Source organism: Rhinatrema bivittatum, chromosome 8, assembly GCF_901001135.1.
Source record: "Rhinatrema bivittatum chromosome 8, aRhiBiv1.1, whole genome shotgun sequence".
NCBI classification, from domain to species: Eukaryota; Metazoa; Chordata; class Amphibia; order Gymnophiona; family Rhinatrematidae; genus Rhinatrema; species Rhinatrema bivittatum.
This window is the reverse complement of record NC_042622.1, coordinates 141,883,251-142,027,429: the sequence shown is the minus strand read 5'-3', so window position 1 is coordinate 142,027,429 and position 144,179 is coordinate 141,883,251. Positions and strand designations below refer to the sequence as shown.

At 46.3% G+C, this 144,179-nt stretch overlaps 1 protein-coding gene and 1 non-coding gene across 6 annotated transcripts; both read right to left on the bottom strand.

The window, feature by feature from the left end:
* Nucleotides 1-63,779: 63,779 nt before the first annotated feature.
* EHBP1L1 (EH domain binding protein 1 like 1) lies at nucleotides 63,780-119,328 on the bottom strand. Of its 5 annotated transcripts, none has more exons than XM_029611363.1 (20): nucleotides 118,669-119,328; nucleotides 101,381-101,438; nucleotides 100,222-100,317; nucleotides 99,618-99,671; nucleotides 98,857-99,035; nucleotides 98,472-98,623; nucleotides 97,922-97,957; nucleotides 80,469-80,582; nucleotides 78,952-79,483; nucleotides 75,356-77,654; nucleotides 71,971-72,140; nucleotides 71,714-71,762; nucleotides 68,425-69,330; nucleotides 68,013-68,118; nucleotides 67,571-67,656; nucleotides 67,156-67,279; nucleotides 66,931-67,030; nucleotides 65,753-65,826; nucleotides 64,259-64,373; nucleotides 63,780-64,164 (listed from the first exon to the last, which is right to left on the bottom strand). In XM_029611363.1, exons 1-20 carry the CDS (start codon nucleotides 118,770-118,772, stop codon nucleotides 64,077-64,079), a joined length of 5,442 nt encoding a protein of 1,813 aa, XP_029467223.1. In that variant the 5' UTR covers nucleotides 118,773-119,328; the 3' UTR covers nucleotides 63,780-64,076. The 5 variants fall into 5 exon arrangements, with proteins under 5 accessions (XP_029467223.1, XP_029467224.1, XP_029467227.1 ...); XM_029611364.1 differs by having other exon boundaries at nucleotides 67,156-67,276; XM_029611367.1 differs by having other exon boundaries at nucleotides 77,471-77,654.
* Nucleotides 100,805-100,875, bottom strand: TRNAG-GCC. Its single transcript has one exon. It is a non-coding gene; the product is annotated as a tRNA-Gly (tRNA).
* Nucleotides 119,329-144,179: the final 24,851 nt, after the last annotated feature.

Here is a 144,179-nt window from a genome sequence, read left to right as displayed (position 1 = left end):
CCCAGGCACCCAGGCACCCATTCTACCACACACACACAAAGCTGCCACTCACGCACCCAGGCACCCATTCTACCACACACACACAAAGCTGCCACTCACGCACCCATTCTACCACACACACACACACACACATATACAAAGCTGCCACTCACGCACCCATTTTACCACACACACACACACACACACACATACAAAGCGGCCACTCACGCACCCAGGCACCCATTCTACCACACACACACACACAAAGCTGCCACTCACGCACCCAGGCACCCATTCTACCACACACACACACACACACATACAAAGCTGCCACTCACGCACCCAGGCACCCATTCTACCACACACACAAAGCTGCCACTCACGCACCCAGGCACCCATTCTACTACACACACACACACACACACATACAAAGCTGCCACTCATGCACCCAGGCACCCATTCTACCACACACACACACACACAAAGCTGCCACTCACGCACCCAGGCACCCATTCTACCACACACACAAAGCTGCCACTCACACACCCAGGCACCTATTCTACCACACACACACACACACACACACACACACATACTCACACACACAAAGCTGCCACTCACGCACCAGGCACCCATTCTACCACACACACACACACACACACTCACACACACAAAGCTGACACTCACGCACCAGGCACCCATTCTACCACACACACACACACACACAAAGCTGCCACTCACGCACCAGGCACCCATTCTACCACACACACACTCACACACACAAAGCTGACACTCACGCACCAGGCACCCATTCTACCACACACACACACACACAAAGCTGCCACTCACGCACCAGGCACCCATTCTACCACACACACACACACACACACAAAGCTGCCACTCACGCACCCAGGCACCCAGGCACCCATTCTACCACACACACACACACACACACACACACACACACACACACAAAGCTGCCACTCACGCACCAGGCACCCATTCTACCACACACACACACACACTCACACACACAAAGCTGACACTCACGCACCAGGCACCCATTCTACCACACACACACACACACACACACACACACACAAGCTCTCACTCATGCACCCAGGCACCCATTCTACCACACACACAAGCTCATATGGAGCCTCTTCTCATTGTTTGGCCCAATAAGCCTGGCCTCCGCTTATCAGCCGCCGCTGGCCTGGCCTCTGGTGGCATGCAACGTCTCTCCAGTCATCGCTGGCATGTCCTCCAGCGGCGCACAGGGTTTCTCCACTCTTTGGCCCAGCCAGCTTGGCCTCTGGCAGTGGTGCACAAGTCTCTCCACTCTTCAGCCACCATCGACGGCGCGCAGTGTCTCTCCATCATTCTTCAGCCCCGCCGGCCTGGCCTCCACCGGTGGTGCACAGATCTCTCCACTCTTTGGCCCAATAAGCCTGGCCTCCGCTTATCAGCCGCCACCAGCCTGGCCTCCGGCGGCGGTGCACAGGTCTCTCCATTCTTCAGCTGCCAGCGGCAGCGCACAGTGTCTCTCCATTCTTCAGTCCCACCGGCCTGGCTTCCGCCAGCGGCACACAGTCTCGCCACTCTTCAGCTGCCGACGGTGGCACGCAGATCTCTCCACTCTTCAGTCCCGCCCCTGGGGAGAAGGGAAGGACAAGCGGGGCAGTGGGACACCAGGAGCTGTGACACACCTGCCGGTGCTTGGCGACACACTAGTTGAGGACCGCTGCTCTAGGATACGTATAGGGAGGATTAGTTTAAAACGTGTATGTGGGTGCCCATATATACGTTTATATGGATGTGTGGCAAATGCGCTGGAATTTTATATCCTGCGTGCAGGTAAGTGCACATGTTGTAACCCCCCCCCCCCCCCTTTCCTCAGGGGTCACTTTCAGAGACTTCAGAGGGAGATGCGGACACAGCATTAGGACATTGGTGGGAGCTCCCCGCTGTCACATTGGGCAGCTCTTGTTTTCAAGACTCATGGATTCTCTCTGTAAGATAAGCGTGTTTACTATATATTTGGTGAAGTTTTTTCTCACAGATAAGTGTGTCAGCTATTAGAAACATGTTTAAGTTCTTTATAGACATTTTGTTTATAAGTGCAAGTCTGAAAAATATTTTAAAAAATGAGAGGGCAAGAGGACTGTGCAGACCTATGATAATTGACCAATGAAACAAATTCTGGCAATGTTTTATTGGACTTCAGACAGCTGTTGATGATCAAAAGTCCAAGAAAACCACTTATGATGTCATATATAGTCATTCTAGATGCCGCTTCTTTTTGTGATTGTTCCAATATCTCCGAAAGATTTAAACATCTCCATGTGGTGTGCCTGACGGACCATCTTTTCCATCTCCATTCTCAGATATCTGACAAACAAGAAGATATTGGATCCTTACAGTCAGAGAAAGTGTGATAGAGGAAAAATGTAGTACTTCAGTCAGGCACCTATGCAACATCTCTTTCGTAGTAACAGTCAAAACTTTAGGAAAATTCGTAAAATGAAGATTGCACCTCCTTGCATTATTCTCCAACATCTCACGTTTATGACACAAACTAAGGTTATCCCTAACCAAACAGAAAATTAGAGAGAAACAAAACCACCTACTATCGTATATATATAAACAGATAAAGAATGTAAAAACCTTTTTGGCTGCTGCAACAAGAATAAACACTAATTAAAGTAAAGTGGAGATGGTATCTGAGCTCGGAATCCATATTTACTATTGGAATACTGATCGCGCCATCATGCCTTTTTGGATTATACGGATATACTGCATTGAGGAACTTTTAGGTAACTGCTGCATTTTGCTCTCTGATTGAAGGTGTGTTTGGCACATTTCACAAGTTTTTTGAAGCATCCATTACCAAGTGATATTGTAGATGGTTAGAAATATCAGTGCCTTAAAAAATGAGCTGAAGCTTGTTGACATTTTGGTGCAAGATTTATGATACATAGAAACATAGAAACATAGAATTATTAGGGAGGGAATGGTAAATAAAATGGAAAATGTCGTAATGCTTCTGTATCGCTCCATGGTGAGACCGCACCTTGAGTACGTGTACAGTTCTGGTCACCGCATCTCAAAAAAGATATAGTTGCACTGAAGAAGGTACAGAGAAGGGCAACCAAAATGATAAAGGGGATGGAATGGTTCCCCTATGAAGAAAGGCTAGAGAGGTTAGGGCTTTTCAACTTGGAGAAGAGATGGTTGAGGGGGGGATATGATAGAGGTGTTTAAAATCATGAGAGGTCTAAAATGGGTAGATGTGAATCGGTTATTTGGTCTTTCAAATAATAGACTAAGGGGCACTCCATGAAGTTAGCATGTGGCACATTTAAAACTAATCGGAGAAAGTTCTTCTTCACTCAACGCACAATTAAACTCTGGAATTTGTTGCCAGAGGATGTGGTTAATGCAGTAAGTGTAGTTGGGTTTAAAAAAGGTTTGGATAAGTTCTTGGAGGAGAAGTCCATTAACTGCTATTAAACAAGTTGACTGAGGGAATGGCCTCTGCTATTACTGGCATCAGTAGCATGGGATCTTCTTAGTGTTTGGGTACTTGCAGGTTCCTGTAGCCTGGTTTGACCACTGTTGGAAACAGGATGTTGGGCTTGATTGACCCTTGGTTTGATCCAGTATGGCAATTTCTTATGTTCTTATGTTCTTATAGAATTGAAGGCAGAAAAGGACCAAACGGTCCATCGAGTCTGCCCAGCAAGCTTATGGTAGTATCTGCCGCGCTGTGCAGGTCAACCCAATGCTTATTATTTTCATTTTCATCAGTCTTGATTATTGTTGCAGTAGCTAAACAGTATTTTCCATTTCTTTATCTGTTTATCCCTAACCAAAGTCACCTGCAAAGCCTGAATAGAAGAAATACTTCCTTCACAAGGCTAGAGTGAAACAGAACTTGGTCTTGTAACTTAATGACTGTCTATTCTGAAAATGTACATAGTTGTTTCACTGTTTCAGTCAGGAAGGCTTCAATCCGGACCCCCACAGCCCACACATCCTGCAGGAAACACTGACAGGTGCCTCTACCTTAGGGGTCAGAATAAAACTGGCCACCTTTGAGACAGGTGCTGAATTCAGATATTCTCCCCTTCCTGCTTCCTCCACCTCTAACTGTTAGAAACAGAGAAACATGATGGCAGAACAAGACCATATGGCCAGGGTTGGCTTGAGGATAACCGGCACCCTGACCTAAAACTGAAATTAGCACTCCTCCACCCCTCCAAAAACACAAGTGTACATGGGTTTATCTCTAGGGCAAATATATCTTGGGTGAAAATCGTTGATGGCATCCTCCCACCCCCTATCAACTGATCCTGTTTCATGGGGGCAAAGTGTAAGGAAGATTGACTTGGGGGGAAGGAAGGAGAAGGGCGAGCACCTCCACCACCCCCACACACTTATATTGAATGAGTGGCAGTGGGTACTCTTTCTCTCTCCCTTTGATTTCAGCACTATCCATATTCCCACCATCACTCCAGTGCTGGCCTTAGAAATATAAAAATACATATTCTCGATATTCAAAAATCATTTAGATGGATAACGAAACGTTATCCATCTAAATGATGGCAGGAGGCTTTTCGGGGAGGCTTTTTGGGGAGGAGTGGAGTTAGTCACATAGGCATAGGTTAAGGTAGCTGGCCACTTAACTTATGCAGATCACTCTGGTCATACCATTGGGCTACTCTAAAGTTAGCCGCATAAATGCATGCGGCTAACTTTAAAACAGCTGGGTATATTCAGCGGCATGACCACACTGCTGACTATACCCTGCTAGGTATCTGGATATCTTTATTTGGCTAACTAGCCAAGCCACTCAAAAGTTTCCATTCACAGGAGGTGAGCCTTTTTCAATGGAAAGGAGGCTCTAGAACGAGGAGTCATGAGTTGAGGGTGAAAGGGGTAGACTCAGGAATAATCTTAGAAATATTTCTTTACAGAGAGGGTGGTGGATGTGTGGAACAGTCTCCCAGTGGAAGTGGTACAGACAAAAACAGTATCTGAATTCAAGAAAGTATGGGATAAATACAGGGGATCTCTAAGGAAGTGATGAGAATTATAATGCTAAATTAATTGGACAGATGGGCAGACTGGATGGGCCATACGGTCTTTTTCTGCCGTCATGTTTCATGTTTCTAAGAAAGACATAGCAGATCTAAAAAAAAAGGTGCAGAAGAGGATGACAAGAGGAGTTCCCAGCTGGTAAAGACCAGAGAATTTTTTCCGAATGGGCGAGTCGAGGACTGAACACACTAGGACAATGGTGGTATGATCAAGGGATGAAGTCTTTTGAGGAAGTTGGGCGGGTTTTCCATTTACCTACATCTGATCAGTTTGCTTATCTGCAATTAAGACACTTCTTGCACTCTAAGTTAGTAAGGGCGGATATGCTCAAAGGGAAAACGTTACTGGAAGTTTATTGCGAGAAGGCTCATGTATTGAAAGGGGTTATCTCTAAACTTTATCTTCTCCTTAATGGAGCCCTGACGCTTCAGCCGAAGCACATCAAAGCACGGGACGCGGACTTTGGAGTCCCTCTTACTGATCGGGAGTGGGATGAATGTTATATTGCTAGTAGCCGCAGCTCTATAGCGGCTCATTTAGTGGAAAATAGTTACAAAATGTTATTTAGGTGGTATATCACTCCGAGTAAACTGCACAGTATGGGATTACGGAACGATGCACTATGCTGGAGGGCATGTGGACAGGAAGGGACATTTTATCATATGTGGTGGACATGTCCTAAGGTGCAATCTCTGTGGTTACAAACAGAGAAATGGTTGCAAATTTTATTTCAGACAGATATTCAACTTCATCCTAAGGAAATGCTGTTGAGTTTTTTGAATCCACAAGTAAACTTGTCACGGGGTTATTTTGTCAGAGCGGTAGCCCTAGCAGTGCGGGGGAAAATAGCCCGTCACTGGAAGGATCCTTGTGCACCCGCTTTTTCCCAGGTCATATGTAGACTGAAGGGGATTTCCCATATGGAGTATTTAACGGCTTTGCGAAGAGATAGGGTGGATAATTACCACAAAACCTGGCAAATCTTTCAACAATGGGCTAAATCTCACAATGCTTGACTATTGAGCGGGGTAGGGGGAGGGGGGAGAAAAGGGAGAATGTGTATGCTTGTTATCTAGGTTCGAGATTGTTTAGCATTCTGTTTCAGCTGATCCATTGATTGTACCTGATCAGTAATGGTATTCGATGTTTGATATATGATGTTTGGTGTGTTCTGATTTATGCATTTGCTAATAAACAGAAAATTATAAAAAAGAAGAGGATGACAAAAATGATAAAGCAGATGGAACCTCTCTCTTATGTAGGCTAGGGCTCTTCACCTTGGAAAAGAGACAGCTGAGACAGGATGTGATAGAAGTTTATAAATTCATGAGTGGGGTAGAATGGGTAAATAAGCGATGGTTATTTACCCTTCCAAATAATATTAAAACAAGGGGACACTCCATGAAACATTCAAAACAAATTGTAGAAAGTACTTTTTCAGTCAGTGTGCTATCAAGCTGTGTAGTCTGTTGCCAGAGGATGTGAACAAGGCAGCTAGCATAACACCTTATTAGCCAGATAGACTAAAGAAAGCCATTGCTATCCCTAGAAGTAACAGGAATTAGATCTACTTTATGGGATCTGTCAGGTACTTGCAACCTCAATTGTCCACTGCTAGAGACAGGATGCTAGCTCAATGGACTTTGGTCTTACCCAGAATGGTAATTCTTATGTTCTTATGGAGACCACCTCTTCCAAAGCATATAAACCATTTGGAATTGGTCCAGAGGGTGGTTATTAAAATGGGCAGTGGTCTTTATTCCAAAGCATATTGGGACAGGCTTAAAGATCTAATCATGAATATCTAGAGAAAAGGTGAGAAAGAGGGAGATATGATAGAGACTTTTAAATACCTCCAAGGTTTCCATGCAGAGAAGGTAGGCTGTTCAATGGAAAGGAGGCTCTAGAACGAGGGGTCATGGGACGAAGGTGAAAAGGGAAAGACAAAGGAAATATTTCTTTACAGAGACGGTGATGAATGCATGGAACAGCCTCTCCGTGGAGGTGGTGGAGATAAGGACAGCATCTAAATTCAAAAAAGCATGCATGGGATAATCACAAAGGATCTTTTAGGGAGTGGTGAGGAATGTAAAGGTGAATAGTTGGTGTAGATAGGCAGACAAGGTAGGCTTTTGGGGTATGCAATGCATCTCATGCATGGAGAGCAGGAGATTTTTAATCCTTATTAGTTTTAATTTTTGGATGTTATTTGATGTTTCTGCTGTTTTGAAATATTTTATTAATGTTTTGGAAAGCTTATAATATTTTTTAATTATTGGATGTTCTATTCATCAAATGTTTGAAGGTCCTTCTGCAGTTCCTCGCAATCTGCTGCTATTTTAACAAATTTTAATAATTTTGTCTCATCTACAAAACTCTACACAGTATTCCAAAAGAGGTATCACCAGGGACTTATACAAGGGCAATATCATCTCCTTTTATCTGCTGACCATTTCTTTCCCTATGACTTTTGCTATTACCTTATTTACCTGTTTGGCTACTCTGCCTCCTAGGACTTACCAGGGGTACCCACTCCTCGGGGGCATCATTCTCTTTTCTTTATTTCAGATTACAGATAGGAACCGGTACTCGCTCCTCGAGGGCCCATGTTCCTGAACCCTCTGAAGATTCTCTACTGCCTGGATGCTATCGCAGATACAGACATTTGTGAGTTACCATCGCTCTCTCAGAGCTTTCCCTGGAACCAGGTACTCGCTCCTCGAGTTCCTAACCCTTTCCAGCTACTGAGCTTCCTTAAGACCTTATGTGAGTTGTGTCATCCAGTTCTGGCTATGAACACAGCATACCCTGTCTACTCACTATCTATAGTTTCTCTACAGCTCAGCAACCCTGGGATTGCTGTTCCAGTACCTGAGGGACTTCAGCCCTGCCGGGCATGTCAGCTCACTACTGCCACCTCTGGTGGTTCTACTAACCTGTCTAATAAAAGAACTTCTGCTTCTCTTCGCTATGTTAATATTTAAGGTTTATTGTACCCCTGTTCCATGTAAACTGACATGATATGATTGTATCATGAATGCCGGTATAGAAAAGCACCAAATAAATAAATAATAAAATAAACTATCTGTGTCTGTCTCCATACCCAAGCCTAGCCGGTGGTCCCTCTCAGGATATCCTCCTGGGGGTGCAGTCATCTGCCATCGGCCCAAGGATCCACCTATCTACATTCCTCTACAGCTGAGTGCCCTCTCCAAGCACTCCGCTGGTAACAGATTGCTACTCCTTCCCATCAGGAGTCCTCAGCAACAGATTCATAACAGATTGCTACTCCGCAATCTATACCTTAACAGATTGTTAACTACTCCCTCTACAGGAGCTGAGCATATCAGATTGCTAACTCCTCCTTCCACAGGAGCCAGTTCATAACACATTGCTAACTCGTCCCTTCTTGAGGAGTAGAGCATAACAGATTGCTAACTCCTCCTACCTCGGGAGCCGATTCATAACAGATTGTTAACTCCTCCCTCCATGGGAGCCTATTCATAACAGATTGCTAACTCCTCCCTCTACATGAGTCGATTCATAACAGATTGCTAACTCCTCCCTCTACAGAGCCGATTCATAACAGATTGCTAACTCCAGTGGATCCGGCTTTAAACTGGAGAAGCAGTACTCCTGGGAATCCAGCTTAAGGTATGGGATGTCAGTAACCCCATGGACCCGGCACACCTCTTCGCCTTGCAGGCTATACCAGGCCTGGCTCAACGCATCTCAGAACAGCAAGAAACCTTGGAGAAACTTACTGCAGCATTCCATCAGCTTCACACACAGAAGATATAAGGCACAGCTTCTACCCATGAAGCTCAGTTACAGGAGGTAACTTTAAAGACTGCTGTTCCATTGGCTGCTTCTATTCGCTTCTCCAGAGAACTCCAGAAGACGCGGGGCATTTTGAACCAGTGCAGCATACATTTCACCTTACAGCCTTCATTGTTTCCCATGGGCCTCTCTAAGACCACCTACATCCTGTCATACTTGGATGGGAGAGCCTTGTCATGGGCATCTACCTTGTGGGAATGCAAGGATCCTATTTTGCAGGACATAGAAGTATTTATGGACTTGTTTAAATCCGTTTTGATGATCCTGCTCAAATGTCTGTTGCCGGGTTTGCTTTGGTGGACTTGAAGCAAGGCAACAGATCATTGGCTGAACTTGCCATAGAATTCAAGACTCTTGCAGCAGAACTTCGCTGGGACCCCAGATGTCTCAAGACTCTCTTCTGCAGAGGCCTGGATACCCGCTTGAAAGACGAGATGGCTGCTCGCCAGACACCTGACATGCTGGAAGAATTGATAGCCTTAGCGACTCGGATGGATTGTTGGCTCCGAGACAAGGTGAAGAACTCCGGCCTAAGGTGTTAACTGGGTTGAAACAGGCCAGTACCCCTGCACCTCGGATGGGTCCAGCAATTCCTGCTGTTGATAAAGATGAACCTATGCAACTTGGTCCTGGTCACTTGACCTCAAAGGAGAGAAGAATTCGGAAGAAACGCGGCCCGTGCATTACTGTGGTCAGCCCGGCCATGATGTTTCTACATGCTCCATTCGTCCGGGAAACGGATGGGCCTAAGTCCCACGTGAGGACTGTTCTTGGGCCATACTTCATAACAGATTGCTACTCCACAGTCTATACCTTAACAGATTGTTAACTACTCCCTCTATAGGAGCTGAGCATATCAGATTGCTAACTCCTTCTTCCACAGGAGCCAGTTCATAACAGATTGCTAACTCCTCCCTTCTTGAGGAGTAGAGCATAACAGATTGCTAACTCTGTTAGCCGATTCATAACAGATTTTAACTCCTCCCTCCATGGGAGCCGATTCATAACATATTGCTATCTCCTCCCTCTACAGGAGCCGATTCATAACACTATTGTAAAGCAAGTGGGCAGTAATAACCGAGATACCTGTGCTCTGTGTTTAAGGGGAACTATCCCATCTCCCTTAAGCCCAGAGTCCATGTGAGATGCATAAGGCACCCTAGCAGCAACACGCAGTTATATACTGCAAATCACAAGGGATCGGGCATTTTATTATGCCGACTTTGCTTCGGTGTTTACTAAAGAGTATGTTGGGGAGATACCCGTTCCAGAGAAGGTTTTCATGGGTAATGATTCAGATGGACTGAACCAAATCACGATGAACCTAGAAGATGTGGTAGGCCTGATTGATAAACTGAAGAGTAGTAAATCACTTGGACTGGATGGTATGCACCTCAGGGTTCTGAAGAAACTAAAAATGAAATTTCAGACCTATTACGGTAGTAAAAATTTGTAACCTATCATTAAAATCATCCATTGTACCTGAAGACTGGAGGATAGCTAATGTAACCCCAATATTTAAAAAGGGCTCCAGGGGCAATCTGGGAAACTACAGACCGGCTAGCCTGACTCCAGTGCCAGGAAAAATAGTGGAAAGTGTTCTAAGCATCAAAATCACAGAACATATAGAAAGACATGGTTTAATGGAACAAAGTCAGCATGGTTTTACCCAAGGCAAGTCTTGCCTCACAAATCTGCTTCACTTTTTTGAAGGAGTTAATAAATATGTGGATAAAGGTGAACCGGTAGATGTAGTGTACTTGGATTTTCAGAAGGCGTTTCATAAAGTTCCTCACGAAAGGCTTCTAGGAAAAGTAAAAAGTCATGGTATAGGTGGCGATGTCCTTTCATGGATTACAAACTGGCTAAAAGACAGGAAACAAAGAATAGGATTAAATGGACAATTTTCTCAGTGGAAGGGAGTGGGCAGTGGAGTGCCTCAGGGATCTGTATTGGGACCCTTACTTTTCAATATATTTATAAATGATCTGGAAAGAAATACAAGTGAGGTAATCAAATTTGCAGATGATACAAAATTGTTCAGAGTAGTTAAATCACAAGCAGATTGTGATAAATTGCAGGAAGACCTTGTGAGACTGGAAAATTGGGCATCGAAATCGCAGATGAAATTTAATGTGGATAAGTGCAAGGTGATGCATATAGGGAAAAATAACCCATGCTGTAGTTACACAATGTTAGGTTCTATATTAGGGGCTACCACCCAAGAAAGAGATCTAGGCGTCATAGTGGATAACTCATTGAAATCGTCGGTTCAGTGTGCTGTGGCAGTCAAAAAAGCAAACAGAATGTTGGGAATTATTAGGAAGGGAATGGTGAATAAAACGGAAAATGTCATAATGCCTCTGTATCGCTCCATGATGAGACCCCACCTTGAATACTGTGTACAATTCTGGTTGCCGCATCTCAAAAAAGATATAATTGCGATGGAGAAAGTACAGAGAAGGGCTACCAAAATGATAAAGGAGATGGAACAGCTCCCCTATGAGGAAATACTAAAGAGGTTAGGACTTTTCAGCTTGGAGAAGAGACGGTTGAGGGGGGATATGATAGAGGTGTTTAAAATCATGAGAGGTTTAGAACGGGAAGATGTGAATCGGTTATTTAGTCTTTCAGATAATAGAAAGACTAGGGGGCACTCCATGAAGTTAGCATGTAGCACATTTAAAACTAATCAGAGAAAGTTCTTCTTCACTCAACGCACAATTAAACTCTGGAATTTGTTGCCAAAGGATGTGGTTAGTTCAGTTAGTATAGCTGTGTTTGAAAAAGGATTGGATAAGTTCTTGGAGGAGAAGTCCATTACCTGCTATTAATTAAGTTGACTTAGAGAATAGCCACTGCTATTACTAGCAATGGTTACATGGAATAGACTTAGTTTTTGGGTACTTGCCAGGTTCTTACAGCCTGGATTGGCCACTGTTGGAAACAGGATGCTGGGCTTGATGGACCCTTGGTCTGACCCAGTATGGCATGTTCTTATGTTCTTATGACTGAATTACACGTACAAAGGAATATGAAACTGTTTAAGAAAGGGGTGAAGGCATGGTTGTTTGTAAAGGCATATGATTAATTTTAATTTAGCTTTTAAAAATTCTGTAAGAAGTTTTTATGTTTTTGTGATTATTTCATGTATGTTTTGTAGTGGGCATAAATTATGGATGTAGTGAAATACAAGATTTTATAAAGAAAGAAAGAAAGAAAGAAAGAAATAATGTCTGAGATTTCTTGTGTCCCACCTCTGTTCCACCACATGTGTAGGCATCATACTTAATTCTTCGCACCCCCTCCAACATCTAGAATGTACGCCCATGAATATATTTGCAAAATGACAGGGAGTGTGGTAAGTTCTGTGCAACAGCTTAATCATCAGCTGGGCCCAAATTACTATGGCTACCTGACCCTACACCACGTCTCCAATTTCCCTTGAATTCAAGAACCAGTATGCAGCCCTGGAAGAGGAGGAGGAGATGTCATCCCATGATGGAGAGTAACCAGGACATGCAAACCCCAAAGCTGCGGGCTCAACAACCACTGCACCTGGGAGGCGGAGGGTAGTGGTTGTTGGTGACTCACTTCTGAAGGACATGGAGGCATCCATCTGCCGACTAGACATGCTGTCCCGGGAAGTGTACTGTCTGTCGGGTGCCAAAATCCAAGAAATTACGGAGAGATTGCCAAGAATCCTCAAACCTACTCACCACGAACTGAAGCTGCTTGTCCATGTTGGTATGAATGACACTGCGAGGAACCCTGCAGATTGTATCAAAAGTGACTTCATGGCTCTGGGAGAGAGGGTAAAACAGATAGGTGCACAGGTGGTAACAGAGAAAGACTAAATGGTCCATCCAGCCTGCCCAGCAAGCTTCCCACGGCAGCAACTGCCACTCTGTGCAGGTTACCCCAAGAGTCTGTGAAAGGTAGTACCTGCCACTTTGTGCAGGTTACCCCCATGCCTTATGTTAAGAATCGTATACTCACAAGCAAGACCAAGCAACTGTTAAACCCATAACAAAATTACTGCAACACTTTTACATGGTGAGCAGCCATCCTGATAGTTAAGGCAATGCTGCTTTAATGTTGTTTGCTTTTGGACTTGGCTGTACAAGCTGTATCCCCAATGTCAGTGTATTAGTACTCCAGACCGTAAAAGTCAGGGCCCGGTGTTGGTTGTCTTCAGAATCCAATACCTTCTTTTCCCCCACCCCGGCCATCAAAGCAGAGAATGATGTTGTAGTTGTGTTAAGGGTAGTAATCACCCATGCCTTCTGATTAAAGGTACTAACTGCCACTCCGTGCAGTTTACGCCCATGCACCTGTTTCTTCATCATCCTCAAGCCTTTAAGAATCCACGGTCTTCAATCTTCCCAGTTAAGGATAAAGGCCTAGACAGGGAAGCTTGCATCCTGGAGATAAATAAATGGCTGCATAGATGGTGTCGACTGAGCGCTTTGGCTTCCTGGATCATGGTGTAACCCTTTGCCAGGGAGGGGGGTTGCAGATTCCCCTAGGGCCATAAAAGCATTTTTTAGTTGGGGCTACTTTCTCCATCCCACCCCTTCTTTCTGCAGATCCCATGGAGGAGTTCTTGCTGTGGGGTGGGGGATGGGGGGAGGAAATCCTCTTGGCCCCAAGTGATGAAGTGTTTCTTTTTTTTTTTGGAAAATATCTTTATTTCAATTCAGATGCAAACAAGAACCTATACATTCGCAAACAAAGAAACAGTGCATTCTTATTTTTCCTTTCCCCTTAAAGCTTCCAGCCCCCCACTCCAGAAATGCAACCTCCCATACTACTCTCTTACACCCTCCCCAATACCGTCACTTGGAGTTCCATAAATTAGCTTCAATCTGGCCATTGATTCTATGATCATTAGTCCATGACAATCGTATCCTAAGTTTGATATACAAGTCGTCAAATAGCCCACTGACTCTCATCTTCACAATCATATAGAATCTCTCCAGCAGATTCAAAAACACGAATCCATTAGCAGTTGGTCATTCCCAGACATAAAATGGATCTGTTCTTCAGCTGGTAATCTAAGTAAGGAGACCAAATCTCTAGAAACACTTGGTGGTAAACATAGTGGTGGTATGATATTCCATTTGCATCACTTCATACATCTTAACATGCCACAAGGATAGGCCTGGTGAGCTATCAATATAGCAAAATGCACCATTTGGCTACCAAAGCAGATTTAAGAAGAAAACGTTAATGAGAGTGTTTAAGAAACACATGATCCACATTTATTCCCAAGAGAAAAAATGACCCATTCAAGGGTACAGGGTATTTTGTCATACCAATCAACTCTTCAATCACCGATTACCAAAATAGTTCAATCTTTTGACTTTCCCAGATAGAGTGAAAAAAAGGTGGCTTTCTCCTGCAAACATTTTACACAAATGTCAGAAGTTAAAAGGCCCGCCCTACAAGCCTGTATTTGAGCTATAACTATTCTCTGAATGATTCGAAATTGAAGCGCTCTAACAAGTACATTCTTGGAACCTTTTGATAATAAATGAAAACTGTATTTCAAGATCTTTCTGACACAGCCTTACCAAACCCTCCAATCGATGATGTTTAGTGCAGTTAGTATAGATGTGTTTAAAAAAGGATTGGATAAGTTCTTGGAGGAGAAGTCCATTACCTGCTATTAATTAAGTTAGTTGACTTAGAAAACAGCCACTGCTATTACTAGCAATGGTAACTTGGAATAGACTTAATTTTTGGGTACTTGCCAGGTTCTTATGGCCTGGATTGGCCACTATTGGAAACAGGATGCTGGGCTTGATGGACCCTTGGTCTGACCCAGTATGGCATGTTCTTATGTTCTTATGAAGATAGCAATATATCATGGACAATGAAAAATGTTTCTTCCTATAAATGTATATCAAACTTTTAAAATCCTTAGATGTTAACTGCAAAGATGTAGACATCAATAAAGTTGTTACATAATGTTGTATTTGTAAATAAAGAAGTCGATCTGGAACCCCTGAACATCTAATTCTTGGAATTTAGCATGTAAGCTCCCTAGCAAAAAGATACACTATCCCTTAGTGTTTTAAAGCCTGAAACATAGGGCAATAAGTGCAATTTCTTCTGTACAAACCTCCATACTTTCACCATACTTGTGACAATAATGGATATCCATTCTATGATAATGAATATCTGGATTTCTGATGCAAGAGCATCCGTAAATTTAGTGGATGAAGCATCCATTTTTCATAGTCTGTCTCCATATACACATTAGCATTTAAAAGCCAATCACCTAAAAGATCGCATTAAACACGACATATTATAGAATTTAAAATTGGGAAATTTTAAACCTTCCTCTTCCCTCAGGCCCATTTAGTCAGTGATAATCTCAGTCTCTTCCCCTTCCAAATGACCCGAGAACATACTCTATGGAGAATAGAGATAGGTTTAGGTCTAAGAACAATCAAAAACATTTATAACACATATAAAAGTTTGGGCAGTAGCTCCATTTTAATTAAAGCTAAACACCCCTGAAGAGAGAGAGGAAGGTTCATTCATCCATTAGTTTTGGTTTGAAATATTTCTAATATATGTTTAATATTTATGGGATATCACTGAAAAGGGTCACTATGGACTTGAATACCTAAGTATTTGAGGCATTGGTTTTTCCACTTAAGGGGAAAATCGGGCCAATTATTGCGCAAAAGACCCCTTACGTCCAAATCCTTGGACTTGTCCAAATTTAATTTCAGTCCTGAGAAAGATCCATATTCTTTAAAAACTGCAAGGACTTCAGGTAAAGAGGTTCTAGCATTTGACAAGATCATCAAAATATCATTTGCAAATAATAATATTTTGAAACATGCCTCCCCTTTTTCAATTCCCGTAATATTTGGATTGTGCAGCAAGTGGTATACAGGGGTTCCAGCATCAAGACAAATAAAAGAGGGGAGAGAGGACATCCCTGTCTGGTCCCCCTTGCTAACCTAAACTTGTCAGACAGAAGTCCATTCATCATAATTTGTGCTGTGGGTTGAGAATACAGGACATATATGCAATCAAATATCTTTCCAGTCAGGCCCATAGCTTGCAAGACACTTTTTAAGAAAAACCACAACACCCTGTCGAATGCCTTCTCAGTGTCAAATCCCATCAATAGTGGATCCCACACATCTCCCACATGACAATATTCCAATGCCAAGAGTAGTTTCCTCACATTCAAACTAGACTTCTGACCATGGACAAATCACACCTGGCCCTTGTTAATTAAAGAAGGTAATATATATTTTAACCTATTAGCAAGTATGGTAGCATATATCTTTACATCCTGATTCAGTAAGGAAATTGATCTATAAGAGCTAGCTAGATTAGAATCCCTTCCAGGCTTACATAACACCACTATCACGCATTTTGTAAAGACTGAGGCATAGCTATCTTATTGGCCATGTCTTCAAATAAATTATTCAGATCATCTACAATATGTTCTTTTAATACCTTATAAAATCCAGCATCTAGCCCATCTGGGCCTGGTGCTTTAAAATTTTTCAGACTATTTATTACCTGTAGAATTTCAAACAAGATAAACGGGGCATATAATCTGGCAAGATCTACAGGGGATACCTGAGGAAGAATTGCCTTTCTCATAAACTGCTCCCTTAGTTCTAAGTTCTCTGATTCAGCAGAGTATAATGTAGCATAATAGTCTTGAAAAACTGAGCAAATTTTTTCAGGGGAATTAACAATATTACTTTCATGGTCCTTAATACCAGAGATAAAGTTAGTACCTCTCTGTGAGCAAATCACGTTAGCCAGCATTTTATTTGCTTTATTTCATAAAGATAAAATGTATGTCGTAGAGATTGCATCAAATAACCAGCTTTACAATGGAACAGGTCATTCAGAGTCTTTTGGGTCCTTATATACTCCTGCTTGTGAGTTAATGAAAGTTGTTGTATCCAAATTTGTTTTTTAATTTTAATTTGCTTGTCCAAGTCTAAGATAAGAACATTTAACTTTCTCTTTTTCCCAGTCAAACAACTGGTAATATAGCCTCTCATCACTACTTTTCCCACTTCCCAATATAAAGATGGGTTCTCTTTAGGCCAGATTTTAAAAGGCCCACGTGCATAAAATATTTGTGAGTAACGGAACGGAAGGGTTGTTGGGAAAGATTTGTCTTTTTGCCAATGATACCAAAATCTGTAACAGGATGGACAGCCAGGAAGGAGTGGAAAACATGAGGAGGGATTTAGCGAAGCTGAAGGAATGATCTAAGATCTAGCAGCTAAGATTTAATGCTAAAAAATACAGAGTAATGCATTTAAGATGCAAAAACCCAAGGGAAATATATAATATTGGAAATGAAATTCTTCTTAGCACAAAGGAACAGTGGGAACTGGGGAATATTGTATCTAATGATCTTAAGATGGCCAAATAGGTGGATAAAATGATGGTAAAAGCCAGAAAAATGCTTGGCTGAATAGGGAGAGGAATGGTCAGCAGAAAATTGAGATGATATTGCCCCTGTATGGGTTCCTGGTGAGATCTTACTTGGAATACTGTGTACAGTTTTGGAGACCGCACCTTCAAAAGGATATAAACAGGAGGGAGTCAGTCCAGAGGGTGGCTACTAAAACGGTCAGTGGTATTTGTTCTAAAGCATATGGGGATAGACTTAAAGATTTAAACATATATACCTTAGTGTAAAGGCAAGATAGGGGAGATATGGTCGAGACAGTCAAATATCTCAAAGTTTTCCATGCACAGGAGGTGATTCTTTTTCAATGAAAAGTATAACGAGGGGTCATGAGATAACGGTAAAAAGGGGTAGATTCAGGAGTAATCCTAGGAAATATTTATTTACAGAGAGGGTGGTGGATGAGTGGAAAGCCTACCAGTGGAAGTGATGGAGACAAAATCAGTATCTAAATTCAAGAAAGCATGGGATAAATACAGGAGATATCTAAGGAAGTGATGAGAATTATAAAGCTAAATTAATTGGATGGATGGGCAGACTGGATGGCCCATATAGTCTTTTTCTGCCATCATGTTTTGATGTTTCTAATTCAGCCCTTCTAGCACATATAGAAACTTTGTGCACCACTGACCATATACCTTTCCATCCCTCTCATTAAGGGTTAGCCCAATATTTTTGTCCCACTTATTTATTGTCAACTTTGTTTCTGCCTTATATTTGTCTGTCAATATGTCTTAACCCATTATGTCCCATATAGTTTAAGAAGCTATCCCCTAAATTGTTGCGCTGGAGGTGGACCCTTGGCTTGGTGCAGGATTGGTATGGCCCTCTGGTCAGACCCAGAGAGTGCCTGCACCAGGAGGCGGAGCACACAAGGAGACAGAGGTTAGCTGGAGCTTTGCCAATAGCAATCCGGGGTTTCCGCAGGTTGAGCCTTTGGGTACCTGGACCACCTGGACTTAGGTGAGCCTCAGAGGGTCTCCCAGAGAGGTAGCGGAGAGGTGTGCCCACCACGAGCAAAGGTGCGCGGCTAGTGAAGAATGGAGGAACTAGATCTGAACCAGGATCACCGAAGACTTCTGGAATGCAGCAGGAAATGAAGGTCCTCTGGGCGAGATAGGCAGGCCTACTGATCTAGTCTGATGTAGGCCGCCAGCAGTGTCCGAGCAGGCTGGTTTGGTGGTCACAGGAACAAACAGAGTATCCAAGTGTAGTGCAAGGGTCAAAGCCAGGATATCAGTCCGAGGGTGGTCAGCCAAAGCAAGGGTCAGTTCCAAGATCAGTCCATACATAGTCAAGATGAGCAAAGGTCAGTTCCAGATGGCGGTCAAGCATGGTCAGATGGCAAGCAGTGGTCAGTTCCAGGCAGCGGTCAGACGAGGTCAGAAGGCAGGCAGTGGTCGGTTCCAGGCAGCGGTCAAACGTGGTCAGGCAAGCAGAGGTCAGTACAGTGAATCAGTCCGAGGAGGTACGACAAGAGGAGGAACAAAGAGCAGGAATCAGGAGAGACGCTGGAACACAGGGAGGACCACGGGAACACAGGAACGCAGGAGCACTGGAACAAGACAGGAACACAGGAACACTGGAACAAGACTAGATCAAGGAAGCAGGTAAACGCAGCTGAATGGGTAATTGGTTGATTATCGTAATGTCTATGGGTTTCATCCAGGTTTCTGTGATGCCGCAAATATCTGGTTGTGAGTCAAGTAGATAGTCGTTGACGAGATGCGTTTTTTTTGTGATGGATTGGGCGTTAAAGAGAGTTAATGAGAAAAAAGAAAATCCCAAGAACTGAGTTATGTGTGAGGTCATGATGGGGATCAATCGATTGTGCTGGAGGATGGTGGGGTGGTTGATTCTTTTCCGGTGGCAGTAAAGGTTTTTAATCGTGGGGATAGTGAAGGAGAGCATAATTGATAGGCAGTTGACAAGTGATACTGCAAAGCTGTGAAGAATAGAGACCGCAGTAAAGTTGCTGGTGATTCCAAAAATTCTTAGTGACACTTAGTGGCTGCACTAAGGGGCGCACAAAGGGGCCTGCCCCTTTGTCGCGCACCTTCGGCATGCGACGCCTGGCGTGCGGCGCCGAAAACGAGGCCCTAAATTTAAAGGGCTGCTGTGGGCAGCTTCGTGGCCTCTGATAGGCCCTCGGCTGGTTGGTGGGTGGGGCTTCGTGCCGGGAGGCGGCAGGCGGCGGCATTGGGGGGCTTTCCCCGTTCGTTGGGGGTCTCTTACCCCTTTCGTTGAGGGTCTCCTGATATATATTGTAAAAATATATATCCAAGAATCCCAAGCCTCCCTCATTTCAGGGGGTTAACAAAATAGAATATTTCAACCTTGCCTTATATGACTTACAAAAGAATTGAGTGCATAGCCTCTGAAACAATTTCAAATCTTTTCTTGAGATTATGAAGGGGGCCGTCTGTAACTGATATATTATTTTGGGAATTAACATCATTTTTACAAGGCGCAGCTGGCCAGACAGTGAAAGAGGAAAAATTTTCCAGCTAGCCAATTTTAGTTTAAATTCCTGAATAAGAGGTGTAAAGTTGCATGCATACCACTATTGAGTATCCTTGTGAACTTTAATACCCAATTATTTGATGGAATCCACAGCCCATGCTAGAGGAATATTTGGCCATTTGTCTTTCAGCATTCCAGTGAGATCAATAGCCTCTGACTTATTCATAAACCTGAAAAGCTACCAAAAAGATGTATACAATTTAAAACCTTGGGAAGGGTAATCCGAGCTTTGGTCAGAACCATCAACATCTGCAAATAGCATCATTTTCAATTTACTCCTCCCTATGCTTAATTTTGCTTATAAATTTGGACGGTATGAGCTTTGGCTAAATTAGCTAGCATGCGACCCAGCTTGTTGCCATGCAAGAACAACTTGTCAAAACATAAATATGGCATTTTTAGCTTTCTGATGCAGCAAGTCATTCAGCATTTTCTGCGCCATTCTAAATCTTTGTCCAAATATTAGAATTTCCCCTATTCCACTGGGATTTATAATAAGACATTTTTCTTTCAAGATCGAGAATTTGTTTACTTCTTCGCCTCTTCTTGAAAACCACATAGCTAATAATATTTCTGCACAGCATGGCTTTTGCTGCTTCCCAAAATAAGCACAGATTGTCTTTGTGCTCTTGCTTATCCGTCTCATATATTTGCCATTTCTCATTTAAGTACTGTTGAAAATCTGATTTTAAGCTTAATCACTCCAGCATTCTCCTGAAACATGCCAGGTGTTGTAGAATTTGGTCCCACTGTACAAAAAACTGGGCAGTGATCAGAAATGATTAGATTTCCAATTTCTGCTTTATCCACATCATTAAACAAGGACTCAGATATTAGAAGAAAATCAATTCTCGATTTTGTGGGATGAGCTTTAGTATAATGTGTATAGTCTCGTTTTTGGTGTAAAACCCACCAAATATCTAGTAAAGATGAAGTATCACACAAAAGCTGTATACACTTCCCTTTGCCCATTTTGGATATTTTAGTTAGTGTAAATCTATAGTGACGTCACGAGGCCACGATTCCACAGATTTAAAAGACTGCCCGCTTCCCGGCGCCGGCCTCTTTCAGACGATCGGACCCCGGAGACGGACGTGAGGACCGCGGTGAACTGGGCCTGCGCAGTCGGCGCTGAAAGCCTGTCGGGGTAAGGCCTCCTTGTTCCGCACTTACCCCACACGGGCCCCCACGCCGACCGCCAACCAAATTGCGGTTCGAGCCCTCCTACCTCCTGGGCCTTGCCTCTCCCTCGCTCGCCGACTTCGTGATCGCCCTGCCGCCATCCGAAACGCCTTCCTCTTCACCCGATTGCACCGCCGCCATCTGGAACGCCCAGCAGTCGCTCCGGTGACGTCACGAGGCCGCGACTCCACAGATTTAAAAGACTGCCCGCTTCCCGGCGCCGGCCTCTTTCAGACGATCGGACCCCGGAGACGGACGTGAGGACCGCGGTGAACTGGGCCTGCGCAGTCGGCGCTGAAAGCCCGTCGGGGTAAGGCCTCCTTGTTCCGCACTTACCCCACACGGGCCCCCACGCCGACCGCCGATCAAATTGCGGTTCAAGCCCTCCTACCTCCTGGGCCTTGCCTCTCCCTCGCTCGCCGACTTCGTGATCGCACTGCCGCCATCCGAAACGCCTTCCTCTTCACCCGATTGCACCGCCGCCATCTGGAATGCCCAGCAGTCGCTCCGGTGACGTCACGAGGCCGCAACTCCACAGATTTAAAAGACTGCCCGCTTCCCGGCGCCGCGCACCAGGCGTCGCGCGCCAAAGGTGCGCAACAAAGGGGCCCGCCCCTTTGTGCGCCCCTTCGTGCACCTCCTTCAAGCCTCCCATCTACCTCCCTTCACCTGCCCGACTACTCCTTCCGCTTACCCCGCCTGTTTCCGAGGCCCCTACAGATCCATGCCGCCAGCATTTTCCCTTCGAGGTCAGGAGCCGCCGCACCCGACACTCCTGAGACCAGAATCCGCCCCGAGAGGACTGGGCCCACAAAAGGCAGGCCATAAACCGCCCGCTAATCTCTGCCCTCCTCCAGATAAATCCTCCAACACACTGTACTATCACATCAACTGTAATATACGTAAGTGTGTCTGTTTCTCATGACTTTCTCTGTTCAATTGTATTACGGTGTCTGCATCTCCTGACTTACTCTGTTCAATTGCATTACTCTGTTCAACTGCATTACGGTGGCTACCTCTCATAACTTACTCTATTTAAATGCATTACGGTGTCTCCTGTCTCATGACTCACTCAGTCTAATTGCATTACGGTGTCAGCTTCTCATAACCTATTCTGTTTATTTGCATTACAGAGTCTGCGTCTCATAATTTGTCTCTCTCCCCACTATACCTCTGCTAGCCCTCCACCCAAAACTGCCTCCACACGCTTACCTCTGTCCCCCCAATTATCTATTCAAACACCCCTCAAAACTATCCCTCCCCCCTTACAGCCCCCACAACGCTCAAAAAAGGCGTCTGACCCCCATCCCCATATCTCCCACCACGCAAGCCCTCACCCTCTCCCTCATCTCTCTTCTACTCATTAACGCCCAATCCCTAAAACAAAAAACACACCTTCTCCATGATATTTTAACTGACTCCAAACCAGAAATTCTTGCAGTAACTGAAACCTGGTTCAAACCCTGTGACACCCCCCTCATTAACCAACTGCCTTCTGAAACCTATGACATTTTCTCTATCCCCCGCAAAAAGAAAAGAGGAGGAGGCTTACTCCTCATAGCTAAGAAAGAATTCAAGCTCACCTCACAAACCTGTAATATTCCCAATCAATACGAAGTAGGCCTTTTCAAATCACAATCCCTACAAATCTGCCTTATCTACACCCCTCCTGGTCTACTAGAAAAAGACCCCTCCCCTCTCATTGAATTCCTCACCATCTCCCTCTCTCCCGACATTCCCACGATACTCCTTGGCGATTTTAACCTTCATGTCGATTCCTCACCACAATCCCCACCATGCGAAGCCTTCATATCATCCTTAGACGCGATGGGCTTCACACAAATTATTCACTCCCCAACCCACAAAGCCGGTCATACCCTTGACCTTATCTTCACTAACTCATTCATCAACGTCATCCACACCCCCACATGCCTCCCTGTCCCCTGGTCTGACCACTCCATCATCAATACAACCCTCACTCTACAAACCCCATCCCCCTCCACTCTTTCTCAGCCTAAATCCTTCCAATTCCGCAAAACCTGCCCCCTAGACACCCTTGCAACAGCTTGCTCCAACATCCCAAATCACATTGACCTGGAGACAGCAGATAGTGCTATATCCTCTTGGGCAGAAATCACCCTAAAAATTGCAAACAACTTATGTCCAATCACTCAAAAAACAATCACACAAACCAAATCATCCAAAAAACCCTGGTACACCCATACACTCAAAACCCAAAAAATCCAGCTTAGAGCAGCTGAAAGACACTGGCGCAAACACCCCACTCCTGCCACAAAAACCATATATTACCAACTTATGCATGCATATAGAAACGCCATACAAAAAACTAAAAAAGAATACTATGCTAAGAAAATTCACCACCTCCAATTCAACCCAAAGGCACTATTCACCTTAGTCTCAAATCTTACCAAACCCAACGTGTCTCCACCCCAAGTCCCCTCCTCACAGACCCGTTGCAATGAAATTGCCCTTTTCTTTAAGAACAAAATATCCAACATCACTGCCAAATTTACCCCTAATACCAATAATACCCACAATACCAACAGCATAACCCCCCCCCACCCCACACACTCCCACCATCCTCTCTTCTTTTGAACCCTCCTCAACACTTGAAATAGAGAACATCTTAAAAAAGATGAGACCTTCTTCCCATCCCTCGGAAACTATCCCCACCAAACTTCTACTCGCTATTCCTAAAACCATAGCCACTTCACTCTCCAAAATCGTGAACTGTTCTCTTGAACATGGCCTGGTCCCCAACTCCCTGAAACAAGCTGTGGTCAAGCCCATTCTAAAAAAAACCCTCCCTCGATCCCTCCAATCTATCTAACCTCCATCCCATCCCATCTCCAATCTCCCTTTTCTCCCCAAAGTCATCGAGAAACTAGTAAACTCCCGCCTCTCTGACCACCTAGAACAATCCAACATACTCCTACCGACACAATATGGCTTCCGAAAACATCTCAGTACGGAATCCCTACTCCTCTCCCTTACAGACACCATCATCAAAGGAATGGATGCTGGTAACTCCTATCTCATTGCCATGCTAGATATTTCCGCCGTTTTCGATACCGTAAATCACAACATCCTCATCAACACTCTCATCAGTATAGGAATCTCAGGCACTGCTCTTTCTTGGATAAAGTCATACCTCCAAAACCGTACCTACACTGTCCTCACCAACAACTTTACATCCCCCCCCTGTTAATCTCGACTGTGGCGTTCCCCAAGGATCCTCCCTTTCTTCCACCCTATTTAACATTTATATGCTCCCCCTTACTAACCTCCTCTCCAACCTTGGCATTACTCACTTCATCTATGCGGATGATGTGCAAATCCTCATCCCTTTCACAAACTCCTTGCTCACCGCACTCCAAAATTGGAACACCATTCTTGCCTCCATAAACCAGCTCCTCACTGACATGCACCTAGCCCTCAATCCTCAAAAAACTGAACTCCTCCTCATCTCCTCTAGACATGCGTCAATACCCATTCCCTCCACCCTCCATTCCTCCAATTTTCCCTCTGACACAAGAAACCTAGGTGTCATACTTGATAACCAACTCACCTTCAAACCATACATCAAATCTATCCTTAGCAGCTGCTATTTCAAATTACAAACCCTCAAAAAACTCAAACCCCTTCTCTATTTCTCTGATTTCCGTACAGTACTCCAATCTATAATATTTTCAAAGATTGATTACTGTAACGCTCTCCTACTTGGACTCCCTGCTACCCACATCAAACCTTTACAACTCCTTCAAAACGCTACTGCACGCATCCTCACTAATGTTAATAAGAACGACCACATCACTCCCACCCTCATTGGTCTCCACTGGCTCCCCATCCACTCACGAATTATCTACAAGACCCTTACCCTCATTCACAAAAGTATTACTAATGAACATTACAACTGGCTAAACCCACCGTTCCTCCCTCGTACCTCCACAAGACCTACCGGTGCCTCACTCCGTGGAACCCTCATTTCTCCTTCCATAAAATCTACGAGACTCATCTCCACCACCAATAGAGCCATTTCCCTCGCAGGCCCCACCCTTTGGAATTCTATGCCTCTTGACCTATGCACCGAAACCTCCACACCCATTTTCAAAAAGAAACTCAAAACCTGGCTCTTCCTCCAAGCATACCCCCAATCATCATCACTTACTAACACTCTAACCCTACCATCATCACTTACCAACACCCCCCTCTCAGGACCTACATCTAACACTTACCCCCTCTAAGAAACTACAAATGTCTCTCTTAACCTTTGTATATAAAGAATGTTATTTTGTATAACCTCACATATAACCTCACTTCAACGACTGTTGTTTTCACGCTTATACAACTCTGTATATAACCAGTGTACATATCAATTGTTCCTCTAAACCCTGTACATATCTTATCCCTATGTGTCTTTGTTTCCCCCTCCCCCTGCCCCCTACATTGTCACGCCCTAACCCGTATCCCTCCCTCCCTATTTATCTAGTTATTCGCCCTGTTACTGCGTTTTTATTTTGCATACTGTTCTTTGTAAAGGCAATGCCTATATATCTATTGGTTGTAAGTTAATTGTAAACCGACACGATGTGCAAACGGTTGTCGGTATATAAAATCATTTAAATAAATAAATAAATAAATAAATAAATAAATCAATCAATCAATCAGGATTTGACGCATAATTAAAATCAGCACTTAGAACCATATTACCTCCCCCTAAATAAAATACACCTTTGACCAGGTTTGTAAAAAAAGTGTGATCATACTGGTTTGGAGCACATATAGAGGCTAAAATAATATTCTTCCTATATAAGGCTCCTTTTACCAGGATAATTCTCCCATCAGCATCTGACCAGGACTTTTCCAAGAGAAAGGACACTCTTTTATGTATTAAAACCGCCACTCCATTATGCTTGGAAGTTCCAGATGAAAAATATACCTGATTGAACCATTGCTTGCTCAATTTTATGTGCTCCTTGTCAGTCATATGGGATTTTTGAAGAAACACAATATTACCTTGTGATTAATGGTCATGGGCCAGCACTACCACATTCCAAGTTACATATTTCACCCTAGCGCTCATCGTGTGATATGATTTGGAAATCCCCTGCCTTGTAGAATATTCATGTTGCGGTCCTGGGCCATGCCCCAGTCCCTCCTCCTACCTTGGGGACGGTCCGGGTCGCCACGGCATTCCTCCGGCCTGTGCAGGCCTGCACGGCTTCTCTCCACGGTGCTCCCTGCGTGAGGGAGATGCCGCCAGTGCTCCAGGGCTGGCTCTGCTCATTAGGCAGGCACGCGTGCAGGGGCTCTTCTCTTAAAGGGGCCAGCGCGGGAAAAGCCAGCACTGCCCCAGGATGACTCAGACGTCTTCAGGGTATTTAAACCCTGCATCTACATTCAGTCCTTGTCTTGCAACGAGGTTCACTCGCTTAGAGTCTCTAGTTGCAGTTCTGACTTCGGCTTGTTCCTGGCTTCTGACCTTGGCTTGATTCCTGGCTTCTGACCTCAGCTTGTTTCTGGCTTCTGACTCCAGCTTGATCCTTCGCTTCAAACTCTGGTCCAACCCTCTGTGTCCTGCGCTTCCATCCAGGAGGCCTCACCTAAGTTCAAGTGGCTCGGGTTCTCACGAGCTCCTCCCGTGGGGATCTCGGGCTTCCAGTGGTGAAGCTCCAGTCGGCCTCCTGACATCTGCTTCCTCATCTTCACTCCAGGACTTCTCTCCAGTTATTGCCCACAGGAGACCATTGTAAGTCCAAGTGGCTCGGATCCTCACGGGCTCCTCCTGGGGGGATCTCGGGCTTCCAGTGGTAAAGATCCATCAGGTCTCCTGCCTCAGGCTGCCTACTGGTTGCAACCTCCACTGTGGGCCTTCCCACAGTGCCTCACCATCTGTTACAGCCGGCTCAAGGGTCCACGAACATTACAGTTTGCAAGGCCATGGACCCGGTGGACCTTGCTGGCCTCCAGGCCATTCCTGGCATCGCCCAGCGACTACAACAACAACAACATTGTCTGGATGTCCTGACAAGACTGGCAACCCGAATGGACGCCAAAATAATCCCATTATTTCACAACATCATGCAATGGTCCGAACCACAAACATAAATACTCAGACATTACATTAAAACATATATTTCACAGAACTGACTACATAATGCATGCATTCATTCATTCATTTCCCCGTATCACACATTTAACATATAACAGACAACACCACGCCTCCATTATCACCGTCGGTGCCTGCTCAGATGCCAAGCCTGGAACCAGTGACAACGACGCAGCTACCACCCTAGTCCTGGTATTCGGGGAACGCTAAACAGTGCCGTGTTTTTCTCAACCAATGCTTTGTTGTTTTCACCCTGATTCCGTCACAATTTCCATCTGACTTAGTCAAGACCAGCTACATCATCTCCCTGTTGGAAGGCCAGGCTCTTGTTTGGGCTTCGCCCTTATGGGAACGTAAAGACCCCATCTTCGGGGCCCTGGAACAATTTATGGTTACCTTCAGACAAATTTTCGATGAACCTGCTCGCAAGTCCACGGCAGCTATGGAACTACTCCGCTTACTTCAGGGTACTCGGTCGCTTGCCGAGTATGCGGTCGAATTCCACACCGTGGCCACTGAGCTAGACTGGAGAGAGGACAGCATCCATGGGATTTTCTTGGAAGGTCTGTCTCCTCTTCTCCGGGACAAACTAGTGGCAAGAGAGCTTCCTGACAATTTGGATTCTATGTTTGACCTGGCAGGAAGGATAGACCGTCGACTACAGCTATGTAGCCACAAGGGGAGACCTACTCTGAGATTGACTAATGTGGCTCCTGCTTCTCCACGCCCGATGGCATCTTCACCGAAACCCTCCGGCAACCAAGAGCCAGAACCCATGCAGCTGGGACGAGGTCCTCTCTCCCAGGAGGAGAGAAATCACCGACGTTCCTTGGGCCTTTGTTTGTACTGCGGCAACAAAGGACATTTCCTGGCTCAATGTGGTGAATGGCCGGGAAAAGCCAGGTCCTAGGGCTCATCAGGGTGCTGACCCTAGGAGAAGAGAATATCGCTCCTCAATGCACCGTACCAGTGACCCTAGAATATCCTGGTGGTTCGTTTGCTACCCTAGCCTTGCTGGACTCCGGAGCTGGAGGGAACTTTATTCTCTACGATCTGGTCCAGCAGTTGAGTTAGGCGTTCAGCCACTTCACCCGCCACTTCGAGTTTCCTCCATCCAAGGAACCCTTCTTCCAGGAACCATTTCCACCAGCACCAAGCCATTAACGCTTTGCACGGATCTCCTCCATACGAAGGAGATATCATTCCTTATTCTGGAGAGATCGATTCACCCGGTTGTTTTGGGCCTACCCTGGCTTCAAAAGCATTCTCCGGTGATCAACTGGGAGACTCTTCAAATTGCATCCTGGAGCACCTCCTGTTTCAACTCCTGCCTAGCCACTGTCTCTCTATCCAGTGTTCCGCTTCTTACCACACCCCTCGCTATACCTGAACCTTACCAGTACTACTCGGACGTATTTTCCAGAGAAAAAGCTGAACTTCTCCCGGAACACCAACCCTTCGATTGCTCCATTGATCTGATGCCTGGTACCACGCCCCCGAGGGGGCGCATGTACCCTTTGGCCCACCCGGAGACCAAGACTATGTCTAGCTACATACAAGAAAACCTGGATCGAGTCTTCATCCGACCCTCCAAATGCCCGGCCGAAGCCGGCTTCTTTTTTGTGGCTAAAAAAGATGGAACTCTCAGGCCTTGTATCGACTATCGCGGTCTGAACGCCATAACCAAACGTGACAGGTACCCATTACCGCTGATTCCGGAACTCTTAGACCATCTGCAAGTAGCTCAAATCTTCTCCAAATTGGATCTCCGGGGGGGGGGGGGGGGGCCCTACACCTTGTAAGGATACGACCCGGCGATAAGGGGAAAACAGCCTTCAACACCAGAGATGGGCACTACGAATATCTGGTCATGCCTTTTGGTTTGTGTAATGCCCCGGTGGTCTTTCAAAACCTCATGAATGAGGTACTGAGAGATATGTTACATATGTCGGTAATCGTATATTTAGATGATGTCCTGATCTACGCCAAGGATTTGGCCACACACTGTGTACATGTTCGACAGGTCTTACAGAAGCTAAGAGACAACCGCCTCTTTGCCAAACTAGAGAAGTGCCAGTTCGAGCGAAAATCCCTGCCATTTCTTGGGTACATCGTCTCCTCTACTGGTTTCTATATGGACCCAAATAAGGTGCCAGCTATTAAGGATTGGCCTCGCCCTATGGGAGTGAAGGCTCTTCAACATTTCCTCAGCTTCGCCAGTTTCTACCACCAATTCATACCACACTACTCCCGGGTAGTGGCTCCGCTCACCACTCTTACCAGAAAAGGAGCTGACGCCAGAAATTGGCCTCAGGCGGCGCAAGAAGCCTTTCAAGAGCTAAAGAAAGCCTTTCTTCGAGATGTCTGTCTTCACCATCCCGACCCCTGTCAGTTTATCGTCGAAGTTGACGCGTCTGACATCGCTGTAGGAGCGGTCCTAAGCCAGCTATCCAAGACAGGGAAATCCTTGCCATGCTCGTACTTCTCCCGGAAGTTCTCTCCCGCCGAGACAAACTACAGTATCGGCGACAAAGAGTGATTGGCCATTAAGCTGGCATTTGAAGACTGGCGCCAGTGGCTTGAGGGGGCCCAATATACCGTAATTGTCTATACTGACCACAAAATCTTAGAGTTTCTGTGTGGAGCCCAACGCCTTAACCCTCGGCAAGCTCGCTGGTCTTTATTCTTTAGCCGCTTCATTTTCCTTCTTCGCTACCAATCTGCATGTAAGAATGTTCGGGCTGACACCCTCTCCCGCACCGCTGAGACTGAGGACACCCCCAAACCACCTCAGTGCATCTTAGACCCGGCCAAAGTCCCCCTGGTGGCTTCTACGGCTGTGCCTTTGGGCAAGACGGTAATGCCTACTCGTCTGCGCAAGAAAGTACTATCATGGGCTCACGACTCGCTAACTGCTGGTCATCCCGGCGTCACCCGGACCTTGGAGTTATTGACCAGATACTACTGGTGGTCTCAAGAAAAGAAAGATGTACTTCTGTATGTAAGTTCTTGCCCTATCTGTGTTCGACAGAAACCCCTGCCCGGTCGCCCTGGGGTCTCCTCCAACCGTTACCCATTCCCACCGAGCCATGGACCTATCTCTCCATGGCTTTATAGTGGACCTGCCTCCGTCTGAGGGTAAGACAATGATATGGGTCACGGTTGACAGATTTTCAAAGATGGCTCATTTTGTGCCCCTGGCCAAGCTACCAACCGCACCTGAACTGGCGCAATTCTTTACCCGGCATATCTTTCACCTTCACAGACTCCTCTCCATGTTTCTTCGGACAAAGGATCACAGTTCATGGCAAAATATTGGAGAGCACTCTGCAAATGGTTTGGGGTCCAATTAGACTTCACCATGGCCTTCCACCCACAAGGCAACAGTCAAGTAGAACTCATGAACAGAACCTTGAAAGATTTCCTTCGAGCCTTTGTTGGGGACCAACAAAATGACTGGGTGGCTCTGCTGCCATGGGCAGAATTTTCTTATAACTTCCTTCGACATTCTGCCACCAATAAGCCTCCTTTTCATGTGGTCTATGGGAAACAACTCAGACCTCCATTACCTTTGCCTCTGACAGTATTGTCTCCTGCAGCGCAAATCTCTGCTCGACAGCTACATATCCTGTGGAAGTCCACTCGGGAAAGGCTACAACAGTCTGCTGCTAACTCCAAGATGGATGCAGACCGACTGCGGCACCCTCCGCCAGTATTTCGCCCTAGGGATAAGGTATGGTTAAGCACCAAAAACATCCAACTGCGGATCCCCTCCATGCGTTTGGCTCCCCGGTACATCGGTCCATTTGCCGTTGTGGAGCGAGTGAGCGCAGTCTCCTACCATCTACGCCTTCCGCCTACCTTAAGGATTCACAACGTCTTCCACGTGTCCCTACTCAAGCCTTTCATTCTGTCGGTCTTCCATGACAAACCTCCGAATCCCGCTAGACCCACTGCTGAACCAGACGTTATCTATCAGGTAAAAGAGGTCTTGGATGTTTGGTTCTTTCATAGAAGATGGGAATATCTTCTTTCCTGGGATGGGGTATGGTCCAGAGGAGACCTCCAATATCCTGGACAAGAACCTCCAATATCCTGGACAAGAACCTCCTTCGCCAGTTCCACTCCAATATCATGGACAAGAACCTCCTTCGCCAGTTCCACTTGGACCACCCTGCAGTCACAGCCCAAAGCAGAAGGAAGATCAGCCCATGTCCCGGGTCGCACGAAGAGGCAGCATTAGCGTTTGCATGTGGAGCGGCAACAGCGCTACCCCCCCTTCCCTTCGCATGTGCAGGAAGCAGAGACACACCAGCCCCTGCACAACCTCAAGATAAATGAAAAGACCCCATTTGTCGTCTGTCATGGGAGCTGAAGGAGGAAGCTACTGCTGTACTGATGGGGAGGGGGGTAGGAGGTGAGAGAGAGAGTGTGTGTTTGTGTCTATGTGTGTGAGTGTGAGCATGTCTGTCTGTGTGTATCTGTCGGACAGTCTGTGAATGTCTGTATGTGTGCATATGTGTGTGTGTGTGTGTATGGGAGTAAGGGAGGGTGCATGTTTGTGTGTGAGAGAGGGAGCCTGTGTGAAGGAGAGGGGAACTGGAGATCACTGGGGGGCAGGAGGGGTGGAGAACTGACCCAGGTGTGGGGAGAGATGGAGAAGTGAATCGGGGGGGGAGGGGGAAGGGAGACGGAGAAGTGAATTTGGGGAGGGAAGGGGGATGGAGAAGTGAATTTGGGGGGGAAGGAAATGGAGAAGTGAATCTGGGGGAATGCCAAAGAAAGTATCCTTCCCAGGTGCCAAATACTTTAGGTACACCACTGTCCAGCAGCCAAAGAAGAGTCACTGCTGTGCTGCCAGCTTTATCTCCACAGCTGGCAGCAGGAAAGAGCCTACAGTGCCACCAGCATTTTCCCCACAGCCGGCGGCAGAATAGGCCTTGCTGTGCAGCCAGAGAAAAGGTCCAAAATGTGTGTGTGAAAGAGACTTGCCCTGTGAGAGTGCGTGCCTGTGTGTGAGAGAGACTTTGTGAGTGTGTATGAGAGGGAATGAGTATGCATATGAGATGGTGGGGGTGTGTATGTGTGTGTGTTTATATGAAATTGTGGGTTTGTGTATGAGAGAGAGGGTGGGTGTATGAGAGGGAGGGTGGGTGTGGGTGGATGGCTTTAAGAGTAGGTGTGTCTATATGAGAAGGAGGGTGGGATTATCAGTATGACAGGGTGTGTGTATGAGAGAGAGGGTGGGTTTGTCTGAATGAGACAGAGGGTGGGCATGTCTGTATGAAGGGGTCTGTGGGGTGAGTGTGTGTGTGTGTTTGTGTGTGTGTGTATGAGAGGCTGGTGGGGGTGGTATGCATATGAGAGGGTGGTGGGGTGTGTGTGTCTGTATGAGAGGGTGGTTGGGTATGTGTGTATGTGTATGAGAGGGTGGTGGGGTATGTGCGTGTCTATGAGAGGGTGGTGGGGTGTGTGCGTGTATATGAGAGAGGGTGTATGTGTGTATGTATGTGTATATATGAGAGGGTGGTGGATGTGTGTGTATGTATGAAAGGTTGGTGGGGGTGTGTGTGTATATGAGAGGGTGGTGGGGTGTGTGTGTCTGTATGAGAGGGTGGTTGGGTATGTGTGTATGTGTATGAGAAGGTGGTGGGGTGTATGTGTGTATGAGAGGGTGGTGGGGTATGTGCGTGTCTATGAGAGGGTGGTGGGGTGTGTGCGTGTATATGAGAGAGGGTGTATGTGTGTATGTATGTGTATATATGAGAGGGTGGTGGATGTGTGTGTATGTATGAAAGGTTGGTGGGGGTGTGTGTGTATATGAGAGGGTGTACGTGTGTGCATATATATGTGTATACAAGAGAGAGCATGTGTATATGTGTGTGTGCGTGTGTGTATGTGTGTGTCTGAGGGAGAGTGCCTGCGAACATGTGTGTGCATGTGAGAGAGTAAGAACATAAGAACATAAGAAAATGCCATACTGGGCCAGACCAAGGGTCCATCAAGCCCAGCATCCTGTTTCCAACAGTGGCCAATCCAGGCCATAAGAACCTGGCAAGTACCCAAAAACTAAGTCTATTCCATGTTACCATTGCTAATGGCAGTGGCTATTCTCTAAGTGAACTTAATAGCAGGTAATGGACTTCTCCAAGAACTTATCCAATCCTTTTTTAAACACAGCTATACTAACTGCACTAACCACATCCTCTGGCAACAAATTCCAGTTTAATTGTGCGTTGAGTAAAAAAGAACTTTCTCTGATTAGTTTTAAATGTGCCCCATGCTAACTTCATGGAGTGCCCCCTAGTCTTTCTACTATCCGAAAGAGTAAATAACCGATTCACACCTACCCGTTCTAGAACTCTCATGATTTTAAACATCTCTATCATATCCCCCCTCAGCCGTCTCTTCTCCAAGCTGAAAAGTCCTAACCTCTTTAGTCTTTCCTCATAGGGGAGCTGTTCCTTTCCCCTTATCATTTTGGTAGCCCTTCTCTGTACCTTCTCCATCGCAATTATATCTTTTTTGAGATGTGGCGACTAGAATTGTACACAGTATTCAAGGTGCGGTCTCACCATGGAGCGATACAGAGGCATTATGACATTTTCCGTTTTATTCACCATTCCCTTTCTAATAATTCCCAACATTCTGTTTGCTTTTTTGACTGCCGCAGCACACTGTACCGACGATTTCAATGTGTTATCCACTATGACACCTAGATCTCTTTCTTGGGTTGTAGCACCTAATATGGTACCTATATATATGTGTGTGAGAGAGGTTATAGTTTGTGCACCCTCCTCCAATCTACGACAACCTCAAGAGGACTGGAAATCTAAAGTTCCCAGATATGGAGAGTGGTAGATTTTTTTTTAATCTGTGTTATTTTAATTATTGGATGTGATGTATCTCTGTTTCGAAATATTTTATTAGTGTTTGGTAATATTTTTAACATTTTTATTTGTGTTTTTAATTGGCTGAATTTATCAGCAGATTTGACATTCTTTTTAATGTTTTATATTTCTTGATTGTGTTTGCATTGCTTATAGAGTTTGGCTTCTTGTGATTTTCAGTTCAGTTTTTGTCTACACGTTTCAATTTATATTTTATGATCTCTTTATTCTGTATTTGGTGAGAGTCTATCTGATTTCTGCTTGTGTGACTGAGGTTTTAGGTATTCTGCTAGTATGTGGTTTCTGTGTAGGGATTTATAACAACCTGGCTTTAAACTGTTTTCCTAACAGGAGATGTATTGGAGTTTAGGGTCTGATATGCCTTTTTCATATGTTGAGTGCTGGCAATTATGATATGGAAGGTTTTTCTGTGGGCCAAGTCCACACCCAGTGCACTTTACCATAAGCCTAATACCATATGGGATCCAGTAAACTGCCTTGATTACTATGAGAAAGGTAGTTTATTAAGTCTATTAAACTATTATTATTGAAAGTGTATTTTTTTTTTGCAGTGTATGCCTATATAATATATATGTTGTGATATTTTTACTTCAGAGATTGTACTTTGAATTTCTGTTTTCCATATGCAATCTGCCTTTTTAGGTTGAGGAGCTTAATAAATTTTAAAATGAAAATAGAATGCATAAGTTTTAATTATATGGGGAGGGGAGGGAAGGGGGAATGAAAGGCTGTAAGGTTTGTCTAGGGCATCTAATATCCTTGTATCAGCCCTAAGAGAGAGTGTGTCATACACACACAGACTCCCAGCATTCACCAGCCTCTCACACCCCCAGGGGGCAGATCCTGGAGAAGGTGGGAGGCAGGCAATAGGGAATGGAGGAGTTCTCGACCCAGGAGGTTTGGCCGACCTGCCGCATTAAACATTTCTCCGGCGCCCCCTAGTGCAGATGCCAAGACTGAGAACAAAAATATAACAGGTCCAAAATCTGAGTGGTTAGAACAGTGGGCTGCAAACAAGGGAAGCTAGGCTTCAAATCCTATTGCCATTCCTTGTGACCTTGGGCAAGTCACTTCACCCTCCACTGCCTTCCCCCTGCTCTGGTCTTTGGTAAATTTAACCTGCACTGGGCCATGGGGAGCACCATTTCAACCTTTGCCTCAGGCAGCAGATTGCCTTGAGCCGCCCCAGAGTGTAGGGCACAGGGCTACATTGAAGATCTGGGTCACAAGGTGATCTCTGACAAGGTTAGGAAGACCCTTACAAGTAGTAGCTGATGGGTAGGACCTGAGGTACCATGCAGTAGCAGGAAGTGGAGGCATAGTCAGGCAGGCTGGGGTTGGGACAAGCACAACAGTCAATCCGATGTCAGGGTAGGCAGTGTTCAGGCCCAGACAAGACACAATCTGAGGTCAGGGAAAGCAGCAAGCACTACAAGGTCAGGAACAAAGCCAGTTCACAAGGATCAGACAGAGCCATGAAGAGACTCAGGAGTAGGAAGCAAGGCCCTGTTGCTAAGGCCCAGGGGTGGTTCTATAATGAGGCAGGATGAGGCTGCTGCTTCAGGCCAACCAATTAGGGAAATGTTATGCAAACAAACTAGCTCATTGGTGGGTAAATTGGAGGTGTGACCTATTTAATCTATTGGGTCAACAATGCTGTCTGAGACTGCTTCTGAATTGCCTTGGCATTCTCCTGAGATATCTCATTTTTCTAAATAAACGTCTTTCTTTAAACTGCTGGTATTAAGTGATTATTGTACAGCCCACAACACCTTGTTGCGCTCTGGGGAAAGATCCCCCTTCACAATAGCCAAAATCATTGACACCAGAACCGCTTCAATCTGTGTCAGTGATTGATGCCCACAGCTTGAAGCAGGAGAACATGCATCTGTGTTGCAGGATGATAAAAGAATCAGAGTGGTCGGTGGAGGAGGGGAACCTGTAAATGGGGCAAGAAACTGATGAATCTCTCAGTCTATCTCTAAACTCCTTGGAAGGGATAAGAGCAAGACCATCATCAGGGATGGGTGAACAAAGTCCTCAGGTAAGAAAAACATTAATCGTTTGTACAGTAAGAGGGGAAAAAAAGGGCAACATTTGGAAAGCTATGTACCCTGATGATCACAGTATGGGAAATAAAGTTCCAGATCTAGAGGCAGTCATGGAAGAAGCTTACTTAGATGTAGTGGCTGTCACCTAGACATAGTGCACAGAAAACCGTGACTGGGATAGAGTTAAACTGGGCTACAATCTATTTAGGAAGGACAGGGTAGAAAGAAAGGGAGTAGGGGTGATGCTACAAATAAAAAGTCAAATTTACTCTTGGGGGAATTCTGCACAACTGCCCAGTGCAGAATGTTTGCAGCATTCCCCTCTTGTGCAGAATTTTCATATTCTGCACAGAATTTAGAAAGTGGCCTGGCAGCCATCAGTGGAGCCCATCCCACTCACAGCCAAAGATCAGAGAAGCCTGGCAGGTCATGAGCGAAGCCTATTCTGCTTATGGCCAAGAGCAGATAGGCCTGGCAGGCCACAAATGGAGCCCATCCCACTTGCGACCGAGGAGCAAAGAGACCCAGCGGGCCGGGAGCGGAGCCCATCCTGCTCGCAGCTGAGGACTAGTGAGGCACGGTGGGCCATGAGCAGAGCCTATACCGATCGTGGCCGAAGATTGGAAAGGCTGGGTAGACTGCGAGCGGAGCCCATCCCGCTCGCAGCTGAGGAGCAGTGAGGCCCAGTGGACTGTGAGCAGAGTCCAGCCTGCCGTGGCCAAAGATACAGAATACAGAGGCCATGGGTACACCTGCAGGTGGAGCCCATCTTGTCAGCTGCTGAAGAAAATGATGAAGCCCAGAATGACAGCACAAGAGAGAAAGTGTGCATGTGAGTATGTGTGTGTGAGAAAGAGACAGAGAGGGAGTCTGTGTGAGGGAGTGTGTGTATGTGCATAAGAGATTAGGAGCATGTGTGCTTGAGTGTGTGTGTGTGTGTGTGTATGAGAAAGAGAAAGCTCGTATGAAAGGGGTGTGTGAATTAGAGAACGTGAGCCTGTGTGCAGGGGTGTGTGCAAGAGAAGGAGCCTGTATGAGGGAAGGTGTGTGTGTGTGAGTGAGAGAGAGAGAAAGAGAGAAGGACAGAGAGAGCTTGTGCAAATGGGTATGTGTGCATGAAAGAAAGAGGGAGCCTGTGTGAGGATGTGTGTGTGAAAGAGAGTGGGACAGAAGGAGCCTGTGTGAAGGGCTGTATGAGAGGGGTCAAATTCTGAGAGTGGAGAGCTGGGGGTTAGAGAAAGAGTGGAAGGGGTTGAGCCTGGAGGGAGACGAGAAAGATAGTAGAGAGCAATGAAGTTAGAGCCTGAGAAGGCAGAATGAAAGGATCTGGCCAGAGGAGTAGAGAGAGAGGGTAGAAGGGACACTCTGATGTTGTACTTCTAGGGCAATTCTGTTCAAACTATTTAAAACTCTGCATTTTTGAGTAATAACTTTTCTGTATTATATTTTAAATTTCATTACTCAGAGACTGTGATGTATATTGTTATTTTGATCAATATATAGTATGCAGAATTATGCAGAATTTTAAATTTTTTGTGCACAGAATTTTCCCAGGAGTAAATATTAAAGCAACAGAACTGCTGGTTTATGAGGTACTGTGGGCTAATCTGGAAAGAGGGACTGGAACATCTGTTTATACTGGTGTAAGATTCAGACCTCCATTGCAGTCAGAAAAAATGGATAGAGATTTAATGGAGGATATTCACAAAATTGCTATAACAGGAGAGGTGATATCATGCTATTGGTAAATTGCCAAGAGGCGGGTGGCACCTTGTCATTTTTGCTACACCAAACTAACAGGATATCCTTCTGAAGATCTGATCCATGCAATTACTAGGAGATTTAAATCTGCAAAATGTTATTTACGTTGATCCCCAGAGACCAAATAAGTTTTATGAAAGGCTGAGCCGCAACTGGTAACACTGGAAGACTATTTAATGTTCTTCATTTAGCACGCAAGAAAGGTATCCCCAGATTAATAGTTTTTATAATCACAAATGAGGCCATTTTTATTTGAAATGTTAATTAAATTTGGTTTTCACAAGAGTCTGCCTGCGTAAAAGTGCTCTGTTCAAAACCTAGAGCGGGCTTGCTGGTTAACAATTCTTTATTCCTTTTTTTTCCCTATACTTAGAGGAATCAGACAAGGTTGTCTGCTCTCTTACCTATCAGTTGACCTTGCCTTTGAACCACTATTGCCATTAGAGAGTCTCCAAACATCAAAGGATAAGAATAGAAGGCATGTGCGATCTCCTTACAAGCTGATGATGTACTATTATACCCGATGGAACCCTCAAAGTTAGGGCCTTCGATGATGGTTACACTGTAAACTACTTCATGTCAGAACTGCTTCCAGTAGGCCTCAGATTTGTGGTCCCTCATAGATTATCCGCATTTAGAGTGCTAAGGAATGGGTTTACATAGTTAGGGATTAAAGTGGTGTACATTTACAAATATCTTTTTAAAGCTAATTATAGCCCTATAATTAGTAAGGTTATGATGGACCTTCAGGGTTTAATGATTTCTTGGACTGGAAGAATTAGTTTACTTATTTATTTATTTATTTAGTGCTTTTTTTTATACCGACATTCATGATACAGATCATATCGGTTTACATAGAACAGTGGGTTATTACAATACCATTAACATAGCGGAAAAGGCAAAATAAACAGTTTGCCCTGCTTTCTTTTCCATGTGTAGTTATTCCAACAATAGCAGTATATAGTACAAATAACCAAATATCAAACAGATAAAAAACAAAGACTGACCATATCCATAGATAATACATCCATTCACAGATATAAAAGTATATAACATATACCTTATCCCCAAGCATTATACACAAATGTAGATATGTCACCCATCCCTCTCCCCCCCCCTCCCCCCTTTATTAACTTCCCCATCGAGAGATCTCTGGCAAGCACACAAATATCTCCCAAGGTCCTGGAACCGGGCCTTGCAGTACCCGCTGAGGCATTATTAATAGACATTAGCTACCTATTGCTATAACAATACATGAAAGGATTCCAAACCCCACAACACATTATTGAGCCTACTCCATAGGCAAATACGACGCGGCACAAATGACCAAATATACTTAGATGAGTAACATAAGATAGGATAAACATATACAATAACTTATCCCCTGCATAATTCTCCATGGCTACGCAGCCATTCAATGTAAGGTCCCCAAATATTTCCAAATCTGGTCAAAGAACCCACCTGCTTCATTGTTAATTTCTCCATAGCAAACACTTTGTTCAGCCTATTCTTTATAGATAATAAACTAGGAATGTCCGGCAAACGCCACTGATAGGCAGTTTCTCCTTTAGCAGCCAATAAAACTTGTGTAAAACATTTATATTCCAAATCAGTTTGGGACTGTGTTGGTATACCTAGCAGAAATAATTTTGGGTCCCATATCACAGAACTCCCTGAAAGATCCCGAAAAATCAAAACAATATCCTCCCATTACTGCTGCACCTTGGGGCATTCCCACCACATATGAAAAACGTTCCCACCTCCCCACAGCCCCACCAACAACCCTCCTGTACTGTTAGGAACATTCTATGGAGAGAATTTTATACCCCCATCTCCAATAAGACAGCAGATACAGTGCATTTCTTCACAATCAAAAAAAACACTGATCCCACTCTGTGACCACCAGGGGAGCATGTAGATCCCTCTCCCATGCCCTTAGATGGGCGGGTTTACTCTACGAGTCTGCATTCAGTAACCCGTACAGTTTGGAAATGGGCTTACGTATCTTGTCAGCATGCTCACAAAAACTTTCAAAAAGCGTTTCCCTTTATTAAGATCATGAGTAATCTGTTTTTGGTTCATAAAATGCAGCAGCTGAACTAATGCAAACCCATCTCTACGTTCCAAGGAATATAAGTTTCCCCCCCCCCCCCCCCCCCCCCAAAACCTATACTTCTAATGTGTCCTTCCCTCCGTATGTATTCCACAAGAGGTTCTAACAAGAGAGTATAAAGCAGGAGAGATAGCAGGCATCCTTGAGTGCCTCGCCGAGTTTCAAAATGTTTAGTATATCCTCCATTAATATTTATGCAGGCCTGTGGCTTAGAGTACAGTTTCTGAATCCAAGAAACAAATTTAGACTTCAGCTGAAACTTCTCCAAAATCCAAAATAAATAAAACCAGTTAACACGGTTAAAAGCCTTTTTTGCATCAACAGCCAGTAATATTGCAGGTATCTCCTGTTTCCTTGCTCACCAAATCAAATTAAGAACCCGGTAAACGTTGTAGGATGCTAAACGTCCATGAACAAACCCAGACTGATCATCATGAATCAATCTAGGTACAACTAAGCTCAATCTGTTAGCTAGTACTTTGGTTAGTATCTTCAAATCTATATTTATAAGAGATATAGGGCGATACGATCCGCAAAACATTGTATCTCTGCTAGGCTTTGCCAAAATAGTAATGCCAGCTACATTCTCATTAGTAGGAAGTTCCCCAGCCATATTTAAAGAATTAAACATTGCAACCAAAGCTCCTACCAGGACTGTGCGGAACATTTTGTAAAATTTGGCTGTGAGGCTGTCTGGTCCTGGAGATTTATTTACCTTCAATTCCTAGATAACCTGCAATATTTCCTCAGCACTAATATCATTTTTTAGTAGCCCCTTACATTCTTCCTGAAGCTCTGTTGCGACCGTCGCTGCCCAACATCTCCACTTCGCCCACCTTACCTCTTTTGCGACTCCCTCTTTGGTTGATGGAAGTTTGGCTGCCGCAGTGTCATCTTGCCGACCTCCTCCGGCATCCCCGGACCGGCTAGATGCTGCCTTCTGCCATGTTCTCCTGAAGCCTAAGGGCGCGCGCGCGGTGCAGCCCTAACTCAAGTACCAGCTGTGGCGTGAACCTCAGGGGCGTCCCCCTGAGATGATGTCATTCTCACCGGATACTTAAAGTCTTCGTTTTTGCTAGCTATTCGAGTTAGCAAGGAGCTTCCTCCAGGTATCGCTGCAGATGGGATTCGCTCTCCACATACCTTGCTACTCTGCCTCCTCGGACTTTACCAGGGGTACCCGCTCCTCGGGGGCCTCGCTCTCTCTCTTGCTTTTCAGGTCGCAGTCTGGAACCGGTACTCGCTCCTCGAGGGCCCACGTTCCCGGACCTGCTACCAAATACTACTTCTGCCAGGAAGTCACCGCTGCCTACAACACCAGTGAGTTACCATCTCTCTCTCAGAGCTTTCCCTGGAACCAGGTACTCGCTCGTCGAGGGCCTACTTCATTCCAGCTCCGGGGCTGTTCCAAGAGACTATTGTGTGAGTGTTACCATCAAGGTTCTGTTCCTGAACTCTGCATACCCTGCCTACTCACTATCTCAGTTTCTCTACAGCTCAGCCATTCTGGGATCGCTGTTCCAGTGCCTGAGGGACTACAGCCCATCCGGGCTCTTCCAGCTCACTACTGCCACCTCTGGTGGTTCAATATACAGTTTAATAAAAGATCTAGTGTGTGTCTGTCTCCCAACTCTGAGCCTGACCGGTGGCCCCTCTCGGGATCTTCCCCCGGGGGCGTGGTCATCTGCCACGGCCCAAGGATCCACCCACAATTATCACAAATAATAACAAGCTCCAGCAAAGGGATATCCTTAAGCTATTCATCCAGGTCTACCCCTTCCACCTCACTCTCCTTTAATCACCTGGCTAATAATCTACTTAGTTTATTCCCAAATTCAAAAAGCACCTGTTTGGACAAATCCAATTGATGGGCCAACCTGTCTAATTCCAAATCTCTCAGTGCCTGCCTGGCTCTGAGAGATTGAGTCCAAGGTTCGTTTATGCACCAATTCCCATTTAGCTACAGGTTGTAATAATTCCAATTGGATTCTTCCCCTGTTACGTTTAATATAAGTGGCCCTAGAAATCAATGTAGCCCATATTACGGCCTTTGTATAAGCCAAAGTGTTACTGGAGTACAATCCCCGGATGCATTTTCTAAAAATATACTCCCTAATCTCTGACTCCACTGATTCTTGTATTCTTGTATCTAATAAACTGTCATTCAGTCTCCATAATTTCCTGCCCTCCCCAGATTGAGAAATACCCAGAAAGAACTAGACAGGTGCTTGATCCAACCATGTTACAGTACCTATACCCTCATCAGCGGACCTATTCACAATGTTTTGTCAATTAGAAAATAATCCAATCTAGAATATGATAGATGAGCCTTAGAGAAAAAAAAATAATTATGACAAGTCGGGTTTTTGAGACACCAAATATCTATTAATACCCTATCCAACATCAACTGTTTAACAGCTCTCCGGGAAGAACAAGATCCTGTAGACTCCCGTTTAGAGTTATCTAGAAATAGATAGTGAGTAACACTGAAATCCCCTCCAATTATTAAGTGACCCTCTGTCCAATCAGACATTAGCTCTGAGATTTTATGAAAGAAAGCACCTTGCCCAGTATTGGGAGGATATACATTTACCATAGTGAATAAAATGTTATTGAGAATCAGCTTTAGTGCAATAAATCTTCCCTCAACATCTTTTAAAGTAGCCTTGATATCAACCACCACTTGCTTAGAAAATAATATTCCCACCCCACAATACTTATGTCTGACTGGGGCTGAAGCCAGGAATTGATGAGGGAACTGCTGAGATTTAAGTAACCCCTCATTGCATCTTCTGAGATGCGTTTCATGACAAAAGATTACAGAAGCCTTCAAGTGATCCAATTCTTGAAAAAATAAAGGTCACTTGCCGGTGTTCCCATAATAACATATCACCCGACTCTGCCCTGCTTTTTATATTCGTTTCAGCACATTCTCTGGAATGTTCACACCGCAGTATGCACTGAATTTCACAGGGCTTTGACAAAACAAACAAGCTAGAATTAAACACAGGATGGGATGGCATTGCCAAATTTACATATTTATTACTGGATGGCTAGATTGATTTGTCATAAATTGTGGCTTGGATGCGAGAGGCTCAGTCTGGTTATCACTGGAAATTGAGTAAGCTAATGAAATGGAGTTGCATGCATTACTATTTAAGCCTGCATCTTCTACACGTGTTCAATCTATTTGTAGAACAGTCTGATTTTGGTTCATACTCTCAGAATATAAATTTCTTGGTATGTAAAGGGAAAAGCTCACTGTTGTCCCTGAGTTACAAAAATTCATTTATCTCCGGATGTACAAGTGCTCCTGAAATCAAGGATTGAAATAGAAAAGGTCTTATTTTTATAGCCCAGTTATGGGATGGAAAAGGCCTTACATCATTTGTCACAATAAGGGAAGACTTTCAACATGATGTAAGTTCAGCCAGCAATTATTTTCAATTGCAGATGAGTTTAGAGAAGCTTCTAAACATTTCAGAACCTTTACAATAATTAAATGGGATGGAGTCATATTAACACTTTCAAAGAATTCTAATAGATTAGTGAAACATAACCTTTCTTTGCTAAATCCATGCTGGCTCGCCCTCATTAAGCCATATAGATAGAAACATAGAAACATAGAAAAGACGGCAGAAGAAGACCAAATGGCCCATCTAGTCTTCCCAGCAAGCTTTCATACTTATTTTTCTCATTCTTATCTGTTACTCTGACCGCTGAGGTCAGGGCCCTTATTGGTAACGTTTTGGTTCTAATTTCCTTCCACCCCCGCCAATTGATGTAGAGAGCAGTGTTGGAGCTGCATCAATGTGAAGTATCAAGCCCAATTGGTTAGGGGCAGTAACCGCCGAAATAAGCAAGCTACTCCCATGCTTATTTGTTTGCCCAGCCTGTGCAATTTAGTCCTTGATGGTTGTTGTCTGAATATAAATCCTCTTTTCTTCATCCCCCTGCCATTGAAGCAGTGAGCTGCACTGTATATGTATTCAAAGTGAAGTATCAGGCTTGTTTAGTTCGGAGTAGTAACCGCCGTAACAAGCAAGCTACTCCCATGCTTATTTGTTTTTCCAGCCTGTGCAATTTAGTCCTTGTTGGTTGTTTGAATTTAAATCCTCTTTTCTTCATCCCCCGCCATTGAAGAAGAGAGCTGCTTGGATATGCATTGAAAGTGAAGTATCAGGCTAATTTGGTTTGGGGTAGTAACCGCCGTAACAAGCAAGCTACTCCCACGCTTATTTGTGAATGCAGATCCTTTTTCCCACATTTCCTCTTGCCGTTGAAGCATAGAGCAATGTTGGAGTTGCATTAACTGTGTATATGTTTATTGAATAAGGGTAGTAGCCATCATTCCTGTAAGCCACCCCCATGCCTCTTCTCTTCATTTCATTCACATCCTCAAGACTTTAAGGTTCCACAGGGTTTATCCCACGTCCTTTGGAAATCCTTCACAGTTTTGGTCCTCACCACTTCTTCCGGAAGGGCGCTCCAGGCATCCACAACCCTCTCCGTGAAGAAATACTTCCTGACATTGGTTCTGAGTCTTCCTCCCTGGAGTTTTAAATCATGACCCCTGGTTCTGCTGATTTTTTTCCAACGGAAAATGTTTGTTGTTGACTTTGGATCATTAAAACCTTTCAAGTATCTGAAAGACTGTATCATATCACCCCTGTTCCTCCTTTCCTCCAGGGTATACATATTTAGATTCTTCAATCTCTCCTCATAAGTCATTCGATGAAAACCCTCCACCTTTTTAGTCGCCCTTCTCTGGACCGCCTCCATCCTATCTCTGTCCCTTCTGAGATACGGTCTCCAGAACTGAACACAGTACTCCAGGTGAGGCCTCACCAAGGACCTGTACAAGGGGATAATCACTTCCCCTTTCTTACTCGTTATTCCTCTCTCTATGCAGCCTAGCATTCTTCTGGCTCTAGCTATCGCCTTGTCGCATTGTTTCGCCGACTTCAGATCATTAGACACTATCACCCCAAGGTCTCTCTCCTGCTCCGTGCACATCAGCTCTTCACCCCCCATCGAATACATTTCTTTCGGATTTCCACACCCGATAGGCATGACTCTGCACTTCTTGGCACTGAATCTCAGCTGCCATATCTTCGACCAGTTTTCCAGCTTCCTTAAATCCCGTCTCATTCTCTCCACTCCTTCTGGCATGTCCACTCTGTTGCAGATCTTAGTATCATCCACAAATAGACAAACCTTACCTTCTATCCCGTCCGCGATGTCGCTCATGAAGATATTGAACAGGACCGGTCCCAACACCGACCCTTGCGCGACTCCACTCATCACCGCTCTCTCTTCTGAGTAAGTTCCATTTACCATCACACATTGTCTTCTGTCCTTCAATCAGTTTGCTATCCATGCCACCACCTTGGCGCTCACTCCCAAGCTTCTCATTTTATTCACAAGCCTCCTGTGTGGGACCGTATGAAAAGCTTTGCTAAAATCCAAGTAGATGACATCAAGTGCTCTTCCTTGATCCAATTCCTTAGTCACCCAATCAAAAAAGTTTATCAGATTCGTCTGACAGGACCTTGCCTTGGTGAAACCATGCTGCCTCTAGTCCAGCAATTCTGCTGCTTGTAGATATTTCACTATTTCCTTCAGCAGCGACTCTAATACTTTTCCCACCACCGAGGTGAGGCTAACCGGCCTGTAGTTACCAGCCTCCTCTCTTCTCCCACTCTTGTGAAGAGGGACCACCGTTGCTCTTCTCCAATCACTCGGCACCACTCCCGTTTCCAGGGATCTATTGAACAGGTCACGCAGCACAGCCGCCAGCACATCTCTGAGCTCCCTCAGTATCCTGGGATGAACCTCATCAGGCCCCATGGCTTTGTCCACTTTCAGTTTTCCTAGCTCTTCCCATACCTTCTCTTCCGTAAATGGAGTTTCATCTATTCCACTCCCCTCCAGTTTCTTGTTAACTAGCGACGGTCCTTCTCCGGGGTCTTCTTTAGTGAATACCGAACTGAAGTATTCGTTTAATATTTCTGCCATTTCTTTATCTGTCTCCACCCAATGATCCTTTTCACCTTTCAATTTCACTGTACCACTTTTCAATTTCACTATACCACTTTATATCTATCCTTATGACCAATAATTCTGTTTATAACAATCATTTTACCTGGTGCTGATGTCAGGATCACTGATCTGTAGTTTCTTGGATCAATCCTGGAGCCCTTTTAAAAAATTGGTGACACATTGGCCATCCTTTGGTCTTCAGGTATAGAAGCAGATATAATGAGAGCTTACAGTGTTATATTTGGCAGCCCATGGAGCACTCCCATGAGCCACCACACTCACCCCAGGGTGCTTCCACCAGCTGACAGCGCCACTGACTGTCCCATGTGGCATGGATGCTGACAGCCACCCTTCCTCCGCCACGCTGTGCTGCTCCATAGGCATGCGTGTGCCCAACATTTTGAGCCTGAAAGACCCCGCGGCAGGAAACCTCAACTTCGGCACATCTTGATGACATCACGTGGCTGGGTATTTAAACCCAGCCGTGACTCCAGCAATTTGCCTTGGCAACGGGTCTCCTGCCTAGCAGTACGTGTTGCAGTGTTCCTGATTTCCTGGTTGTCCGGCCTCATCCAGCCTTGCCTTCCACTCCAGCCTCATCCAGCCCTGATCTCCTTATTTGTCCTGTCCAGTGTCTTCAGTGTGCTTCATCCACCCTTGGCCTGATCATCCGAACTTGACCTCTTGCTTGGATCTGACCACAATTGCCTGCCACCTGGACCTGACCTCTCGTCTGGATCTCAGTATTCTTGCCTGATGCCTGTCCTGACCTCGGCCCTTCTCTGACTCCACTAAACCTGCTGTCTACTCTGACTCTAGTGTGCCTCTGGACTCTAGTTATCACGGCCAGCCTAGGGACCTGCCTAAGTCCTGCTATCTGCCAGAATGCAAGAGTTCAACCTGCGGAGGAGGCTGCTGATAAAGGTGAAGCTCTAGACTGTTCTGCTACAGGGCTCGTTCGCCAGCCTCCGGTGTACTAAGGGCTCACACACCCACTACTCCTTGCACACAGATTCCCAGTTGTAGATATGAAATTTCATATTTGAGTTCTTTCTGAAATGAGGTGAATGTCATCGGGACCCAGTGATCTACTATTTGTCAATTTTTTCAAGCACCTCTTCCAGATTCAAACTGATTTGATTCAGTTCCCTTGAAACATCAGCAACAAAGAATGGTTCCAGTATGGGTATCTCCCAATATTAACAAATACCAGGAGAATATTAACAAATACCAGGAGAATACCAATATTAACAAATACCAGGAGAAGAGATCACATCTCCCCTATTCTAAAAAGCCTTCACTGGCTGCCTGTGCACTTCAGAATTCTCTACAAATCCATCTCCGTCATCTACAAAATCATTCATCAACATACTTCTATCGACCTGCAAATACCTCTCCTCTTACACCATGCTTCTAGACCTACCAGAGACGCATTTAGAGGATCACTCCAGGTTCCTCCAACTAAAGCCACTAGACACATCACCTTGAGAGATCGGGCTTTCTCTACCGCCGGTCCCCCGTTATGGAATTCCATCCCCCCCCCCCCCCCCGACCTAAGACAGGAACCCTGCCCCCTAACCTTCAGGAAGAGACTTAAGACTTGGCTCTTTAAACAAGCTTTCCCGGACTCCAGCTAACGTCCCTCAGTTTCAAGGTCTATAACACAACCAGCTCATTTAACTGTTCGTTGTAAATATTTAAATTGCTTTTAACCTTTTTCTTTTTCCTTCCGCTCCCAGTTTAAGCATCTCTGTTTTTTGTAACTGCTCTTTTCCGCACCACAGTTCCTGTTTGTGTTTTCTGGTTTTGCACCATCGTTTTATTGTAAACCAGCATGATGGGATTTTATCTTGAATGCCGGTATATAAAAACCTTAAACTCTGGAATTTGTTGCCAGAGGATGTGGTTAGTGCAGTTAGTATAGCTGTGTTTAAAAAAGGATTGGATAAGTTCTTGGAGGAGAAGTCCATTACCTGCTATTAAGTTCACTTAGAGAATAGCCACTGCCATTAGCAATGGTTACATGGAATAGACTTAGTTTTTGGGTACTTGCCAGGTTCTTATGGCCTGGATTGGCCACTGTTGGAAACAGGATGCTGGGCTTGATGGACCCTTGGTCTGACCCAGTATGGCATTTTCTTATGTTCTTATGTTCTTAAATAAAATAAATAAAATAAATATCCTCTGCAATGAAAACCAAAACAAAGAATTAATTTAGTTTTTCTGCTATGGTCTTATCCTTTCTGATTTCTCTTTTTACTTCCTGATCATCTAATTATCCAACCGACTCCCCTGCAAGTTTTTTGTTTTTCATGTACTTGAAAAAGTTTTATTAATGATTTTTGTCTCTTTGACTGTTTTTTTCCTCAAATTCTGTCTTGACCTGCCTTATTAATGTTTTATATCTAACTTCTTAGTACTTGTGCATTTTCCTATTTTTCTCATTAGGTCTTACTTTCCATGTTTTAAAGGATACTTTTTTTTCCTGATTTGTTTTCTTCATAGCACCAGTAGAAAACTACTTTATTTTTTTGGGCAATTGTGCTCATTACATAATAATATGGTAAATGACAGCAGATAGACCAAGATGGTCCATCCAGTCTATCCAGCAAGTGTCATGGTTTCACCTGCTGGGCAGCCTCGCCTTGCCCTAATCCAGTCTACTGTAACACCTCTCCATCAGCAGAGGCCTCCAATGAACTCTGTTCAGAGGCCCCCAACTCACTGGCCACCTGACTCAGCTTGAGGAGCAGCTTCCTTTCCACCAGGGATCTTCAGCAAACTTCATCTCTAGTCTTGCCAAACTTGGCCTTGCTGCTCACACCGCACCCAAGCTCCAGCCCCATTTAATCCTACCTTGCCAGAACCTCCCTTGGTTCTCTGACCTGGCCGTTCTCACCTTGTTCTATTCCTGTTGGCCTTTGGGCCTTCCTGTATCTTGCTCCTTGCCTTGAAAGCCTATCTTGGCCTTACCTTATCTTGTTGCCTCTGGGCCTTCTGCCTCCTTGCCCTTGCCCTGTGGCCTACTCAGGCCTTATCTTATCTAGTTGTCTCCAGGTTTCATTCTTAGCAGCCTTTAGGCCTCATGTGTTACTGCCTCAGTGTTCTCTGCTCTGTGTTGTCCTTGTCCGCTCCTATCCTTGTCTAAGTCTTGCTCTAATCTGCCTTGTTTAGTCCTGTCCTTGTCTGGTCTTGTTGGGTTCTGCCTAGTCCAGTCCCCAGCATCCATTCCATGCTTTGCTTTGCCCAAACCAGTGTCCACATCTTGCCCAGTCCCTGCTCAGCATCCAAGCCTGTGAGTATATAGTTCCAGCCTGTCCCAGTATCCACTCCTCAGCTCCTTGCCTGTCTCAGTATCTAGTCTTCAGCTCCTTGCTTGTTCCAGTATCCAGTCTTCAGCTTCTTCCCTGTACCTATACCTGGACCTCAGCTTCCAGTCTGTCTCTACCCACTAAATCCAGCCTGTGTCTGCTCTGCCTTCTCTAGCTTATCCAGCCTATCCAGTTAAGCCTATCCCTGGCCCCCAGAACCCAAGGGCTCAACCTGTGGGGGAGGGGGCTGGCCAAGCAGAAGATAATCCCAGCTCTTGCCCTGCAGTCCTGCCCTGCTCCTGAAAGAGTAGCTCCAGACCCCAGCGCTCATGACAACAAGTTGTTTAGGGTTGTAATTGTCGATATGTCCTGGCTAGCTCCATGCCCAAATTTCACTCAAAAAATTACCACAGGTTATCCCATTTCTTTATTTCCATCCTCTAGCCATTAGGAATCCTCTCTGCTTAGCCCATACCCTTTTGAATTCCTGTTACTATTCTTGTCTTCATCAACAATTCAGGAGAGCATTCCATGCATCCTCTATCTTTTCTGTGAAAAAATATTTCCTGATGTTGATCCTGAGTCGGAAAAGGGTTGATTCTTGTGCATCATTAATACCCTTCAGGTATTTAAATATCTATATCATATCCCCCAACTCTCTTCTAGAGTATACATAAATTTAAGTCCTCATCTGTCTTTTGTTGTAGACTCTGCACCATTTTGGTTGTCTTTCTCTGCACCACTTCCATCCTGTCTCTATCCTTTTTGAGATACAGTCTCCAGAACTAAACATAGTACTCCAGGTGAAACCTCACTGATGACCTATACAGAGGCATTATCACCTGTTTTTTCCTGCTGCCTCTCTATGCAGCTCTATAAATGAAAAAATCCAAACCAGCCAGGAAACCACGAATAACACAAAAATTAAATCCTGCTGAATATGTGCGGGTCAACAAATGATTTTTTCAAAGTGACCTCATATAACGTGCCCAGGTAGCTACAGGCTCACAAAGCTCTGGGGAGCATTAGGCCTTTTTAATCATTGGTCACTGAGAATATTTTTAACAATGCTTCCAATAGAAGCTAAACAGTATTTAAGCGATACTTCAATCAATGAAGTTATCACAAAACACTTATCTTGTAAATGTATCCCTTAAATACTGTTTAGCTTCTATTGGAAGCATTGTTAAAAATATTCTCAGTGACCAATGATTAAAAAGGCCTAATGCTCCCCAGAGCTTTGCGAGCCTGTAGCTACCTGGGCACATTATATGAGGTCACTTTGAAAAAATCATTTGTTGACCCGCACATATTCAGCAGGATTTAATTTTTGTGTTTCTCTATGCAGCTCAGCATCCCTCTGGCCTTATACCCCCCTTGTCACAATGCTTAAATACCTTCAGATCAACAAACATTGTCACCATGAGGACCCTCTCCCACTGCATGCACATCAGTCTTTTGCTACCCACTCCTTCCCCATTGCATACAACTCCTTTGGATTACTATACCCAAAGGGGTACATTTTTTAAAAAAGCGCGCGCAAACAAAAGTACGCCGGATTTCAATAGATACGTGCATAGCCGCGAGTATCTTTTAAAATCCGGGGTCGGCACGCGCAAGGGGGTGCACATTTGTGCACCTTACGCGCACCGAGCCCTACGCGCGCTGCCCATTCCCTCCGAGGCCTAGGAGGGAACTTTCCTTCCGCTTCCCCCTACCTTCCCCTCCCTATCCCACCCCTCCCCCAGCCCTATCTAAATCCCCCATCTTTATCCCAAAAGTTTCGCCTGCTCGAGGCAGGCGTAACTCGTGCACGCCGGTGGCCCGCTGGTGCGCCATCACCCGACCCGGGGGCTGGTCCGGAGGCCTCGGCCTCGCCCCCGGAACACCCCTGGGCCAGCACCACACCCCCCGGAACGCCCCCGGATCGCCCCAAACATCGCGCCGCCCCCGACACGCTCCCCTAGCAAAGCCCCAGGACTTACGCGCGTCCCGGGGCTTGCACACGCCGCCGAGCCTATGCAAAATAGGCTCGGCGCGCGCAGGGTTTTTTTTTAAGGGTTATGCGCGTAACCCTTTTAAAATCCGCCCCAAAATGCACGACTCTGCACTCAAGTGTTCAACTACTCCTGGAGCTTTCTTAGATCATTTCTCATTCGCTCTACTTCTTCATTGGTAGTCACCTTGGCCTGGCATCCTGGGAGCACAGGTCCATTGGACAAGCAGACACAGCCATGCACTGGGGGCAGCCAACTCCATTTCTGCAGCATTAGGCAACCATTGTGGCATGCCTGAATGCCTTCATTATACATCTTGGAGGAAATGACCTTGGTGATTCAACTGGTAAGATCAGTCAAGAAGGCAACCTGGCCACTCACTTTCACAGGACAGTTATGTTATAGTTGGACATTACATTTCATCATCTCTAGGGACCTTCACTGTGGGAACTGTAGCCTCAAAAACGTGAACAGATGGATCAGTCTGAGGCTTGTCCACTTGGGTGGCTGAAAGATACTTCTGCTGATTTTGCATGGGCAGCCTATGTGGGAAACATGACAGGTGCCTGACTGCCAGATTTCAGATGATGGCCCAGCTGTTATAGGGTGGGCACAGTGGAGGAGAAGCAAACACTGTCTCCATGAGGACAGGCAAACACTGGGAAGGGGATGTTTGTACAGCTCAGTTACAGACAAAGGATTGATTATTTTGCTGTATGTAAGTGCAGCTCTGGCCTATTATCTGACTAAAGGTTGCCAACTGGCTCCACATTTTCAGGACAGGTTGATTCAGTCCTGGTTTTACCTCCATTGCATGCTGGGACTTATTCTGCTTTCCCTATTGCATCCCCTAAGAAAAGCAAGGCTATATGTATCTGCATGTAGATGAGTAAAACCAGGACTGGATCAACCTGTCTTGAAAATCTAGAGCCAATTGGCAACCCTAATCTGACTCCTTTTTCCTTGGTTCCTGCTTTGTTCAAGGGTTACAAGGGAGGAGGACAAGGAAGGGGTAAACTGGAGACATTGTTATGTATAATGTTAAAGAAGCGTGCATGCTCACATGCATTGTTCCCTCTCTAACAGTAAACAGGAAGTGAGCCTGAGGGACTAATGTGATTCATAGAAAAAAAGCAAATTCCAGATCGTGGTCTAATACCAAACCAACACAAAGAGTTTCAACTCAAAGAGAAACACACCCTAACCAGAGGTAGGAAAGTGACCTGTCAGACTGGCTTTAGCTGCTCCCAGGGGGACAGGGGGGAACTTGTGGTTCCTGCGCGTCACAGGCTGGGGGTGCCTACCTTTGAAAGTCATGGCAGGTATGTGAGCTGAGCCAAACCTTCCCCCCCCCCCCCACCTCAGGGGCTGGGTGGAGCAAGGTAAAAATGAAGCCCAGTCACACCAGTGCCACTGACGTAAAGGAGGGGAGGCAGAGGGTGCAGCCGTCTTTCAGCTTCAGGATGTCCCAGCGCCTACAGACGATGCTGGGAACATACAGCGGTCACACCTCGGCAGGCAATGCCGGGGACCTGTAGCAGCCCCTTGAAACATAAGAGCAGTCCCTCGGCTCTGCAACGTCGCAAGTGACTCTGGGAACACGCAGCAGTTCATGGGCTCCCGGGTCACACTTTCTCAGGGGATGCTGGGAACACATGACAGTCCTTTGGCTCTGCAGTGTCGCATCGCTGTAGGTGATACTGGAAACAAGCGGTGATCCCTTGACTTGTGTCACACCTTATTTATTTTGTATATATTACCGAAATTCGTAAAACAGCATATAGGTTCACAGCGGTAAAAATACATAAATAACAATTTCATTAAAATCTAACCTCATACAATATCGTATACAATTAAATATAAGTCCAAAATAACAAATATTTAAAATACTACAAAAATTACATTAAAATATCATATCTCAATTAAAAAATTGTATCAAATTAATAGCATAAAACAGATAAAATGACCAATGAGGAGACTTAATAACCATAGGGACCTTACAATTTCATATCTGCACACCGAAAGCCTGACGGATTAACCAGGTCTTTAGGTTCTTCTTAAACGTCTGAAAAATACTGTCAAGCCTTAATTCAGATGGTCAAGTATTCCATAGTTTGGGTCCCGCCAATGACAAGGCTCTTTCTCTGACACAATTCAAATGAGCCAGCCTGGGAGATGGTATTGTTAATAAACCTTTATTGTTAGATGGCAGATTCCGTTGTGGTATTTGGAGATGAAGTGCCACATTGAACCATTCAACATTATCATTGAATAAAGATTTATGAATCAGGGTTATAACTTTAAATTGAATTCGGTAAACGATGGGCAGCCAATGTACATCTTTTAGAACTGGGGTAATACGGTCATATTTATTCGACCCTGATAAAACTCTTGCCAATGCATTCTGAAGTAATTGAAGGGGTCTGATAGTGGCTAGAGGGAGGCCCAACAAGAGGGCGTTGCAGGACAGTTCACCTTGGCAGGTGATGTTGGGAACCCAATAGCGGGGTCCCTCAGCTCCAGTGTCACACCTACACCCATGATGCTAAGAACACAGTGGCATCTCGCTGTATTGGTCCCTGGACTCTGACCAGGCTGCAGCACCTGTCACCAGACTGATTGCAAAATTATCCAGGGGTGCCAGGATGCAGTAGCTTTCAGGGCTCATCTTTTATCCAAAGATCTACCTTGTTGTGTGGATTGTTCGGGTGGACACAAACACGCACGGACAGGCGCAATGCAACTCATTTTTATTTATTTATTCTGGGTTTTAATTCAAACTCAGTTACAAATAGTGCAACGGCTGCTCCAGCAACATGAGAGAATTGTTTTTCAATACAAACATCTGTTAAGGCACTTTTCCACGTCAGGTCACTCTTATCGTACCACAAGAGGCTCTTAACACTATCTTACAAAGGAAATGAGTGAGCCGGAGGCCCCCCAGCATCCAGAACCTTCTGCCCTGGGAGGGGAGTGGGCTCCTAGCTACCTCCACCCTCAAGAAACAAAAAAAAACTGTTATATACAGCCACAATAAATACACAGCTGAACTGGAAGAGAGGGGAGATAGTTTAACTACAGCTTTTGAAGCTTTCGTCCAATCCCTGCTCTGCCGATGGCAGGAGAGTGGCAGGCCTGGGATGTGTAAAGGGGGAGGAAAGAGGCAGATAATGGCAGGGCTTGAAGGGAGGAGTCAGGAGCTGGGGTGTGAAACAGGGGGACAGGAGAGAGTGGAAGGGTGGGGCTGGGATGTGTAATGGGGAGAGAGGAGGGAGTGGACAGGTTGGGACAGGAGACAAGGGAAGGGTTGGGAGGGAGGGAGGCTGGATGTGTGAGGAGAATGGTGAGAGGAGGGACAGGCAGTGAGATAGTGACAGTGCGAGGAAGGTCACATCATAGGCTGCAGAGGGAAGCAGCGGAGTGGGCGTATGAGGGTGTGACGTGCGACTGCTCACAGGGAGGTGTTCTGATAAAGTTGTATTCTTCCTCTTACCCTTTGAGGCTGGGGCTTGTGCTATATCCAAAGGATCCATTAAACAAACAGTAAACAAACAGTGTGTCTCTGGGAGTTCATGCTTAGGCAGGAGCTAGCCTTCTCCTGACATGGCTGCAGAAGTCATTTCTCTGCTTGTTCTGGCACGGAGGACTCCCCCCATCCACTTATTCTGCACAGCTGAGGACACTGCCACATAAAGAATTCCCCCCCCCCATCTTCCCTGTTCTGCACAGCTAGGGCCTCTGACACAGAGTGCTCCCCCCCATGTTTATGTACAGACAGCTCCCCCCTCCACCTCCAGCCTGTTCTGCACACTGACACAGAGATCCTTCCCCCCCCCCCCCCCCCCACCTGAACTCAGGCTGAGGCACTGCCAGAGAGGCTCCCCCAACCCGTTCTGCATCTGTGCTGGTGCTGTCAGCACAGGGACCTGTACAAGTTAAGCAGGCTCCTGCGGGACAGAAAATTCCCAACTTCCGAGTCCCAGAAGCCCTGAACTTGTCCAGACCAGCCAGATGGTCTAAACGGAAGCAGTATTTAGCCAGTTACTGAACAGCCACAAAGCTTTTTGAGGAACCACAAGGGGTAAAGATCAGCCATAGGGGAGCTGTTCCTCATAGGGCTGTTCAGCTTGGAGAAGAGACGACTGAGGGGGGATATGATAGAGGTCTTTAAGATCATGAGAGGTCTTGAACGAGTAGATGTGACTCGGTTCTTTTCACTTTCGAATAATAGAAGGACTAGGGGGCATTCCATGAAGTTAGCAAGTAGCACATTTAAGACTAATCGGAGAAAATTCTTTTTCACTCAACGCACAATAAAGCTCTGGAATTTGTTGCCAGAGGATGTGGTTAGTGCAGTTAGTGTAGCTGGGTTCAAAAAAGGTTTGGATAAGTTCTTGGAGGAGAAGTCCATTAATGGCTATTAATCAATTTTACTTAGGGAATAGCCACTGCTATTAATTGCATCAGCAGCATGGGATCTTCTTAGTGTTTGGGTAATTGGCAGGTTCTTGTGGCCTGGTTTTGGCCTCTGTTGGAAACAGGATGCTGGGCTTGATGGACCCTTGGTCTGACCCAGCCTGGCAATTTATTATGTTCTTAAGCAGAGAGTACATGCCACTCCATAAACTTTAAGAAAGAGAATACAAGGATTATTTTTCATTTCTGATAAATATGAAGAATATTTTATCCCCTATTGTAGACATCTATGAAAAGGGGCCGATTTCAAGAGTGCGAAAGGGCAGAGGGCGAGACAGCGGAGTATTTCCTGACACATCTTTATGATCCAGCAGAGAGCTGTGATGTTGGAGCAACTAAAGAAGAAACAATTAAGAGAGATTTGTCATTGGAATTAAACAGATAAAGGCTCAGCAGCTCAAATGCAAAGAGAGTTTACCCGAGAAGCTGCAGAGCTCTGACATACACGCCACAAGGGCAAATGGCATTAACCGTAGGGCTAGCTATTCTGACAGTCAAGGCCACCAAAGGTCTGCAAATAGCATCTTTACAAGCCAGAAAGAAAATAACTGTTAGATCAGCAAACCAGCAGGGCAGTCACACCGGGGCGGAAACATCCAGCCTAGAGTCAGCGCCAGGCTCTGGGACCTTATGTTCGAGTTTGCAGAACAAAGCATGTCCAGGAGCTCCTGGTGTACAATCACATCGTTTCAGGGCTCTACCATAGCAGATACAGAAATGATTCCAGATGGTGTTTCACCCTAACCTTCGCAGGGGCAGCAGCAATGTCTTTTAAAATGGATTCCAGAGTGGATGCTTCCATCTTCACATATTACATAGCAGATGATGGGAGAAAAAGACCACATGGCCCATTCAGTCTGCCCAATTATTCCCAGCTGCCAGCCACAATGAGACCACCTACTTGATTTCATCCTATCCAGGACACTTTTTTTTGTCTTTCTCCTTTGTATTCCACTATTTTGGGTAGAAGAGTATACAAGAATCCTCCAGCATCCCCTCCCATGCCTAATCATCAGGCTTCATAATAAAGTTCCACATTAAATGTCACTATTCAGGAAAAGGATCTAGGAGTCATCATTGATAAAATGCTAGAATCTTCTGCTCAATGTGCAGCAGCAGCAGCCAAGAAAGCAAAAAGAATGCTAGGGATTATTAGGAAAGGAATGGAGAATAAAACAGAGAATATCATAATGCCTCTGTATCACTCCATGGTGTGACCTCATCTTGAGTATTGTGTGCATTTCTGGTCACCACATCTCAAGCAAGATCTAGCTGAATTAGAAAAGGTACAGAGAAGGGCAACCAAAATGATAAAGGGGATGGAACATTTCCCCAATGAAGAAAGGTTAAAGGGGTTAGGACTCTTCAGCTTAGAGAAGAGACGGCCGAGGGGAAATATGACAGAGGTCTATAAAATAATGAGTGTTCAGTTGTTTACTCTTTCAAAGAAAGAGACAAAGACCAAGGGACGCACAATAATGTTACTAATAAGCGAAATATTTTTTTACTCTATGCATAATTAAGCTCTGGAATTCGTTGCCAGAGGATGTGGTGAAAACTATTAGTGTAGCTATATTTAAAAAAGGTTTGGGCAAGTTGTTGGAGGGAAAAGTCCATTAACTATATTAAGGGAGAGTTGCAGAAATCCACTGTTTATTCTTGGGGTAAGCTGCTTAGAACTATCTACCCCTTGGGATCCTGCCAAGTTCTTGTGATTTGGCTTGGCCACTGTTGGAAATAGGATACTGGGCCTGATGGACTTTTGGTCTGATCCAGTATGGCAAGTCTTATGTTCTAATCTAACTAGCCAGCAATACTAGCATGGCCATTGCCTGAATATCCGGCCTCCAAGGTCCCCTGCCAGAGACAGCCGGTTATGCGAGAGCCTGCATTTATGCCTTATCTTCTAATTATTATTGTATTTGCAGGCCTGCTGAACACATCCAGCTGCATGGCCTCCTGTATTTCTCCTAGGACTTCTAATATTTCATATGAACGACTTTGCCATTCATCCTGGCAACCCCAACACTCGCTGTTGAATCAGGTAAATACGGTGCATGAATACTGCGGTTAGGTTATGCTTCCTGCTCTCTCAACGTTTAGTAGTTAAGGATCCTCTGTGCTTATCCCACACCCTCTTAATCTCCATTACCAAGTATCCATACCACTTTTTAAAGAGTGAAACCACAGCTGAAGCCAGCCACTGAGGCCCATTCTAGCCCTGGAGGGAACGTAAAAGCTAAAGGCCCAGATCCTCATGAATGCTCCTGGGACCGGCGGGGATCAGCCTCCTGAATTTTTCTAGCAGGTCACTGTGGTAGCAGCAGTTGGAGAATATCTGCTTAGCAGAAGTGCAGCAACAAGATGCAGCACGTCAAGGAGGTCCAGGCATTTGGGGATTTGGATAACCTGCAAGGGCAGCCGGTAAAACTTCAGTTAGTAAACTATGCCTGCATGTATGTATAATATTTCAAATGCTTGCAGTTTCTATTCCTTTATTACCCAAAGTGAGAGAGGAACAGAAAGATGGGGAAAACTAAAGATCACCACATAGGCTATAGAAGGGTGGCCTGTAGGGTCAGTAGGTTAAAGAAACTGGAAAATAAGGATCTGTGTAGACCTAAAACGATTAAATGTAAATAAAAATTTACATTTGCACTACATAATTCCTAAGTTGGCAGGTGGTGCTATCCGCTCCAGCTTAGAGGCTGCCAGTGGATTTTACAGATCCTGTTGGAAGAGGAAAGAGAGAAAATAACCACCTTTATTGTTCTGTGGTTTAGAAAGCTGCTGCATGGGATTACATCAGCTCCTGACATCTTCAAAAGGAAGACGTCCGAGCCCCTGCATTGACAAGGAGGTACTGTCATCTCTATGGACGCTAACCTTGCGTGCGAACCTACCAAAGTGAAACATGACATGCGGCTGAAAAAGGTCTCAGATTCTCTCTCTGCACTGGGATTCAAACTCAATAGAGAAAAAATGTTAAATTTAGACAGCTCAAGGCTGAATTTCTAGGCCAGTGTGTTAGCAAGCTACTGCACCAAGCCAAAATGAGATCAAAGCAATTAAACCTCGCCTACCTCATAGGGCACATGGCAACTTAAAGTAATCTTTGGGTGCAATTATAAACAGGCCGATACAGTACAGTGCGCTCCGTGAGTGGCTTAGAAGTGTGATGTACAAGCTAAACAAGCACAGCACAGGATAATCTCTGTAATTGCTGCCATGCTGTTACATCTCTCCTGCCCCTGCAAACAGGCAATAGTATAACTGGACAAAGAAACAGGGTGCAACCCTTTGTTCTGTGGCACAAAGAGCCAATGCTGCAGCTCGTGCACACAAGGTGAACGATTAAATGTAAATAAAAATTTACATTTGCACTACATAATTCCTAAGTTGGCAGGTGGTGCTATCCGCTCCAGCTTAGAGGCTGCCAGTGGATTTTACAGATCCTGTTGGAAGAGGAAAGAGAGAAAATAACCACCTTTATTGTTCTGTGGTTTAGAAAGCTGCTGCATGGGATTACATCAGCTCCTGACATCTTCAAAAGGAAGACGTCCGAGCCCCTGCATTGACAAGGAGGTACTGTCATCTCTATGGACGCTAACCTTGCGTGCGAACCTACCAAAGTGAAACATGACATGCGGCTGAAAAAGGTCTCAGATTCTCTCTCTGCACTGGGATTCAAACTCAATAGAGAAAAAATGTTAAATTTAGACAGCTCAAGGCTGAATTTCTAGGCCAGTGTGTTAGCAAGCTACTGCACCAAGCCAAAATGAGATCAAAGCAATTAAACCTCGCCTACCTCATAGGGCACATGGCAACTTAAAGTAATCTTTGGGTGCAATTATAAACAGGCCGATACAGTACAGTGCGCTCCGACGGAGCGCACTGTTAGCTTGCTCTTGGACGCGCGTTTTCCCTTACCCCTTATTCAGTAAGGGAAGGAAAACGCGCGTCCAACCCACGGCACCTAATAGCGCCCTCAACATGCAAATGCATGTTAATGGCCCTATTAGGTATGCGCGTGGGATACAGAAAGTAAAATGTGCAGCCAAGCTGCACATTTTACTTTCAGAAATTAGCGCCGACCTTTGGGTCGGCGCTAATTTCTTCCAGCGCCGGGAAAGTGCACAGAAAAGCAGTAAAAACTGCTTTTCTGTGCACCCTCCAACTTAAAATCATAGCGATATTAAGTCGGAGGTCCTGAAAAGTAAAGTAAAAAAAAAAAAATAAATTTTGAATTCAGCCCACGGCTGTCGGGCCGAAAACCGGACGCTCAATTTTGCCGGCGTCCAATTTCTGAGCCCGTGGCTGTCAGCGGGCTCGAGAACCGACGCCGGCAAAATTGAGTGTCGGCTGTCAAACCCGCTGACAGCCGCCGCTCCTGTCAAAAAAGAGGCGCTAGGGAGGCGCTAGTGTCCCTAGCGCCTCCTTTTCCCCGTTTTTACCGCATCACCTAATTTAAATACAGAATCGCGCGCACCGGCCCTTTGCCGGTGCGCGCGCCGGGACAGCGGGCGTTCGTCCGCTCTCCTGCGGACTTTACTGTATCGGCCCGATGGTTAGGAAAATACCTACCTGACTTATCCTCAATCTTACAGCCTCTAACTGAGTTGCTATGAATATGTACAGCATGGCTATGGGGACTAGATCAGCCTAAGAAGCTGGTCAGTAAAGCACCAGTCCTTGTTCCCTTTCACTCAAACAAACCCACAACTGTTAGCTCAAATGCTAGTAGTTAAAAGACTGGGTGGGACATGCCAATAATGGGATGAGAAACTGAGGACAACTGCTTCCTGTTCACAAAAAGCCTGAAAAGGCATGTTTGACTAGCATTTGGGCATCTGGGACATTTATCAGTACCTTCATGGGTTGGGGTTCTACAAACTCATCACTGATATTAAGCCCCTTTAGTGCCTTTAATAAATGGAAAGGATCTTGACAAATCTCCCTTGTGATGCCAGTTCAAGTTCCACCCCATCGTAGAGAATCAACCAGGAAAGAAATTACTGGTCGCTACTGCCCCAATCCCAGGGTCCAAGGGAGGCACCTGGAGATCCAGACCTGGAAGATGAGATCAGACTTTTGCTGGGGGAAGCAAACAGCCATCATCCCAGGGGAAAATTCCTTCTTGGATCTATCTGTGGTACAATAGCAGACGATGTGGAATTCCAGCGCTAAAATACGTAAGGGCCAGTTTGGAACTCAGCTGTGGCTTGAGTGAGCCGAAGTGGTTGCGGGAGTCCCAGGCTCTCCTGACCCAGGGATCCAAGATAGTCATCCCCGTGAAAGTCAGTAAAGATACTCTAGAGGACATTATACACAGCCAGGTCTATGGCTACCTTTACTACTACTCATTCTTTCTATAGCATTGCTAGGTGCACCCAGCGTGGCACAGATACATGCGAGAGACAGCCCTAACTTTACAAGAAGTACAAGCCAAACCAGCAGAAGGAACCTCGCACGACACCCAGCCTGCCAGACCTTCCCTGGCAAAGACTGACAGCAGATTTAGAAAACTGTTCTGGAAAACATTTCTTAGCTGTGGGTCAGAGGCAGTGCTGCCCTCTGCCGTGCTGAAGGAACCTGATTCGGATCCCAGAGTTAGGTCTTCTGCACCCCAGGTCAGTTGGGGCTGGGGAGGCTGCAGAGGCAGCAATAGGGTGGAGAGGGAATCATGGCCATCGCTAAGGGTGACACCTGTTGGTTGGATTTGGAGCCCATGATACAGAAGTCTGGAAGGCGTCCTGGAGCGTGGTTGCCAGCCTCAGGACTGTTTCTGCAATGACATTAGGAGAGTGAGTCTATTTTCAAAGAAGAGGGAAAATCCCCAGGAAGTTGAGAAGAAGGGCTCCTTGCACTAGATTCCAGCACTGATTCCAGAATGAGATGGGAAAAAAAAAGGAGAGAGGAGGAAACTGCTGGGGCCAAAAAAAAAAAAGACATCTCTGCAGCAGCTGTGACTCTCACTGGACAGAAATCCCTCTGCTGCCTCCAGCCACCAGAGCTGCCGTTATAGCCAAACTATCCTGGGAACAGACCATGGTCTGTAGTTCATCTCAACTCTCTTCCAAGAATTTGCACATATAAACGAATCTGAACAATCAACAATATAAGCCCATATTATCCACAAGCAAACAGGCTGGTTGAGTGGCAGTCCAAACTGCTCAAATGATACTAAAGCAAAAAAAGATTAGCTACCAGACAACTGCAACCACACCCACCAGCGAAAGTCCAGTGAGGCTGTGAATGGGTTGTTGCCTTCTTCAGCCGGCCTACTGACACCAAATGGTCAAATCCGTGAGTGGCTTAGAAGTGTGATGTACAAGCTAAACAAGCACAGCACAGGATAATCTCTGTAATTGCTGCCATGCTGTTACATCTCTCCTGCCCCTGCAAACAGGCAATAGTATAACTGGACAAAGAAACAGGGTGCAACCCTTTGTTCTGTGGCACAAAGAGCCAATGCTGCAGCTCGTGCACACAAGGTGAAGGCAGAATGAGGACATTCTACCAGAAGCAACCAGGGACACCTACCAACAATTCCATAGGCGCTGCAATAACCTCATGCAGATACATCACAAGTGGGTTTAGAAACACCTGAAATCTACTGGACCCTGCTGACACCTGTCCAGTGAGGCTGCCACACCCTCACTTGAAAGTAACCATGGGGGCCACAATGTTACACAATCAGGGCGGCAAGGTAAAACCTGTTGTGAAGGTGAATAGATGTAGTGTCTACTGACTGGATGAGGTTCTCATGACAGTTTATCAGGGTCTCAAGATTAATACACAAACGTTCAAGAAAGGGATGTGAAAATGATAATTGTCTCCACAATTGTGCTTGTTATGAAGAATTTAGGGGAGCTAAATACAGGGGAAGGAGGGTGAGAGATGTGGTGTGTGACTGCTCACATTGAGGCGTTGCAATAAAGTTGTTGTTGAACTCTTCCTGCTATCCTTTGGAACTGGGGCATGTGCTGTACATAGTTTCCATTAAACAGCAAGCCTTACAGTAGGCTGTGTCTCTGGGCATTCTTGAGTAGGCCTGAGCACAAGAAGTCCTACAGTGAATCCCCATCTCCTTGCCTCCAGTCATCCCTCCCATTAACAGTGCATAGATGCATCACTTAACTACGGACAGCTGGAACGGTCCTAGCTGAAGGTGGCCAGCACCACCTGCTGGACTGGTTTAGAACCTCACATTAGGTGCAGGTGATCCCTTTTTATTGGACTAACTCAATACATTACTGCTCAAAATGAGCAGTTAAAAGCAAAGGACGATGTTGCCTGAATATATAAGAAGATCACAGGGCTCTGAAAGTCCAGTCCAATAAAAGGGATGAGCTACAACTAGTCTGCTGACCTTTATTTCTAGGTGGCCAAGTAGACCCAGATGGCACCCACATGCCTTTAAGTGAACAAAGTGCTTGCTGGCAGATGAGGAGCCCTTGGCCTACCCAATGTATCCCAAGCCATCCATGCCACACTTCAAATCCTGCTCCACCTCCCCCTTGCCTTCAGATTTGCTCATTTTCTGAGATTCCACCCTTAACTTCATCATGCTCCCACAATAGCTGTTTTGCTAAATTTCATCAGTATCCCTGGCTGGAAGTTGACATTACCAGGCTGAGGCAACAAAAACCAAAAAAAAAAGTTTTAAATGCTGAAATGGATTTGAAAACAAATTTACGAAGAGCAAAGGAAGAGGGAAATTCTTCTCCAATTCTTTGTGTGAGACCATGGGCAGAGTTACTTTATCTCCCTGTGATCTGTCGCTGACTCTCTACGCATGAGGCCTTGGGTTGCATCATATCTCCTTGTGGCCTCAGTTCTAATCCCTGGCTCTGCCACCGACTCCCTGCATAACCTCAGGCCAGTCACTTTATCTCCCGCTCATCCACCATAACAGCAGTACTTTTTTTTTTTTTCTGCCCTCACACCCCTGACGAAACTCTTGTGCAGTCTGAGAGAAATGCACTAGCAGAACATGCACCCCAGAACTGTAAACGTGCATCCGAAGCATTACACTGTACAGGGTGTTAAGGTCCTGGTGGAAGGCCAGGTGCTGAATAATATTACTAGCTAGCTTCTTGCAGCACGAGTGTCCCTTCTTCCCGACCATGCTCTACAGCAGCTGCTAGAGTCCTTGGGAAGCCACTTCCTCTTCCTAGTGGAGGCTTAGCTGATCTGACACTTGTCCTTCCTGCTCAGCTTCCTGCGTCTCTGCGCCAGGCCCCTTTCTAGCCGCTCATCCTCCTCCAGACCCCTGCAATGACACACAATGAAAAAAAAATATACACCGACAGAAGAGGTGGGGGGTGAACCTCTGCCCGATGAAGCAGGCGGCGCTGCCTACTCACCGTCTCTCCTTGGAATCCAGGTCCCGCACAAGCTCATCCCGCTGGTTCACCAGTGATACCAGTTCCTCCAGCAGCAGCTGTTCCCGCTTCTGCTGGGCCTCAGTCTTCCGCCAGTCTGTGGGAGAGAAAAGAGGCAGCCCAGAGTTACAGATTGCTGGGGATCGAAACATACGTTGTGGTAGTCTTGACTCCACAGCGCCGTGTGGTCCCTGCTCGCCCCTGCCTTCCGCTCTTCACCCCGGTGCGCCCAGGTCATCATTCTGTTCTGCAGGAAAGCTTCAGGGCGATAGTCAGGAAAGCAGGACACGGGATCAGAGTGGCAGTGCTGTCTCTGCTTCCCTAAACATTTCTGTGTATGCCTCTTGCCAATTATTGCCCCTATCTCTCGTCTGGTTCTTTTTGTCTTCCCCCATCTTCCATCTCTTGGTAGCACTCTGTGTTGGATTCATTTTTTCCAAGTCATTCTTTTAAAGTACAATTTAGCAGGCACGTTCAACAAGAGGTACAGTAACAGAGTACAATCGCCGAGAGCCAACAACATCTAACACACAACGTTCCGAGTGCCTGAAACAGGAAGGTTCCCCGTGTCATAGTCATCTCTGGTACAGGGGCAATTTTTTAAAATCTATGCCAGGCCTGCAAGTGAACCTTCAAAAGAAAAACTTCCCATGGAGTTTCCTTTGGAAGATTTGGAGTCAGTTGGCGCCGCGGGTGCTTCAGTAGCCACAGACTTTAGGTGGAGAACCCACACCATAAATCCCGGACGGGGTTTTCAAAACAAAGGCTCCATGTGTTGTCTGCTCCTGCTGCCCGTCCTCGCCCCTTTGCAGTAAGCGTACCTGCACCATTCTAAGGGCAATTTATAAATCAGCCCTCATGGGGACAAAGTCCACAGGTAGTTTTTACCTCAGGGACTTTGCACAATCCTCAAGGCGTAAGTATGCACATACTGCTGTGGGCACAAAGGTTTGCCTGTTATTCATGTGGGTAGATTTTGCTCGAAAAGTATGGGCGAAGATTAGGCTGGCGCATGTATCCTCCCCCAACCTAAACATCCCCAGAAACGCATCTTCTCAGTGCCAATAACCCGCAGACAGCCGATTTACGCAGGTAAAACAACTTAAAGAAATCGCTTTGAAGGGCAGCCTCTACATTAGCAAGAAGCCATCTCATCCCATATTCAAATACATTCATCCTCGAGAAGCTCCCCCACTACACATCATTCTAGAACGGGTTCCCAAACTTTTCTAGCATTCACTTTTCCACGGCTAGGATATCCCAAACCCTTCATACCACAGCGGATTTTTAACATTTTGCACCCTTCGTTTTCCTTGACCTCCTCGAGACAGGTGGCAAGGCCCACTCCCCACCCGGAAGATGATCACTCCCAGCCTGGGCTGCCTGCAGGACCCGCTGCATCAACCCGGAGACGGAAACAAAACAGGGAAGGCCAGCAAGCAGGGAGGACGAGGAGAAGCAAGTATCAGCACCGACCTTCAATGGCCATCATGGCACGCAGCTCCCTGCTCAGCAGCTCAAACCGCCTCTCCAGGTTCTGCTCCTCGATCCTGTGGCGAGGGATGGCAGGCAGGGAAGGAGGAGAGAGAGAGAGATAGCATTCAGTGAGCGGCACGCCTGGGTTTATGTGAGGTGAAGGCTGATGCTGTGGTTTTAGTGCCCAGGGCTCAGAGCTGCGATGCCTGCAGACCCAGGTTCTGTGCTGCCACTAACTGACCTTCTGCAAGACACCTAGGGACCGATTTATTATGGATTATCTCCCATTCTGCGTCTATGGCAATAAAGCTGAGTAAATCAGGTCCTTAAATCCGCAGATGCTCAAATTTAATCTGTACGCTCGTGTAAGCGGGGGCCCTGTGGGGGTGCTCGTATGATCTATCTGCACACGCAAGCACCTCCCTGGAATTAACGAAAATTAAGAGGTACGTTTTCAGCAAGGCATCCAACTGCAAAGTGGTACACGGAATTGCCAGAACAGCTCACAGAAAGTCTATTTTCCCAACACAAGGTGTCCACAAAACCTGGGCTCGACTTTCAGGTTGCTTTAATCAAAAGGAGAGCATTCCTTTAGCCTGCGGAGGAAGAAAGAGGTAGCTGGGAGCCGTCCTGCACGCCCCCCATCCCTCCAGTGCGTCAGCAAGTGCTGATCCTCACCCCTGCCCAGCTCTTCCTCGCCAGCCACGTGGCCACATTATAGCCTCATGGCTGAGCCCAGTGAGGATCCTCTACCAGCTCTGTGTATCACTTTTCGAAATTCAAGTTATGTGCATGAATCACAAGAAGCCCCTGAATCGCCTTTTTTTTTTTTATTCACCGTACGAACTTCCAGCCATATTCTGAGGTGGCTGCGGATCCACTTAAGCGTCTATGGCTCCCTGATGTTTTATCTTCTTGATTTGCTTGCAAGAGTCCTGCTAAGCTTTTCAAAATTCCATCTCAAGATACCGTAATTCTTTTCATTTAACCAATTAAATGTATGTACACAGCTGTGTGCTATTACTTTCTTAATCAAAATCTCCCTCCAGATCCTTTTCTTTGTGTCTCATACATTCCCATACAATGAGAGGCTCATGAGGTCTTCGCAGCCCGGTCATATGGACGGCGACACCATGGAGCGCCCGGCCCTGGCCTCAACGCTCGCCAGAGACACTCACAGCAATTGCAGCTGGTCCTGCCGCCGGATCAGGGCGTTCTTCTTGTTGACCAGCGTGAACCACTCCTGGATCAGCTCCTCCTCCTGCGCCTTGTTTGCCCCTTGAAAGGAAGACAGTGGCATTAGCACAGAAAGCCTCTCGTCCCAGGGCACACGGGCTGCAAGCCTCGGCCCTCGCCTCTTGTTCCACTGTCCCCCCCCCCCAAAAAAAAAACCTCCCACCTACCCGATTCCATGAGGTGCCGCAGCTGTTTCTCCACCACATCCGCCCGGCTGTCAATCTGTCCCTGCTCGTTGTCCAGTGCCTGCAGCTCTGAGAGGACATACTGACTTATGTCCCGGAAGTGCTGCTAGGGAAGGGTGGAAAGGGGGGGGTGGGGAGGGGTGAGGAAGATGAAAGCCCAGGTTAAGCACTGTGGCTGCTGAGAAGGTGCACCCGTATTTCATTAGCTCAGTATTAATACCACCCCCAGCTCAGCAGCCTAAATTTTCTGAAACACCTTTCAGAAAATGAACAGAAATTATTAAAAGAACTTGGAAGTCTCTTGAAGTTCTGCGGAACCGGACTCTATGGCTCTCGTTCACCGTTCAGGATTAATTACGCCCTAAATCACTTGCCCATCTCTTACAATACAGCATACCGGCGTCTCTTCCTCCGTGGCCTGGAATGCTGCTGCAGGGCCCCGTGGCGACTCCTTCTCCGGAGAAAGGCTGGAAGCTTTCAAGTCTGGAAGGCGAAAGAAAGAGAGGGTTACAAGAGCGGCACCCAATACGGGGCCACCGAGAAAAACCACAGGCACTCGGCATGTCCTGTGGGCATCAAAAACCCATCTGTTCGATTGCTGGGACCTGTTACATAACGGACACGACTTCTTTCAGGATGAGCAAAGACGAGAGCAGGAGCTGTAGGTCTATGTGCCTTTACCCAGTATCCCTGAGCAGCGGCTGCCGTGGACCCTGCAATTTCCACACCTTTGCCGCCTGCCGGCCTTGCCCACGGGGGGGAGTGCAAGGTGGTGCTTTGCGCAAGGCCAGCCCTGGCATTGGAAAGACAGATCCGACCAAGCAGGAACCGAAGCTCACCTTTTCTTGCCTGTTGTGGGGAAGGGGAGGATCCTGGCTTCGATGTTGGGCAGGGAGCAGGTCCAGCCTTTTGTGTCGCTGAGATTTGTGCCTCGCTGCTGGACTCCTAAAGGACAAATTCAGTATCCCCATTAAAGACACTCACGTGAAAGGGCAGAAAGCGTCACGGAGAAAGGGAGCACGAATGCGAGATACAACTGAGAAAGGGAGACACTGACTACATCATATCCAAGGAACATTTTCTTTTGTTTACATGGAACACTGTCCGCTGTTTACATCACACTCATGAATTCTGGATGCCTGGACGTATCGCACTCAAGGTTATGAACATCTGTTGAAATCACAGGTGTCGATTAGATGATATTCAACTCCTCCCCCTACAAGGGAATGCATTCAAGGAAAAGACTCTTACCAACTCCAGGGCTTCTGATCTTCGTTGGCTGCTCTCCACTGGGTGGGGTCCTGCCTCGCTTTCCTCTATGGAGAGAGATGATTCACTCTTCAGCCGAGAGCGCCTCTTCTTAACCAGGTCCGCATCTCGGACATGGGAGAATCCAGACTTACTACCATGGGCCCGGGGCGGGGCCGTAGGGGCCCCCTGGCTACCCACCGAGATTGAGCGCTGCAGCTTCCCACGCTCGCTCCGGCCCCCTACAGTTTCAAGCCCCTCTTCCTGCTGCTGCCCCCTTTTCTCAGACCCGTTCACCTTCTCTTCGTTCAGTTTCAGCCTTTTGGTTCTGGGTGGGGGCAGTGGGTCCATGGGCTTCCCCAACCCCAACCCCTCTCCCTCAGCCACAACGCCGTTGACTTTGACTGGTCCATGGTCTTCCCCAGCCACCTCAGCCTTGGCAACACTCCCAGAATCCCTTGAATCAGAAGTGTCCACAGCCGGCAGCTCAGCTCTGTTGACGTCATTGTTCAACTGGGAAGCAACAGCGGTTCCCGTGGAAGGTTGTACCTCTGAGCTGCAGGTCAAATCCTCCCGGTTTTCCATACCCCTCTGGACACCTTTCTCCTCAAGTTCCTTCCCGTTGGCCTTCAAGCCAATGACTCCAGCAGCGTTAGTCTGGATCTTTTCCGAGTAAAATTTGGCAGGGTCCATTAAGAAGGAATCATCTGTGTCCAGCTTGCCAACCTTGTAGGTGCTCTGGCTGCTGTTCTTCTCGATCTGAATCACGTTCAGCTCCTGCCCAGTGAAAAAGTTGTGGATTTGCCACAGGTATGTCATAACGATCAGTTTGTCTGGCACAGACAAGTAAACCATGTCAGCTGGGTCCAGGAGCCGGGAAATTCCCAGGCTTTCAAAGCCATCAAATGCCTGAAGAGAGAAAGAAAACAGGGCTAGAGGAGAGAATTACTGTTAGAAGATGGTCACACCAAGGGGGGGGGGGGCAGGATGGAGGGAAATGATTACCCATAATACACCGCTCAATCCCATCCCCTCAGGTTCCCAGATTGTAACCCAGGGCACGAGAGGGAAGTGTCAAAGGTTCCTTTGATCCATTACAGCAGTGTATTATCATCCACTCCTGTTATCTCTCTGACCCCAGTTATTTCCCAGTCCCCCCTAAGTCACAGACATGTGTTTGGAATTCTGTACAGGTGCCATGTCCTAGACAGACATGGCACCGTGCTGTGGAGAGCAGGATTCAGGTCACCAAAACAAAATCAGTCCACACCAGGGGTTGGGTTGCAAATTAATTTGTAGCTCATACTTAAAAAGTCCACAAGTTTTCGCAGAACAGTTCAGAAAACTCAAAACAGAAATAATCCACAAACGGTCATCATCCACAATCTCAGGCTGCTTTTCATGTCACTTGAAAGTGAATTGCATTCAGGATTACACTCAGTTCCCTGTAACCAGAGGGCTTACAATGTAACGGGTACATTTATTAGGCTGCATTAGATGGTTACCATGTGATAAATGCCTTATGATAGTGATTAACCAGCGGTATTTTGAATACCGTGCATTATTTTACCCAATCATCACCTAAATGGTAACGAGCTCTGACTTTCCCCGGGGGTTCCTGGGACACTAATGTGCATCCCGATGCTCCCGGGCAGTTTCCTAAAGGGCTATAGTGACCCAAACAACCCCTGCCCTCCCTAGAGGTGGCCCTAATGCAAAAAATAAAAAATAAAGAAGACTCACTTGGTGGTGATGCCCCTTCCTCCTTCCCAAGCTCACCCCACCCCTTTGCAATAAAAGACTCTTCTGCCTCTTGGGCTCCAAACCCCACCGTGCCCTGGTCTGCCCTCCCCACCCCCAAGCATACCTTTAAAAATCTGATGGCCCAGGACACCCTGTGCTCCGGACTCTGCGCCGTGTGACTCAAAATGGCACCAGTCAGCCACTGTGCAAGGTTTGCCCCTAGCAAAGAGGCTGCTATTGTGTGGCATTTGGGTCCTACTAACCCGCAGTAGTTTTCCACCAGAGAAAATATCTCAGCTTAGTAAAGGATACCCTAAGTTTGTATCTGAGCAATGGTAGGTGAAGAGTTTTTTTGCCAAAAGTCACTAGGAACATCAGCAGGATTTGAACTCTGACTTCTCTGGTTTGCCACCTACTGCTCCAATCACTAATGGGCCGATTCTGTAAAGTGCGCTCGGCCCTGCGCACAGTTTAACACGAGTTTGGCCGCGTGTTTTCGAGGGGCGTCTATCACCCCTTATACTGTAAGGGGTTTAGCGCCTCAAAAACGCACCGCCAAACCCCCTGAAAACTAATAGCACTCATCACATGCAAATGCAGGCGTAAATTTATGAGCAGCCCAGAAAAGTGAACAGAAAAGCAGAAAATACTGCTTTTCTGTACGCCCTCCGACTTAATATCCTAGCGATATTAAGTCGGAGGAAACAAAAAATAAAATAAATAAATGTGCCGGCCGGTCCGGTTAGGAGAACGGATGCTCAATTTTACAGGCGTCCGTTTTCCTAACCGATCGCCATCAGCAGGTTTGGAAAACCGACACTGGTAAAACTGAGCATCGGTTTCCTGAACCTGCTGACACAGCCACCTCTCCTGGGCCAAGGAGGCGCCAGGGGCACGTAATCGTCCCTGGCGCCTCCTTTCAGCACGACCCCTCAATTAAACGTAGGATCACGCGCCCAGGAGAGGTGGCTGGGCGTGCGTTGGGAGAGCGGGCGCTCAGCACGGAGCGCCCGCTCTCCCGCGACCCGTTCTGATCGGCCTGTAAATGGCTACTCCACTCCTACGACTTTTCCACCAAGGCTCTTTCTTCCTCGAGGCCCAGATGAAAATACAGGAAATTCATGTTACTTACTGACTGCAGACTATCCCAGACTAATACCATCTCTGTAGGCTAGTTGGTTTGAATCTTCCTGGATGGCCTTTCACTCTTGCAAGAGAGAGCGCTCCCTTCTCCTGCTGGTCAGAGCCCAGCTCCTTAGCTGCCTCCCCAAGCTCCCTGTGAGATATTTCTCATTTCCAACTCAAAATTCCCTCTGGTGTCTCATGGAGTTGCCTTTTAGATCACTGTAACTCACCCATCCACTGGTGGGATGGACGATCACACACCATTATTTCCCTGCCTCCCTCCTCCAAATCACAAATATACAACCAGGATTACCTAAAGCAGTTGTCTCTCTCACCTCACCCCATCACAGCCACCATACCCAGAATTATCCAAAACTATTCTCATCTCTCACAATCAGAGACACCCCCCCCACCTCTTCCTCACCTTCTTGTTGTTCTGTTTGATATCCAGAGGATCCAGTAATTCGTAATTTCTGACAGAAGCAAGAGAACAAGAGATAAAGGATGAACCAGCAGGAAAATGATGGCATTTGCATCAAACTCCCCGAGAGATGAGCGCAGTAATCCATGGGTGCCCGTCTCTCCCAAGACCTGAATCAGTGACAGGCCTTCTCTCGCCACTCCGTCCCCCAGTTGCTGCACGACCAGCCAGGCCCCTAACCCCAGTAATTTTTTACTCACAATTTATCTGGGTAGAAATGGTGCAGGATGGCACAGAATGCCAGGCCATTGCGCCAGGATGTGGTAAAGTTGGTGATCCGCACCCCTCGGTGACCCCTGGTGACTTCCTGACACCACTGGAGGAGGGACTGGCTGCAGCTCTGAAGTCCTGAGTCGCTGAGCAAGTCCACCTGAGGACAACCAAAGAGGGGGACTGAGACCATGCAAGATGACTGAGGCGGAGGAGAAGGCAGGGGAAGCAGGGTATGCAGCAGACATATTGGGGGCGGGGAGGGGTGCTAAATGTTTTCTGTCACACTTGGTTGCCCTCTTCAAAAAGGGTCCCCCTCCCCTTTCCGGTACAGCAGAGATACTATGACATCCATATTTTAAAAAATATCCAGCTAGGAAAATTAACCAGATAAACGTATCCAGCTCACTTAGCGGGAATATTCAGCAGTGGTCATGCCGCTAAACATACCCAGATAACTTTGAGTTAGCCAGAGAAGTTTATCTGGTTAACTTTAGACCTGTTCAACAGCAGGTCTAACTTATCTGTACACCATTGTTGGGAGAGTTTCTGTGGATGCAACATGCTTGTTACAGAACTGGAGGTGCTAACTTAGCAGCGTAAGTGTGAACAGCACCATTTATCTGGCTAAGTTAGGAGAATAAGTAGCCACGCCTAGGTGCAATGCCTCCCGTCCTGCCCACCACCTAGCTGAATAACTATTTAGCCAGATAAATAGTTATCTGGTTATCTGGCTAAGTGATGGCCGCTGACTGGGCTGAATATTTAAACTCTGTCTCTTGGCCAAATAAATCCATACTTATTCGGCTAAGGGGCACTGAATATTGCCCTCTATATGTACAACTATATGCTATGCTAGCGTTTTATTGATGGCATACGGACTACAAGACTACTACATAGCTATTACCTGGTCAATATATAGATTTTGCACATTTATCCGAGTAAAGTTACAGGCATAACTTATCGCAGATAAAGTAAGGAGAACTACTCTTCCTCCCAGAGTCACTTGTGTAACTTTAGTCAGAGAGTGCTCAGGATGTGCACTCAAGACTCAATGTTCAGCGCCTCTTAAGCCGGATTAAGTGGCGGTGGCTGAATGTCCAGCCATGCTGAGCGGCCACCACTTAGCCATATAACTACTTATCCAGCTAATTTAGCCAGATAAATAGAGATAGTGAGACTTATCTGGCTACGTCCGCTGGATAAGTTATACCTGCTATTGATAAACTTATCCGGCTAACTCAATCAGCCAGATAGCGGCTGAATATTGGGCCCTCGCCAGGTAAAGTTGAACCCCTGCCTCTGGGACGTCCCCCAGCGAAGCCTCTTTTTGCCCATATAAATTTTCCGCATGTATCAAATTATTTGCACAAGATGCGTGCAGTTGGCGGTGGGAGGGATTTTCAAATCTCGGCTTTTGTCCAGGTGAATTCTAAAAGTTATCCTGGACAAAAGCTTTGAATATGGACGTCTATAAGGTTACTACAGCAGCGCTACATAAATACTATGAGCCCGATATTCATCTGCTGGCCAGACTGCAAAGGTAGCTGAATAAGTTTATCTGGCTAACCTAGCTGGATAATGCTAAATTTATCTGGCTAATGTAGCCGGATAACTGACTCTGCCCTGGAATGCCCTCCCCCTCAACCACTTTTCCAGAAAACCTTTTAGCTGGATACAATGTTCGCCGGATAAATGCCAGCCACTCAGCATGGCTGGATATTCGAATGGCGCCATTTATCTGGGTAAGTCTGAACTGAAGCTGAACAAATGACACTGCATATCAGGCTTCATAAACCCCAGCTTGATACTGTGAAGTACTGCAGAGATAATAAGCCGAAGCCAAGTAAATGATACAAGGAGACTCTGGAGACATTATGAGGTTAGAAGAGGGATGCTTCACACTCCTTCTGTAACATCAACATGTGTTGCCCTGAAGTGCAGTAAGTTTGGAAGGGCTCAGATCAGTCCCCCATCCCCCCCCCCCCCCCCCCCCCCCCCGTGAGTTGGAGTCTGTACACTGCAAATGCTGCCACAGCAGATTTGGTGACGCTAGTAGCGTTGGGGACTGCACTGGGACAGACTCTCCAGGTCAGCGTGAGAAGGGGGAAGAGATCCCATCATGCACATGCAGGCACACCCAAACATGTGAAGAGAACATGGGTCTCATCCCTTATCACTGCTACGCAGCAAAACAATGTATTCCCCTCCCCCCTTTTTTTTCTTTTATAGGAACAAGTCAGGTGAGGATTTAATTAAACAAGGACGCAACAGAAGCTGGGAAGTAAATTCATGCAAAAAAAAGCTTGAAGGATGCATGCAGGGTGCTGGCGGCCAGGCGTTATCTCCACATGCAAGGCAGAACACAACAGTGAGAAGCAGCGGCAAAACCAGCCTCGAAAAAAAATAAACACAAATTTTTTAAAAAGTCACCCTCCCACTCAACTTCAACCCAACTCAAATCCATCCACATCTGTCAATGTCAAGTTGTTAAACTGACACTGCTGGAGCTGCTCTGAGACTACTGGATCAGATCTTCTCAAAAGATCTTTGAAACCCTCTCCCTTCCCAGGAACTGAACAAGAAAAACCCTTATGGGGTAGTTGGGTGGGGGGAGATGTCTGACTTCAGTCACGAGTGATCTTGGAAACCCCAGGGGAGAGGGCATGGAATTCAATTACTTCCCTCCTCCCCACCACCCAAAAAAAACCCCCAATCAGACTGATACTTTCCAAAAGCGTTCCTCGTGCCTTTGCTCAGAAACAATTTCTTTTAAGGGGGTGCCGGGAGGGACTACTTACTGTCACTAGTTATTGCAACAATTCGGGCCCTTGCTTCCCTGACATAATATGAACACAGGAAGTGAACAAGCTGGGTCAGACCAAAGGTTCATGAAGGCCAGCATCCTGTTTCTGACAGTGGACAACCCCTAAAAGCAGATCCAATTTCCTGCTGCTCACTTCCTTTCTCAAGCAGTGGGTCTCCCCAAGAAACCTGGCTAATAACTATTAATGAACTTTTCTTCCATGAACTTTTCCAAACCCTTTTAAACCCCACTACACTAGTTGCCTTGACCACATCCTCTGGCAACAAATTCCACAGATTGATTGTGAATTAAGTTGAAAAAATATTCTTTCCAATTTGTTTTAAATCTGCTCCCTGTTAGTTTAAAGGAATGTTCCTTAGTCCTAATATTATTTGGAAGAGTAAATAACCATCCCTATTTACCCGTTCTACCCCATTCATGGTTTTGTAGATCTCAATCATATCCCCCCTCAGTCATCTCTTCTCCAAGCTACTGTGTGGTACCCTGGTATTAATTGGAAGCAGGAGGTGGTGGTTAAGGTGCGAGTCACTGCACAATCCATACAATACCTGGGGAGAACTGTCAGATTCCAACTTCTCCCCACTGCCTTCCATGTCAGGAGCAGTGGTGTTACCCTGTGCCGGAGCACTATTGATCAGAGGACTGGGTGGGGCTTGCAGGCTTGCCGACTTTACTTCCTCATTCTTCGAGGGCCGAGCCAATCTTTCTCTGGTCGTCGGGGGTGGGCAGGTGAGGGACACGCTGCACTCAGACACAAAGGGTGTGACGCTTGCGGCAGTGGGGAGTGAGTGGGCTACCTCGGGAAGGGCCGTTGATGGTTCCAATTTGGCAAGAGGGGAAGGGGCCTCAGCTCTCTGGTTCACTTCTTGGGCAGCCACTTTGATTCTCTGCATGTTTGCTGTGGCCTCTGCCAGCAGTGTTTCCGGTTTGTCTATAGGTGGTATAAGAGCGTGTTCCTTGGGAATGTTCTTTGTCTCCTTGCCTACAACCTTTTCTAATGTGGGAGGGGTCTCTGAAGATGGTGGCACCTCTTCCTCTACAAACTGATGAGCAGCTATGGAAACTTTGTTAGCATACTTTTCAACTAACTTCACTGAATCTCTCAGTCTATCTTTCTCTTCCCAACCTAAACTGAAAGGTCCTAGTTCAGACAATGCAACATCCACAGACACAGAGCCCTTAGTAAGTATCCTGGCAGCTCCTTCAGCTGATGATCCAGTACCCTCCTCCCCTCTACCTTCATCCCCACTCTGCAGAGCAAAAGGTCTCTCTTCAGAAGATGCATAACCCGTTAACTCAGATCCTTCCTCAGCTGATGGAGCTGTCTCCCCTCCTCTTCCCTGATCTGCACTCGCTAAGGTGGCTGGCACCTCTGCAGAAGACACAGAGTCCATTAACCCAGAATCCTTTGCAGCAGGCATCCAAGCACCCCCTAGAGCTGAAGCACCTCCCTCCTCACTTTTATAGAAGGCAGAAACCTGTGGAGGAGACGCCTCACTAACTAACCTTCTTGCCAAGATTGCCTCAGAGTCCGTTTGACTCGGAGGCCATGTAGCATCTACTCTACTTTCTTCTTCCTCCACAATGAAAAGTGAAGAAGACAACATTTCCACATCTATGTCAAGTCCATCTGTGAGGTCTACTGCAGAATCCTCAAGTATTTGTCCTATAGTCTCTTCTTCAACCTTTCTAGAAGGGACTACCATCACAGTGTCAGCAGGGGCTAGCCCAGAATATTCTTGAGCTCCTGTTTCCTCTCTTCTGAACTGATTTTCACTCTCTAAGGCAGCAGGTGCCCCTAGATAAGGCATAGATTCCACTAACCCAGCATGCCTTGCAGTGGGCATCCCAACATCCTCTGGAGCAGGTGATCTCACTTCCTCTCCTCCACCTTTCTCCGTACTGTCTAACAAAGAGCGTATCTCCACAGCAGAAGACCCATCCAGTAACCCAACATTATTTCTACCTATTGTCCCAGTATTCTCTGGAGCAGTTAGCCCTGCCTGTTCCCCTCCATCTTTCTCCTTATTGTCTAATGAAGAGCATATCTCTACAGCAGAAGACCCTTCCAATGACTCAACAGTCCCTACATCAAGAACCCCAGCATCCTTTGACACAGTTAGCCTTGCTTCTACTCCTCCATCTTTCTCCTTTCTGTCTAATGAAGAGCATACTTTTACAGCAGAAGACCCTTCCAATAACCCAAAATCCTTTCCACTTATTACCCCAGTATCTTTTGCAGGAGTTAGCCCTGCTGCTTCTCCTCCATCGTTCTCCTTGCTGTCTAATGAAGAACAGATCTCTACAGCAGAAGATCCAACATTCTTTCCAAGTACCCCAGCATCCTTTGGAGCTGTTGGTTCTGTCTTTTCCTTTCTGCCTTTTCTCTCAGTCTCTAATAAAAAGTCAACCTCTACAGAAGACATATCTTCCAAGAATCCAACAGTCTCACCACCAAGTATTCCCATATTCTCTTGGACTAATTCCTCCATTCCTCTGCCTTTCTCCTCACTCTCTAACGTGGCTGGGATTTCTACAGAAAGGACACCATGTGCTCTTGCATCAGTTTGAAAGGAGGCTAGTGCACGCATCCCATCAACCTCTTCACCTGCCTGAATCTTCTCCATCCTACTGTTCTGTCTAAGCTTTTTCACGGGAGGTACCTCTACAGGTGAAAGAGCCTCCACTATTGCATTTGTTTGCATTGTGTCTGCAATAGGTATCCCAGCATCCTCTCCAGCTGTGGTTTTGTCATCTGCTTCTTTCAGCTGACTGATGCTAACTGGCTTTTTGACCCTGGGGATAGGCTGTGGATTGTCCTCTCTGGGCTGCCACACTGCATCAGACCTGTATGCAAAAGATCAGAGAGCGCAGTTATCAACCAGAATGTGCGGGTACTGGACTGATAAGGCCAATTCAGAATATATATCATTATTAAAAATAAAAAGTATATAAAATTCAAAGGTTATTATTTTAGGCGCAAATGAAAGCGTACCAGTGACATCACCAGTCAACATGGCTCTCTGAGTTGGATTGCCTAGTAACCTAATCTGTGATCTGTGGACCCAGCTTGGTTCTTTAACCCAGGGAGGCTGATATTCAGCGCTACTTATCCAGTTAAGTGGCAGTGGCTGAATATCCAGTTGCTCACAGCAGTCACCACTTAACTGGAAAAATACTTCTCCACCTAAATAGTTAGCCAGATGAATGGTGGGTGGGTTGTGTGTGTGGGTGGGATGTGGGTAGATGAATGAATGAGGGCGATTGTGATGTGTGTGTTTATTGGGATTACATGTCCATTCTTTGTATGTGTGAAATATTGTAATAAGTTGATTATATTGACATATCCACTCTAGTTAAGATTGGTATGTACTGTTAATGTTGGATAATATGTATGTAATAAATTTTGTGATGGTGATTTAGATATGTAACAAAGTTTTGACAATATCTTTGTAATTAATACTTATATTTTGTCTATAAAGGGAGAAAATGCTATAATAAACAATATTGTATAAAATATATGAACTGTGTGTGTAAAAAATAAAAAAATACATTGAGTATACATTGTGGGATATAATCAGTGGGTTTAGGTTTTTATGATTCCCAGTATGATGTATTGTATGTATAATAAGGGAATCTAATAAATTCTCTCGTCGACTGGTACCATAGTAGATTAGGGAGGGGCCACTTATCCGGTTAACATAGCCAGATAAGTGCTGATATTCAGACTTATCTGGTCAAATTACCTGGATAAGTCAGACCTGCTGAACAGCAAGTTTAAAATTAGCCAGATAAGACTTATTCGGCTAACTAGCGACTCTTACAGGGATATTGCTGCTGAATATCCCTTGCAAGTCAGCTGGATAAGTCCTATCCGGCTAACTTCCTGTTCTGAATAAGTTTGAATATCTACCACTAAGAGTTGTGGACCCCTAATGTTTTCCCTCATCCCTTCTTGGCTCTGTAGACAATAAGCTGTGGCCATCGTTCCTCTATATTTTATGGACCCCAGCGTTTTTACTCCTCCACCCTCCCCCTCCCCCTCCCTCACACAAACACAGCCACATTTTGTGATCACTTGGATCTTCCTTTCCTGGGAGGTTCTACTCATTAGCTTACTGCCTAGTCTGAGCACTTCACTCACCTCCCTTCGGCTTCTGTCCCCACTGCACGCTGCCGCTCGGCTGGCTCGTGATGCTCCACTGCTGGCCTTCCATCTCTCCACCCAGTGTCTGGCTTCTCCATTTTGACTGAGATCACCAAGCTGTCTGCGGCCCCAGTAAACTGCTCCTCCTTCAGCTGCTCCTGGGACACTTGAGGCTGCGTTGCTGTCACCTTCCTTAACATCCTGGATTCTTCAGCTGCGTTAGTGCCCTGGGCAACCCCGGGAGTCAGCCCTGGGCTTTCAGGTTTCCCAGCTGCTAGCTCTTCAAGCTTAACCCTTGCAGCTAAAGGCAAACTTACTTTGGTTTTCAAGAGGGCCTCAGCTGGCAGTTTGGGGTCTGTTGGTTGCCTGCACAAATCACTAGCATCGTTTCTAGGCTCTGTTGGTGCCGCGAGCTCTGGAGCCACACTGGAAGGCTTGAGCAATGATGGTTGAGCCCACACAGCATGGCTTGGCTCCTTCCCTCCAGGATCAACTTCTCCCGACTTCCTAATATCCTTCCTTGTTCCAGCTGCAGGGAAGACAAACTGCAGTTCAGCTACTTGGGTCTGACAAAGAGGGCACGGCGAGCAAACAACCTCCATATCAAACCCAGGGGGCCACAAATTTCTGTGAATGACCATCTCATTACCCTCTCCATCTTCACTAAAGTCATTCCCTTTCATCCCAATTCTGGGGGGGCTTGCCATCCTGCTTTCTTTACAGAGCGTGAAGGAACTGCAGAGAGAGAGGCCGATGTAATAAGCTGAGCGTTAAAACTGTGCGCTAAAGTTCAGCGCACAATGGTTTATTGCACACGCTAAAAATGTTTTAACTCCTAATACAGTAAGATAATAGCATGATAACAATGTACTCAAACCTGAAAATGTACATATAAAATGCTTAGTGCATATAAAAATATGATTTGTGCATGTAAACCATGTTTTCTGGACATAAAATCCCAACTACAAGTTCTGACAGCAACTTCGGCCCATAGAGTAACATTAGCCCTAGAAATTTTACATCACCTCTAACTTGGGGTTACATTTTCAGCATTAAGAAAACACCAGTTAAGCCAGCACATCTCTCTGCACTAGGGGGTAATAGCTAATGCCATCATTAGAATGGTATTTGCATGAGAGGGTGCTAACCTGTACACACAGCAAAGTTGACAGAGGAACACGTTAGGCATCAGCAGAGAAGGCAGGAAAACTTTCATCCCCTCTTCTGCTCCCTCCATTTAACCCACACTCACTCCTCCTCTCTTCTTACCCCTCCCCATTCATTCCCCCACTACTGTATCACCTTCACCTCTCTCCCTGTCCCTCAGGTGCTCCTTAAGGTCAGTAGGTTACTCGGTTTCAGCATGGATGGGCCGAGCCTGTCCTGGCATTACCCACCTCGTATTCACGGACTTTTACATCTGCTTCTCTTAGGGCCATCAGCGGAAACAAACTTGAGGCAGAATCAGCCTGGTGGCACAAAGCCATTTGCACTTTGTTTTCTCAGCCCCTCACCTGTGACCGGGACAGTTCCCCTAGCTGCAGTCCTGGCAATTGCCTTGCCTCTCCCAGAGGCCTTGGAATCCTCGTCCTCCTCCTCTATCAGTGTGTTCAGCTCCCTCCCTGCATCTGCAGAACACAAGGAAAAGTATTACCAGCACTAACAGAGCATGGATCATGTTAACAGATCGGCCTCATCAAACAAGAAATGAGAGGGTAGACAGGCGGAGGGGAAGAGCAAGACAGAAAGAGAGAGAGTAAGGAAGAGGGAGAGAGAGTGAAAGACTGACAAAGATATAAAGACAATTATCAAACAATTTCTAAGAGCCCTAGATGCAATAAAGCCTCCAGTAAAACTAACATTAAAATTATCTGATAATGGATTTGAACCAGTCCTCTTAATAGGAGTGAAGACTGCTGTCAATGAATCATTAACCCAAAACTATACAGAATGGGACAGAACCCAAGAGAAAGCCTGCACCTCCAGTTCTGTAACAAGCATGTTGCATCCACAGAAACTCTCCCAACAATGGTGCACAGCAAAATAGGACTTTTCCTGTACTGTTCATCATGCAAAAAAGAATATTCAAATTCTGGTGTCACCTCTGTAACAACAACATTGCCAGATTTTATGAAATAATACAAAACCCTGTAAAAAATGTACCTAACACCTATGCAGCAGACATGTCATACTAAAACAGCCCTAATTCCAAGGACTCGAACTGCAACAACCTTACCCATGAAAACACAGCACTACAAATATTACACCAGGCCCTAGAACACCAATTAAACTTTGGAATTCATTGTCAGAGCATGTGGTGAAAACTGTTAGTGTAGTTGGGTTTTAAAAAGGTTTAGACAAGATTCTGGAAGAAAACTCCATAAATCATTATTAAGATAGACTTGGAGAAATCCACTGCTTATCCTTTGGATAAGCAGCATGGACTCTATTGTCCTTTTGGGATCCTGCCAGGTACTTGTGACTTGGATTGGCCACTGTTGGAAACAGGATACTGGGCTTAGTGGACCTTTGGTCTGACCCAGTATGGCAAATCTTAAGTTCTTATGTAATACATCTCCTATTAGAAAAACAGAACAAGCCAAGTGCTATAGATCTCTACACACAAACTACATGCCAGCAGAAACCCTCAGCTCAGTCAGACATGCAGAACACAGACAGCCTCAGCAAATACAGAATAAGGAACCCAAATTAGAAGTAGAAACATGCAGAGAAACGAGACTCTGCCTGCAGTGCTACACTGGAGGAACAGAAATAGAAATGCACTTCCTCTGTTCATTTCCTCTGTACCTGTTCATTTCCTTTTCTGAGTCCTGCTAGATGTGTCTGGCTCAATGGGATATCTCATTCCACAGCTGCCGGAGACAGAGACCACACCTCCTTTTTTTTCCCTTGGGATCTCACCATTGGCTATAAAGGAGGTGCAGGCTTAGGCAGTTGCCAGTAGCCTTTTGTCAGAGCAATGAGATAACTACCATCCCTTAAGTTTAGAGAATGTAACCCATAATTGATTAGAAAGCCACAGGAGAACTTCCCCAATGTCCTTCTATACACATAATGTGGTGGTGGGTTTTTTTTAATTCTCTATATTTCTTGAATTTTCTTCATTAGTATGCATTCACAGTATATAACATATAACTGAGCCAACATATCCAATATCACTGTTTCAGAGGCAACAGACGTACAGGATTACAAGACAGTACTTCAATACCATGCTTCTAACAAAAAAAACATTTCTCATAACATCGTAAAGAGCATACAAAAACCATTCCTGTTAGTACCCCAGACAAGTGAAGTTTTGCATCCAGCAGATGGAGGCAGAGAACCAAAGATTTTGAGGCACTGCTACATAACTGAGAATGCCACCTGCAGTCCCTTGGTATTTCTCTGTCTTAAAAAAAAAAAAAAAAAGAGGTTAGAGAAGAGGAGACGCTCTCTGAGGTGTTAGTTTCTTTCGTGGGCCATCCCTCAGGTGGAGCCAGGCAAGCAGGAGGTTGGAGATCCCTGGACAGCTTGACCCGCAGCGGTTGCACGGGTCTGACCAACAGGGGTCTTGATTCCTTCTGCTTCCCTGAAGGTTTCTTCTCAGATGAGTGACCAACAGCAGGAAAGTATCCTTAGGGGTTTTTCTGCCTGTTTGTTTGTTTTTGGCTGGCCTGCTCCTGTCTCTTTAGGAGTTTAAGAAAAAAGGAGCAGCAGGGCAGGGCAGGGCAGGCCAGAGCTGGGTAAGGAGCGTCATGGAGACCGCGACTCTCAGTGAACAGCTCAGGGACTCAGGGGCTGGGCTGGGCAGCCAATTTCCCTTGCTTTCACGCGCGCCGCAACCGTGGAGGGTGTTGCAGACCCGACTGCGTGTGCTTAAAATGGCGCCGCCGACAGAGTTGCATCACGGGAAACGGTGGCTGTCATGTGGGCAGCTCTGGGGGCAGCTTAATTCAGCGGCATTATTCCACAATTGTGCCTCAGGTGGGGAAGGTTCCTCGGGGGGGGGGGGGGGGGGGGGGGGACACCAAGCCCGGGCACAGGGCCATGCAATCCCAGGGTCCAGTGTCTGACTCGGCAGGAGATCTGGAGGGTCTTGCAGTCAGGGGGAAAGCGTCGGCCAGAAGGAGAGCTTAAGCCAGCACGGAGATTCCCCTCCCCCGTTGTCGCCAGTGTTTACATCAGCACAGGAGTTGGGGGTGGGGGAGGATCAGGCTAACCCTGGGTCAGATGAAGAGGAGGACATGGGTTTTTCCACAGATTTTGTTCTCCTTATGCACAAAGCATTCCTGACCAGGAAGATTGGGGGGGCTAAGCAATTTTTGGGCCATCAGGCTCGACCCACTGTGAAGGCGCCAAGGACCTCCTCGACCAGGGGTTCAGGAGACCTTCTTCTGGGCCTGGATCATCTGGAAGATCCTGGTGGTTCAGGGGACTCGGACCTGGATGACCCAAATAATGATCCTAGGGTCGCTCCTGGGGTATATACTAGGGACCCAGCAGACCCCAATCGGGGGTAGATAAGGACATGGCGGATCTGAAGGAGGTTCCAATATCTGAAGGAAATGATCCCTGTGTGGTTTGACTGTTCTGTAAGGAGGAACTGAAGCCACTTATTCCCTATGTCCTGCAGGAGCTGGGTATTAAACTGGTCCAGTAGGAGTCAGACAATGAGGGAGTGGACCCGGTCTTGGATGGTCTCTGGGGTCCTCCTATGGCCTTTCCGCTCCTGAAAGTCAAGAAACTGGTAAGCCGGGAGTGGGATCTCTCGGAGGCGGGCCTGAATGTGGACTGGGCTACAGTGAAGTTGTATCCTCTAATTGAGGAAGCTCTTCAGCTGTTGGAGTTGCCCAAGGTGGATGCTTTGGTGTCGGCAGTCACCAAAAAGACTACTATCTGCTGGCGGGATCATCAACCTTAAAGGACATGAAGGATCGAAAGCTGGAGATTCATCTGAAGTGAATGTTCGAGGTCTCAGCTTTGAGTCAACGAGTTGAGATCTGTAGTAGCCTCATGCAGAGGGTATGTCTGCGCTAGGTCCAGAAGGCTCAGGAGAAGTCTTCAGCCACAACTGGGGCTGATAGGCAGGCAGCCCAGATAGAGGCCAGGATTGCTTTCGTGGCGGATGCTCCTTATGACTTGATCCGGACTTCGGCCAGCATTATGGTCGCGGTGGTCTCAGCACATCATTTGTTATGGTTGCGAAATTGATCAGCTGCTTTGTGGTCCAAGTCACAACTCTGAAATCTTCTCTTCAAGGGAAAATTGTTGTTTGGGGAGGACTTTGAGCAATTAATCAAGGTGCTGGGAGAGTCAAAGGGTCATAAGCTACTGGAGGATAGGAAGACGGCTCTAAAGATTTTCTGCTTTGTTCCTGTTTTTGGGAAGGATGTCGTTTTCGTTCCCTGAAGGGATCTGTGCCAGTGGTGGGTTAGAGACAGGGTTCTGGATAACAGCAGTCTTTTCAAGGGGCCTGTAGGAATCCAAGAGAGAGCTCTGGCCAGGGGGCCAGGGCTGGTAAGACCTCTCAATGAGGCCAGCGGGGTCCGTTCTCTCAATGTAGCAGTTGGGGGACATCTATTGCTATTTTACAAGGAGTGAGCCAGAATTATCTAAGATCAATGGGTCCTAGAGGTAGTTAAGAGACGGTTACGTGTTGGAATTTTTTTGCCCCATCAGGGATGCTTTCATGATATCTCGCTATGAGGCAGGAGAAAAGCAACAAGCTATTCAAGCTATGGTCGGGGCATCTTCTGGACCTGGGTATGACAGTCCCGGTGCTGATGGTGGAGCAAGGCTATGGTTGGTACTCAATTAATTTTGTTGTCCCAAAGAAAAAGGGGTCCTTTCATCCCATTCTCGATTTGCAGAAGGTGAATGCATCTCTTTGGGTTCCCCATTTCTGGATGAAGATGTTGTGGATGGTTATAGCTGCAGTTCATCAAGGAGAATTCCTGGCATATCTAGACTTGAAGGAAGTCTATCTCCACATTCCCATCAGAGCGGAGCATTCCAGTTTCGGGCCCTCCCATTTGGTCGGGCAATGGCGCCGTGCATGTTCACAAAGGTGATGGTGGTGGTGGTGGCGGCGGCTTTCTGCAGGGAGGGGATCCTGCTTCATCTTTACCTAGTGTAGGTGACTGGTTAATTCAAGGAATATCGGAAGAAGAATGTCGACAGTTGGTTGTGAGGGTTCTGGATCTGTTATAATCCTTGGGCTGGGTAGTCAATTGAGCAAAGAGTCACCTGTGCCCCACCCAAATGCTGGAGTACCTGGGGGCAAGATTCAATACCCAGGTCAGGAAAGATTTTCTCACCTTCAAGAGAATTCAGTAGTTGCAAGCTCAGGTGGGATGATTTCTGAGGATGCTGGTCTCCAGGGCTAGGGATTATCTTCAGGTGCTGGGGTCGATGATATCTACCTTGGATTTGGTGCCTTGGGCATTCGCTCAAATGTGTCCGCTGTGGGGAGCGCTGTGGGGAATCTGTTAGAGGAGTTTCATCGACAGTTGCCATTACTGGGGATCTCCAGGTTCAGTCTCTCATGGTGGTTGTTTCGTCCAAATTTGGAAAAGGGGATGGATCTGGAGATCCAGAGCTGGGTGGTGGAGACCACAGATGCCAGCCTCAAGGGCATCTGTGGTCATCTGTGGACCGGAAAGAATTTGATCGTTCTACATACAGGAAATTAAAAGAGAAGTCCTACTTGGACTGGGAGAAACTTGATCATTCTTCGTAAGGGAAATTAAAAGAGAAGTCCTATGTGAGAAATTTGGTTAAGAATTTTGGGTTGACCGAGTAATCGGGAGCTGATATTGATTGTGATGAAACAGTGATAAAGTAGTGAAGAATATTGGGGGATAATGAATATTTGTATACATTGATAAGTGTATGTATTGATAAATGTATGGATTGTCACTATGTTTACAGGTGTTAATTGTTTTTAAAGAGTATGAATGTGTGAGTGAATGCGTCGTGTGATTAGATAGTTTTAATTTGTCTAGATAGGATCTTCTAGATATTTCATATTTTGTGATATCAATAAAATTTATACAGATAGTGTATTTAAACATTGTATGCATAAATTAGCCTCAAGGGTTAGGTAGAGTCTGTTGGGGGCTGTCAGCACAAGGTCTGTGGTTGCTAGCAGAAGCAGCATGGTCGATCAACCGGTTGGAGACGAGGGCAGTGTGCAGATCATTGGTGGAGTTCCTTCCGCTGATCCAGGGTCAGATGGTCAGAGTGTTTTCGTACAATGCCACTACAGTGGAATATATCAATTGGCAGGGGGGAACGAAAAGTTGCGCAGTGGCCCAGGAGGCTCAGGAACTTTTTGTCTGGGCAGAGCTACATTTGAAGGAAATAGCCGCTTCTCATGTGTCAGGAGTGGATAATGTGCAGGCGGACTATCTCAGCTGACAACAGTTGGACCCGGGAGAATGGGAGCTGTCGGTAGAAGTCTTCAATCTTATCTGATCCCATTGGGGTAGTCCTGGTCTGGATTTGATGGTGTCCAGAAGCAAAGCCAAAGCGACAAGTTTCTTCAGTCGCAGGCAGGAGGTCGGCGCCGAGGGCATAGATACTCTGGTTCTTCCATGGTCCGCAGGGATTCTTCTGTATATGTGCCCTCCATAGCCTCTAAAAGGCGGGGTGTTACGACGCATGAAGAGACATCCGGCTTGAGTGGTGCTGGTCACACTGGAGTAGCCACGTCATCAGTGGTTCGTGGATCTGGTTCAGCTCGCAGTGGATGGGCTCCTGAGGCTGGCTCATCTACAGGAGACTTTTAAGACAAGGTCCTATTTTCTCGGATCGGGCAGATCACTTCTGTCTCGCGGTTTGGCTTTTGAAAGGAGACATTTACGATTGAAAGATTACTCGGAACCAGCGATTCCCACAATGCTTCAGGCTAGGAGGCCAGCCACGTCTATGGCATTATGTCTGGGTGTGGAGAGAGTTTGACAACTGGTGTGTGAAGGAAGGTCTTGACCCGTTGCGGGTGGATATTCCACAGGTGTTAGCCTTTCTGCAACATGGCCTTTCCAAGAGCTTGGTTTACAATTCCCTGTGAGTTCAGGTGGCAACCTTGGTTTGTCTCAGAGGCAAGCTCCGAGGGAGGTTGCTGGCCTTGCGTCCAGATGGAGTGAGGTTTCTGAAGGGGGTCACGCATCTGCATCCACCAGTCCAAAGTTTGTGTCCAGAGTGGAGTTTGAACTTAGTCTTGCAAGTGCTTTGTGGACCTCCATTTGAGCCGTTGAGGAAGGCCTCCATGAAGGCCCTCACTCTGAAGGCGATTTCTAGTGGCGATTTGTTTAGCTTGAAGAATTTCGGAACTGCAGGATTTATCCTGTAGGGAGTCTTTTATGAGAATCTTGGACGAGGGAGTGTCATTGCATACTGTTCCTTCATTCCTTCCTAAGGTGTTTTTTTTCCCTTCCATCTAAATCAGACTGTAGAGCTTCCTGCTTTCCTGCACTGGTCAGCTGAATTGTCTGAGTCCAGGAAGCTCCATCTCTTGGATGTTTGTCGGGTGCTGTTGCATTATTTAAAAGTCACCAACAGTTTTCAGCGATCGGATCATTTGTTTATGTTATTTGAAGGTGCAAAAAAAAGGGTTGCACGGCCTCCAAGGGCACAATAGCATGTTGGATGAAGGAAGCAATTGTCTCAGCCTACATTTGCAAAGGAAGGAGAATTCCAGATGGATTGCGTGCACACTTTACTAGGACACAGGTGGCTTCTTGATCTGTCAGTTGGTTTCGCTGCAGGAGATTTGTAGAGCGGCGACGTGGTCGTCTTTACACACTTTTTCTTACCATTACCAGTTGGATGTTCAGACTCTGGGTGAAGTGTCCTTTGGCAAAAGTGTGTTGCATGGGGGTCTTTCACTGACCCGCCCAGTGTAGGGTTGCTTTGGTACATCCCACTTGTCTGAACTAATCTGGGGTATGAACAGGAAAAAACATTGATTCTTATCTGCTAATTTTCATTTCTGAAGTGCCACAGATCAGTCCAGAAACCCATCCCTGTGTATTTTTTTACTCAAGACCGTTGTGGCAAGTCCATCTTATGTCACACTTTCTGGGAAGAACTGTCAGGTTATACATATTCAGAGCCTTCAGAAAATGGCCTGATTGCTTTGTTCTCCTTGGACTGTTAATGGTTATGCTATGTTCAGGGGTTTTCTATTGTTTGGGTTAAGTATTTTCCCATTATTTTCACAATAGTTGGGGTGGTTGATCTCTAATCTGGCTTGAGTACAGGTCAATACTGAGAGACTGCAGGTGGCATGCTAGGTTATGTAGCAGTGCCTCAAAGTCTTTGGTTCTCTGCCTCCATCTGCTGGTAGGGATGCAAAATCCACTTGCCTGGACTGATCTGTGGTACTTCAGGAACAAAAATTAGCAGATAAGAACTAATTTTCCTATAAATAGCTCAAGTCTTTGGAGGTATTGATAAGCCCCCAGATTTTATTATATTTGAACTGTTCATGCTTCAGAGAATAATGCAACCCTTCAATGTCTGCAATAGAGCATACTCGGTGCCAACATTCCATGCAAAAGTTCCTTTTCCAAAATATGGCAGTTGTGAAGTGGGCAGCCAATAGTAAATGCCCAAAAGTCCGTGTTTACAAGGAATCAGCGAGCCTTACCAAGTGCCCCAACAAACCTGTCAAGGGTGCAATATAAATTGGAAGGTCTATATGTTTGCTATTTCCTGCAGAACCTTAGACCAGAATTGCCTCACCTCTGGCCAATGTCACCACATATGTATACAGTGTGCTCACACTTCTCAAACGTCAAAGATTTAATTGCAGGAGTCTGCCTGATCAGAACCATCAAGGGGTCTATTGCCAAATCAAACAATATGGGGGACAGAGGACAGCCTTATTTTGTCCATAAGAACATGCCATACTGGGTCAGACCAAGGGTCCATCAAGCCCAGCATCCTGTTTCCAACAGTGGCCAATCCAAGCCATAAGAACCTGGCAAGTACCCAAAAACTAAGTCTATTCCATGTTACCGTTGCTAGTAATAGCGGTGGTTATTATCTAGGTCAACTTAATTAATAGCAGGTAATGGACTTCTCGTCCAAGAACTTATCCAATCCTTTTTTAAACACAGCTATACTAACTGCACTAACCACATTCTCTGGCAACAAATTCCAGAGTTTAATTGTGCGTTGTGTAAAAAAGAACTTTCTCCGATTAGTTTTAAATGTGCCACATGCTAACTTCATGGAGTGCCCCCTAGTCTTTCTATTATCCGAAAGAGTAAAAAAACGATTCACATCTACCCGTTCTAGACCTCTCATGATTTTAAACACCTCTATCATATCCCCCCTCAGCAGTCTCTTCTCCAAGCTGAAAAGTCCTAACCTCTTTAGTCTTTCCTCATAGGGGAGCTGTTCCATTCCCTTTATCATTTTGGTCGCCCTTCTCTGTACCTTCTCCATCACAATTATATCTTTTTTGAGATGCAGCGACCAGAATTGTACACAGTATTCAAGGTGCGGTCTCACCATGGAGCGATACAGAGGCATTATGACATTTTCCGTTTTATTCATCATTCCCACATGCTATCAGGAAAATGGATGATAACACCGCATTAATCAGTATCCATGCACGCGGTGTAGCATACATTGCCTTCACCCATTCCAAAAACTATCTGGAAGACCCACATTGTGCATAACCGCAAATAGAAAAGGCCAGGAAAGATGATCGAAGGCCTTCTCTGCATCTAGCAATACTATTAAACCAGTATGGCCCAATCTCCTGGATAAATGGGCAATGTTAAACAGCCGCCTAATATTAGAGGTGGAGACCTGCCCTTTCACAAACCCCGTTTCGTCACTGTACACCAACAAAGGTAATATTGATTCCAGGTGGAGCTGCAAAACTTTGGCCAAGATTTTTAAATCCGAGTTCAAAAGAGAGATGGGGCAAAAGGACCCACAATCAGCTGGGTCTTTATCATCTTCATAAATAAGGAAGTCGATATTCAAAAGCCATTTAGATGGATAACTGAAAAGTTATCCGTCTAAGTGGCTATATTCAAAGCTGTATGCGGCTAAATTCTAGCTACATAATGACCTATGGGGCTAGAATTTAGCTACATACATCAGGAACGTTCCAGGGGCAGGCAGGAGATATTTACAGGAAGAGCAGAGTTAGCTGCATTAAATTATGCAGACTCTGCTCATGCCATAGGACTGTCCTAAAGTTGGCTGGATATACTTATCTGGCTAACTTTAAGATAGCCGGGGATATTCAGCGGTGTGGCCGTAAAAACTTCTTTAAAAAGTCAACATGGTATTCACCCAGCCTCAGGTACTTCTCAGTCAGCAGCGCCTGAATAGCTGTTTGAATCTCCTCCAAGGAAATGGGTACAGCTGGTTTTTCCCGGCAGGCCTCTGAAACAGTAGGCAAATGCAATTGGCCTAAGAAATTGCGAATAGCCTCTGGGTCTATTTTAGCAAGGGTGGAATATAACGTAACAAAATACCAAGTAAACATATTTTCTGTTTGTCCCAGATCTTACTTACTATCCCCCTGATGATCCTTAAGTGACACAATGTGAATCTTGCATTGCTTTTTCTTTACCACTCTAGCTAATAGTGTACCAGCTTTATCCCTGTATTACTCCAAGGGGAATTCTATGCTCCTGCACAGAATTTCTATTTTTGTGCAGAATTTGGAGAGATGCACAGCATGTTGTGAGTGGAACCCATCTTTCTCACAGTGAAGATGGAGTAGACCCCAGTGTGAAGAATGGAACCTGGATTACTGCGAGCAGAGTCCATCCCACTCTGGCAAAGATGGAAAGTGAGTGAGAGAGAATCTGTGTGTAGAGGTATATGTGTGAGAGAGAGAGAGTGAGACTGTGTATTGGGGTGTGTGTATATGTGTGAGAGAGGAAGCAAGGGTGGGTATGAGTATATGTGTGTGAGAGAGAACCTGTGTGAGGGTATGTGGGTTTGTGTGCCAGAGAGAGAGAGAGAGGGAGCCTATGTTAAGAGATTGTAAGAGAGTATGTATATGTATGAGAGATTGGGAGCTGGTGTGTGTGAAAAAGGGATTGTGTGTGTGTGTTTGTGTGAGAGAGAGAGAGAGAGACTGAGGGTGCCTGTTTGTGAGAAAGGGAGCCTGTGAAGGTGTGTTTGCAAGAGAAATAGGGAACCAGTATAAGGGGTGTGTGTGTGTGTGTGTGGGTGGGTGTGTGTGTGTGAATGAGAGAGAGAGAGAGAGGGATCCTATGTGCAAGGGTGGGTATGAGTGTGTGTGAGAGAGAGAGTTTGTGTGAGGGTGTGTGGGTATGTGTGTGCCAGAGAGAGGGAGCTTATGTTAGGAGATTTTGAGGAGCTAGATTGGGAGCTAATGTGTGTGAAAAAGGGATTGTGTATGTGCGAATTTGTGAAAGAGTGTGCATATTTGCAAGAGAGGGAGCCTGTGTGAAGGTGTGTGTGCAAGAGAAAAAGGGAATCTGTGTAAGGGAGTGTGTGTGTGAGAGAGAAGGAGCCTGTATGAGGGGGGGAGGTGTAGGTGCACAAGAGAGAGGGAGCCAGTGTGAGGGATTGTGTGTGTGAGAGAGGGACAGAGGGAGTCTGTGTGAGGAGCAGTATTGAGAGAGGGGTCAAATTCTAGGAGTGGAGATAGTGGAAGAGGTTGAGCCTAGAGAGGGAAGGGAGATATAATGGAGGATGGAGGAGGTGGGGTCTGAGAGGGCAAAGTGACAGGGGCCTGGCCAGGGGAGCAGGGAGAAAGGTTGGAAGGAACAGACTTTTCTCTCTGGGAACAGTTGCGAGCAGTAGTATGGTGCTTTCTTCAAGCTTCGCAAATTGTGACATTTGAAATATATTCTAGATAGGGGTATGTAAGGGAGTATTCAAAAAATTCCCTCAAATCACCTTAAAAACAGGCTAGAGCCATCTGCCCCGATCCACAATAAGGCTCAGTCGCACAAAGGATTCTGGGTCCCGGGAGGATCCCTTCCTAATAGTATAAAAGATCAGAGCACAGAAGGTTTAGGAAGACCCCGGTGAGCTGCTGTGAGCCCATGGTACGCCCGTACTGAATACGTCTGAACTGCTTTGCTGTTTAATGTGAGAAGAGCTACTTTTGTTTTGCTGTTTTATTTTGACTTCTGTAAATAAATTCTTCTTCCTGACCAGAACAGCCAAATCTTGCTGTCTTCTTGTCTGTTCCAGATGCTATGATTAGTTCAATCGCTACATACGGTGGTAGCAGGATCGGGTGGCCTAAAGAGGGGACTACAGGCTTCAATCCATAGCGATAATACAAACCCCCCCCCCCAAAAAAAAACAGAGACCTTTTCTTTTCTCCTGTATCCTGGGGCCACCCTTGCTTCTTGCCTCATGGCACTAAAAACTGGCTAAGGGGGTAGCCTGTCTGGTATAGAGAGGGTTCAAGAAGTGAGGCAGGGTTGGATAGGCCAGCAGAATTTTTTTTTTCTTTCTTTCTCTCCTTTCCTGGGAGAGGTGTTTGCTTAGTACCCCACCCCCCCTTTCAGGATGCAGGCAAACGTGGAGCAAGTCATACAGGTTCTGGCTACCAGGCAACAACTACAAAATGCTTTGTAGGGCCAGATTGACCAACAACATGCATTAAGGGAGCAAGTGGCTCAACAGTACACCATATTGACTCAAGTGGCACTAGCAGTACAAATGGTGGTGACAAAACCACCTCCTTTGGCCTCGAACTTACTAAAGATGACTCCTGGAGAGGAACCCGACATCTTCTTGAAGAATTTTGAGTGGACAGCTAGACTGACCAGCTGGCCAGAGGTCAGCTGAACAGCCTATTTAGGTAACTTACTAATTGGAGCTTATCAAGCTGCTTTCCAGGCTGCGAACCCCGACGACAGTCACATAACAGAAAATGAAGACTACCATTCTCCAGAGAACTGGGCTCAACCCAGAGGGCTATCAACAATGCTTCCAGTCCGGCTTCCTACAGCCTGGGAAGAATCCAAGAAACCTTTTCCATAGAGTTAGCGATGTCACCTGGAAGTGGCTCTGCCCAGAGATGAAGACTGGTGAGGAATTCACCAAGACTATTCTCTTGGAGCAATACCTAGATGTCCTTGGATGGCCCATGCAGCAGTGGGTCTACCAACAGCCGAACCTAACATTGGAGAAGGCCTTAGAAATAGCCGAGGGATACCACCAGGCTCACTCTATGCTGGAGACACTGCATTCCCCTGAGAAGTTATGGGACAGATGTAGAGGCCGACGAGATCCTAAGAGTTAGAATCTCCGGCTGCCAGAAGAGCTGGCTCAAACGCAGTCACAACCCCAGGGCCTAACTTGGGGAGTCCTCCATGTTTCACTTGTGGACCATCCACACTGTGAAGAAAAAGCTATGGACATCAATGCTGTAACCTCATATCGTTGTCATTTTGCGGATATTCTCATTCAAGAGGCTGACTCCTTCGTACATTCAATAGAAATAGATGATATTCCAACACAGGCTCTGGTCGATTCGAGGAGCGTGAAGATCCTCATTCAACGTGAATTGGTGAAACAGATGCAAATTAACTATGATAATGTGGTGATGTTGAACTGCATACATGGCGACCACATACAATATCCAAGTTGCGAAGTGCAGTTAAAAGACACCCCTCAGCCAAGACAAAATAGAAGTGGGAGTCCTTCCATGGTTCCCCATCCCATCCTGATTGGGCGGGACCATCTGAACTTTAACAGTCTTTGGACCAGCTTATGATGGGGACACCCATCCCCCCTACTGAGGAGTTGCCACTCTCCTAAATCTTCCCCATAGAGGTCATGGACTTGTTTCCTAAGGTATCTAAAACACCTAAATCATGGAAACAATGACGACAGGATAAGTACAGTCATGCAGCTGGACCAAGTGAGTACGTCCCGGCAAACTTGAGAAGATTGACTTAAAGCAGTTGCTTGAGCGGAATACAGAAATCTTCTCAGGTTTGCCGGGACGTACTCACTTGGTCCAGCATGATATCATTACCCCGCCTGGGGTGGTCATACGTCAATGACCATACCGAATCCCAGACATCAGGTGCTAAAAGAGATGCTTCAGATCGGAGTCATAGAAGAATCACTATACGTTATCTGTAATAAGTTGTTATAACTGTAAACCAGAGTGAAGGCAGCCCGCTATACTTCGGTATATAAAAGAGTCTAAATAAATAAATAAAAATCTACTAGCGACTGGTCTTCGCCCATAGCCCTTGTACCGAAGCTGGATGGGAGTATAAGATTTTGTATAGACTTTAAAAAAGTCAACGGAGTCTCCAAACTGGACGCATACCCAGTGCCTAGGGCCAATGAGCTGATCGAGCACCTGGGATCGGCTTAGTTCATCTCAACCTGGATCTCACCAAAGGATACTGGAAAGTACCCCTCACACCAATGGTGAAGGAGAAGATGGCCATCTGAACACCAGTGGGGCTCTTCCAGTTTATGGTCCTCTCTTATGGCATCCATGGCGCCCCCCCCCCCCATTCCAGCGCTTGGTCAACTCATGCTCTGCCCGCACCAGGGCTATGCTGCTGCATACCTGGACAACATAGTGGCCTACAGCCCAAATTGGAGGACATACCTGAGCCAACTTCAAGCTGCACTAACCACTCTGAGGAAGGCGGGGCTGACAGCAAACCCAAAGAAGTGCTTATTTGGAGGACAAGAAGTCCAAAACCTGCACTATACTTTGGAGAAGGGTCAAGGCCACCCAGCAGTCCAGGAAGATTGAGGCAATTACTAAGGTATTGGTCCCACAAACCAAAGGGAAGGTAAGGGCATTCCTAGGCCTGACAGGCTACTATAGAAGGTTTATGCCTAGCTAGTCCAAGAAGGCAGGGCCACTTACAAAACTCTTACTGAAGAAATCACTGGAAAAAGTCCAATGGTTGGCCGAGACAGAGAAAGCTTCCAGGAGCTGAAGGAAGCAATCTGCTCCAATCCGGTCCTAATAAGTCCAGACTTCATGGAACCTTTCATCATTCAGATGGATGCCTCAGAAGTAGGACTGGGGGTGGTCCACAGCCAAATGAAGGATGGCCAAGTGCATCCGGTGACCTATGTAAGCCAGAAGCTCTTGCCACAGAAGAAAAAAGTACTCTACAGTAGAGAAAGAGGTCTTAGCAGTAAAATGGGCCCTCAAAGCCTTACGATATTACATCCTGGGACAGCATTATATCCTGGTGACGAACCACCAATTGCTCATATGGATAAACCAGAACAAAGAGACCAACTCCAGGGTGATGAGGGGGTTCCTGGCTCTGCAGCCCTTCAGTTACAAAATTCAGCACAGGCCTGAGAAGGAGAACGTCACTGCTGACTTTCTGTCAAGAGAGGTGTTCCTGACACAGGCAGGCACTCACCCGAGTAAAGGTGAGCTGAAGCGGAGGGTATGTGAGGGAGTATACAAAAGATTCCCTCAAACGACCTTAAAATATAGACTAGAGCCATCTACCTCGGTCGGCCTTAAGGTGCAGGCGCAGGGCTGCAAAGGATTCTGGGTTCTGGGCAGATCTCTTCCAAACAGGATAAAGGATCAGGGCACAGAAGGGTTAGGAAGGCCATGGGAAGCTGCTGCGAGCCCATGGTATGCCCATACTAAATACGTATGAACTGCTTTGATATTTAATGCGAGGTGAGCTACTTTTGTTTTGCTGTTTATCTTGACTTATGTAAATAAATCTTTGCTCCTGACTAGAATAGCCAAGTCTTGTTGTCTTCCTTGGCTGTTCCAGATGCCATGGTCAGTCCATATGCTACAGGGTGATTTTAGGATTGTGGTTCAGGCATTTGTTTGTTGCAATAGCAACGCCCTTTATTTTGGCTTGCCGAAATGCCATTTGAGGGCATTGCAATTAGTCCTGAATGCGGCCGCCCGTTTGCTTACGGGAACCTCGCTAAGGGACCACATTGTCCCAATACTAAAGTACTTGCATTGGCTTCCATTTAGCCAAATAATTAAATTTAAAGTATTATCTCTGGCTCACTGCGTGATCTATGGGGAACAGCAAAAGTATTTGAAGGCACAGTTTCCTGGTACCTTCCTGCCCAAACGCTGCATTCTGAGGGAGCTCAGTTGTTATCTGCTCCTGGAGTTTCTAAAATTAGATTACTGGAAACTAGGAACAGGGCCTTCTCTTGTATAGTGCTGTCCTCATGGAAAAGTCTCCCTGTAGAGATTCGACTTTTACAGGACTATAAGGTTTCTCGAAAGCAAATGTAGGCTCATTTATTTTGTAAAGCTTTTTGATGAATTGTTGTTGCTGTTTTTTTATATCTTGTTTTGGCTTTTTAATGTGTATGTAAAATTGTAAGCCGCCCAGAACAAATGTCTGGTAATTGGGCAGGTTAGAAATTACTGCAAGTAAGTAAGTACATTTTTAAAATTCTGCATCTTTATATAAGAATTTTTCTGTATTACATTTTAAATTAATTACTTAATGACTGTGATGTATATTGTGTTATTTTGACCAATATAATGTATGCAGAGTTTTGCAGAATTTTACATTTTTGTGTGCAGAATTCTCCCAGGGGTAGTGCTTATAGTACTTTAATCGCATACATTTAAGTGCTTTTTCTAGGTTCTGCACTTCTTGAGCATGGAGTTCATGTTGACCATCCTCCACTTGTCTATAGGTTTTATTTGAGCAGTTTAAGCTTATGTTTGGCTTCCAGATTTTTAATCGTCTCTGTTTTCTTCCTGTTCTCTGAGCTGTGGCACCACATGTTGCTGAGTTCCCACTGGGCCTAGCCTTTAAAAATATCGAGGTTCATATTCAAAAGCCATTTAGACGGATAAAGTATTAGTTATCCGTCTAAATGCCTTACCCGGCTATATTCAGCCTTTATCTAGCTAAATTCTAGCCAGCTAACATTAAGTGGCTAGATTTAGCCGGATAAGTTAGATATATCTATCCAAGTTAGGAAAATGCACACTTGTAAATTGAGCGTCCATTTTCCTACCCTGACCTCTGTCAAGATTTTTTTTTCCTGATGCTTCCTGTGGTCCTTCCTACTTAGTGGCAGCTCCAAGCTGCCACCAAAAAATGATTTTTGGCTTTTTTGGTGGCAGCTTGGAGTGCATGAAGACTTAACGCCAGCTCAGAGGTTGGTATTATGTTTTGCATGTTAAAAAGTGCATATCGGGCACAAGGTGATTTTTTTGCATTGAGGGTAATAGCGAATAGTGATGACCGCTATTAGCTATGCGCTGGTTTGGACGCGCGTTTTGGACGCGCTAATCGCATTATTGCATCGAGAGTTATTCTAGCGCGTCCTAAACACACGTCCAACCATGTGGCAAGCTGTGTGCAGTGTATTGCATCGGCCTGATTGTGCTCTGATAAGATCTGTATGGATTAGCAGAATATAAATGATTTTAAAATAAATAATATTGGCTTTTCTGTACTCTGTAATTTTATTTTACTGATGCTGTTATATTTTTTTTTTCTTTGTTTGGTATCTATTTTGGGAGCAATTTTCAATGCGCCTGCATCGGGGGAAAAGGATGGCAAGTACTTTTTCTCCTGTGGATTTTGCAGCAGAGCTCAAAGCAACAGCAGGTGCATCCTTTTCCTTTGAAACTGGTGACAGGTGCAAAGTCCCTGCAGACCTCCGTGTCCGCTTTTTGTGCGGGCATTTTTTTGTTCCCCGTGGAAAATAACACACGTAGATCTGAACATGCAATTTGAGTGTGTCATTTAACTCCCCTGAACTAAACCCACGCACACACACTCCAGCACTGCATGTCTGTTCAGTCACATTCAGGGAAGGTGATTTGCAGTCAGCTCAGGTAAGTCTCTGTTTACCCATGTAAACAGCTTTGATAATTGTTTTCCCAATGTATTACATAATCCAATTTTGCAAACTTAAGGCTTCGGGAATCTGAATGGGGCAGAGAGAGGGGGGGGGGTAGGGGGTAAGGAGGCAGGAGAGAGAGATTTCCTACCTGTAAAGTATTCAGACAGGACACTTTGGGCAAACCCTGGAGAGGAAGCAGGAGAGGAAGAGTAACAAGTAAAAGCACATGAAGTTACAGAGCTTGGGCGTGGCCCGGCAGAGAAAGAAGAGAAAGCACGTACAGCTTCATAAGCAAGTGTAGAAAATACAGGAGGGGCAGATACCAATGCTCGGGAAGTCCTGGAGAGGAACCAGGCAGGCCACACATCGAAGTTCCAGAGCAGACGGGGAAACGGGAGCAGAAGCAGCGGGCCTCACTGCAAGCTGTGCCCCTTCCCTCTCTGCAGAAAGAGAGGCAGAAAGCACAGACACCCGTGGGGTGGAACCACAGCTGCTAATGAACTGTGTGTGCTGGGCAGAGAGTAGGGAGAGAATAGGAAGAAAGTGAGACACTCAGAAAGTCAGGCAGAGAGGGGCTGGGCCTGTCGGTGTCGCACACTGCTAGCTCCACTCCCACCACAAAGCTGACCATTATCTTCCCCCCCTCCCCCCCCCCAGGGAAAGGCTTTCTTGCAGCCTGGACCATGCTTTGAGCCTACCTTTGTGTGGTAAGCCCACAGATGATCTGTCGTCAGGTCGTGCACGTTTCTCCTCATCCTCTTCCTCCTCGCTATCAGCAAAGTCCTCCAGGTTCCCGATGTCTGTGGGCTTCACACTCATCAGACTGGCCAAGCTCTGCATATCTTCATCTCTACAGAGGAAGATGAGAGAGAGAGAGAGTAAGGAGAAAGACCGGGCACCGTGGAAAAGGAATGTAATAGACAGATTGGGCACTGGGGGAAACGAGGTGGGAAAGAGAGACTGGCACCGAGGGAAGAGTAATAGGTGAGGAGCTGTATGATAAAATATGAATGAGGAAGGGGGGCACTGATTGGGGGGGGGGGAAGAGGACAGTAATGGTTGGTGGTGGAGCTGTGGACGTACGTGGCTTTCCCCTCATGCAGGAAGACGCAGGACAGGGAGAGCTGCAGCGTGGCTGCCACCACCTTCACCGAGCGTGGCTTCAGCTTTAACTTCAGGTCTGTCTGCGTGGGTGTGGCACTGGCAAACTTCTTCATGTTGATGTCCACAGACGCCAGGACTTTACGCTGGCCCTTGGACTCCTGGGCAACAAGAGAGAAGAGGGCAAGTGAGGACTGGCGGAAAAGAGGAGGAGGAGCTCAATGCACTCCTGTGACATCGTCATCAACAGGCAGAAGAGAGGAGGAGCTTACAGGGCCAGTTTCAAAGGCGTTCCTGCAGGCAGAACAGCGCTTCCTGCGCAGACATGGACTCTGACAACTGCCTGCCCTCTCGGCACATAAAAGTACAAGCAAAGTGTCCATACATGCATTACTTTTACATGCAGCGAAAGGAGGAGCTCCTGAGGGCAGAGTTACACACGTAATTTCACTGGAAAAAGTCCCTACATCAATAAGTAGGTTCCGGTCTGTGCGCGTACTTTTTTCTAACCCAGTTTTCAAAAGGAAAAAAGTTTTCCCTTTGAAAATTGATGTAAAGTCTGCAGGTGAAATCGTACCTGCAGACTTTACACTTCTGGGCACAGTATACACTTGTGACATCATCGCAGCTGTGACATTATCAGAACAAGCACGAGAGGGGAGGCAGCGCTGAGTGTGATTCTGCCATCTTGGAGGTGCAGCAGTCTCTCCACTCTTCACCAACGACTCGATTCCGGGACTTACATTTTCAATCAGGAAAGTCCATTCCTTGTCCTCATACTCCTCTACGTGAGGATCCTGCAAGGAACAGAACACAGAAGACTGAGAAGCAGGTCACGTGTCATCACGGGATTTTGTGTGTGTGTGTGTGGGGGGGGGGGGGGGGGTCTGGAGAAAGGGGCATCAGTGCACTCCAGAAATGGGAGAAACTAGGGGACCCGATCAGGCTCCCTCATGCCTCCTGCTGATTAGAGAGAGAGAGAGAGAGAGAGAGGGAGACCCAGCTCTCAGGCTGAGGTGTGGGCAATGGCCCTGCAATCAACACGCTCAGCCTTCATCGTTGGATCAAGCAGTATCCCTCGGCATGCCCAGAAATTATCCAATTTTCTCTAAAAACCCACCTAAGGAGCTGTATACAGAACCTTGCTGAGCAATAAATTCCATAATCTAACAACCCTATCTTAATTTCAACTCAAATCTCCCTTTTTTCACCATCGAGTTATGTTCTCCTGCCGACTGCCAAACTTTCTAGTGATGGACATAGAGCGACTGACTTGGCCCTTGGTCCCCCCTCCTCTCAGGGGGTAAATGGTTCTAGCTGCCCCTTTCCCCAATGCCCCAGCCTTACCCGGTAGAGTGTGACAGTGATGTCCACATTTTCAGGTACCATCCACACCACCATGCCACGGTACGGGTTCTTGATGCCTGGCTGCCAGCTGTGAGGCTGCGGGGGGGAGATAAAGCACGTCTGGATGACCAGGTGATGCACAGTTACCGCTCTGCACCCAGGTTCCCTCCTGCGGCTTTCTGTCACCCAGAATCTTAAGATCTGCATGCCAGGGAAGGGACTTGGCATGCGCACGGTTTATACTCTACAGCGCTGTGTGGGGTTCCATAACACATTTTGTAATTGTCATTATTCCAAGTCACTTTTCTGAGGCTGCCATCTGAAGCTTGGCCATCAGGGGTCACCCTCAGTGAGCAGTAATCCAGGAGTCAAAGGCACAGCCAGCCTGCCCCACTGCCTCCATCCAGAAGCTTAGTCCCAAGTCCCAAGTCTCCAAGCTGAAGGACCTTTCTTAAGAACAGAAGAAATTGCCATGCTGGGTCAGACCAAGGGTCCATCAAGCCCAGCATCCTGTTTCCAACAGTGGCCAAAACCAGGCCACAAGATCCTGGCAATTACCCAAACACTAAGAAGAGGTTAATGCTGCATTGGCCAGGAATTGAACCCAGGTCTCCCACGTGGCAGGAGAGAATTCTACCACTGAACCACCAATGCCTTTCTCACAGAGAACACAGATTAATAGTACTGACCCCAACTCTACAACAAACCAGTAGCATAGCAAGGGTCTCTGGCGCCCAGGGGCTAATACATTTGTGTTGCCTGCCCATGCCCGCCTCCCACCACCATCACTACCACTATGTTCCTTGTAGAAATAGTTAAGGTCACAGAAACAGCAGATATTTCAAATAACACTTTTTCTCGCTTTCGACCTGTGTGTGGCTGCAAAAAAAAACAAAAAGAGGACTCCGGGCACCCCCTACAGCCCAGCGCCCAGGGCTTTGGACTCCCTGCCCCCTCCTCATTACGCCACTGCAACATACTTCACACCTAGCCTGCAGCGTCCCCTCCTATTCCAGCATGGACACGCACCCACCCACACTGCCAATGCACCTCGCACCTGCCCTAGAGTACCCTGTTATTCCAGTACTGAGAACACCCTCATACACAGCTCCGCCAATACACCTCCCTCCTGTCCCGCAGCCCCCCCCCTGTGACCCACCTTGGTGCAGATCCGCCGGTTCCGTCTTGTCCAGACCACAATCAATTTGTTGGGCTGCCTGATCAACAGATAAACATATCACAGTGTTAATGTCCAGGAATCCTTGTGCGTATCTGCTGGGGACAGATAAGCCTAGCAGTAGATGATTTTGTGCTTCTGGGGCTCCAAAGGCTCACTCCGAGGACAGTGCAAATGCAACAGAAGCAGAGCTGAGCTATGGGAGGCACAAGCAGAACACAGCCCAGACACTGTGTCCATGCTGCCCGTGGCGGCCACGAAGCCCTGACACTTCCTCCTGTGCTGAATCACAGCAGGCATCTACTCAGGGGTGGTCAACTCCAGTCCTTGAGAGCCACAAACAGGCCGGGTTTTCAGGATATCCACAATGAATATGCATGAGGCAGATTTGCATACAATGGAGGCAGTGCATGCGGTTATCCTGAAAAGTTGACCTGTTTGCGGCTCTGGAGGACCAGACTTGGCCACTCCTGCCATAAATAATCCCAAAGTTAATATTCCACCAAGCACATGGTAGTCTCTCAGCTCTACAGGAAGCACCTGGGCAGGACTGAGGTGAGAGGTGAGGACTGTGAAAATGTAACTCCGATACTGGACTATGGAGGTAAAGAGCATAAAGTGGGAACACCTCAAGTCTTTGCTTCTGGCTGAGGTACGAACCCAAATCATAAAGTGCACCCGCCGCGTAAGCCACGCCAGCTTCCAAGCGCGCTGACTGCCCGGAGCTGCTGGGTCATGTGGAACCCTGCATCAGCCTGCCACACATGCCACTCGCAAACTCAAGGCAGACACCTCAAACCTCCGGGGGGGAGAGGGGGGGTTTGTGTAATTAAAAGTATTTTTTGAAGGCCAGAAAATACATAACATCGTTAGAACAGCCAACCAAAAAAAGCACATCAACTGACATTCAGTTTTCTCTTTTCAATATAAACCCTTCCCGACCCCCCCCCTCCCACACCCGCATCAAAGCAGAATATCCACCATCTTACAATCGTATTGTATACTTTAAAGCACTAACGGGAGAACAAGGCTATTGCAATAAATAAACTGAGCCAATTCTAGCACCAAAAAGAAGTACCCCAGCCGATAATAAATTGCCATTTGACCCCTGTGTGTACTAAACTAAGATAAGGAAGAATTAGATTCCCCCCCAACTTCACAAATGGATCCCATGTTTTCTGAAAGGATAAAATCCGATTATGGCGGGAGGTAGTGATGTACGCCATACGAATGTTAATCCGTAACCTTTGTAATGCGGCGGATACAGAAGGAAGTTCAGGACACTTCCAAAGTAGAGCGAGCTCACAACGAGCTGCAATACAAACTTGCTGGCAAAAACGCTGCTGGAATTTATCCAGGCCAGGGGAAGGTACATTAGGTAAGATAAGACTCGCATCATATGAATCCTCTACCCTCAATACGCCCCACATCCAATTGGGCACCCTCTTCCAAAACAAAGATACTTCCCTGCACTCCCACCATGCATGGAAAAAGGTGCCAACACCCCCACAGTTTCTCCAGCACAACTCCCTTACAGTGAAATCCAGTTGGAGTTAAATACCAGCAAACGAGCATTTTAGAGCTGTGCAGATACTGAGCATGTACTTGCCAACAAATAAACAAAATCCCAGGTTTCCGAAGATAAGGTGGCTCCTAGATCAGACTCCCAGGCACCAAGGTGAGGGAAGGGCTCCCTAGCAATCCCATTAAATAAAATGATACACTTTGGAAACTAGGCCCCGTTTTTTTATGAACATTAGAACCGTAATGTTCAAAGTTTTGCCCTGTCCCAGAGAAGACAAAAATCACTTTAGATAATAGGAAGTGTCCCATCTGGGCATAAGCCAAAAAAATCCATGCAGCCTAAACCATGTCTGGTGGCATAACAGAACCCCCCCCCACCACCACCACCCCACCCAAGGAGATGATGTTCTATGTGCTCAAGGCCCTGATGCTGCCACACAGGACGAACAAAAGTGATCGGTGTGATTAGGGATTCTTTATTGGTGTTGGCCCAACTCCCTATTCACACCGATCACTTTTGTTCGTCCTGCTTTCCAGCATAATTGATCGGCTTCCGATTTGTTTTCTGGGTCCTACCCTGATGCTGCCACTGCACAAAAGCCTTATTCAATGATCCCATGGGAAAAGCACCATTATAAAAAAGGTTTGTAGAATAAAAATAATTCCTTCTCCTCACTAAGGGCCTCATTTTCCAAGCACGCGAAAGGTCCCTTATCGCGTGCGATACCAGGATGGGGGCGGAGTCGGCCCCGGAAGTGGAGGAGTTGGGGCGTCACCGGGGCCGACTCTGCGCCGACGCCGCGGACAGCGAAAAGGTAAGTGCCTTTTCACTGCCAATAGCTACACCTCCTATGGTGGCGCTATTGGGTGCGAAACCGGCAGTGATCGCACCGTGACGGTGCGATCGCTGCCGGCTAGCGCAGGCCCGCCCCCCGTTTCAGCCCCCCGCCCCTCATCTTCTAAAGTATCGCAGGCCTGCGATACTTTAGAAAATGAGGCCCTAAATTTGCTTTCCTTTTAGACCATCCCCGGAGTGTAGTTTGTAAAGCCAAAGGAAATGATCTAAGCTGTGGCCAGGTATCTCGAGGTTGCCAGGGAAGAGGAGATAAGGACATTCTCCCTATTATGTCCTGCTCAAGCTGAACCCACTGTTTCACAAAACCCTTGCTATGTGTATCCATGACGGCTCGTATCTGGGAAGCAGCATAACACCAAGTCAATTTAGGGACGCCTAATTCTCCTCTAACTTTAGGCTGGTACTTTAAGAGGCGCGATACCCTAGGTGGGCGTCATCTCCAGATGAAGTAAAAAATGTTCTTTTGCCAAGTGCGAAGAATGCCAGAAGAAATCAAAATCGGTAACGTTATAAACAAGTACAATAAACAAAGTAAAACATTAATTTTGGTGATGGAAATATGGCCCAGCCAAGAAAAATGTTCCCTATCGCATTTCACCATATCAGTCTCTAATGCCTTCCCCAATGGGATATAATTTAAAGAAAAAAGGTCGTGAACATTCGGGCCCAACCACACCCTTAAATACTTAATAGCTTGTGTAGCCCATTTAAATGGAAAGGTACAAAACTCATCCCCTGAAAGGGTGACATTCAAAATTTTGGATTTATCAATATTAACCTTAAATCCGGAAACCGAACTAAACTATTTTAAGTTCAGCTGTAACACCCCCTAGGGAAGAAAAAGGATCAGTAAGAGTAAACATAATATCATCAGAGAAAAGAGACAATTTAAGATTTAGATCCCCCACCTTATCTCCCATAATCTGTGTTGATGAACGAATCCTAGAGGCAAAGGTTTCCAGAAATAAAGCAAAAAGTACAAAGATAACGGGCACCCCTGCCTCGTTCCCCTCCCCACATTAAAATATGAGCTATACCCCCATTAACCTTTACACAAGCTCTCATGAACTGGTAGAGTTTTCTAATCCAATTCAGGAAAAAAGGACCAAATTCCATTTTTTCTAACGTTTGAAAAAGAAATTGCCATCGTACCATATCAAACACTTTTTCAGCATCAATCGATAGCAATACAAAAGAGATATTTTCATTTTTAACCCACCAGAGAACATCAGAAATCTTGCGAACATTGTCCATTGCCATGCGCTGAGGGATGAAGCCTACTTGATATATATGCACCAAATTCTAGATGACCCTATTCAGGTGTTCCATTAAAACCCTGGCCAAGAGTTTGAGATCAATGTTAATGAGAGATATGGGTCAGTAAGAACCACACACTGTTGGATCCTGGTCTCGTTTAGCAATAACAGATATCCCCGCTAGGCTGGAGTGGGAAGAGGTAGAAGCGCCCTCCTGGATATCATTAAATAAATTAGCCAAAGAAGTCACCAGGATGTGGGAAAAACACTTGTAATGACTGCTAGTAAATCCATCAAGGCCGGGGAATTTTCAGGATTTAAGCAATTTGATGACCTGAGTAACTTCTAGTGGACTAATTGGCAAATGTAAATACTGCATCTGTTCCGCAGAAAGACCAGGAAGAGACACAGAAGACAAATACCCAGTAATATTTTGGGCATTAATTGTCTTGTCCTTACTGTAAAGAACGGCATAAAAAGCTGAAAAACATCCCCTAATCGCCGAAGGTCTCTAGATCACCACAATCATTTTTAATTTTAGCAATCAAATTCTGAAGAACCAGTGACCTCAATTTCCTGGCTAAAAACCTGCCAGCTTTGTTGCCCCCTTCAAAATAGGACTGTTTAGTCAATTCAAGATTATGCGCTAAGTGGTCATTTTCTAAAGAAGCCAACTCATGTCGAGCTACAGAAAGTTGTCAATAAGCAGATTGTCAATGAAACACATGGTGACCCCTCTCCCAAAGCCAATATTTTCTCCAGCAAATCCAGCCTATGCTTTTCCAACTCTCTCTTGCGAAAAGATGCCTGAGAGATCAGTAGCCCCCTCACAACCACTTTAGAACAATCCCAAAGGACCCCTGGTGATACAGCAGTGGAGGTATTCAAATGAAAATATTCCTGGAGCTTAGAAGACAACATTTTACAGAATTCCTCATCTTTAAGCAAACTATCATTTAATCGCCAAAATCTCCATCCAGGATCAAGATCCTGGAGTTCAAAAGTAAACCAGATAGGGGCATGGTCGGACCAGGTAATATCGCCTTACCCCATCTCCTTGGTCCTATTTTGCAACAATTTGTCTATTAAAAAGTAATCAATATGGGAATATGGCCCATGAGGGGAAGAGTAAAAAGTAAAACTCTGGAAGTAGGGTAACGTTGCCACCAAATGTCCACAATACCCCAGTGAGCCATTAACTATGTCATCTCCCTCCTAGCCTGTAAACCATAATGATAGGCAACTTGGGAAGTATCCATTTTAGGGTGCCTGATCAAATTAAAATCCCCTCCCAGGATGATCACTCCTTCCGCAAGGGCCTCTATTATTCCTCCTAACAGTCTAATGAAAGAGTACTGGTCAGAATTGGGAGCATAAATAGAAAGTATAGAAAAGACCTCTGCACAAATCCATAACTTGACCAGAATACGGTAAATCGTCCTTGGGGGTCAGCAACCTGTGATAGAAGTTCAAACGTGAGGTTACGGGAAATCAAAATCCCCACACCCCCATACTTTGATCCCTTGGTACTGGGAGCCAGATATTTATGGGGAAAATCCTTAAGGGATAGAACATATTCAAGATGCTTCCTAACATGAGTCTCCTGTAATAAAGCAATTGAAGCTTTATAGTGTAACAATTCCCGAGAAAGAAGACTTTGTTTTCTATACATATTAAGTCCCTTAATATTAAGGGAGAAGATTCAAATAGTCATTGACCAGAAAGAAAAAGAAAAAACTCAAAACAGTACAGCGCATTCCATTAGTATGTGGAACATGAAGTACTATGACCCCACAACCTACTCTAAAATAAGCTAATGCAGGTACACCTTCATCCCAATGACCCAAATACAAATCCTTGTCCACTAAACCCAATCTGTAGACATCTTCCATCTCAGGGGATAAACCACCCATACTGAAATGCACTCCCAACTCAAATCCCCTGCAATTGTGTACATGTACATGATGGCAAATGTGAACCATCGTGAACTCAAAATCATTCAACAGATCCATCAGAAAGTGGACGCCCCACTTCCAAATACCACTTCTGAAAACCAGCATAGTATAGCAAACCTATAATAAGAACTAGGCTCAAAATGAACAATGCATTTTAACCAGAATAAAAAAAAAAACAAAAAAAACAGAGTCAAGAAGATCAGACTTGGTCAGACAAGGTGGAGTTGGCATCAGCCAAATGATGCCGAAGCCGGTGACGACCATTGCTAGCCCATTGCCATCGTGGGAAAGAGAATACTTTGGCCCTATCATCCGTGGCTTTCGGAGCAGAGAACGAAACCAGAAGAGCAGCTTGTTTGAAGGCTTCCTCAGCTTTGGAGCGTGTCTTAATCCGATAGGAAACACCTTTCACCCCAAAAACCAGACCGAAGGGGAATGTCCATCTATAACAAATGTCCTCTGCCCTGAGCACAGTAGTAGCCGCTTTCAATTCAAATCTCTTATGGAGAGTAAGTAGTAGGGGCCAAATCATTAAAAATAAAAAAATGTTTGGCCTTCCCAAAGCCGCTACCTGGCAGCTGCATACAATCGTTCCTTGAGGGCAAAGCTATGCAGGCAGAAGACAATATCCCTGGCCCTGTTAGCCAGTTTTGGGCCCAACACTCTGTGAGCCCACTCTGTTTTAATAGCCTAGGGATACTGAGACAGAAACTGATGCGGTAGAAGAGGAAGAGAGTAAGTTCTGGCAGATTGAAATTGCAACTACCATGCAGTCAGTGTAATCTGGCGATTCAGGAATGCCGCGAATCCATAAGTTGCACCTCTGGGAATGGTTTTCCTGTTCTTCTATTTTTTCCGCAAGCATTGCCTGCTCGCTCTGCATGGAGTTTTGTAGCGCTGCCACATTCTTAAGCGGCCCTCTCCACGGGAATGCCTAACTCATCAACATGAGATCCCAAGGCCGCTAAATCCTCACGCACCTCCGACATTGACACTAGTAATTCCACCTTAAGCTGCTTCATGTCGGAACGAAGTTCCATGAACCAGGTTCTCAATTCATCCCGTGAAGGTAAGTCGGGGAAACCAATAGAAGAAGAAGCATTAGCGAGATCTGTAGGGAAAGTGCCATTGCCTGCGTCAGTCGTGGCCTGCCTGCCACCATCCTCCAACATCTCCGCCACATGTTTGGCGAAGAAGAATTGTTTTTTTTGTTTTTCTTTTTTTTTATAATTAATACTTTATTAAAGTTTTTAAATCCAAAACAATGAATAATATTTTATACATAAAAAAAGCAATAAAGTATGTACAATCACAGGCATCTTTACAAATAATAAAATAAAGTAACATTTAATTGTCACAATTTAACCAATAAAGGGTGCCTTATATAATAAACTAATCATACTAAGACTTCTTGAAGAGAGAGGGGAGATTATTATATTTATGAACCTATTTCTGCTACTACATCCTGATTTAACTTTTCAAGTTCTTTATCTCTCAAAAAACTCTCTAGATGTTGTGGCACAGTAAAAATTTCTTACCTTGATAATTAACTAAACATCTACATGGGAACCTTAAGTAAAAGGTTGCCCCTAATTAAATCGTCTTACTTTTCAAAACCAGGAATTGTGGAGAGGGGAATCGGGTGGAAAACCCTTATTGACTGATTTACCTATTGCTCCTGCCTGAACCGGGGATTTGTTGAGCTTTTCGAGCCCTGACGGAAAGGTGGAGTTTGTCTGCCCGGCTGCCCCGAACCGGAACCGGAACTGGAGGCGGGACTATAAAAACTGTGCCGGCGGCGTTGCCTGTTTGAGAGGGAAATCGGGTGGAAAACCATTATTGACTGATTTACCTGTTGCTCCTGCCTGAACCGGGGGTTTGTTGAGCTTTTTGAGCCCTGACGGAGAGGTGGAGTTTGTATGCCCGGCTACCCCGAACCGGAACTGGAGGCAGGACTATAAAAACTCTGCCGACGGCGGCGCACAGCCGATGCCAGGCGCGCGCGGATACGTCTGGCTTAGCCTGATTTGCCTGAGTTGGCTGGAAGTTCCAGAACTGTAAGTTGATATTTTTTTACCTAAACATTTTTACAAAGGCTTTCTGTCCACACCCCTCTCCAAGAGATCCGTTATGAAAGAGAGAAATAGTATAAGATCCCAACTGCGCCCGGAAGTGCCCAGGCTCTTAGACGCTAATTGTCAACATGCCTCATACAAAGAGAAAGGCAAGATTGCGCCTTGTCTCTAATATTGCCTCATTACCTGGACAAAGATCGGTAGCAGATTGGCTGGAAACCTCTCAATTGACCCCCGAGGTACAGGCCGCTGTGCGGGATGGTTTAGAGCCAAATCTCCCTCACCTGGCCTCTGAAATATCTTTAAGTCCCGGGGCACCTGAAGTTCCATCTCCTCCTGGCTACAAGGAGATTCTCCCCTTAATAGAGCCTGGGGAAAACCAGAAGGAGGAAATTGGAACTGGAACCATATTAAGCCTACAAGAAGAAGAAATGAAAAGGAGTGGTAATTTAGAGGAATCTCCTCAGATGGAAAAAGATCTGGAGATAAGTGGGGAAGGAAGATCCCAAACAGAACCCAGAGATTCTAGTACACCTAAGATGTCTAATAAAGATGCTGTTGACTTTTCAGATCTAGTTAAAGTGAAAGTAATGAAACCTAACACTATAACATTAGAATCCCTTTGGAATTATATGGTAAAGATTGATTCCCTTATTGTAAACTTGACAGGTGAAGTAAGAAAAATGAATATATCCTTGAAGGAGAATAGTAAAAAGATTCAAGAACAACAGGAAAAATTAAGCAATATAGATAATCGGCTGAAGCAAGTTGAGAGTATTCAGGAGTCCCAGATAAAAAATGAAATAATATATCAAAGAAAGATAGAATCTTTGGAAAATACTGTGAGGGCATTGAATTTAAGAATTACAAATTTTCCTATCTCTGATTATATAACACCAATTGATTTGTTTAAATCATATGCCATTAAAATTCTTAATATACCGGAACAAGCAACACCTGTAGTAGTCAGAGCCTTCTATGTTGGGTTAAAAAAGAGTAAAGAGCAGACAGAAAAAGTCGGTAAGGAGAGGGAACAAAATGTAGAATCATCTATAAATATATCAGGCTTATTACAGAAGTCTCAAGAAGAAGTCGCCCCGGGACGGCGCTGAGAGCGCGGAGAGGCCGGCACCACCGGCTTCCACGAGGCACCTGCGCCTGAAACCCTGCCGAAAAAAACCTAAAAATCCTGCAACAAGAAGAAAACCCGTCACTTACCCCGGCCAGGGAAGGAGGAGAGATCAACAGAGAAGGAGGCAGAACAGACTTGAGCCATGCCTCCCCAAAAATTGAAAACCTTTTTTTAAACCTCTAAAACTTGATCCAAAATGTGAGTGACAGGAAGAAGAAAGAAAGGGGAGAATTTAAGGCCCTGCCACCCTGGGGAAGCCGCTGGTTCCCCAACTCTCATCTGCTGGAGTCAGAAAGATACTGAGCTCCAGCAGGGGGTGTACTGGTTTATATGGTAACGCCCCTCGAAGTCTGTTCTTTTTTTTTTTTTTTTTTTTTTAATTCTTTATTTATCAATATTTAAATACAATACATAAATATAACTATTGTATTGGCAAAAAATACAGAAGAGGAACAGGAAAAAAAACTATCAATACAAATTATTAAACTAATTATATTTAACTTCCACTTTTCTGTAAACTTTTGCAAGAAAATAAAGAGACAGTGTAAATTTTTGGAGCAATCTACTGAAAAGGAAACAAATTTATAGGTAAAGTAAGCTGGTTCCCCTTTCTATCTAGTTTCCCCCCGACTTATCTAATCCCACAAGTGCACTGAGATGTACAGGATCAGTGTAGTGATAGGTTTGCCCTTTCATTTTAACAATACACTTACATGGATAACGAAGCAAAAAATGCCCTCCTCTCTCAAGTACAGTTTGCCTCAGAGCAAGGAATTTTTTCCTCCTAAGTTGCGTTGATTTAACTATATCCGGATATATCCAGATTTTATAACCGTAGAACGTTTTCAATCTATTTCGAAAAAAGTATCTTAATATATTTTCTTTATCAGTAATAAAGGCTAAGGTGACTAACATATTACCTCTCTTCTCAATTACTAATTCATCCTGAGATTTTTCTAAGAATTCTGATAGGTCCAATGATTGCTCATTATTCTTTTGCTCCCCAGATTTTATTTTTGTTTGTTGTTCAACTACCTGTGTTTGCTCTTTTTCTACGGTACCAATGTTTGTATTAATGTAAAAGGCTTTGACAATTGTTGGCATAAGTGTCTCCGGTATCTGTAATATTTGTAAAACATAAGATCTAAACAATTCAATTGGTTTTACCTTACTAGAAATTGGAAAATTAATAATCCTTAAATTCAATATCCGAGAGTAGTTTTCTATATTCTCTAACTTCCTCAACATCTCAGTTTCTCCTTTTATTTGATGTACTTGAATTTTTTCTACTTGTGATACCCTTTGTTCTATAACTTTTATCTCTTTCTGTTGAGCTATCATTACCTCTGCATTACTTTTCACAACTGAATTAGTTTCATTTACAGCCTGTGTCAAATTATTTATAGAAGAGTCCAATTTAGTCAAAAAGGTCCATAACGTTTCTAGTGTTATATTTGTAGGTCTCACAGTCAGTTCATGTAGTATTTTCTTCTCATTTGCAACTTCCTTTTTTTCTTTGTTACCCTTTTCAGATGTTTGGTCTTGTTCCAATTTTTTATCTGTATTTGTGGGGGATGAAGTCACAACATTCGAAATCTCCAGCTCATCTCCATTTATTGCTTCACTTTCTTCCATACTCCCAGTTACTCCTTGGGGATGTATTGGCTTATTGAGGGATATTATCCCTTCTCTGCCTGGAGGTGTTGGTGTGTGCGGGGCCCCTGGACTTAAAGAGATGTCCTCGGCCAGTGAGGTTATAATATGCTCCATATCAATCCCCACAGCGGCCCCCTCAACAGGGGTATTTTGTGGGGAACTAAGCCAGTCTGTCACAGTCCTTTGCGCAGAGTCCGCTAATGGAGTACTTGCAATTGGCCTAATTTTGGCCTTACGTTTCGTATGCGGCATAGATGCCTATTAGGCAAGACTCTGTTCCGGAAGGGCAGAGGCTTTGCTTACTAATTATTAATACACTTCCCTTTAGGGTGGTGAGGAGTTGTCTTACTATGCGTATTTATCTACTTGCAGCTGTTTCTCCTGATTAACCCAAACATAAAGAAAAAGTAAACTTTATCCAGATACTTCTTATAAAAAAGCTTTACCTTCGTGTCCGGCGACTCTGGCGGATCTGGTCGGAGCCGGTCAGAGCCGCGCGCCCCTTAGGCGCGCGGCTTTGGCAGCGCGCCGTCGGCAGCTACGCGCCGAAGAGAAATCAATATATGTGAAAATTTCGGCCCCTCCTGATGACGTTACAGCCGCTGGTTGGCTGTGCTGGATACCGTCGGGGCAGGCTCACGTCTACCCCTGGAAGTCCCGTTTCAGTTGGAGAATAGAGGTAAAACTTAATTTAGGTAGGCAGCCGCAGGAAAACGAGAAAGCTTCCAAGAACAGCAGGTAAATCCTCCTCACCTCGAGTGAACTCACAACGGGCAAGATTTTATAATCCCTTTCGGCCCCTCCTGGTGACGTTGCAGCCGCTGGTTGGCTGTGCTGGATACCGTCGGGGCAGGCTCACGTCTACCCCCGGAAGTCCCGTTTCAGTTGGAGAATAGAGGTAAAACTTAATTTAGGTAGGCAGCCGCAGGAAAACGAGAAAGCTTCCAAGAACAGCAGGTAAATCCTCCTCACCTCTCGAAGTCTGTTCTGACTCCATCTGCTGGACGGGGGACATAACCCACCGTCTGGACTGATCCTGGTACGTACAGGGAATAACCAAATTTTGAATCTTCTTAGGCAATGGAAAGGCACTCGGAGGGCCTTGCAGTCCTTCCAGGTCCGGATTTGCCCCCTCATTGTCTGACTTTTCTTGAGTGACCTTGATCCCTAATTCCTCCAAAACCTGTAGAATCAGGAGACGCAGTTCCTCTTTCCTCCACCAGCATCTCATCCGGATCAGGGTCATCCTTGTTTGCATCCGGATCTGGATCCGCATCGGACCCACCCCAATGGAATCACCCCCTCCAGGAGCACTTGCAGGATCTTCCTGCAGATCATCCAAGTCATCCAAATCCCTTGGATCACCTCTGTTCCCGTATCATGCCCCAGACCCAGGCGCCTAAGCAAGCCCTCAGACCCTCCTGACGAGACCTTCCTTGGCCTCTTGGAAGGACATCGTGGCTGCCGCTCCCTGGGCCGCTACCCCTCTGCTCCCTTTCTTGCCAGAAAGGCCTTATGCAGGAGGAGGACAAAAATCTGCCGAGAACTCTTCCGGACCTTCAAAACCATCATCAAGCCCACTGCCATCCACTTCTCCTCCCCTGCTATGGTCCATCACCACAGATGGCCCCATGGGAGAAAGAGATGGTGGAGAATCTCTGGGCTTCCTGGAAGTCGCAGCCTTCTGCCTGAAAACCTCCGATGCCATGGCTGCACCCTCCAGTCCCCCCCGACCCCCCCCACCGGGACCTCTGCTGTGGGCCTCGAAGCCCTGATGGCCCTCTTGTCAGTGGCCGCATCAGCGGAGGGTCCCTCTCCACCCCTACCCCCCCCGGCACAGCTGAAGCTAGGGATACCTCATTCAGCCAAGCGGACCACAACCCGCATGCCTTGCAGGCTGCCATCAGCTGCTTTGGCACCATTATCAGCAGGAGAAAGGCGGTAGCCAAGTGAAAAAAACCCACCCGAGGGATTGATCGCAGGCTGCGCATGTGGTCTGCCTTCTGAGCAGCGCGGCTGAACAGGCCCGACGAGCGCACGGTAAAAAAGAAAAACAGCCTCGGCAATCTGCCTGTCAGCATCCCAGATCCCCTGGCGGCCAGACAAAGTACAGTTCTGCCTCTCACTCCTTTCAGCGCTGACAGCTCCCGCTGACCAGAAGCACCCCTGCTGACCAGCCGCCCGGACAGAAGCTCCTGTTTCTTTGCTTTTACCTATTTTTTTTTATTATTTAATTAACAAGAAGAAACAGAAATACTTCCCTGAATGGTGACATGAAAAAGGAAACCTCGGAAGCAACAAGGGAGCCAATCCCTTGGCTATCAGTGCCTCCGGAAGCAGCGGGATAGCCAACCCTACTCGCCTGGCTCCACCTGAGGGATGGTCCACAAAAATACCTAACACCTTAGGGAGCAGCGCTTCAAATTCTTTCCTTTTATCGCTCTTTTTTTTTTGGTCAGGCTGCAGGATTGCACCTCTACCATCTGCTGGAGTCAGAGAAATACTGAGGGGACTGCAAGTGGCAAGTGGCACTCTCGTTTATGAAGCAGTGCCTCAAAGTTTTTGTTCTCTGTCTCCATCTGCTGGTAGGGATGCAAAACCCACTTGTCTGGACTGATCTGGGTATGAACAGGAGCCTCGAGCCTTTTATGCAATCTCTGGTAAAATGTACCATAAGAACAGATGGATCACCTCTCTCTCTGCTTTCATGGCAAGCCCTGGGGCCAGCTCCTTAGCCAGTTTCTGCTGAGGAGTCAGCTCCTGGCCTCCCTGACTCTGCTAACGCTGGCAGCCTCGGGGGCCAGTTCCTGTCAGCTCCCCTTGGCCACTGGTTTTATTCCAACCCACATCTTTAAAAAGAGAGAGTCCCCCTTTCTCCAAACCCTGCCTCCAGCAGACTCCTTATTCCTCTCTCATTTCCCTTTCTTGTAGCAAAGGTTGTGCATTGCTTTTTGGTGTTTCTATACATGACCTGTGAACCCGGCCTGGCCTCCAACCAGAGGCAGAAGCACTTGACTATGACTCCACCTGACCTCCCAGTATAGTGTGTGTGTGTGTGTGTGCCTGGGCACAAGTGTCTGCATGTGTGTGTGTGTGTCTGTATCTGTCTACGGGGGGGGAGATGCATGCTCTTCTGTATGCAGGGCGTGTGACAAGTGTGTGCTAGTACATCTTTCTATGTGCACGCGCATGGCGTGTGTGTGAGTGTTGGGGAGGGGATGTCTGCTTCCACAATGCCATAGAAATATGAATTATTAGAAATCAAATAAACCAGAGCTAGTAAACAATAAAAGAGAACTGGGAATAAGATTAAAAACAGAAGCCGTGGAAAGTTCATATACTGGGTGGTGATGCAGCTTTAGGATCCAGACCTGGTGCGGGGGGAGGGGGAGAGAACAGGCACCCTGTCACTACTCTTCCCCCCCTCCCCCCCCACCCCATCTACAATTCATTCTTTCCCCCCTTGTTCAGCAACTGAGGCACTGGTCCATCTCTCCTCCTCCCTCCCTTCCCTCCTCTCTCTTCTCCTTTCTTCTTGGCTCCCCTCCTCTGCCCCACAAGGGATTCCTCTACTCCTATCGCCATTTCTTAGGTGGACAGGGGCCCAACACCCAGGCCATGGCCACTGTCCCAACACACTTCTTCTTCTTGGCTTCCGAATGCCGAAGTAAAAGTGGCTTACATCTGCAGGATGTATCAGCCTGTGACCACAGGGCCCCACCTCGCCCCTTCCTTTCTCAAACACCACACTGAGTCACTCCAGGCTGATTCACCTAAAGCTTGAACACAGCCCAGACCCATCATCAGAACCCCACGTGGAGGTCCCACTGACACACAAAGCATAAATATAGCTGAAGAATGGCTCTTCATCCCAGCTTCACGCGTCCCACTGATACACAGAAAGCATGAGCACAGCACGGACAGCTGAAGAGATGTTTCATCAGAGTCCCATGCAGGTGTCACACAAATATATGTGAAGCAGGAACACAGCACAAACAGTTGAAGAGCAGATCTTTATCAGAGCCCTATGTAAGCATTGCACTGTTACACGTAAATGAATACAGCACAGACTGCTGAAGAGGGACAACAATAAAAGATTTGTAAAGACCTCGGGTGTGGCTGTTCATGCTCTATTTATACTTTAGGTGTCTCAGGGTTCTGCTTTTTCCTCCCCCCAAACTCTCTTTTCCTGCTGTATTCCTACTTTGGTTGCCACTGTCTCCTCCCCTGAGATCTCTTCAGCTGTTCATGCTGTATTCATACTTTCAGGATGGCTTTGAGCTGTCAGTACAAGCGTTTTGTGGGACAGCGTCAGAGTTAAAATTAGGGGCCGCAGGGGTCTGTGGGAGCAGCTGCTTCTGTACATGCCAGTACTGGGGGAAGCGATCTGTAATGTGTCCTTGCTGATCTGGATTAGCAGTCACGGGTGTCCTGGCTCTGAAGGCCTCCGTGGCTCTTGCACCCTGCCCCACCCTAGTACAGGGCTGGCTGGTGAAATTCCCACAGGTCCAGTTCATCCCCTGGAACAATTATTCAGCCCAGAGCGACAGAAGCAGAGCAGCCACACCAGACAGACCTGCAAACACACATTCTGCACTAATAGACATGCATGTACATGCACTCGGCCTGGCAGCAGCATGCTTGCTTCCTCATCTCATACACGCACTGCCTCCCTCTCCACTTCTCTTCTCCCCACCTTTCCCACCTCCCATCCCCACACACTGTCGCTTCTACCCTCCCTGTACCACTCTCTCTCGGCCTCCTCTACAGACTCATGGATCATTAATTGCCTTGACAATATTTACACTGGAATCCCTTTGCAGTTTAAGAATATTTTCACCCTTCCAATTATAGCAGCTGAGGAGGGAGCTCCGGGTCACAGCCAGTCCTTTTAAGGTCATTTTCCAAAATCTAAAGTGTTTCTGGCTCAGAGAGAGAGAGAGACAGACAGACAGACACATTCAGGGAGAGGCAGAGTATGCACATGTGATGGGCGGGAGGGGGGAGTGGGTAAATGTATGTATTTGTGTTAATATATTCCATGATTATTCACTGTCATATCTTTCACCATCATAATATCAGGAAAGTCACTAGAACATTAACATTTCTCATCTCTGCCAAGGCTACATCCTAGCTCTGCAGGGCCAAGGGGGCCTGTATCACCTCAGGCCCTGTTCTGTCACCTGTGTGTTCCATCCTGCTCGCTTCACACCTCTTTTTCAAAGCATTCTTGTGGGGGGGGGGGGGGGGTAGGAGGGCAGGGAGGAAATAGGTCCTGCTAATGTTGATACAGAAAGGAGAACTAGAAATCACAGAGAATCCTTTAAGAGGAGGGGGGGGGGTCACCTGTCCCTAGCACTTGGGAGTTTTGTGGCTTGGAAGGTAGACTTGGATTTCATCAAAATCTTCCCTGAGCGGGGGGCACAGACAGCAGGCTGAGGGGTTGGATGGAATTATCAGAGGCAGATAAACTTGGGCCAAATGTCCAGAATATCCCCAGTCCCCCAGGTGAGCTGGAAAGTAAAGTTTAACAAACTATGTGGCACCACTTCAGATCAGGACAAGGCACTCTTGCCCTTCTTGTTTGCAGGAGGCGGGTAGTCTCCAGTGACAAGAGACAAATTATCAATTCACCTTTGATCCCTTTTCTGAAATTAAGATAATTAGTTTGCTCTTGGTCACCAGGGATAAGCCAAGCCAGGCCTGGATTTAACCCCATTGCATCTGCAATATTTCTCTGACCTAAGCAGGGCTGAGGGGGTGGAGGGGAGTTCTAAACCTAGGTCCCAGGGTCACTGGGGAATAACAGGGAAAAGATCTTCTGCAAGGGGAAGTCTCTCTTTTTGAAACTATCCCCAAATCTGCCTACACTCTCCCCACTACATCATGTTCTGTCCAGTGCCATGATATCTCCCCACTATTAACAGAGGATAAAAGGGGGGGGCAGCCAATCCCTGCCTCACTCCTATATAATCTCACCCAGATCACTCTGAAGGCCATGACCTGATTCTGCTTTTGCCTCACTGCATGCATGGAATTGTAGGCCTGCATTTCCTTAATAGAGCTCCATCTCCCAACATGCAATGGGGCAAAACCAGGCCTGGCTCTTATGTCAAGCAAGTGCTGACAAGCCTGGATGTCAACTAATACTCACACCCCAACCAGCTAGAGGATGGCATCACCCAAATGGCCCACACTCCATCCCTGGCATCGCATTTTTTTGGGCAAAAAGAGTTCTCCAGGATTATGAAAGCCAGGGCTAGCAGTGTTTGCACAATGTTTCAAACATTAAAAATAATTCCCACACCTGGCACAAGGTCTTGCCTCCCCTTTCCTCTGAGAAAGTGCCTTGGGGTGGAGGGGAATGAGTGTCACGCTGGGGGAAAGCAAAACTAACTTGTCATTCGGTTTCTTTTTTTATTAAGCAGAAACAAAGGTTAATGAAGGAGTTATGGGCCAGATCTTTTTTAGTAGACCAGCTGAAGTCCTTCGAAGTGAGCCCTGTTCCTTTCACCAGGTGGGCTCAGAATGACGGGCGGCAAGCAGGGGTGTAGGGCATGTGACCGAGCTCGCCAAGGCTAGTTAACAATGCACGATGCCAGTCCAGCCAAAAGTCTGTCAGTGGACTTTTATTTCTACCTCTGCCAAGCGGGCGATCACGCCACTATTTGGATTCCGTAAAACTAGGGAGTAGCAACTAGAGGGTAAAAAGAGTAAGCCCCCACCACCACACCAGATACACACTTCTGTTATCTTCTCTTCCCTCCACCCCCACCCCCTCCCCGCCATGCCAGTCCCACTACCCCCGGGACTCACCATTTTTTGGTGCACTCGATCATCAGCTCCTGGTAGGAAGCCACAAACTGGAACTTGGACGCCCGCTTGCCCACACGCTGGAGCCGCTTCCAAACCGAAGTCATCTCTCACGCCCTTTCCCCCCTCCTTTTTACTTTTGCAGATATTTTCTCGTCTTTCTGGAGCCAGAACGCAAAGGAAAGTAAAAGTCCGAATCCTTGCGTTGTGGAACTGCCCCCACAATCACCTCTAAACCTGGCAGCAGCAGCACAGCGGAGCTGTCACATTCCGCTCCCGTGGCTGCGCCAGAGCGGCGAAGAAGTAAAAAAGAAAAGGGAAAACGCAATCGCCTTCCGACAAAGGGATCCCTAAAATCCTAAACAAAAAAAAAAACAATCCAAACCGCGATCCCACTGCTCGCCGCCCTGCTGCGAGCGTGCCTGCCCCGAGGCGCTCCTTCAGCGAAAACTTTTTTGCTTTTTTTTTTTTGCTTGGGTTCTTTTTTCGTTTCACGAAAAGCAGAAATCCTGTTTTACGAAAAGAGGAAACATGTCATGGGGGAATGTATATATAAAATGTTGGCCCGGCTTCTTGTTCTGGAGTTTGACTGGCGAAAGAAACTGGAAGGAGATCGGGGGTGGGGGGTGGTCCGGCTACTTCGCTTCCTGGATGGTTTGTCAGTTCTGGGGAGGAAGGGGTTAAAAGGGAGGACCGAGCTCTGCTCTGAGTCAGGGCTGAGGAGGAGCCATGGGCGCGCGCGCACATATATTATACTCTCACTCATCACACACAGACCTATTATAGAAATATTTACACACATTATATACAGACATAAATCATAGACAAACCTATTATATATATACAGTCAGGCGTAAGTTATGTAGAGATACACAAACCTCATACATTATTATATATACACTTACACCCACCTTATATACACACATTTATTATATATACAGACCATTGCTTTGTAAATACACACATATGATACATATATACACACAAACATAGCATATATACACTCACACATCACATAGGCACATACACTACTCCTGGGGGAATTCTGAGCAAAAAAATGTAAAATTCTGCACATAAAAAATATAAATTATGTGCACAAAAACTTAAAATTCTGCAAAATTCTGCAAACTTTATATTGGTCAAAATAACAATTTACATGATGGTCTGTAAGTAATTACATTTTAAATTAATACAGAAAAAAAGTTATTACTTAAAGATGCAGAATTTTAAATATTTTGAACAGAATTTCCCTAGAAATTCACTTTAAGAGTGTCCCTTTCACTCTCTCTCCCTACTCTCCTGGCCACTTTGCCCTCTCAGGCCCCAACTCCTCCACCTGCCAGTATCTCTCCCCTCCATCTCTAGGCTCAACCCCTTCCACTCTATCTCCACTCCCAGAGTTTGACCCCGTTCTCAGTTCTGTCCTTCCCTCTCTCACACACATGCTCCCTTTCTCTAGCGCACATACACACACCCTCATACAGGCTTCCTCACTCTCTCGTACACACATATCCCCTCATACAGGGTCTCTCTCTCTCTTGCATGCACACTCTCACAAGCTCCCTTTCTCTCTCACACATACACCCTCACGCAGGCTACCTATGTCTCTCTCTCACACTCCTTCACACAGGCTCTCTCTCACACATTCACAATCCCTTCACACAGGCCAGCACTCTCACATACACAGGATCCCTTTTCCATACACACCAGCTCCCAATCTCTCACACACATACACACTCCTTCACAATCTCCTCATATAGGCTCCCTCGCTCCCTCTCTCTGGCACCCACACTCAACCCCCCCCCCCCCCGCTCTCTCTCACACCCCCCCCCCGCTTACCCTCCCTGCTCTCTCACACTCTCCTGCTCACCCTCCTGCTCTCTGTCTCTCAACCCCTTCCCCTGCTCTCTCTCTCCCCCCTCCCCCCTCCTAATCTCTCAACCTCCCCTCCCCTCCTCTCTCATACCCCCTCCCCTCCCCCTTCTCACACTCCCCCTCCCTCACACCCCCTCCCCTCTCTCACAACCCCCTCCGTGAATGGCGTATGCGATCTGTGTGCAGCACGCCAAGGCCTTCATCTTCGCCGCAAACGGCGTGCCGAGGGCCTTCATCTTCATCATGACCGAGGCACTGGGGGCCTTCATCTTCGCCGCAAACGGTGCTCTCCGTTCACGGCATGCAAGGGTCTCCTCTGCAATTTTCTGCGCAGAATTTAGCAATTCTGCGCAGGGGGGGAATTCTGCACAAATTCTGCACAAATTCTGCGCTCCGCAGTAACGCAGAATTCCCCCAGGATTAATCTATACACTTACACACACACACACACACATATATATATATGTGTGTGTGTGTGTGTGTATATATATATATACACACACTCACATGACACACACATATACACTTACAAAGGTAGCATCAGCCCTGGATTAACCATTAAGTAAAATAAGCACGTGCATAGGGCACCAAGGGAAGGGGGACACCACCAAATGTTGAAAAGTTGCATTTTCTTCTTTTGGCCCCTAGTTATAAGTAATTAATTGGCTTATATTGTTTACTGCTATTTAGTGTTAAACAAAGACATTTTTTTAAAAAATAAATTTTTAAAAAAGTTTATATTTAATATAGTTGTGGGGGATGGCCTGGAAGAAAATTGAGTTTTAAACTATTTCACCTTCAGCACTTATCAAGTCTTAATGTCTTGACAGTTAAGGTGCAATGGAAGGGCCGAGGGGGCAGGATTGTGTGCATCGAAAGTGATACTTCACTTTCGATGCACATCCAGCATGGCTCTCTGCTTCAACGGCATGGGAGAAGACTTATACGTCACGCATATCCAGCATAGCTCCCTGCTTCAACGGCAGGGGAGAAGAAAAACAACCAATAAGGGCTAATAACATAGTCTGGGTAAAACAAATAAGCATGGGTGCAGCTTGCTTATTGCAGCGGCTACTACCCCTAACGAATCAAGCTAGATATTTCACTTGGATGCAGCTCCATCACTGCTCTCTACATTAAAGGTGGGGTGGAAGGGAAATAGAACCAAGAGCTAAGAGAAACAGATAAGTATGAGAGAAAATATGTGTGAAGCTTGCTGGGCAGACTAGATGGGCCATTTGGTCTTCTTCTGCCGTCATTTCTATGTTTCTATGTTATGTTTCTATGTTTATATATATATATATATATATATATATATATATATATATATATACTCACATATAGTCACATATACACAGACATAATCAGAGTTCGCCTTAAAACATTTCCAGACTCCAAATATTCTGTTTGATTATACTCAAAAATTGCCCCTCCTAAATTTAATACCAGCTGCCTAAATCCTCTTAGCCATGGCTGTGGTGTCTTAACTCAAAGCCTCATTTGTTTTTAGTTGTGCATCCTCTTTGCTTGACTAAATTGTAAGCTCCAGGGAGAAGGAGCTGTCCATTCTGTGTCTCTATATAGCACTGCATACATCTGACATGTGCTGTACAATTGATGATAAAATATATACACACACACACATATATACTCACATCACACACATATATATAACAGTCATGTCATACAGACATATAAATTCACACATACACACATATATGTACTCGTGCATAGTATATACATACCTCTCACACAAACATATAGTCACACATTGCACGCAAGACATTCTCAGATCTGACACATACACTCATGCACATATTGAGGAGAATTTTTTAAACTTTCCGCAGTGGAACAAAGAACAGGCGTACTTATTACCTGTGGGCTCTATACCAGTTTTCAAAGTGAAAGCACACACTATGAAATTGGCAGTGGGTACAAAGTCCGCGTGATCACTGGCACCTGCTCTTTGTGCGGGCAGAACTGTGCTGGAAAAGTGCAGGCCGAGATTTGAAAGGGCATACTTACAGGCCTGCTTTTCCCTCCCTGACCTCTGTGACCCCAGGAAGAGCAGAATCATCAAATTACACCCAATAATTAAGACTAATAAGGATTTAAAAATCTGCTCTCCATACCTGGGATTTGATTTCTAGTCACCCTGAGACTGTCGTGAATTGGGGGAGATAGGGCCACACAAATTGTATCTTCTCTCCCACATGCATGTACAATAACCCATTCATTCTCTCACACATTCCCTCTCTCTAACATTCATAGGCAGCCTCTCCCTCACCCTCACCCTCACAGATACATTATGTGTGTGTATGAGTGTGCATCCCTGTGAGAGCCTATATATGACACATAGGCTCTCAATGGCACACAAAAATACAGAAACACACAAGCTCTCACACAGACACATTCACAGCTACACAGGCTTTCACACAGACACACATTTACACACACATAGGATCTCAGACACACACACATGCACACTCAAACAGGCTCTCAGACACACACAGACTTTCACTCATTCACACATACATACAAGCTCACACACACACACACATGGTCTCCTGTTATCATCGGGCCATGGTGGGATGAGCTCCACCACAGTCCTGTGGGCCTCCTGCTATCTTGGGGCTGTACGGTCCACCAATCTTCCTGCTTGGGAGGGTAGGGAGTGGAAGCTGTGCACGGGCATACGTGCATGAATGCCCATACCCGAAAGTCGGGCCTCTCCTTCTGTCGCTGGCGCTCTCCTTCTTCGGTGCCACCTGGTTAGGCTCCATCGGCAGCCCTGGGCCTCTCCTGCTGCCACCAGCCCACCGCCTCCCCGAGTGTGTGCCACCCCATGCAAATGCACGGTATGCACACCCGGGCGCACCAGGCCTGGCACTTGGCAGTGTGTGTATACAATGATTTGGTGAACTTTAAACCAGGAGAGGTGTGGGAGGATCCTCAAGGTCTGAATAGTGTGTCATAGTATATGTATGTACAGGGGCGGATTCCCGATGACGACCGGCCCGGGGATTTGCCGCCCAGGAGATACCCCGTGGTCTGCCGAGCGCGGCTCTGTCACGGCCGCGCTCGGCAGACCACTTGACTAAAGCGTCCAGCCCACCAGGGTATGCCCGATCCCCCGATAGGCCAATCCGCCCCTGTGTATGTGTGTATACATGCAAGTCAGTACATGTTTATCTATCCATGTGTCTCTGTGTATGTTAGGTGTGTGCATGTATGTGTTACAGTGTCTGTCTTACTGTGTGTCTATGTTTGTGTCAGTATGAGAATGTGCATTAAATGTATGAGTCTGTCTGTGTGTGTGTGTGTGTGTATGTCAGTGTCTGTGCGACAGTGAAAGAGAAAGAGGAACCCAGCAAAGTATATGAGGAATCCAGCTGGAACTCCACCCTCTATCTTCCCCAAGTACCCCCAGGCCCTGCCCTCCTTCTTCCAAACCGTTCACTAGCTCCTGTGACTCCCTGCCTCCCCACCTCAAGCTATTGTAAGGTCTTTGGTGAAGGGACCCTCCTTCCTTATTCAACATAAGAACATAAAATATGCCATACTGGGTCAGACCAAGGGTCCCTCAAGCCCAGTATCCTGTGTCCAACAGTGGTCAACTAAGTCACAAGTATATAGCAAGTACCCAAACATTAAATTAAAAGATCCCAAGCTACTAATCCTTATTGATTAAAGCAGTTTATGGACTTCTGCTCTAGGAACTTATCCAAACCTTTTTTAAACCCAGCTATATTAACTGCCGTAACCACATCCTCTGGCAATGAATTCCAGAGCTTAATTATGCATTGAGTGAAAAAGAATTTTCTCCGATTTGTTTTAAATGAGCTACTTGCTAACTTCATAGAGTGCCCCCTAGTCCTTGTATTATCCGAAAGAGTAAATAACTGATTCACATTTACCCGTTCAAGTCCTTTCATGATTTTGTAGACCTGTATCATATCCCCCCTCAGCCATCTCTTCTCCAAGCTGACCAGCCCTAACCTTTTTAGTCTTTCCTCATAGGGAAGCTGTTCCTTCCCCTTTATCATTTTGGTCACCCTTCTCTGTACTTTTTCCAGTGCAACTATATCTTTTTTGAGATGCGGTGACCAGAATTGTACACAGTATTCAAGGTGCGGTCTCACCATGGAGCGATACAGAGGCATTATGGCATCCACCATTTTAGTCGCCATTCCCTTCCTAATAATTCCTAACATTCTGTTTGCTTTTTTGACCACCACAGCACAACGAGCCGACGATTTCAATGTATTATCTACTAGGACGCCTAGATCTCTTTCCTGGGTGGTAATTCCTAATGTGGAACCTAACATCATGTAACCACAGCATGGGTTATTTTTCCCTACATGCATCACCTTGCACTTTTCCACATTAAATTTCATCTGCCATTTGGAAGCCCAATCTTCCAGTCTCACAAGGTCTTCCTGCAATTCATCACAATCCGCTTGAGATTTATCTACTGTACATAATTTTGTGTCATCCGCAAATTTAAGCACCTCAATCGTTGCTCCCCTTTCCAGATCATTTATAAATATATTAAAAAGCACCGGTCCCAGTACAGATCTCTGAGGCACTCCATATCGATAGAATATTACAGAATAGGCCTCAGAGGCTGCTTGGGGTTTCCAGGTTGGTTTTAGTCTGCATGATTTCCATTTTTTTATTTCTTCTGTACTTGGTGAGAGTTTGTCTGTATTCTGTGCGTGACCAAGGTGAGAGGTTTTGCTAGCATGCAGTTTCTGTGAGGATTTGTAGCAGTCTGACTTGTTCAGTGTTCCCAATAGTCGGTGCATTGTTCTGGAGCTAGGTGTAGGACCTTGTCATGGGTGGGGTTGTTGCTGCTTGAATCCTGGCAGTTAGTCCGTTATGGTATGGCAGGTTTACTATTTAGGTGCTGAGTGTATGTTCTGCAGGTACTGGAGCGAGTTAGCATATCTGTTATTGAGGTGACACCAGAATCTGAATATCATTTTTTGTATAGTAAGTAATAGCAGGAAGCTCCACACCTATTGTGGGGGGGGGGGGGGGGGGGGAGTTTCTGTGGATGCGGCTGCTTGTATGCATCAAATGACTTTAACAGTTTTACTGGAGGACTGAAACTGGCCAGGAACATAGAACATAAGAAGTTTCTTTATTGCATATAAGGGCCTTACAATTTTGTCTTGCAGCGTTTTATAACCAACTTATGCACCTCAGGCCAAGTCCCAGGGGGTGCTCTACTTCTTATTTATTTAAAGTCATTTCAAAGCAGATCACATTCAGGTACCCTAAGTGGTGCCCTCTCCCCAGAGGGCTCATAATCTCTGCTTGTACTCGAGGGCAATGGAGAGTAAAGTGACTTGCCCAAGGTCACAAGGAGCAGCGGTGGGATTTGAACCCTGGGTTCCCTGATTCACAGCCTGCTGCTACCTCTCCACAGCTGCCAGGCTACTCCTCCACTCTTGCTTAGTTATGCAAAAGTTTAATTTTTGTTGGGGATTTGTTTTTTTTCTAGAAAAATCATAATTATCTTTCCCTCATTCTCTCCCCTTGCTGTCTCCCCTCTCTCGTCCTGTCCCCTCACTGCCTTCCTTTTCCCCTTCCTGCCTCCTCATTCTCTTCCCTTCCCCAGCTCCTTTAACCCCCATCTCCTTGTTTGCATCCCACCTCTCCTCCCCTTGTTATGTTTCCCCTCTCTCTCTCTCTCCTCTTCCCTGTCTCTTGCTTCTTTTTTAAGCTGTCACATGACTGCATGCCCCGTCTCAGCAGTGTAAAAATACTTTTGCCCATAAGCCGAGCTGCTGTGCTGGGGAATTCATGTATCCATTAGACCCAGCCAGAAATGAGAAAAATGCGCCCAGATATAGAAAGCAGCTCGGCTTTCACTTCTGTGTCCTCGGCCTTCTATCTTTTGTCTGTTCCACCGGCCATGCAAAGCTGTCCTGTTCACCTCAGCTAAAATCTCACCCTCCGCTGCCACCGGGGGCAACACCTTCCTTCCCCAATACACACACACACACACACTGCTCTCCTCCTCCCTCGCCACATACGTACACACACACACACACACACATACACACACACACACATACACACACATACACTCCTCTCCTCCTCCTCCCTCGCCACATACGTACACACACACACACTCCTCTCCTCCTCCCTCGCCACATACGTTCACACACACACACACACACACATATAACTCCCTGCCCCTAGATTCATGCTACACGCAGCGAGCCTCAGACATGCATGGGAGACAAGACACTTCTGGAGAAATTAAGTTCTTACTCCTGGACCCACAGCTTCATCCCACTGGATGATGAATCCTGTATTCATGGAGGTGACTATTTAACCCAAAGGTAGTGAGTGCCTTACTCGTGAAGCCTCTCTTTGGGACTAGTCATTTATTCCTGATGTTTCTCTCTGCCCAGTTGGAAGATTCCTGGAGCCTCTGTGTGTACCCCCACTGGGGCATGAGTCTGATTCCCTAGGGGTCTTTCTCTGCCCCTTTGGGAGATGAATCCTTTATTCTTGGAGACTCCGTTTGCCCCACTGGGAGATGAGTCTGCCGTCTTTGGCCCTGAAGATACTCAGAGGGAAGGGGCAGCTTCCAGGTGGCAATACCGGGGAAGTCTCGGGATTTCACCCTGACACTCTGGGAACTTGCATCAATTGCAGGGTCCCAGGGACTCTCTGTATGCAGCTCAGCCACTCCCCCATCCTCAGTAAGCCTGCAGAGAACAGGAGTGGCGGGGCGAGCCTGGACTGGTCAGGACCACAAGGGCAGTTTTCAATCTGTAAAGAAACCAGAGAACCTGGAGTAGACACTGCAAGCAGCAAGTGGGGAGAAACTGGAGAGGGGCTGCAGCACACACAAAGCTCAGTCTGCGGCTGTGATTCCAGGACTTGGGAATCACTCAGCTAAGGGTAGAGTGAGGATGCATAAGTCATGGAGCTGAGAGACGAAGAGGAAGTACGCTGGGCCATCTCGGGAGGGAGGACAGGTGATGGTGATGGGTGGGAGAAAAAGAAAGCATGGATTAGTTGAGGGGGGGGGGGCGGCAGAAGAGAGAAAGCAGATACATATAATTCCATTCCCTTCCCCCCCCCCCCACCGTCTGTCAATCATCTGTAATCTCAGGATGACCACAGCTCAAAAGTTCCCAGGTATGCCAGGTGGTATACACTAAAGCAGCTGGGAATCCTGCAGCATCTACAAATATCCTTCCACCCTCCAATTCCCAAGCACTCCTCATTCTCCATCCCACCAAAACCCCAGTACCCCTCATTCGCCACCCTGCCCATCTCCTAGCACCCCTCATTCTCCATCCCACCAAAACCCCAGTACCCCTCATACTCCACCCTGCCCATCTCCTAGCACCCCTCATTCTCCATCCCACCAAAACACCAGTACCCCTCATTTTCCACCCTGCTCATCTCCTAGCACCCCTCATTCTCCATCCCACCAAAACCCCAGTACCCCTCATTTTCCACCCTGCTCATCTCCTAGCACCCCTCATTCTCCATCCCACCAAAACCCCAGTACCCCTCATTTTCCACCCTGCTCATCTCCTAGCACTCCTACTCTGCCCCCATTCCACAATCAAGGAACAGTCCTCACTCTACAACTCCTCCTCCACCACTCCTCGTTTCCCACCATCCTCCAGCTCAGATGACTTCAGTCCCACATGAGGGATCAGTCGAGCCAAGGCCATCACAGCAGGCATAGTGGGGAGGGGAATGGCATACGACAGCTGGTGCTGACTCAGAGAGCACTGATCCCCTCATCTGGCTTCTGGGGCAGGAAAGGGCAGGGTGAGTTGATTTAAACATGGCCAGAAAATATTGTTCTCCTGTAATATTTCACAACAGAGATGTCCAAGTGCCAAAGAGGCAGGCCTTGCACTGCTGACTCCCAACAGAAAAATGCACAAAGCTCCCCTCCCATCACATGAAAACAGCGAGGCGACCAGTTCATGCCCTCCCCTCGACTCATTACTGCCTAAGCCCCACTCTCTGGCAATATAATCTTGTGCTGAGCTAAGCATGAGCACTCTTACTGCTCTGGGTCTGTGCTGTAATCTTCCAAGAGTCTGCACTGTCATCTAAGGGTTGGTTCACTTATATTCGGAGGGCCTGCCCTGTAATATTCTAAGGGTCAGCTCTCATATTCCAAGGGCCTGCCCTGTAATATTCTAAGGGTCAGCTCTCATATTCCAAGGGCCTGCCCTGTAATATTCTAAGGGTCAGCTCTCATATTCCAAGGGTCTGCCCTGTAATATTCTAAGGGTCGGCTCTCATATTCTAAGGGTCTGCCCTGTAATATTCTAAGGGTCGGCTCTCATATTCTAAGGGTCTGCCCTGTAATATTCTAAGGGTCGGCTCTCATATTCTAAGGGTCTGCCCTGTAATATTCTAAGGGTCAGCTCTCATATTCCAAGGGTCTGCCCTGTAATATTCTAAGGGTCGGCTCTCATATTCTAAGGGTCTGCCCTGTAATATTCTAAGGGTCAGCTCTCATATTCCAAGGGTCTGCCCTGTAATATTCTAAGGGTCAGCTCTCATATTCCAAGGGTCTGCCCTGTAATATTCTAAGGGTCGGCTCTCATATTCTAAGGGTCTGCCCTGTAATATTCTAAGGATCGGCTCTTTTATATTCCAAGGGTCTGCCCTGTAATATTCTAAGGGTCAGCTCTCATATTCCAAGGGTCTGCCCTGTAATATTCTAAGGGTCAGCTCTCATATTCCAAGGCTCTGCCCTGTAATATTCTAAGGATCGGCTCTTTTATATTCCAAGGCTCTGCCCTGTAATATTCTAAGGGTCGGCTCTCTTATATTCCAAGGCTCTGCCCTGTAATATTCTAAGGATCGGCTCTTTTATATTCCAAGGCTCTGCCCTGTAATATTCTAAGGGTCAGCTCTCATATTCCAAGGGTCTGCCCTATAATATTCTAAGGGACAGCTCTCATATTCCAAGGCTCTGCCCTGTAATATTCTAAGGGACAGCTCTCATATTCCAAGGCTCTGCCCTGTAATATTCTAAGGGACAGCTCTCATATTCCAAGGGTCTGCCCTGTAATATTCTAAGGATCGGCTCTTTTATATTCCAAGGGTCTGCCCTGTAATATTCTAAGGGTCGGCTCTTTTATATTCTAAGGGTTTGCCCTGTAATATTCTAAGGGTCGGCTCTCTTATATTCTAAGGGTTTGCCCTGTAATATTCTAAGGGTCGGCTCTCATATTCTAAGGGTCTGCCCTGTAATATTCTAAGGATCGGCTCTTTTATATTCCAAGGGTCTGCCCTGTAATATTCTAAGGGACAGCTCTCATATTCCAAGGGTCTGCCCTGTAATATTCTAAGGGTCAGCTCTCATATTCCAAGGGTCTGCCCTGTAATATTCTAAGGGTCGGCTCTCATATTCTAAGGGTCTGCCCTGTAATATTCTAAGGATCGGCTCTTTTATATTCCAAGGGCCTGCCCTGTAATATTCTAAGGGTCAGCTCTCATATTCCAAGGGTCTGCCCTGTAATATTCTAAGGGTCAGCTCTCATATTCCAAGGGTCTGCCCTGTAATATTCTAAGGGTCGGCTCTCTTATATTCCAAGGGTCTGCCCTGTAATATTCTAAGGGTCAGCTCTCATATTCCAAGGGTCTGCCCTGTAATATTCTAAGGGTCAGCTCTCATATTCCAAGGGTCTGCCCTGTAATATTCTAAGGGTCGGCTCTCATATTCTAAGGGTCTGCCCTGTAATATTCTAAGGGTCGGCTCTCATATTCTAAGGGTCTGCCCTGTAATATTCTAAGGGTCGGCTCTCATATTCTAAGGGTCTGCCCTGTAATATTCTAAGGGTCAGCTCTCATATTCCAAGGGTCTGCCCTGTAATATTCTAAGGGTCGGCTCTCATATTCTAAGGGTCTGCCCTGTAATATTCTAAGGGTCAGCTCTCATATTCCAAGGGTCTGCCCTGTAATATTCTAAGGGTCAGCTCTCATATTCCAAGGGTCTGCCCTGTAATATTCTAAGGGTCGGCTCTCATATTCTAAGGGTCTGCCCTGTAATATTCTAAGGATCGGCTCTTTTATATTCCAAGGGTCTGCCCTGTAATATTCTAAGGGTCAGCTCTCATATTCCAAGGGTCTGCCCTGTAATATTCTAAGGGTCAGCTCTCATATTCCAAGGCTCTGCCCTGTAATATTCTAAGGATCGGCTCTTTTATATTCCAAGGCTCTGCCCTGTAATATTCTAAGGGTCGGCTCTCTTATATTCCAAGGCTCTGCCCTGTAATATTCTAAGGATCGGCTCTTTTATATTCCAAGGCTCTGCCCTGTAATATTCTAAGGGTCAGCTCTCATATTCCAAGGGTCTGCCCTGTAATATTCTAAGGGACAGCTCTCATATTCCAAGGCTCTGCCCTGTAATATTCTAAGGGACAGCTCTCATATTCCAAGGCTCTGCCCTGTAATATTCTAAGGGACAGCTCTCATATTCCAAGGGTCTGCCCTGTAATATTCTAAGGATCGGCTCTTTTATATTCCAAGGGTCTGCCCTGTAATATTCTAAGGGTCGGCTCTTTTATATTCTAAGGGTTTGCCCTGTAATATTCTAAGGGTCGGCTCTCTTATATTCTAAGGGTTTGCCCTGTAATATTCTAAGGGTCGGCTCTCATATTCTAAGGGTCTGCCCTGTAATATTCTAAGGATCGGCTCTTTTATATTCCAAGGGTCTGCCCTGTAATATTCTAAGGGACAGCTCTCATATTCCAAGGGTCTGCCCTGTAATATTCTAAGGGTCGGCTCTTTTATATTCTAAGGGTTTGCCCTGTAATATTCTAAGGGTCGGCTCTCATATTCTAAGGGTCTGCCCTGTAATATTCTAAGGGTCGGCTCTTTTATATTCTAAGGGTCTGCCCTGTAATATTCTAAGGGTCGGCTCTCATATTCTAAGGGTCTGCCCTGTAATATTCTAAGGGTCAGCTCTTTTATATTCTAAGGGTTTGCCCTGTAATATTCTAAGGGTCGGCTCTCTTATATTCCAAGGGTCTGCCCTGTAATATTCTAAGGGTCGGCTCTCTTATATTCCAAGGGTCTGCCCTTTAATATTCTAAGGGTCGGTTCTCTTATATTTGTTCTGGTTTAGCAGTGTTTAGGTGGATTCTTGGGTACGGTGGCAGATGACCACGCCCACGGTGGAGGAGCCTCGTGGGGAGCCACAGTACTGGGCTAGACTCAGGACGCACAAACACAGATTTTAGCTCTTTTATTATACAGTTTGAGGTGTACCACCAGAGGTGGCAGTAGTGAGGTGATCCAGAGGTAACAGTCCCGGGACCCTCAGCAGAGGGAACCTGTCTCACCACATTGGTATAGGGGATTCCGGTGTAGGTTTCCCAGTAAGGCAATGCTGTAGATGAGACAGACTGAGAGATTACTCACTAGATGGTAGCTGTAGACTGGCGATTCCACCAGGCTGAAGTAGATAGTACTGGCACCGAGGCTGGGAGAGCAGGCCCTCGAGGAGCAAGTACCTGATCCCAGTAAGGCACCTGAAATAAAGCAGAGGGCTCCTGAGGAGTGGGTACCCAGGTTAGTCAATACCCCGAAGGGCAGAGAGAGAGCTTCCAGCGGCAGCACGGAAGCGGCAGAGTAGCTTAGACTGGCCGAGACTAATCCGAGTCCAGTCCGTTGCTAACTCAATTAGCTAGCAAGGGCAGGCTAAATACCCGGATGGCGTGACGTCACTTGAGGGGGACGCCGCCGAGGTTCACGCCATTGCTGGAATAAAGATGTGGGTAGCGTGCGCGCACGCACCCTAGTAGGCCCTTGGGAGGAACATGGCGGGAGGCAATGCCATAGCCGTTCCGGGGATGCTGGAAAGGGCATCTTGCAGATGCGGCGGTAGCCATTTTCCCAAGGTAAGCAGGAGGAGCCGAGAACAAGGTGAGGTATACGGGGCAAAGCTGTCTGAGACCAACGGACGCAACAATATTCCAAGGGTCTGCTCTGTAATATTCTAAGGGTCAGCTCTTTTATATTCCAAGGGTCTATACTGTAATATTCTAACGGTAGTTTCTCCTATAGTCAAAGAGTCTGGGCTATAATATTCTAATTGTCAACTCTCTTATATTTTAAGGATCTGCGCTGAAATATTCTGTGCTAAGGGCCTGTGCTGCAATATTCTAAGAGTTGACGCTCTTCTATTCTTTTTTTTTTTTTTTTTCAATTTAAGATTTTTATTGAACCAACAATAAGATAACCAAACTATACAAGCAGAAAGCAAAGTAACCAAAAGAACATCATCAGTGATCTAATAGTGCAATCAGTAAGCATTACACAGCAGTCCGATCTGTGTTTTCTCCCCGCACACAGTCTGTCATGGTTCAGTGTATTATTATACCCACTCCCCCCCCCCCCCCACGTGCTTCACACATACACAAAGTCAGTAAAAAAAAAAAACAGCTGAGATCATCAGGGGTAAGACTAGGAGACCATCCCTAAGACACCCTGGGGATGTGAGATAAGAACTAGGACTATCCGATATCTAAACAAGGTTCATGTCACTGCAGCACCAGTCGTTTTAGAAAACCACTTTTGATAAGGGAACCAAATGGACCTAAAGTAGGACACTCTCTTAAGTTTATAGGCTGTGATTTGAGATAGTAGATAAATCCTCCGTACTGACGCTCTTCTATTCTAAGAGCCTACACTATTATATTCTAGGATCGACTCATTCAAAGAGCCTGTGCTGAAATATTATAATGTTTAACTCTCTTATATTTTAAGGGACTGCATGGTAATATTCTAAGGCCTGACTTCTCATATGCCAAGGGTCTGCACTGCAGTATTTTAAGGGTTGACTCGCTTCGTGCAACCCTCGGTGCTACCTTTTTTCGTTTTTTTTCTTTTTAACTTCTATGTTTCTTCCACTTTTGTTTACCTTTCTCTTTTTTCATAGTTGTTATCCCTTGTTAATAATTTTAATTGTTATTAATGTTAAATGTATTTGACAAAGGTAACTTTTTTTCCTGCATCTCCTGTTTTAATGTAAACCGGTATGATTTGTATATTATACAAGAATGTCGGTATATAAAAATTAAAAATAAATAAATAAAATAAATATATTCTAGGGACCTGCACTGTAATATTGTAAGGGTTCATGCTCTCATATTTATTGATTGATTTATTTAAGGACTTATAGTTTGCATGATCCGAAGTACTCAGCAGATTACAATAGGTACATACGTAATAATGAAATACAAATTAAAATAAAATAATGGAGAAATTACTTACCTGATAATTTCGTTTTCCTTAGTTCCTTAGGACTCAGGACCAATGGGTATAGTGTACTCCTGATAGCAGTTGGGAGATGAAGTCAGATTTCAATCTGACGTCAGCCTACATATAACCCATGCAGGAAGCTCTGCTCTTCAGTATTCTCCTCGAAAAGCAATTGTGGATATATGTGTGTTTTAATAACTTGATTCATTTGGCTAACTTGATTAACTTTGGACGGGTTGAACTAATTCCAACTGGAGACCGCCAGTGCACTCAACCGAAAAATGCCGACACCCGGCAACTATGGGTGTCTTAACTAGAGGTAAAGCCTCATTTACCCGTGCTTGCCTTGCTCTCGGGGATTTTGGGGCAGCCGTGGGCGGGATGCTGAGTCCATCTGTCTACACTAAGGAAAACGAAATTATCAGGTAAGTAATTTCTCCATTTCCGAGCGTGTAGCAGATGGACTCAGGACCAATGGGATACAAAAGCTACTCCCGAACCGGGTGGGAGGCTGCCCGTGGCCCACTTAGTACTGCCCTTGCAAATGCTGTGTCCTCCCGGGCCTGAATATCCAGGCAGTAGAACCTCGAGAAGGTGTGAATGGAGGACCACATCACCGCCCGCCAGATCTCAGCGGGTGACAGCAACTTGGTTTCTGCCCAGGACACTGCCTGGGCCCTTGTGGAATGGGCCTTGACTTGTAGAGGTGGAAGCTTGCCTGTCTCTACATAGGCCGCCTTGATTACTTCTTTGCTCCAGCAGGCTATGGTTGTCTGCGAGGCTGCTTCCCCTTGTTTCTTCCTGCTGTGAAGGGCGAACAGGTGGTCTGTCTTTTGTACAGATTCCGATCTTTCCAGGTATTGGACTAGGAGTCTGCCGACGTTAAGATGGCGTAGAAGGCGTGAGTCCTGAGAGTCCTTATGCTCGTCTGGAGTTGGCAGCGAGATGGTTTGGTTTAGATGGAAATGAGAAACCACCTTTGTAAGGAAGGAGGGAACAGTGCAGAGCTGTATGGATCCCGGTGTGAATCTAAGGAATGGTTCCCGACAGGATAATGCTTGAAGTTCGGAGATGTGACGGGCTGAACATATTGCCACTAGGATTGCAGTCTTCAAGGTCAGGAGCCGTAGGGACAGACCACGTGTAGGTCTAAAGGAAGCTCCCGCCAAGAAGTCTAGTACTAGATTGAGATTCCATAGGGGCACCGGCCACTTTCGTGGTGGTCAGATTTGTTTGACCCCTCTCAGGAAATGGGAAATGTCTGGATGGGATGATAGACTGATGCCGTTCACTTTGGCTCTGAAGCAGGCCAACGTGGCTACCTGAACCTTGATGGAGTTGAAAGACAACCCCTTCTTCAAGCCATCCTGCAGAAATTCCAGATCATGGGGATTTTGACTGTCCGTGGAAGGATGTCACGGTCCTCACACCAGGCTTCGAATATTCTCCATATTCGTATGTAAGATAGGGACATGGCTCAGTATTTTGCTGGTGCGTGGGTACCGGTGTTATCGCCCTTAGGGCGAGTAGTTTTGTCAGTGTGGCTTCCACTGCCGTCCTCTTGGAGGGGGAGTGGCAGTGGCACTGTGATTTCACAAATTTGTCTGGAGGGATACTGTGGAAGTCCAGGTAGTATCCCTCTTGAATGATGGTTAGGACCCACTTGTCTGACGTTATCTCAACCCATCTTTGGTAGAATAGGGCAAGCCTGCCCCCTATGGGTTCTTCCTGTGGATGGGTCTGTTGATTCTCATTGTGGGGTGCGGCTGGGGCCTGGACCTGAGCCGGCTCCCTCTTGTTGTATCTGTTCCGAAAGGACTGGCCCCTGCCTGCAGGACGAAGTGCTTGGTATGTGTTTTTGTATGGTCTAAAATGCTGGGATCCTCTGCCCTTGGATCTTTGGGGAGAGGGGCGTTGGTTTCTTTTGTTCCTGTCCTCTGGTAACCGAGGTACTGGGGATTCGCCCCATTTGTCGGCTAACTTCTCCAGTTCGCTTCCGAACAGGAGGGCTCCTTTAAAAGGCACTCTTGTGAGTTTTGTCTTGGAAGTCGCATCGGCTGACCAACTTCGGAGCCAGAGTTGCCTTCTGGCTGCCATTATGGATGAGACACCCCTGGCTGAGGTGCGCACCAGGTTGGAGGTCGCATCCTTGAGGAAAGATATCGCTGATTCTAATGTTTCGACAGATGTGGTTGCATCCCTGGACAGCGACAAGCAGGCACGTTTCACCACGGCGCAGCAGGCAGCAATCTGCATGGACATAGCTGCGACATCAAATGACTGTTTAAGGATGGATTCCTGACGTCTGTCCTGGGCATCCTTGAGTGCTGCTCCTCCGACTGGAATGATGGTGCGCTTTGAGACTGCTCAGACCATGACATCCACTTTGGGGAACCCCAGGAGTTCTTTGGCTGAGGGTTCCAGGGGATATAGGGCTTCTAGGGCCCGTCCTCCTTTGAAGCTGGCCTCTGGGGCATTCCATTCCAGGTCAATCAGTTGTTGTACAGCCTGCAGCATTGGGAAATGGCATGAGGCCTGATGGAGCCCGACCAAAACCGGGTTTGTCTTTGGCTCCGCTGCGGAGCTTGTGCCTGGTGTGGCCAGCGTCTTCAGGCTTAGAGACATGAGATCTGATAGCTCGTCTTTGGAGAAGAAACGCATCATGGTTCGGTATGGTTCCGTCCCTGGAGGGATTTCTCCTTCCTCCAGGGAGTCTGGCTCTTCCTCCGAGGTGTCTGTTTCCCCTAAGTGGAGGCTTTTGCCCGGAGGAGGCACGTCTCGGGGAGGAGGCACGTCTCGGGGAGGTCGAGAGGGGCCTGGAAGGTTTTGCTCTTCTGGTGGAGACTCTGGCTGTATCGTGGGTGGCACCGATTGCGCCTGGACGAAGGTTTGCAGCTCTTTGAAGAATTCCACCCAGGAAAAGGTCCCTGGGTCCAAATTGAATCCAGCGGTGTTTCCCAAGGAGCCCATCTGGGGAGGGCCCAAGCCGGGGATAGAGAGGTCCGGTGTACTGTCATTGGTGGAGCCAGATTCCTCTACTGGCTGAGAAGGGTCTTGCCTCGGTTCTCCCAGAGCCTCTTCGCACTGTAGGCACAGGGCAGAGGCCACTTCGTGTTGTGCAGCTCTCAGGTGGCAGGCTGGGCAGAGGGCTTGTCCCTTGTCTTTCTTGGCCGGCGGGGCTATGATTTGTGCGCGTGGAGTGGTTCCAAACTCACCTATGCGCGCGCGCCATGAGGCTAATTTGTGTGTTCCAGGTGTGCCGACACTGTGGTGCAAGATGCAGAAGATGTGCGTGCAGGCCTGCGCTTAGTGAGATGCGAGCGCCGCTGTGCGCACAGGCTTATTTGTGCGCCTGGCACTGTTGAACATGCTGCTGTGCGCCTGACACCGTTGTGCGTTTCGCTGTGCGCACGGCACAGATGCGTGCACCGCTGTGCCACAAGTAGTTTTTGCACCCGGCTCGCCGCTGTGCGCACGGCTCAGTTGTGCAGACAATACGGCGACCAAGGGGGGGAAATGGCGCCGACGACCACGTGGGCAAGATGGCGACCCCCTCCGGAGGGCCTCCACACGTGGAAGGACCCTCGCACCGGATCGGGGCCTAGCCTGGACGGGGCTGCTCAACCCGATGGAACAGACACCGGGTGGCAATCTGTGCAGCTCACCGAGCCTCAGAGACTTCAATAAAGTTTTCTACCTTACCTTGTCTCGGCGCTTCCCGGTCTCATGCTGGTTGCTGGGGGAGAGGGGAATACCTTCACCGCCGAGCTCGGTATTGCACCTGCTGCCTCTCAGCCACTCAAGGGGGCTAAGTCCACGCCGGGAACCGGCTACCAAACCAAGGCTTACCTCTGAGGGATCTTGGAAATCACCTCAGGAATTCTCGACTCGGGGAGGGACCCTTAGGTATCACCGCAGGAGAGTGGGGCTCATCTTGTAGAGGTAAGATTTTCTTTCTGCTTTGGTTTGGATTTTCTAACGCTGTGCAAGCGTGTGTAGAGTCCCAAACTGCTAAGGAGACGGAGAAATACTGAAGAGCAGAGCTTCCTGCACGGGTATATATAGGCTGACGTCAGATTCAAATCTGACTTCGTCTCCCAACTGCTATCAGGAGTACACTATACCCATTGGTCCTGAGTCCATCTGCTACACGCTAGGAAAAAGCAAATTAAATTAAAAATTGTAAATCATTTAAAACCATCTTATAAAGGACATGCCTGATATTCTAGGGGCCTGCACTATGATATTCTAAGGGTTGGTTCTCTTATTTTCAAAGGGTCTGCAGTGTAATATTCTAAGGTCAACTCTTTTATATTCTAAGGTCCTGTGCTGTAATAATCTGAGGGTTGGCCCTCTCATATTCTGAGGCCTATTCTGTAATATTCTATCGATATGCATTATAGTATTGTAGGAGTAGACCCCCCTTCTAAGAGTCTGCATTTTTATATTTTAAAGGTAGGCTCTCCTATAATTCAAAGGCCAGGATTCTTTGAGTTTGAGCTCTTATGTTCTAAGGTCCCATTTCTTATATTTTATAGGTCAGATAATCCAAGGTCTGCTTTTTTAAATTCTATGGGTTGTCTCTCTTATATGCTAATGGTCAGTTTTCTTATATACTAAGTGTGGTGAAACAGTTTAACTATCAATGTTATTACTTGTTTGTCCTAATAAGCTCTTTTTATTTGAGAACATTTTTCTTTTCCTTTTCTTGAACTGAATAGCAGGTTGCAGTGTTCTAAAATCAGCAGCAGCTAGAACTGACATGGTTAACCTCAAACAGAGCCAGCTGATGATGTCAAGGCTCAAGACAGTGACAGTTAAAAAAGAGCTGAGAGGGAGAGAAACATAGACTCCATTTCAGCAGGGATGTACAGCTGGGGTCAGACTGCCAAACATCACTCAGGAGCAGCATTCAGTCCACAGTTGTATAATCCCTTTTCTTTTTCCCCCTACCTGCTGTAACACAATTATATGTAGAATATTTCACGTTTGCTCTTCAGACTAATAATAAACTATTTAGTTTATTAGGATGTGTTTGTGACTGATTGTATCCCAGGTAAGTGAGGTATTTTGGTAGTGTGGTCTGCAAACACTTTGCTGGGAACTAAGATGACTGCCGGAGGGTAGCTAAGACCCAAGACTGTACACGTGCACACCTGAAGCCCTACCATTTGAGAGAAAAGCAGTAGGGAAGTAGTGCTTCTAGCGGTACTTAGTCACACTGAGAAATGATGCGTACTGATAGTGGTGGACTTTGCAACCAGGTAGGCCTGGAGCAGTAGCCTTATTTTCCATTGAAGCCAAGAAGGCAGTCAATGCTCTGCTAGAGATATTTTCTAGGGTAGGATATCCCTGGGAATACTCTCAGATCAAAGGATGCAGTTCATGTACGAGCTGATTCAGAATCTCTGGACACATAGTAGAGTGAAATCTATCTGTACTACCCCATATCAACCTGAAACTAATGGGGTAGTAAAAGATTTAACAGGGCTCCCTTTGTGGATTTGGGACTGGGAAAGGTAGCTTTTCTACTTGTGTTTGCCTACAGGGAAGTACCCCAGGAATCCAGCAGATTTTCTCCATTTGAGCTGCTCTATGATAGGAGGGTGAGAGGACCCCTTGATCTAGTAAAAGAACACTAGGAGAGAAAAATTGACCCCTCAGACACCCTTGTACTAGCGAATATAGTCAATATTGCAGTGCTTGGAAAACCTCATAGGCTTTGTCCAAGATAATTTACATGCCACTCAAACAAAGCAAAAGACCTGGTATGATCGTAAAGCCAGAAGCAGAGAGTTTTTAGAGGGCCAGAAAGTATGAGTTCTAGTCCCAGCATATCAAAATACATTTCTGGATAACTGGGCAGGGCCTTATAAGGTCATTCATATAATTATATCATTTCTGTGGATCCCCAAGATAGGAGGCAGCATACTTTTCATGTAAATATGAGAAAGGCTTATGCTGACCTCACATCCTTGGTGGTGGCTGAATGTAGGCCACCCAATGATAGTCAGGATAGTGAGCCCTTACCTTAGGGCTTCCCAAACATTTATCAAATATGACCCCATTTTAGCGCTTGAAAACTCGCATGACCCCCAGAAGATGACCAAAACAAATTAATCGGGGTACAGACTCCTCTAACGACTCCGGTCTCATCCTCCCTGCATTCCAGCTGATTCCATCTCTCAACCTCTACCACTTCCAGTGGACCCCCCTCTCTCAACCTCCATTTCTTCTGCAGATCCCCTCTTATATCATTTAGTTCTTTTCAATTGTCCATGCCAATCTCGTAGCCCTTTTTGCGTTCTCCCAGCTGATTTTCTCACCCAAGCTCTTCTTATAACCCCTACTGATCCTTTGTCATTCCTCCCCCCTCCTCACTCTTATCCTGTATCCCTTCTCTCACCTCTCCTCCAATCCTTCTCTCACATCCCCCAACTGATCCCTTTTCATCCCCAGTTCTTCTCTTACGTCCTCTAATTGACCTTCTGTCATTCCCCCCCTCTCACCCTCCACAGCCAATCCCTCTCCACATGAGCCAGCTCTCAAACCCCTCCTGCATCTGATCCCTCCCTTCAACATCTCCTTGACCAGGGTTAGTGGTAACATTTTCCTTTGGTCCCTAAACCAAAGGTGGATGACAACTGGTGGGAAAAGAAGGCAGGCTGATGACAGAGGCAATATTTTTCCCTTGGACAGATTCAATAGCGAGTGAGGAGAGAGAAGCAGTGGCAATCTCCATCAACCCATGCACACTCAGCCCTCCTCTCCGCTCATGACTGGTCCCAAGCCAAATGATGATTTGCAAGCAGCAGTGGCATTATTAATGAAAGTCAGCACAGGGCCTGTGAGTCAGTGCAAGTTTACAGTCCCTGCAGTGGCGCTGATCGCTCCTCGCGCAGAACTTCCTGTTACCACAGAAACTCATTCAAGGACAGAATCACTGCAGGGTCCGTGAGTGTGCGCTGGCTCACAGGCCTCATGCTGCTGGTGCCTGAAGAATGCAGTTGTTTGAGACACTTGTGATCCTAGCTGAAAGTTTTGTGACCCCATTTGGGGTCCCAACCCACAGTTTGGGAAGCCCTGCTTTACCTTATCTCTTACAGAAGGCTGAAGAGTCTGTGAAACAAGTTTATCTGGGAGATCAGATAGAAACAGCAGATAGAAGCAGTATTGCACACATATGTTGATCTATTTTCCATTAAACCAGGGCTTAACCACTTTGCTATTCATAACATAGATATGGGTACCCATAAATCAGCAGACTGCTTACTGAGTGTCAGCTGAGGTTGAAAAGCATATAAAAAGGGAGACAGATGAAACGTTAGCTTTAAGTCTCATAGACCCTGGGCTTCTCTCATATTGCTTGCTCCCAAGAAAGATAGTACTATCTGTTTTTGTGCAGACTATAGAAAACTTAATGGGCGAATTTTCAAAGGGCCACGTGCATAAAAATCGGAACTTACATGCGTGGCTGGGCCCTGCGCACGCCGCGCACATTTTCAAAAGGGCCCGGCCATGCACATAAGTCCTGATACGCGCACAAATGCCAGGCCCTGAAAAAGGGGCGGGCTGGGCACAGGGAAGCGTGCGCCAGCAGCTGGCCGGCGTGCAGAAGTTGCTTCTGCTCCAACAGAGCAGTCAGTGAAAAAAAACCAAAAGAAATGGGGTTGGGGTCAGGGTGGAGAGGGGAAGAGGTAGGAAGAGTAGGATTAGGGATAGGAAAGTTCCCTCTCAATCCACTCCTTAATTGGAGCGGACTGGGCGGGAACTGAGGAAGGCCCGATTGCGTCACCGCGCGTAATTTACTAAAATTCACCCCCCCCCCCCCCCCAGCGTGCTTGGCCTGCACACGTGCGCGCAGCCAACGGATTTTATAACGTGCGCACTGGCGTGCGCACGTTATAAAATCGGTGCGTCCATGTGTGGGCGCCGGGAACCGCGTGCACATGGACATGCGTGCTTCTTTTAAAACCTACCACTTAATGAATACACTGTTTCTGATGCATATCCAATGCCTTAGATGGACAGATCGTTAGACCACTTAGAGGGGGCACAGTACCTAACCCCTATGGATCTTAGTCTTGGATATTCACAGATTCCCTTACAAAGTGCTGCTAAGGAGCAGTCTGCATTCACTATCCCATTTGGACTGTATTAACTTACAATCATGTCTTTTGGCATGAAAAATGCTCCTGGTACAGTCCAGTGTCTGGTTAATTGATTGTTGGATGGACTTCTGGGACATGCTAGGGCAGGGGTGGCCAACCTTTCAAGCACCATAAGCCAAGAAATCAGGATGCACGGTATCAGACGTTCATGTTTTCTTTCCAACAGGAGCTCTCCCTCTCTCAATCCACTCAACCTGTCCCCACAGCAGTCTCTCTCTCTATCAATTTCATCTTGTTCCCTCAATCCCCGCCATGTCGCTCTCTTTCTCAATCCTGTTTCCACCAGTCTCAATATCATTTTATTCCATTAACCTCTCTCTTATGCGTCCCACAAGTTTTTCACAAGCTCGCCACCGTCTCTCCAAGTTTTTCAATCCTCTCAACTTGCTCTCACCAGTCTCTCTCTCAGTTCCTCACCCTGTCCTGTCTTTCTCAGTTACCCCACCCCTCATTTTCTCAATCCCATTCTGTCCTCCAATCTCTCAGTCTTCCCACCAGTCTCTCTCTCAAACCTCCCACCCTTCTCCTCCCCTACTCCCCTGTGATTGAAATAACTATTCTTATTTCTATCTTTTTGTTTTAGTAAAATAGATTTATAAATCTCTATAGATATACATTTATTATGTTATATTGATATGTTACTTATTGTATTTTTGTTCTAACTTTATTTTTATTTTACGATTCTAAAAAATTCTATCTTTATTTTATTTTTATATTTTTGTTAGATAAGAAATATTTGTAAACCGTTTTGATCAAATTTTATTTGCTATAATGGTATATAAGAAGTTTTAAATAAATAAATAAATAAATAAACAAATAAATAAATAAAATATTCCTGTCTCTGCCCAGCATCTTCTTCTTTCTCTCCCCTATGCTCTGCCCAATGTCTGTCTGTCTATCTCTTCCTCTTGCCCCATAACTCTCTCAATCAGCCCCAGCATAACATACCTCAAACCCCACAAGGACAATGTCAGGGGCTCAGTGGCTCCAACCTTAACACCTCTCTCCCCAGCCCTTGTGCTACTCTATCCCTCTCTCCTCACCATCTGTCTACTGATCTCTCCTGCTTCCACTCCCGCTTACTCTCTCACCTTCCCTGAAATGCAATCTTTGGCTCTCTCGCATACACCCACCACCATTACCCCCTTCTGGCTTTCACAAACCCACCTCCTCTCCCCCAAAATTCACCCCTTTTCAAGTCACTCTCACTAGAAGCATTCACCCCTCAAACATGTGTCTCAGAAATCCTTCCTCCTCCAATCACCATTCCTAGCTCTCACACCCCTCCACCCCATCACATCTCTAGCTTCCATTCTCCCCCCTTCCCATCACCCCTTCTGGCTCTGTTGCTGCCCTCCTCCTTTACCCCCATTATCTTTTTCACTCTCCCTTCCACCTTCATTATGTATGATTATCACCTATCCTCACACTCTCTCCCCTTTCACCTCGTCTGGCTCTCTCATACACCCCCCCCCCCTCATCACTTCTTCCCCATCCTGATTACCATTTCTGTTTTTTTCACCCTCCCCCCAATCACGACTGCTGACTTTCTTGCACACATACTCTCCCCTCCCCCCGGCTTTCTCATACCCTTCCACTGCCTTTCTCCTTTCTTTTGAACCCCTTCTACACCCATCCCTGGCTCTCTCATACCATCTCCATTCCCCACCACACGGTTCTCATAGAACATCCTATTCTGGACCTCTCTTTCTTCCTATATTTCCCCACCCTAGCCCCGATCGCTTCACAGTTGCTGCAGAACACGCGTTGGCATGGACCTTGTGAAGGAATGAGATGCCAGACTGCCTAATTTCTTTGCTTGCTTGAAGGAGATGGGGAGGGAAGCAATGATCCCCCCATCTTCCCCACAGCATAAGCTCCTAATTATGTTGTTCCCCCCAACTCTTACAACATTCATCTGTTTTCATGTCACTGCCCTCAGAAGCATTCACCCCATCTTGCACCACTTCTCCTTCAAGCATTCACTTCATGAGCTGCTCCACCAAGTTTTAATCAACTCCATTCACCCCCTTCTCCCCTCACCCCTTTCAGCATTCACTGCCTTTCCCTTGTCATAAATTATTCTGGTTTGACTGGAGCGTTGAGTGACTCCCTCCTCCCCTCTGCTGTCAGCTGGGAGCACATTGAGCTACTGAGTCTGGGGCTGAGTACACTCCAGTCCTTCCCCTCCAGACA

Coding starts and splice junctions, on each gene's coding strand:
- EHBP1L1 (XM_029611363.1), bottom strand. CDS start 118,772: ATGACTTCGGTTTGGAAGCGGCTCCAGCGTGTGGGCAAGCGGGCGTCC. Junction 100,318..101,380: donor ACCGGCGGATCTGCACCAAG/GTGGGTCACAGG, acceptor TCCCCCCCGCAG/CCTCACAGCTGGCAGCCAGG. Junction 64,165..64,258: donor CTGGATTCCAAGGAGAGACG/GTGAGTAGGCAG, acceptor GTGTCATTGCAG/GGGTCTGGAGGAGGATGAGC.